General features: G+C 39.2%; 1 protein-coding gene and 2 long non-coding RNA genes across 4 annotated transcripts; 2 read left to right on the top strand and 1 right to left on the bottom strand.

Moving 5' to 3' along the window:
• Nucleotides 1-3,022: 3,022 nt before the first annotated feature.
• LOC127962677 (uncharacterized) lies at nt 3,023-3,576 on the top strand. The gene is made up of 2 exons (XR_008154618.1): nt 3,023-3,158; nt 3,273-3,576. It is a non-coding gene; the product is annotated as an uncharacterized LOC127962677 (long non-coding RNA).
• LOC127962678 (uncharacterized) lies at nt 3,076-3,522 on the bottom strand. The gene is made up of 3 exons (XR_008154619.1): nt 3,386-3,522; nt 3,261-3,312; nt 3,076-3,146 (listed from the first exon to the last, which is right to left on the bottom strand). It is a non-coding gene; the product is annotated as an uncharacterized LOC127962678 (long non-coding RNA).
• A 44,510-nt stretch (nt 3,577-48,086) lies between the features above and the next one.
• On the top strand, nt 48,087-110,749 carry LOC127961098 (A disintegrin and metalloproteinase with thrombospondin motifs 18-like). 2 transcript variants are annotated; one of them, XM_052560037.1, is made up of 23 exons: nt 48,087-48,435; nt 48,537-48,609; nt 49,428-49,747; nt 72,954-73,233; nt 73,588-73,787; nt 73,906-73,989; nt 75,193-75,352; nt 75,962-76,067; nt 76,744-76,881; nt 77,154-77,307; nt 78,369-78,464; nt 79,420-79,568; nt 84,949-85,121; nt 87,240-87,370; nt 87,517-87,640; nt 88,320-88,567; nt 93,646-93,766; nt 94,410-94,536; nt 102,340-102,544; nt 104,055-104,249; nt 106,000-106,248; nt 106,350-106,527; nt 108,231-110,749. In XM_052560037.1, exons 1-23 carry the CDS (start codon nt 48,322-48,324, stop codon nt 108,347-108,349), a joined length of 3,744 nt encoding a protein of 1,247 aa, XP_052415997.1. In that variant the 5' UTR covers nt 48,087-48,321; the 3' UTR covers nt 108,350-110,749. The 2 variants fall into 2 exon arrangements, with proteins under 2 accessions (XP_052415997.1, XP_052415998.1); XM_052560038.1 differs by lacking the exons at nt 48,087-48,435; nt 48,537-48,609 and having other exon boundaries at nt 49,612-49,747; nt 72,954-73,237.
• The last annotated feature ends 33,430 nt before the right edge of the window (nt 110,750-144,179 follow it).

A 144,179-nucleotide genomic window follows, 5' to 3' on the forward strand; every position in this document is an offset into this window, starting at 1 on the left:
CAGGCGCCGATTCTGGCGTATGCTGACTTCTCCAAGCCCTTTGTCCTATACACGGACGCTAGCAACCTGGGTTTGGGGGCCGTGTTGGCCCAGCAACAGGACGGTGTAGAGCGGGTCGTAGCCTACGCAAGCCGGAGCCTTCATCCAGTTGGGGGCAGTGGAACAGCGCTGGGTGGCCCAGTTGGCCAATTACAACTACCAGCTCCGATACCGGCCAGGATGGGAGAACACCAACGCTGACGCCCTGTCCCGACTCCCGGAAGCTCAAGGTCCGAGGGATCCACCGGAACCCACGCCAGACCCCGAAGGAGAGGAGTATATGGTGGGCATTGTGGAGGCGCCGGGGACTCAACATGAGGGGATGCCTGTGAGTTGGGGATGGGACCCCTGCCGCTGGAAAGAGCGACAGCAGGCCGACAGGGAGATCAGTGGCTTGATGCGGTGGCTGGAACGGGGCCGAAAACCGACGTTGGCCGAACAACGGGCCCAAGGGGGAACAGGAAGGAAGCTGTTGGGACAATGGGCCAGACTATAGGTGAAGGAGGGAGTACTCTGTAGGTCTGTCCGAGATCCGGGGCTGGACGAGGAACTCCGACAGATCGTTGTCCCCGAAGGCCAGGTACAAGAGCTCTTGATAGCGTACCATGATCAGCTGGGCCACCAAGGGCACGAGAAAACGGTCTCTCTCTTGAGGCGACACTTCTACTGGCCCAACCTAGAAGCAACGGTACGTACCTTCGTTCAGGCCTGTCCTCGTTGTACCTTGTTCAAAGCCAGGAAGGAGGCACGAGCACCGATGGTCCCCATCCAGGCAAAGGCTCCTCTCCACATAGTCGCAATGGACTTCTTGACTTTGGGTCGGCCGGCAGACCGCTATCAGAACATCCTTGTCATTACCGACTTGTTCACCAAGTACTCCTGGGCCATTCCTACTTTGGACCAGACGGCGAACACCACCGCCACTGCTCTGTGGAGAGCTGTCTTCCAGCCGTTCGGTTGCCCCGAGTTCCTACACTCGGACCAAGGGCCAAACTTCAAGTCTCGGGTAATCAGAGAGCTGTGTAAAGTGTACGGCTGCACCAAGACCCATACCACTACTTACCACCCCCAGGGAAATGGCGGATGCGAGCGGTTCAATCAGACCCTATTGAACTTACTCGGCACGCTAGACCAAGAACATCAGAGCGACTGGGTGAGTGCGCTACCAAATCTGGTTCAGGCCTACAATAATAGTATGCACAGTACCACGGGCTACGCCCCCACTTATTTGATGTTTGGCAGGCATGTGCGGATGCCTACCGACTTATTGCTGGGGACGGCAGCAACCGAGGAGGAGGGGAACGTAACTGAATGGGTAAGGCGCCACCACCAACGCCTCCATTTTGCATACGAGCAAGTCTCGGGACGGATCCGAGCGGCTGGGAAGAAAAACAAGAGGCTGTACGACCGGACGGCTCGGGAAGCCCCCCTTCTCCCAGGAGAAAGGGTCCTGGTAAGGGACAACCGGCGACAAGGGAAGGGGAAGCTCAGTGACCGATGGGAGAATGCACCATACGTGGTCGAGGGCCAGCAGCGGCCTGGACAGCCAGTATATACAATTCGGCCCGAAGGAAAAGCCGGGCCCGCTAGAGTGGTCCATCGGAACATGATCCGCCCCTGTCCGAACTATCCCAGCCCCGTAGAGGAGGCGCCAAAGGAGCCTGAAGCTGTAGCCCCGTGGATAGCAGGATGGGCCGTGATCCCAGGAGAACGGGGAAATGTCCCCGCAGAAATGGCCCCCAGAGACCCGATGGATATGCCTGCGGACATCGACCCTGTCTCGGTCCCAGAGGGAGAGCCGAGGTCGGCCCCCGGCACGCTATGGAGAATGGGCGACTGGAAGGCGTTCTAGGGTCTAGAACGGTTTGGCAGGGGGGTATGTCACGGGGTGACGAAAGGGAAGCGGAACTAAGTCCCGCCGGAATTTTGTGTTCCCCTCGGGACGGTGTCGCGGTAACACCGGTCCACTTCCGGGTTGCGCCCGATGTCGCAATAACAACGCTAATGACAGATTGACATCTGGTGTGGGGAGTTTGATGTGGCGATCTGTGAGAGGATTATGGAGGCGGAGTAACCACATAAAAAGAGAAGTGCAGAGACCATGAGAGGGTGGTGGATTCTTTTTTGGTCGTTCGTTCTCCCGGCTATTCTTCCTGGTTGGCTTGCCCCCGTGTGTGGTTCTTCTCTTTGGATATGTTCCCCTAGGAGAGGTGAATTCCTGGGACGTTTGGGCTGGCGTGTGGAGGTGTTTGAGGACTATTGTGGGGTTTCGGCTATCTGGCTGTGCAACAGATATATCCGCGATCGAGTGGAGATATTCAGGACAGAAAGAGTGTGAGTTCTGGAAAGCAAGTGAAGACCAGACCGCGCCATCGCTATCGGAGGGAAGTTAAGAGACCTGATCTGGGATTTCGATCAATTGTATACATCTGGACTGGGACTGATAACGTTGTGAAGTGGACGGAGTCATCGTTGGGTGAGTGCTGGCTCTATTTGCACTAAGAGTGGGTGTGCCGTGTCTGAAGTGGTGTGTTTGCACAATAAATCGTTTGAAGTGAAGTTACAGAGTGTGGGGAAGATATATAGAGTTAATGCCGGACGCTCACCACCCCGAGAGCCCACCACCGTCACCGTAATCCACACCCAGGCACTCAACTGAAGCATCTCCCAGCCGTAAGCCCCATTGCTTATTCAAGAACACATACATGCTGTTGATTACTTACCCCGCTGTGTAGATCGCAGGATCCTCTGGGCCGAACGCCGCATGTGATGTCCCTATGAAAGGAGGTGGACACAAGAATTATTCCTTTCCCGGTCACAACCGAAGCCTCTCCCAGCCGTAAGCCCCACTACTTATTCAAGAACGCATACTTGCTGTTGATTACCTACTCTGCTGTGCAGATCGCAGGATCCTCTGGGCCGAATGCTGCATGTGATGTCCCTGTAGAAAGAGGTGGACACACGAATTATTCCTTTCCCGGTCTTAACCGAAGCATCTCCCAGCCGTAAGCCCCACTACTTATTCAAGAACGCATACTTGCTGTTGATTCCCTACTCTGCTGTGCAGATCGCAGGATCCTCTGGGCCGAATGCTGCATGTGATGTCCCTGTAGAAAGAGGTGGACACACGAATTATTCCTTTCCCGGTCTTAACCGAAGCATCTCCCAGCCGTAAGCCCCATTACTTACTCAAGGACACATACTTACTGTTGGTTACTTACCCCGCTGTGCAGATCACAGGATTCTCTGGGCCGAATGCTGCATGTGATGTCCCTGTAAAAGGAGGTGGACACGAGAATTATTCCTTTTCCCGGTCTCGACCGAAACATCCACGAGCTCTATTTACCCGGATACCCCCCTCACTCCGGGACGGGTGACAGACTATCCTGGCTCTTGCTGGCCCCGTACAGGCACGAATTGCTGACGACTCCACGCCTTCCCGGCGTCCGAGGTCTGGCTCCGTTCTGGTCGGGAGACACGGAAGGAACACTGAACTTTTAAATTGCTTTTAACCAAATAAAACCTTGTTCATTTTTTTATACTCTCGTCCGTCTGGTTCTTCTGGTACGCTCCCCGAGGTGATCCTGGGTTTCAGGGGTGGGTGCAGTCCAGCTTGGCCCCCCCGACCTGTGACATTCTTCTATCAAGTTGAGGAGTGAAGAAGCAGGGCGGCGGCGTCGTAGAACCAGAAGCAGGTCGTTTGTGAGGCGGCTGGTTCTGACTATCATGTGCAATGTGCGTAACGAAATAAAATATAAATTTAATTAGGGTTAAACATTTGAATTCTTACACTTAAAAGCTGAGGGCGCATCTCCGCTGCTGCATCCGGCTGCCATGTTTACATCACCGCAAAGCCATCGCAAAGCTCCTCCCTCCCGGACGCAATGGGTTGTGGGCAATATTAGCACTTAGAGTGTGCATTGATCTGCACTTCGAATTCTAACCGGAAATAGTAAACCATGCGGGTATCTTTGGAATACTCTTTTCAACATACTACGATTTGGGATGTACTAATTCTAGTTTCGCATACTATTTAGGACGGATAGTATGCGAATTGGGACTCAGCATGTGTTTAAACACACAAGGAAACACGTTGTGAAATAAAATATCACCGGCAATCACAGACATTCGCATTCGGACGGGATTAGTTTTCTCAGAGGATCACTGAGTTGAAAAACAGTAGGTAATTTGCTCTGGAATTATCACAGAGGTTGTGTGAGAAAAACACAAACGTGGCAGATTTGGACGGGATTAAAATCACCAAGTACGTCTGTGAAACGCAGATTTCTCTAACGACCCCCTGTAAAACTAGTCCCGTCCGAATAGGGCTTAAGTCTCTTTTTATTTGTACTAGTTTTCACATAACATGTAAACATTTTACTACTTAGACTTTTTCCAAAGACGTTTTACAAACTATAATTCCTGACTAAATGTATAATCAGGCCTAGAATATGTTCAACCATTATGTCCATTTCTTTGATGTCTTGTATGTTGACTGCTTATTAGACTAACTTATCCTTTCAGTTTGTAATTTGTAAACAAACATAAATTTGATAATATGGTGACTCTTTAAACATTTGTTTTAATCACATATTTGTTCCCTGGTCAGGCAAGTAAAACTCTCTTTCACTTGTCCATTTAGCAAAGGAATAATTTCAAGCCCTGGTTGTAACACAATTTAGCATCCCCTTACATAAAACTGAAAACTTTCATATTGCATAAATTATTATTATTTTTTTTTTTGGTAGTTTAAAGTCAAAAGAAGTGTGGGTAAAATGGGCCCTATGCAGTTTCTGGATACACCAAGCCTGTGATCCATTGAGAAAATTCATACAGTACATACTCAATCTCACACACAAATTTACACGTTTTTTTTTTTTTGTTTTGTTAGATCTACGTGTTCTGTTGGCCTACTGTACCTCAGTACACTGGAGTTGAGTGTTTTTAGTAAGCATACTGTTTGTTCCAGTAGACTAATTTACACACAGATGCACACACTCCTCCATCAAATCAGAAGTTGATTTGAACTGTAGTCAGTCATAAAAATTACATTGTTTTGTATTGTTTGTTTTGATTGTTTCAATAAACCTTATGGCATGACACCCTATACACAAAGTATTTTAAAAGGAGAAAAAATAATTGTGTAAATAATATGTAATATGTAATCCATAAAAGCAACTGTTATCTGATTATGAGTATTTTAAAATGCAATATCCTAAGTACTTAATTTTTGGAAACTGATTATGTAGATTATGGATACAGATTACATGTAGTCATTTACTACCCAGCACTATCTAAATTACTCGGTAAAGAACATCTGATACTGTAAAGGGAACATTGACTGTAACCTGTCTGCAATAGTATATTTTTAAATAGTTTGTTACATCTTGACAGGATATTTAAAAGAAAAAAGGAAACTAGCTTCAACTGATCTACAAGGTAGATTAACATTTTCTGCTTTATGAAGAAAGATCTATTTGGCAGAAGTGGGAGATGAGAGATACAGAGATGCAACGTCAGTACACTGATGACAAGTTTATTTTTGTCTTGTACTTCCTCAGAACATAGTTTATTTACATTGCTATATTTACTATACAGAGACTCTGATTTCCACATATAACAATAGAAATCTGTTGTGTGATTATTCTGATTCTGTAACATTGGCTGTTTTAGATTGTAGAAATCTATTTAATATGTTTATAAGATATGTTGTAACACATCTTACTGCGTTTGAATAGAAGAGGTTTTGATGGCCTTCTACATTACCCTTGGTTACCTGTATAGAAACGGCTACGAAAACTAGGATGTCTTTGCTGCCATCTAGTGGATGCTAACCACATTAGCTATGCTAGCAGACTAAATTCCAGAAAGTATTTTTTCCACTTTAAATGTTTAAAATAATATACAATAACATGCGATGAGGCCTAGTTTTATATCAATGACCGACTAAAAAAGCTTTATCCTATATGAGGCATATATGTTGACATCATATGATCAAATCAACTTCATTTGTCCAGGCGGTAACCTTTCTGTGATAAGACACTTTTAGTTGCAAAATAAACTATTAATGGGTGACAAATAGGCCTATGCCTAAAGACTTTGTACAATGACACTGCGTCCCCTTGGAATTAAGGTTCTATCTTTCATTTTTGTCAAAACTGAGTTATTCACATATTCTTATTCTGTGACAATTTATTTACATTATGTTTTGTTTTATTTTAAGTTGTGTACATTTTGGGATTTTTTATTGAAAAAACAAAAAGGTTCTATCTACAGAAGCCTATGGAACACAAAAAACTTTAAAGCTCAATATCTCAAAACTACTCAGAACGCAGATAGAACCTTATAATTCCAAGGGGACGACTGGTAACAATAATGATTTTGTTTTGCCTGATGAAGTCCAAGATCATTGTTGCATCAGCCACTGAAAATGACTTAAAAGTAACTATTAGAGGCAGAAGAGCATCTCAGACACTTCATTGTGGAGGTCAGCTATATTTATTATAATAATTGGAATTTTATATCACATTCTTGTGTGCTTATTGCAGTCCTATGCTATCATATTCAGTTAGAACATTCAAGAGGTTATAAATTAAAGATTCCACATATATTATGGCAAAGTTTGGCTTATACTATATAACAACAACAGTGCCAGTTATTGTCTGGCACCAAATCGATTATTTCAAATAAGTTGCTTTCACCTGAGAAGGTTGCTATAGCAACAGTGAGCCACTGCTGCTTTCCCCATAGGATCAGTATCAGATGTCACATTGAAATTGTTACAAAACAACGATTTATTATTTTATTGTAGCTGTAAAGACAAGGTATTCTGTAATATCACTACTAATCCAAATGAACTAAATCCAAACCGCTGTGGGATAGTGTGCCATTTTGTGCTGATTTGTACTAATTTTAGTTTATTTTGGTTATATAATCAAACACAGTAACATTGCTCACAGGACAACACAAAATATTGTCTATATGCTGTTTGGACATCAGCTTTCTTTGGAATATCTTTCCTGTTCCAAGGAAAATCATACAGGTTTGGAACAACTTAAGGGTAAAACAAAATAGAGACATTGTTTTCTTTGTACTATAAAGATAGTACAGATATTAATGTTGTGCTATTATAGTAAGCTAATAAATAATTGAATAATTAATAAATTAATATATATATATTTTTTATTAAAACAGTTGTAAAACAGTTGTTTCAATAATTGCACCTTTAAACTTCCTTATGCTCAAACATTAGAAAATGGCAATAGTAACACCGAGGTCATGGGTTTGATTCCCAGGGAATGTATGAAATGATAAAATGTGAACCTTAGATATAATATAAGTCACTTTGCAACTTTTCATCCAGAATCCAGATTGATTGCTTAACATTTCCATTACATTTTGTGATGGGTAGGTAAAAATGTCTGTTCACAGATGAGAATGACTTCTCTGTCCCTTTGTTTGTACTGAAAATTCATTTTTGTTGATGTAAAGTCTTTGAAGCCACAGAATAGAGGAAGGAAGAGGGAAGCTGTTAATAAAAGGAAGACTTCCTGCAGTGTCACCTGTAGAACTTTTAATCTCATGGAGTTCAGATGAAAAAAAAAAAAATACAATTCCTGGTGGTGACGATTTGAAAACCAGTTCAAAAATGTGAATAATTTGGTGTGGAGCATAAAAGAATAAGGAAGATTACCATAATCAGGGTCACCAGTTCCAATCTTTGTCTGTGGCTGAACACTCCCTGTGTCACCTTTTGATGTCCGCAACAGTAAGCTTGTACTCCTCTGAATACAAGATCATGCCACAAGATTTCTTGGATTTACTTTGAACAATATCCTGTGTAAGTACACCAGGACAAGAGAAAAGCAGTGCCAGAGCCCAACAACTGATCAGCAGCGCTCTTTCTCTTCTCTTGCTCATTCTGGAGCACAACGGTGGATGTCAGATTTGTAAACAATGATACAAACTCAGCATATTTACTGTTATCACACTTGAGTATGCTCTGCAGTAGACCAGTGCTGTGAAGAACTTACATGATGACTGACCGATACTCCAGCTGTAGAGTTGGTTGTAGATCATTACAGGCAGGGTTATCAAATATAAAATGTCTGCAGCTGCCAGGTTCAGCATCAGATGCTCGTTGCTGTTTACATTCACGTTACATTCACATTAAATTTCCAACACAAGGTAAAAACATTTTGGATTTTGTTTACACCACCCAGTAAGGAGCTTACAAACCCTTCCCATCCCCCACCTCGGTGCCTCAGACCACATCACTGTCATGCTAATGCCTGCATCCAGACCACTCGTTAAAGCTGCCAAACCAGTTCACAAACAGAAAGTAGTGTGGCCGGAAGGGTCGTCAGATGCTCTTCAAGACTGATTTGACACCACTGACTTGAATATGTTTAAGGAGGCGGCCAAATACAACAACAACACAGACTTCCAAGAGTACTCAGAGACTGTCACTGCCTACATCAACAAGTGTATTGATGATGTAACAGTCACAAAGACCATCACTGTGTGGGCCAACCAGAAGCTGTGGATGACAGGGGAGGTCTACAGACTCCTGAAGGCTTAGAACGCTGCCTTCAGAGCTGGAGATGAGGTCGGCCTGAGGACAGCTATAGGGCCAACCTATCCCGCAGCATCATATAGGCTAAGAGACAGTTCTCCAGGAGGATAGCCCATCGATTCAGTGACAGCAGAGACAGTCAAAGCCTGTGGCAGGGGATACAGACCATTATGGACCACAAGCCCCCACCGCGGACCTGTGATAACACCATATCCTTGCTGAACGCCTTCCTCGCTCACTTTTGCCGCGTTTCCATCGAAATTACCCAGAACATTTGTACCAGGAACTTTTTTCCCTCCAGACCTGTTGCTTTCTGCGTTTCCACCGCAGTGTAAAGTACCGTGAAGATTAGGCAAATAGACTGGTGACGTAGGTCTGCGCGCGTTTCTCAATACAAAGTGGTTTTGGACGTGCATCCTTGCGACAACGTGAATCCGTTAAATCTGCAAACAGCAGCGTACTAGATAACTTCATTCAGCTGACCATGGCTACTGCAATTTTCCTCTCTGTATATTTACAATAAAACGAAATAGGATATCAAATACCACTGCCTGCTTTAGTTTTCATTTAAACATAATAACAGCTGCAGAAATGTACTTAGTTCAGGGATATGTGTTTATATAAAGCCATTAAAATGAAACAAAATATTATATAAATTTGTATTTTCATTTTAACATAAAGATAAATTGAATACCGGCCAAACATAACCTGTTAGATTTATCCAAAAACGAATTATATTTTATGTTTAACCACCAAAGAGACATCAGAGACAGCGGCACACATCAGAAGGTCTAGCCGAGGAGAGGCTGCTCTCAGCGGATACATGATCACTGAGCTCCCGCTGATCGCGTGGAGTTCACCGTCTCCGAGATTGGTGAAACACATTTTTAAATAGGCACTGTCTTTATAAATAAACCACAGATTTGAGTTTTAAACAACTACAATCTGGCCTGAAATACTTTTAAAATTACATTTCATCATGACACAATAACAGTAATATTTTGAGAATTATCTGAATAAATGATGGTTGAACTCTGACTCAACCAAAGCTGCGTAAACTCAACCAATCAGGATGTTTAGCGCCCAAGTCCCGCCCCCGAAAGTTCCGGAACTTTTAAAAAGTACCACCTCGCCAGCAGGGACTTTCTGAGGGGCATTTTTTTTTTTTTTTTTTTTACATTATTTAGTTCCTGGTTCCTGCTGTGAAAACACACCAAGTACCAGGCCAAAGTCCCTAGTTCCTGGGTAAAGTTCCTGTGGTGGTCCCTGATGGCAGGAGACTGAAGAAGCTGTGTGATGGGTGGGTGGGATCACCTGTGATGCAAAGGGGCTTCACGGGTGAGACGGGTTCCATAAATGTCCAGGAGGGAGGGGATAGAGAGACACAAACGACAGATTTCTAGTTGTGTCTTCTTTTGGAAGGCAAAACTAAGTAGTTACACTTTTGCAATGAAACACACAGCATCTCCACCTGACATGGCAGTGGCAGTAGCAACAATAAAGTAATGCCTTCTTTTTTGCATGAAACATTTGGGCTGCATGTGGGGGCGTGTTGAAACTAGACCTTTTAGAAGTCGTGACTTTTTTTTAAAGAATATGTATTTGGGTTTGGGACTTTGCAACTTTAGGGATTTCATCTGTTCAGAAACAGCTTGCAACACTCCAAAGAGAAAGGAAAACTTGAAATCGCATCATATGACCCCTTTAAACTCTTACCATTGTGACCATAAGCATGGCAGTTCAATACATCTTGACTGTCTTTGTATGTTTCTTTGGATAGGGGCAGTAACTCATGTTACTTACATACTATAGATCAGTTCTTATCATCTTGTTTTCCATCAAGACCCAGATTTAAAAGTGGCCACTCAGATCATTACCTGAATTGTTTATTGGATACAGATTTAAACAACAATGTCCTTAAAATCAAATACTGAAATTGATTAATTAGGGCTATATTTACATCAGCTACAAAATATTATTTTAAAGGCTTTATATACTTCTACATCATGGGGTTCAAAAGGGCATTTGCAGGAAGATATGATATTTCACATCACCTTGAGTGATTGAGACACAACATACAGACACAGATATGTTTCACTTTTAATTGAAGATGTCTCTTACAGTCTCTTATGACAGAAAATCATATGACATGTCTGCCACTATCTGTGTTTACTTTAAAGCAAGGGAAGTTGTGGCCTAGTGGTTAGAGAGTTTGACTCTAACCTTAGGGTTGTGGGTTTGAGTCTCAGGCTGGCAATACCATGACTGAGGTGCCCTTGAGCAAGGCACCGAGTCCCTAGCTGCTCCCTGAGCGCCACAGCATAAATGGCTGCCCACTGCTCTGAGTGTGTGTTCACGGTTTGCGTGTGTGCGCTTTGCATGGGTGTTACGTCACTTTTTTTCAAAAGAGGATCTGTTTTAAGGAAGTAAACTTTTTTTGGACTTATCTGTTTAAAGCAATAGGTCATACAAAAATTTTAATTCTGTCATAATTTTCTCACCCTCTTGTCCTAACAAACCCATTTCCAATGAAACACATCAGAGGGTACTTAGAAGAAAGTATGAATAACTGTTTTTGTTCATTTAATTAGTCAGTGGAGTTCAACAACTTTATAAGCAGCAACTCTGTCACACACAGACAACTGTTACTGGTAAAATACATGCAGTGTCACTGTTGTTGTTTGTTTAAACCACTCCATGGAAATATTTGAGCTGACTCAAAAACATAACTGCTTCCAAAAATGACCCTACAGTGCCCCGCCTCATTTTAGATCTCCACTATTTTAAAGGGGTCATATGATGTTGCTAAAAAAATACTTTATTTTGTGTATTTTGGTGTAATTAAATGTTTTTTATCCGGTTTTTATGCGTTATTTTCCAAATACTGTACATTATTGTTTCCCCTCTATGCCCCGCCTTTCTGAAATGTATTGTTTTTTATAAAGCTCGTTGGTCTAAAAGCAATGTGTGCTCTGATTAACCAGCTATTTAGTGTGTTGTGATTGACTGAATACCTCAAGCATGTGACAGAAATGTTACGCCTCTTACTGTACTGTGATGCCGTGTCCCAGTCAGAACACTGGCCTGACAGAATAAAACCCATTACAAAAGAGCCCTTTGTTGCATAAAATGGGTATATAATTACTGATTATAACGATATACTGCCTTTTTACACATTGCGTTGCGCAGTGTAAACATAAAACCATGTCTGCATTTATGATTGGAGAAACGACAAACAACAAGCTCTACTCTACACTGCTCAAAACTGCGTTTGAATCATCAGTGGCGAATCCTTTAAATATATAAACATAGTTACAGACTGTGAGTAAGAACAGCCAGCATTGTAGTCTTCTTTCCCAGGATCAGGAAACAGTCCTCCATAAAATGCGCAGCACACATCTGAATATTTGCAAATCTTCCCACACAGTGACATAGACATGTGGGCTCATGTTTAAACTATGCGTTTTAGAAGTCTTAACTTTTATAAAGAATATGTATTTTGGTTTGAGACTTTAGTCTTTGCCACTTTAGGTATATTATCTATTCACGAACAGCTTGTAACACTCCAAACAGAAAGGAAAATTTATAATACGACTTTTAAATAATACGAATTTTTAAGAATTCAAAGCATTTTTCTATTTGATAATGGAATGTTGTTTCTGTTGATTTTCTACATTAAATAATGAAAACAAAATAACTATTTGAATTTTAGAGTTTTTTTTATCTCTTTAATCAAAGACAATGATTTTAACATGACATTATTTCACTTAAATTTACTGCATGAATCAGCTCAGGGGAATTTAAAATTACTGCATAAAGAGGCAGGGCAGGGGAATTTAACAAGGCTATTTTAATGTTGAAATAAACAGTAAGTGGACAAAAAAAAAGGATTCTTGATTTCAAACAGATGGCAGGATATATAGATTTCAATTAGATATTCTTTTTAATGCCTGTTCACACCACACAAATGTCAACAAACAAGTTGACTCAAGTTGGCTGTTGGATTTAGAATTTTATGAAAAATAACTGTCAAGTTCACACTGCCCCAACAAACTTTGAGTCAAGTGACACCAAAGCCGTTTCCCAATATGCGTTCTTGTCTGAACTTGTGTTATTTTGGACTTGTAAAATGTCATAAGTTGTTGCCCAAGTACTGTTCCAATTCAAATGCCTTGTCCAAATATCCACAATTGCACAGTCTTTGCACTTGATCACTTGCCTACTTCTATGACGTATTTTCCTGTATTTGGCCCAAGTGTTCAAGTGAGGATGAAGTCAAGTTTGTGTACCACTTTTCATTACCTTATGGGACACACTTATAGACGCAAGTGTTTACGGAGTTGTAATTTTTATTTTCAATACTTTGCATTTTAGAATAAACTTTTACATGTTTGTTCAGTAGTCTCTATAACTGATGACAATTTAATTTCTGGTGCTTCTAATTAAGTGATAAAAAGCGTTTGTAAATATACAAAATAAATATAGGCTACTCACATTTGCACTAATAAAAAATTTACCATTTTGTTTTCCTACAAAATTATATGTAATATATAATTATTATTTATATTTGACTTAGATTGGAAGTGTTTCCGTGTTTCGCTATATTGGCAAAAAGTCTTGAGATTTATTTCCGGAACATGATGCATGATGGGATACACTAAGCTATGGGATAGTACTAAGATGGGATACTAAGGCCATAATCTAGAATCAGATGTTTTCCTTATATATTCATAAACTTCCCTACGAACACAGCAAATAGGCCTATCTGTCCTGACAAGCCTACTGATTACAGAATGTGACTGGTGCTGAAGCTCTATCAATTCTGCTTAGTGTAGCCTATGTTCTGGATGGTGAACTGCATATTAATATGGAGAAAAATAAAAACACTTATTCATACTTTTTCATTATGTAAAACATAACACATAGCCAATTTACATACAGTATGATGGGTTATTTTTTATATATTCATTCATGGAAATATTTACTAGAACACAGTGTCATTTGTTCAGATTGTATCTAACAATAAGACAATATAATTAACATACATAATCTAATTAAAAATTTTAATCATTATAACACAACGACTCTCAGCCCCGTGGATTTGAATGACATATTTATGAATATAAAGTTAGCTCTGACTTTATTCACATATTTAAACAGTGTTTAAACTTCTGAATATAATGATTAAGATGTTTGAAGAGTGAAATGAGATCTAGATATGAAAGTAGTTTTTCTCCTTCAAGTTCAAGGAGATTTGTCTGGAAACTAATGGAAACAGGGCTCTTAACACCTGCCTTATATTTAATTAGGTCTTCCCCACTGAAATTAAAAGGCTGAATTGTGATATTAAACACAAAATGTTCCCCACAGGATACGCTTGCAGGGAATAATGTAGTGTGGCTGTGTGGGCTGACAGCAGTCTCTGTTTAATCTGGATTGGGTTGACAGACAGCAGTGCTGTCCTGCTGTAGATCTGGGGAATTCTGGGTGATGTATGAATTTACAGTCAAATGAAATGTGAATGTGGGACTAGAGTGATCTCCAACCCTCAGAGGCAGCGGCGGACTGGGGCTAAAAAATAGTCCTGTACTTTCTGGCACAAAGCAGCCCACCACAAGCGGTCCGCAAAACACCACACCATAAACACACCAGCTCATTATGCATAGAGCAAATTTTTTACGCCACTTACTAACATAAAAAATAAACACAATACAGAAATAAAATGCTATCTGTTTTTATTTATTTATTTATTCTTATTGAAATATTATTAACATTAATGATTGGCATACTTCTTCACATTATAATTGGTGTGTATGACAAATAGTAAATAATTTAGAAGAATTTTATAAATCTCTTTTAGAGGGACAGTTTAATATCACTAACGGTAAATGCCTACCATAATATCAGTCCATATGGCACAATACAATGTCCATTATGCTGAAGTGTACACCTTGTGGTTAGGCTATGTCTACATGACTGTAGATGATGATACCTTTTATGTTGTCTGTATGGAGCCATTTTCCAACTCAGAGCCAAAGGAAGTAAAATGTGCTTGCATTCCAGGATTAACAAAATTCAGTTGTTTCTGTCTGAGAAATCAGACATAGATACACAAATGTGCACAGATGACTTTTTTTTTTTAGACATACACTGGAATTGAGTGTTCATTAAAAATAAAGGCCATTAGGTAAGTTTCTTCTAGTAGAGTAATTTACACACACATGCTCACACTCGTGGAGTTAGACAGAAAGTGGAACTGAGTTATGTCCAGTCACAAAGAAAGACATTGTGATGGGTTCTTCTTTTGGATTGTTTCAATAAACCTGTTTTTGTAGCATATTGCATGGTGTAGCTTCTGTTTTTTCTTCTTTTTTTGACTAACTGTTACAACTTACCCCTTATATGTTACATCCTAACCCAGCAGTGGGGTAGATTGTAACAAAGACAATGTAATTGACATCAGCTTATAAGGGGTGTGATATTCTTGTAGAGGTTTGCATTGGGTGCCTTTTGTATACACAAATGTACACAAATAGGTCGCTAAAGGAAGAAGAAAGAAGAAGAAGAAGAAAGACGATACGATACGATAGCACACGATACCCAACCTCAATGGTGATAACTAGCTTACATTTAGCATATTTAATTTACTGTCTAGCTAGCTATTGTATATACACATTTTTGTATTCAGTTTATTCCCGTTTAATACACAGATTTTTGCAACCATATTTAGAAGACTGATTCAGGGTCTGGGCAATTAATTGATTGAGGGAAACATGAAATTCTGCTCTTTACTAGAAAATCCTAAAGGAGAATGTCTGGTCTTCAGTCTATAAAGCTCAAGCACAACTGGCTTAAACAGCAAGACAATAGCCCTGTTTACATGGACACTAATAATCCCTTTGTAATCTGCCTAGTATCACTGTCAGAAACACACACACACACACACACACACACACACACACACACACACACACACACACACACACACACACACATATATATACAAAAAACACATGAAACAAGAGTGTATTTGTCTAATCTGAAATGACCTTCACTATTTTCAACACCCTTGGTAAATACGAGCAAAGGTGTCTGTGAAAAAAAATCTACATGGTTTATCCTTATGATCTTTCATTTAAAAAAGGCACAAAATTCTAATGTATAATTAAAGTAAAACAAATGAATGCGGGGAGAAAATCTTATCATGAAATAATTGTTTTTCGCCGATGCATATTGGCCACAATTATTGGCAACCCTAGAAATTATTTTGAGTAAAATTTCTCTGAAGTATATTACCATTGATATTTACATTTCCAGCACACCAGGGTGAGCATGAAATCGTACAGCCATGGCTTCCTGTTCAAAAGGATTATAGATATGAAGGACACAAAGGACAAATACCCCATAATCATCCATCACCAGGAGTAAAACCAAATAATATAGTTCCAATGTGCAGAACAAGACTGTTGAGCTTCACAAAATAGAAAGTGGCTGTAAGAAAAGAGCTAAAGCATTGAAAATCCCCATTTCCACCACCAGGGGCAGGGAAATAAGTAAAGGGTTCCAAAGATGTTACAAATCTCCCTGGAAGAGGACATGTGTTTTTAGGAAAAATATCCGTGCTCATTAAAAAACTAACTGTTGCATATTCAGTTGTCAGACACGACTGGAAGTTCAAATGGCACTGGCTTCTATGATCAGTTGAAAAAAAAAAAAAAAAAAAAAAATAGCTTTTGAGCTGCAAACCCACCAGATGGGTTTAGAACAAACATTGATTAAAGCACCTCATGTACAGGGTTAAATATGCTGCTGGATCTTTAATGTTGGGCCTGTTTTACTGCTGGAGGTCATGGACGTCATGTTCAGATACATGACATAATGTATTCAATCAGATATCAAAAGATGAAATATCTAAACCTGACTGCCTCTGTCAGAAATATTATAATAGACTGTGGTTTGATCTTCCATCAGGACAATAATATTAAAATCGACACAAAAATGGGTCACTGAGCACAAAATGAAGCTTCAGTCATGGCCGTCCCAGTCCTCTGACCTGAACCCTTTAGAAAATGAGTGGGGTGAACTGAAGAGAAGAAGCACCAACCTGGAGCTGTGAATCTGAAGGATTGAAGAGATTCTGTATGAAGGAATGGTCTCTGATCTCTTATCAGGTGTTCTCCAAACTCTTCAGGCATTATAGGAGAAAACTCAGAGCTGTTATCATGGGAAAGGATGTATCAATAATTGGATGCCAATAATTGTGGCTAACATGAACTAGAAAAACATTTGTTTCAGAATGAGATTTCCCCCCACTTTCAATTGTTTTACTTCAATAAAAGTTTAGCATTTTGTGATTTTTTTTGAATGAAAGATCAAAATGTAAACAATGCAGATTTATTCTCACAGCTGCCTTTGCTCATATTTACCAAGGATGCCAATAGTAGTGGATGGCACTGAATTCGGATTGTAAAGGGTCGTTGAAACCTTTTCTAATCTACTTCATAGAACATGTGAACACTTGACTGGACTGAGAACTTGAACTGGTAAGTTCTTTGCATGCACAATAACATAAAAATATAAATAAAATCAACCTATTAATTTTATGGACAATATTGTAACCTAAAATGATTCCTAAATGTTTATACATCTCTTGTTCATTTTGTCCATTGTTCATTTGTAAATGCTAAAACTTAAGGTTACATTTAATCACATTTAATGTCAGTTTGTGAATAATCTATATTTCAGCTTTTAGGTAAACATGTGAAAATGTATGAGTGCTACAGCCACACTTCATAAATATACCCTACGTTTACTAACAAGGTGACATTGGTTTATTGTAACCTGCATTGGCCTTTACTGTCTAGACCCCTTGTTGTGCTTGTAACCATTCTGTAGTTAATATGGCAGTTACAAGGTAGTTATCCTGTCCAATCCTATCCTGCCGTCCGAGTCGTATGCCCCTGCACTACCTCTCCAGCTCAGTTTATGCTTTTATTACCCTTTAAAATCAAGGCTTAGAAAATTCTTTAAACTTGAATTTAAATATTTATCCTGTATAATCATGCACTCTCTCTCACACACATACTTCTTATATTCTGTATCCTCAGGCAATCCAGACAATATTTGGCTCCCTCTAAGATATACAGGAAGCCAACACATGAAAGAATAAAATTACAATCCATCACTGGCAATGTAATGCCTGCTAGTCTCCACACACTTCACAGTCGGCACAGGAATATGGGGAGTGACGTGCACCCATCAACGTGTTTTTTGCAGAGATTATCTCACCAAACAAACCTTCTGAAATGTTGGGAGTGCTCCAGTCTGTGCAAGAACAATAAAGTCAATAAAGTTGCATGAAATGCACAAATTATAAAGTCATAGTCTGCAGCTGTTCATGATCCAGATTCTTAGACTTACTCACAACTGTAGTTTAGAGTGACATTCAAATTGCTTTATTGCATTTGGTCTGACATGTTGAGGGAGAAACAATTCAGGAAATCAACACTCAGGGTACAAATTACTATCAGGTTTGAAATGGTATGAGTGACAACTGCAATTACCCTACCTACACAAAGAAAAATATGGTCTATTTTTTATCAGTTAGGGAGGTTTGAACCTCTTGCAAGGTACTGTCCTTTCGCGTTTTGCTATATAGGTGCTGAGGTTCACATGACTGTTGTAGCAAAATGGCATATAAATACCAGATGACGCTAATGTGATTAAAGTTGTACAGTATGTTTGATGTTTGGAAAGTGAACACAACATGATTTTGCGAATGTCAACCCGATGTAGATATGAAATACATCATAACTGAATTATAGCTTCTATCATAGTTATATTATTGCTGATTTAAAGTTTGTTACTTTATAGAGTCCGACAGTAAAAAAAATCTGGTCATTGTCACTGTTGATTTAAATGATAGCATATTCAACTTTACTGCCAGACCTACTGTGAGCTAGGGGGCTGTTGATATTTGGTATATGCATATGTTGAAGCCATCAGTCTGCATTATTTCAGCTTTTTTTTTTTTTGTTTAACAGTGGAATTCCTGGTTTCGGTCTATTGGCCATGATTCCATAGAGAAATCTCCACTGTTTCGGCCTTTGAAACAAGCAAATTTCAGGGAAAATAATAGAAACACTCTGCCAAAAGAACACTTTAGCACCCATTCACTCCCATGAAGCACTACTATTTTAATATTATATCAACTTAGAACCGTATATTAAATAGGCTACTACCTTTTGTCTTTTGTATTATAACATGGATCTGCTCTTTTTGATTCATACAACCACAACTTATGCCATCTTAAATCTTACGAATCTGTTTGTATTGAAAACTACCTCACAGGATGTTGCTACTAATAACGTCTCGGTTACGTATGGTAACCCTCGTTCCCTGAAGGAGGGAACGGAGACGCCACGTCGGATGACCGACGAATATGGGATATCGCTTCGATAGACCAATCTACTTCGAGTGTAAACTAAACGAGCCAATGCACATTGGCATGCAATTATTGCATCCAGCTGCCGCTGATCACTGCGTGAGTATAAGAGGGCAGCAGGTGCAATGCATACCAGTTTTTCGCTGAGGAGCCGAGCCGGGAACCCGGCAGCTCAGCGGCGGTACAGCAACCATGGCGACGGGACGTGGCGTCTCCGTTCCCTCCTTCAGGGAACGAGGGTTACCATACGTAACCGAGACGTTCCCTTTCAGTCGGTCACTCTCGACGCCACGTCGGATGACCGACGAATATGGGATCCCTATCAAAGCGCCATGGGTGCTGCCCCTTCCAGTGCCCTGTGCGAGCCGCCTGCGCCCCTATTAGGTGTAGGCCGGGGCTCAGAACAAGTAGCTCCACTCACCATTGTCAAAGCACTACCTCACTGGGTGAGATTGGATAACACTGGGAAAACGTACCCGGTCCGCTTGGAGCCGGGACGCTGCGGAAGCCCCATCCTTCCCGAAGGAGGTCTCGGAGGCAAATACGCATATAGCATCCGTTTAGGAGTATACGGAGAAATTTGAGGTGATTAAAACGCTCTTGGGAAGGCAGAAGTCTGCCGGGGAAACACGGGCTCTAAGGCTATACCGTGGACTATACACATACGAGTACCGCTTAGGTCTCAATATGGAGCCCAGCCTTCCATGGTTCTCACGGATTCATCATGAAGGCCTGGCGCCGGACGTTCCGCCGCGTCCAGCTGCCTAGGGTGATGGAGGAACTCAACAGGGTCTACAGTTCGGACACTCTGGAGCAGTTTTAGCAAGCCGACACTAACCGGGGCCTCTCAGTGCCACTACCCGTTTGAGGTGAGAACACAGGAGGATACCGGCTCTACACGAAGGCTATAGAACCTAGCGAACGTGTTAGGGGTCGCCCAGCCCGCAGCTCTACAAATATCTGTCAGCGAGGCGCCACGAGCCAGCGCCCAGTTGGATGCAACACTTCTAGTTGAGTGAGCTCGAAGCCTGAACGGGCAGGGCACATCCTGAGCCTGATAAGCCAGGGTTATGGCATCCACAATCCAGTGGGCCATCCTCTGCTTAGAGACGGCATTCCCCTTCTGCCGGCCTCCGTAACAGACAAAGAGCTGGTCTGAGGTCCTGAAGCTTTGCGTCCGGTCCACGTAGCACCTTAATGCTCGAACAGGACAAAGCAAAGCCAGGGCTGGGTCTGCCTCCTCCAGGGGCAGCGCTTGCAGGTTCACCACTTGGTCTTTGAAGGGTGTAGTGGGAACCTTGGGCACGTAGCCAGGCCGGGGCCTCAGGATTACCTGGGAGTCAGCCGGCCCGAACTCTAGGCACGAATCGTTGACCGAAAATGCATGCAGGTCCCCTACCCTCTTGATGGAGGCCAGTGCAAGCAGGAGCACAGTTTTCAATGAAAGAAACTTTAGCTCAACTGAATGCAAAGGCTCGAATGGGCCCTGCTGTAGTGATTTAAGCACTAGAGACAGGTCCCAAGAGGGTATACAGGGGGGCCGGGATGGATTTAACCTCCTGGCCCCTCTAAGGAACCTGATGATGAGGTCATGCTTACCCAAAGACTTCCCATTCACAGGGTCATGGTACGCAGCAATAGCGGCAACCTGGACTTTGAGGGTGGAGGGAGACAGCCTTCGCTCCAACCCTTGCTGCAAAAAGGATAGCACGGCCGCAATTGGGCATCTTCGGGGGTCTTCTCGGTGAGAAGAACACCACTCAACGAACAGGTTCCACTTCAAGGCATAGGCGTGTCTCGTAGACGGTGCTCTTGCCGAAGTGATGGTGTTAACTACCTCTTGGGGTAGGTCACCTAGAACCTCCGCGTCCCGTCCAGGGACCAAACATGGAGTTTCCAAAGGTCTGGACGCGGGTGCTAAATGGTGCCCCGTCTCTGAGTCAGTAAATCCCTCCTCAGAGGAACCAGCCAAGGAGGGGCTGTCGAGAGGAGCACTAGTTCGGGGAACCAGGTCCGAGTAGGCCAATATGGCGCTACTAGTAAGACTTGCTCCTCGTCCTCCTGGACTTTGCACAACGTCTGTGCGAGAAGGCTCACTGGGGGAAACGCATACTTGCGTAGGTCCCGCGGCCAGCTGTGTGCCAGTGCGTCCGTGCCGAGAGTTCCCTCGGTCAGGGAGTAGAAGGCCTGGCAGTGAGAGGTCTCTGGAGCAGCAAACAGGTCTACCTGAGCGGCTCTGAACCGCCTCCAAATCAGCTGGACCGTCAGGGGATGGAGTCGCCATTCTCCCGGGAGCATTGCTCAAGACAGCTCGTCGGCTGTACGACTGAGCAGGCCTGGAATGTGAACAGCACGAAGTGACCTCAGAACCTTCTGACTCCAAAGGAGGAGGTGGCGGGCGAGTTGCAAGATGCGACGAGAGCGCAGACCACCTTGGTGGTTGATGTACGCAACAGTCGCAGTGTTGTCCAATCGGACCAGCACAGGCTTGCCTCGTAAGAGACCTTTGAGACCGTTCAAGGCAAGGTGCGTTGCTAACAACTCTAGGCAATTGATGTGCCACTGCAGCTGCGGGCCCGTCCAAACCCCTGAGACTGCATGCCCGTTGTACGTGGCCCCCCCGGCGGTGGTGGAGGCATGCGTGTAAACCACAGCGTGCCTGGAGATCTGCTCTAGGGGCACCCCTGCCCATAGGAATGCCAGATCTGACCACGGAGTGAGGGTTTGGCGACAGGCCGGTGTAACTTGGACCCGGTGAGTGCCGCGCTTCCACGCCCACCTCGGGACTCGGCCATAAAGCCAGTGCCGGAGCGGTCTCATATGTGATAGGCCGAGCGGTGTAAGTGCCGCTGTGGCCACCATATGCCCCAGGAGCCTCTGAAAGAGTTTCAGTGGGACCGCCGTCCTGCTCTTGGACGTATTCAAGCAGGCTAGCACCGACCGCGCACGTTCCTCTGTGAGGCGTGCTGTCTGTTCGACCGAATCCAACTCCATACCGAGAAAAGAGATCCTCTGCAATGGTGAGAGTTTGCTCTTTTCCCAGCTGACCTGAAGGCCCAACAGGCTCAGGTGCCGGAGCACCACATCCCTGTGCTCGCACAACTGATCTCGAGACTGTGCTAGTATCAGCCAATTGAGAATGCGAACACTCTGCTCTCTGAGAGGAACGAGAGCTGCCTCCGTGACTTCCGTGAAGACACAGGGAGACTGGGACAGCCGGAAGGGCAGGACCTTGTACTGATATGCTAGTCCTTCGAACGCAAGCCGCAGAAAAGGTCTGTGGCGCGGAAGTATGGACACATGAAAGTACACGTCCTTCAGGTCGATCGCTGCAAACCAATCTTGGGGACGGACGCACCTGAAAATGCGTTTCTGTGTCAACATTTTGAACTGTGGCCGATAGAGGGCCCGATTCAAAACTCGCAGATCCAAGACCGGTCGTAACCCACCGCTTTTCTTGGGTACAATGAGGTACGGGCTGTAAAGCCCCTTCCTCATATTGGCTGGAGGGACCGGCTCTATCGCGGCCTTCGCCAGTAGGACTGCGATCTCTTTCCGCAAGACAGGGGCATCGGACGCTTCCACTGTAGTGAAGCGGACACCGCAGAGCTTGGGGGGAAGCCGGTCGATCTGAATCGCATAGCCGAGGCTGATGGTTCGCAGAAGCCAGCGAGACGGGCTGGGTAGCGCTGACCAGGCGCCTAAGAACCGTACAAGCGGGACCAGCAGAACCACAGCCGTACCCGCAGTGGGGCAGCGAGGTGGAACACAGGGGCCCAACTCGGGCGGCTTGTGAGCAGGCCGGAGTGTGGTGCGAGTGTGGGGTGCAGGGCTCACCTGGTTCCACGGGTTGGCAGAGGGTGCGTGAGTAGGGCCTTTGTTGACGCTCTCGAACCGCCTGCAGCTGCCATCTGGCGAAGGAGGAGGATGAGTGAGGTCCGGTGCTTGGCCGTCCGCAACTCTCCGTGCCCTCCTGGGACCCAGAGAGGGAGGAAACTACTCTCCTGTCGAGATTTCCAAATTCTCCGCCTGGCCCGGACAACGTCACAACGTCTGTGCGAGAAGGCTCACTGGGGGAAACGCATACTTGCGTAGGTCCCGCGGCCAGCTGTGTGCCAGTGCGTCCGTGCCGAGAGTTCCCTCGGTCAGGGAGTAGAAGGCCTGGCAGTGAGAGGTCTCTGGAGCAGCAAACAGGTCTACCTGAGCGGCTCTGAACCGCCTCCAAATCAGCTGGACCGTCAGGGGATGGAGTCGCCATTCTCCCGGGAGCATTGCTCAAGACAGCTCGTCGGCTGTACGACTGAGCAGGCCTGGAATGTGAACAGCACGAAGTGACCTCAGAACCTTCTGACTCCAACGGAGGAGGTGGCGGGCGAGTTGCAAGATGCGACGAGAGCGCAGACCACCTTGGTGGTTGATGTACGCAACAGTCGCAGTGTTGTCCAATCGGACCAGCACAGGCTTGCCTCGTAAGAGACCTTTGAGACCGTTCAAGGCAAGGTGCGTTGCTAACAACTCTAGGTTGGCAGAGGGTGCGTGAGTAGGGCCTTTGTTGACGCTCTCGAACCGCCTGCAGCTGCCATCTGGCGAAGGAGGAGGATGAGTGAGGTCCGGTGCTTGGCCGTCCGCAACTCTCCGTGCCCTCCTGGGACCCAGAGAGGGAGGAAACTACTCTCCTGTCGAGATTTCCAAATTCTCCGCCTGGCCCTCCTCCAGGGGAGGGAGAGGTGTCTACACCATCCCCCAGAAAGCAGCTACCTCTCTCTGGGTCACCCGTCCCAGGACCTCTTGCTCTTCTGCTTACCGTCAGGTTTGACGGGGGCCAGGACGGGAGGGGCAGCCTGCCTGTGCCCAGCTCAACGGCACCACTTGGAGGCTGCTGCAGATGCGACGCGTGAGCAGGGGCGGATGCAGGGGGCTGCCCTCGGCGACGAGCAGGCTGGGGCACTGCAGCCGGCGGGTGGGTGGAGATAGCATCTGACGTGGCGTCGAGAGTGACCGACTGAAAGGGAACTGCTATAATATTGTTATATATTATTATATAATAAGAAATTTGAATAGTAAAGTTTGACAAATGGGAGTATGTTTGCTGTTTATGTTAGCTAAATAAACTTTAAACCTGCTAAGACCTAAACCTTGTACAACAGCTCACATTTTTGGCCAGGTTTTATTGTCCTTCTCAGCTTCTGAAAATGGATGTTAGTTTAGTTGGCTGTTCAAGGAGTGTGGCTGCAGGTATTCCACTGTCTGTTTGAATAATAATTAATCTGACCTGAATGTTACACACGCCACACTGACAGAAACTTTGGCAAGCAGTGACAATAATATGGCAGGAATGTTCTAGACTAATGACGGGTTTAACAGATACTTGCATTCACACTTCTAAGCACCTGGACCAAGCAAAATCAAACATTATATCTGTTAAAATCTCTCCCCAGTCCTCTTTGGCTTTGCTCCATGTAATACTACCTGCTTGAGGAAACCTTATCCATGAACTTGCTTCAGTGCCCCATGAGGTGGATCTTAACCATAATGCTTTCTACACATGTGCAGGGCTGGAGGTGGATGCGATGGTATTTGCGTTCTGAAGCAGTGGAGGTCTGAGGACGCTTCATAGCTGGGGAGTCAGGAGAATAAGGAAAAATTGTAAATAAAACAGAGCAGGCCAAAGAAGAAAAAACAGTGTAAACCCTATATTTTGCTTGGAACCAGACAGGATGTGGGATTAATGGGGGCAGGAACAAAATATGGAGCTAAATAAACCCACAAACACACAAACATGCAGTTTGAGCTTCCAGGGCCTTTCACTTTGACTCTTTGAGTAAGCTTTTCGAGTGCAGACATGCTCCAACTGATTCATTTGCTCCGCATCCAAAATACGGGTTTCACTGTAGCCTCTGGAACTGGAAGGTTAATGCTTTTAAAGTAATTATTATAAATGAGAGATCGAAAAACTTGAGACAGCAGTGAACATACTTTTGACAGCCAGAAGAGGATAAAGAGAGTGAAAATGTGGGGTGACAGGGTGAAAACCACAAATGTAGATTGAAAGATATAGAGAACGGGAAATAAGAGGGGGTTTCGCTCAATGCCAAATGTGGGTCAGGCATGACCTTCCCATACTGCAGATGTTGTCTTCTTTGAAGCACATTCTTACCATCCTAGTGGGAGTCTACCAATAACACAGGTGTAGACACACTTTTCTGCGCTGGGCTGCGTAATTTATAGCAAAAGGGCGCCTGAGGGAACCACGAGAGAGGGGTATTCCCTGTCGGAATGAGATCCTGGTGGCTGGCAACAGCCCTGAACCGACTCTGTGATGAGAAGAGATATAGATAAAGTCATGAGCAAAGAACGGAAAGAGGCCCCTCTTGTCTGTTGTATACACATCCTCTCAGGCCTCTCAAGCTTGGAGCTGGATGCTCTCGCAGTCCGACAGAGTTCATGCCTGAGTGGGGCTCTTTCAACCTGCTGAATCATGAAATGTTTTAGCAATGGTCTCATCACACCAAGACTCAAATTACAACACATCGCCACTGGGGGGAGGTGGTGAGCAGCCAATAGAGGTGATGAAGATGGTAAACTGCTGAAGAAATATATTCAGCATGACAACAAAGTATATGCTTCAGTAACAGTACTGTTTATTTCCTGAGTAGATAATTAGTAATTACTACCATTTAACATTGTTTGAAATTCTAAACTAAAGGAGACACACAATATGTGAAAATAAGGGGGAAAGTGATATATCTGCATATTAGTGCAGGGTCTGAGGGATTAAAGAAAAAGCTGGCCCATCTGACGATGAGGAGAGGTTGTGTCCTCATCTACGTTTTCCCCAAGAACACCAAGCACCAAAATCTGCCCACTTTTCATCTGATCACTGACGGCAGGCTTAGCGGGATCACTCTTGTTTTTTAATAATGTCTTCAGATGAAACGACAATCGGGGCGCTCCCTTGCTTTAATCTTCCTTTCCGCTGACATCAAATCCTCATTATTGTATAACATGTGTGAATGTTTTTGTGTCCTTAGTTGTCTGATGGAGGAAGGAAAGTAGATGATTGTACATGTGTTGCTGCCAGAGGCTTACCTGTATAATAGACCAAATAATGGTCTGAAACCGGAAAAAAATGCTTTATGGACAATATAAAGAGAAAAGAATCAAGGCACATCTGCTCTCAGTGTTTGCATATCCTGCTTGCTAAGATAAGTCCTTAAAAAAAGTCAGGATATATATATACACACGTCATCACACATTCACTAAGTATATATATATATATATATATATATATATATATATATATATATATATATATATATATATATATATTCTTCATGCTTGTCTTATGATATCCCACAATATTTTCCGTGAAGTTTGGCAGAAAAATGCAAAATAAATAATGAATTAATAAATTGTGTATCAAAGTTGAGCTGTCAATTGACAATTACTTTTCATTAGATCATTACTACTGTCCAAACAGTAGATGTAATCCAGCTATTTTACTGCAATTTAAAGGAATAGTCAATCCCAAAATAAATTTAAATTCTGTCATAATTGATTTACCCTCATGCCATTGCAAATCTGTTTGAAGAATCTTGGGAACAAACTTTGGAACATTTCTATTTCTCAAAATATCTTTTTTTTTTTGATACAATATGAGATTGAGTAAATGATCACAGACATTTTAGAATTTTTGATTTTTTGAAAGAACTAAGCCTTTTAATGAGTTTTGTGTGAGGAAGTGGCAGTTGTTTTTGAAAAGCTACTGACTACATGATGCTTCAGTGAGTATAAATAATTTAAATATATATTTATACTTTTGTGATACACAATTACCCAATTTCACACTTTCATGTAAGTTTTCTGTACTTGTAGTTTGTTTGTTTTTAAAACCCAAGCTTACATGAGTGATGCCTACAGATACTGTTCAATCTAGACACACCAGATGTTTGTTCATAAGGTAGCAGATTAAAGAAAGAGAGCTCAGGTGTCTCGCTGACACCATTGTGTTTCCACCCAACATTTGTCATTCGAAAGACTATACCACTATTCTGCCAATCACTGTTTAAGTACTCTTAAGAGGAGCTAATGAATGCGTTGCAACCTCAAGGTTTGGATGCTTACGATCTCCTGATCCATACATTCTTGTTGGATAGAAAAAAAAAAAAACAGCATTTATTTAAATTCATGCATGCAATATATTAATATCTTCACTATAAGGCCATACTTTATATGTCACATTTTAATATCTTTACTAAGTTGACCTTCACATATCTAAAAAGAAAGAAAAAATCAACAGAGAAAAACAAATCTAATATTTTACGAACCCTGTAGCACCCCCTTGTGGCTCCATAAGGACCCCAGTTCAAAAGTCATTGCTTTAAATAATAGAAAACATCCATCTGTTCATCCATTTTTTTTAAACAGCTTTTCCTATGCAGGGTACCTACAGCAGAACACATCATACTTATATTATTGGAAAACATTTATGTGTGTGGCATGATTTCCATCTGGTTGCTTAAATCTAAGCTGCGATGCTTTTCTGTTGTGTGGGGGTGAGTGTTTGTGTGGGTGTATGTGGGTAACCCTTTGCCTCTGGCGCGGCCTCTAATCGATCACGTCTGCTTCTGTCCTTTCATCTGCTGTTTGGCTGGGGTTGACTGCCCACGTGGGCTTTGCACAGTTCATCCAAACCGAAGCCCTGACTCAGCAAGTGACCAGAGGTCAGGGTATCCACAGCTAGGAAAGAGCTTTGCATTACGGGATAGAGCCTCAGGATGCACAGAGATGGAGTCTGCAGCAGCCAGCAGTCAGCAACACTGAAGTACTGTTCAGACTCACCAGGATACTTCTAATTTCTTTCACTGGCTCTGATTTTTAAACCACAATCAGCGTCAGTGAAGTAAGGGATGTGTATTAAGGCGTTAAGGAAAGTAGTTTCCATTATTTGAGAAATGTAAGTCAATATTTGGCTCTGACACTAATGACTCTCACTTGAAAACACTAATGTGGTAAATGGATAAAGGCCGTCTCTATCCGTTAGACTGAGAGACAGTGGAAAGCGAATTGGCCTGTACTCTCTCTCACAGTTTGAGGTGTGGTGCAGTACTGTGTGTCATGGGTGGATGAAGGTGCTGGTGTAAACCAGAGTTCTATTTTATGGATTCTGTCTGTTCATGGTTCTGCATTTCCCCTCATCATTCTAAATCCATTTCTCATTTCTCCATTCTTACTCTCATTTGTTTGTTTCTTTGGATGCCTAATATAAATCAGCTTTGTCTCTCTACAGCCCAAGATGCTATAGGCTCCAGCATCTCCACAACCCTATACAGGACAAGCGGTTTGGAAAATGGATGGATCTATGATCAAACCCTGGAATGATCAGTCTTGTAATTTTATTGATTTGTTTGTTAGATTATTATATTTCTATATGTAAGTAAATAATAGATGAATGTGCCGCATATCAAACAAGCACTGACCTCATATCCGCAAATTCTCAATAAATTACCAGGAAGGTCAGCACTTGATCAACTAATACTAGCACTTACCTATTCTATTCTATTCTATTCTATTCTATTCTATTCTATTCTATTCTATTCTATTCTATTCTATTGTTCTCATTTGTAAGTCACTTTGAATAAACGTGTCTGCTAAATGATTAAATGTAAATCTAAAACATAATCTGTGTAATGTCATATTGATTAATTCATATTTATTATGACCTGAACCTGTACACTGTAAAACGTGACCTGAAAATTGTGGTCTATACTTCTAATGGATTTAAAAAGAATGAGTGATTGAGAACATCTTAATAAAAAAAAAATACTGAGAGAATAAACCACACATTCAGTACACATTCAGAATGTAATTTTACTGTTGACTTCAAGCGGTACAGTGTCCACCTACGCTGCATGTAAATATTTACAAAGTGTAAGATGATGTCATGTTTCTGGTCCCTTGTTCATAATGCTGATTGTCTCCAATGTGAGTAGCAGACGTGGTACAACTCCAGGACTACGCGGCCATATCAAAACAGTGGCTGCTCATTCTGACCAATGAGGGCGGAAAATTGGAGACAAGGGGCCCTACGTGGACTTCTGAAGCCAAGCCAACACACAGCAACCCACACACAGCGTGTCCTTTGCCTAAGAGCCCATTCAAAGTGTCCTCTCAGATCACACTAACAATCCCTATTGTAACAGATCATTGGGAAATGAATGTCATCCCATCAAAATGCAATTATTCATGCTAGAGGGTGGGGCATGATGATGTGATATGGTTGAGTTTCCATTATACGCCAATGAGAGGTCTGGTGTGGGGGACAGAGTGCCATGGCAAAGAGAACTTACAAAAAAGGGAATGAGCTGGTCCCTACATTTTTTCTTTATCAATAATCCATTTTTATTAGTATATGTCACTAAGTAAGCAAACTGAACGATTTGTAATAGTCTAGTGCTAGTGTTCTGTATTAATGTTCTTCTTATATTAATGTGACTATACCTGTGGTAATTGGTAGAGTGTCTGTTTTAATGTTTTAATTGTAACTGGTTTAATATCTCACTGTTTTAAAAACACTATTCATTTGCACTTATATATTGTTGCTCTTTCGTTGACTTTGATTGATTACATTGTCCTCATTTGTAAGTCGCTTTGGATAAAAGTATCTGCTAAAAGACTAAATGTAAATGTAAACGTAATATGGATGAAAACATGCTACTGATTTAGTTTCTTTTTAAATATTCTAAAATACTAAAATAATATAGCCACATGATGTAAACATATGCCTGTTAAAACCATTTGAGTATAAATTTGCTTACTATTTGTTTCTCCAATTTTACTACTCTAAATTTGACTTTTATTGTAAGTAAACTATTGTAACCCTGTTTTTGCAAGGGATGAGACAAAATAATTTTTTTGTGGTAATCAAATTTATGCCAAAAATGTTGCTGAATGAGCTTAAAGGGATAGTTCGCCTAAAAATGATTTTAAGAATTACTCACCCTCACATTGTTCCAAACCCACAAGACCTTCGGAAGACAAGTTAAGATATTTTTGATGAAATCTAAGACAACAATACAACTTTATTCAACAATTTCTTCTCTTCCATGTCAGAATTCTATAAGCGTCATGGTACTCTCATGATTGTACAGCATAAAAAAATAAGAATTCTTAAATAATACATTATTATTATTATTTTTGTGTGCACAAAAAGTACTCTCGTAGCTTCATAAAATTCATAAAACAACTGATGTCACATGGACTGTTTTAACAATGTTCTTACTACCTTTCTGGGACTTAAACAATGTAGTTACATTGCTGTCTATGGAGGCTGAGAAAGCACTTGGATTTCACCAAAAACATTTTTTATTTGTGTTCTGAAGATGAACAAAGGTCTTATGGGTTTTGGAATGACATGATGGTGATTAATGACAGAATTTACATTTTTGGGTGATCTATATCTTTTAACTTTTAAAGTTTAACATAAAAAAATAAATAAATATATACATATTTTTCTTCACTGAGCACTTTGGCTCTCAGAAACTGCAAAAAAAAAAAGAGGAAAAAAAAGAACAATACATTTTAAAATGTAAAAAAATCCTTCCCAGTCTTTGGAGAATAAATAGTTGAGTGTACACAGTCAAGAAAATGAATGCTTGATTAGCTCAGCTGTGGTTTTGCTTTGTGACAGACAGTGGATAATGGGTATTTACAGTAATTACTGCAGGCAAACATGTCTGAGCGAGCGGCTGCATTGTGCTCCATATCCCGCAGTGAACATATTTTAATAAGGAACAAATCGTCTGTGGATTTCTTAATTGATGACTCTTACATTTACTGAAATGGATTTCCAGCACTCTTCAGACTCATTTAAATGTTAAAACGAGACTTGGCGTTTGAGATGCTCTGCGGGTGGAGAGTTTTCAGGACGTATCAGCTCTGCTTTAACACTTCTGTTTAGACATGAGGGATAAAGGCTTTCAGTGAGAGAAATGAAGCTGATGACAAAGTACTTTACAGTGTGTGAGCCTGAGACCAGTTGTAATCTTCGATGAGGAGATGGATTTATTGTTGAGCTCTTGTGCTACTGCATTAGAAACACCCAGAACACTACAACACAAAAACCTGCCAGGTGAAATGCTATTATATCCAAAGCCCCTGAAAAAACTGCGGAAGCAAAATAAACATGCTTGATTTATCACCTGAGAAGAAAGAGCTCACTGTAGAACAAAATTGGACATGACAAAGCTGCATGATGTTTATCATCTTTTGACTAGTGAAGTGCAGAGTGTTTTGATCTGTGTAGTTCAATACGTGAACCTCGGCAGCCACACACCCTGTGGATCAAAAGATTGCAGAGTGAATCAACTATTGTGTAAAACTGGGCTATTGTTTGTATGTATGCTGCGACGTGTGTGTGCTCACTCTAAAAGTGCTGACGGTGTCGATGCAAACAAAACAACGCTGAACACTGCACTCGTCAGATTTGTGCTAATATATTACTTTAGATTTACTAGATGCTTTAACAAAAATCTGATTTGAATCCGAATTCAAACCACCTGTTTGGATCCATCTGGTAAAAGTCATAATTCATATGATTTTCCTGTTATGAGTTTTGCTTGCTGTCAGAACAAGGCCTAAAATTTGTTTGAATTATTCAGTGAGAACCACAGGGGTCTTTAATACCTGGAGAAAGCTATCACTTAGCATTCCCATTCATCTTAATGGCGTTCTGCTGGAGCAGGAACCCTGGAAGTATGCTGAGATCTTTTCTCATGAGTGCTCAGCCCAGTAGGGACTAATAGTGATAACCAGCCAAACTTTGACCACTTGGGCATGAAAAAGCAAAGTATGACATCTTCCTATTATGTTTCCTTTCTGTTTCACATCCATGAGACAATTACAGTTTCTTCCATTGTTCTGTCATGACCTGGGGGTTTTTGTTCTCTTGAAAGAGTGCAGAGACGATGTTAATGACACACCTCAGGGGAAATGAAGACCTCCTTCGAACCACTTTTGGCAAACTTAAACCCAGCTCTATATGAAAAGTGAACAAACAACCTTTGTTTCCAGTGTTTAGTTAAGTTTTTAAAAGGGAAGCACTGTGTGTGTGTTGTTGTGGGGACAACAGGAAGAGAATCAAGAGAAGAAAAACCTGACAGTTCAGACAGAGCTGTGCACAGGTGCTCAGCAGACTGCACCTGATATCTCAGGCTCTCAGAAATTCTATATAATATTTAAGTATTACTTTTTATTATGTAATATTAACACGTTTGTGGTCAGTAAGAAACAAAAACGTTTTTATTTTTTTATTTATAATTTATTTTTTTATTCTTACTTTTTACGTCTTTCAAAAACATTAATATATCTTGCCAAACCCAAACTTTTGAACAGTAGTGTATGAAAAGTTGTGTCCTTGAGTGTTTGATGATTTCCGTGTCTTGAGCTTTGGGCAACTAATTGAATTTTTCCAGTGCTTAGTGTTCCTTTTTCAAATAACTGAAGTTGGTGAATTGCTTCTTGCAATTGGATTTTGAGATCCATAACTGGGACTTTAGGCTCAAAAACAGACCTGTCAACTCCCACAATTCCCTCCTCTACTCAAAAAAAAAAAAAAAAAAGAAAAAAAAAGAAATCTATATCTATCTATCTATCTATCTATCTATCTATCTATCTATCTATCTATCTATCTATCTATCTATCTATCTATCTATCTATCTATCTATCTATCTATCTATCTATCTATCTATCTATCTATCTATCTATCCATCCATCCATCCATCCATCCATCCATCCATCCATCCATCCATCCATCCATCTATCTATCTATACAATTATTGATTATTATGTGCCTCTGGGTTTAAATGAAAACTACCAAAATACATTTTTGTGTGCTCTGTGCCAGCAGTTTCTTCTTGTTTTATTGCAAAGATGATTGATTACAGTAATGTTAACATTAGCAACAGGATTTAAATTGGAGAAATTTGATAAAATATCCAGATGGGCCTCTGGTTAGGTGACTTACCTGTTCAGAATGAAATGTGTCTGAAATGTGTCTTTCCATAAATATCCTGAGTCTTCCATCACAGATTCAGTTTCATTCATGCTAGATTAAATATGGCCTCTATTGTGACTAAAGGGTCTGCAGCCAAGCAAATCCTAACTTCAGTGGGCGTGAGCCCTAAAAACACTAAATCCATTTTCAATAATATCTTAAAGCACATGTTGCTTTAAGTAAATAATTATAATACAGCTCCAAAATGACATGCTTTTTTCTGCTTTGTGGTGAATAAGCAGAATGTTTAAAGAAACATCAAAGGCATATCACTCCACCCATAGACAAGGCACACCACAAAGTTAGGGAATTATCATAATCAGAGATTAAATTTTTCCTATAGAACGATTCTAGAAATACCCCATGCCAAAAAAAAAAAAAAAAAAAAAAATTCCCTTCAATTTTTCTACCTCATGATGTTTACCCTCTATATTTGGAAATGCTGACATATTGAGCCTAGACACTGACCAGGGATATTGAGGGAGCATGTCCTGCCAGTGCGGTGGAAGAGTTTAGACACCCTGAGGTCTGTCACGTCCTCCTCACTGCCATGTGGCACAGCCGGCCCACTGAGATTTTATAGTTTAGATTTTTTTAGTCTGTCTTTTCTGTTTAGTTTAATTTTTGTTAGTTTCACTCTGTGATTGTTAGTATTTTTTTTTTTGAGCATTCAGTTTATTTCATTTTTGAGTTTACATTGCATTTATATGATTGTAACTGATATTTTAGGGCTAACAAAGCTAATGCTCTAAATGTTATCGTTTAAGTATGTTTAATAACACTGACTTTTCAGTTCAGTTTTATTGCTTTCTAGTGGCATTTTTACGTTTCATGCCATGTGAAAATTAATTAGAAATAAAATCTTTTCATACCACTTTTATACCTTTTTAATTCAGTTAAGTTCAAAAACGTATATATTGTAAAATGCCATTTATTCTTGTGATGGCAAGACTTAATTTTCAGCAGAGTCACAGGATGACAAAATGTATAGGCTACCTCAAATGCACTGTAAGCTGCTTTGGATATAAAAAGCTTCTGTCAAACGCATACATGTAAATAATAAACCTTCTTATGATTTATATCCTGTTATTCACATATTTCTCAACTGCATTATTGCGTTTATGATAGTTTGCATCTGTGGAACATAGGCCGTTGTGGTTATTGCTCAAACACACATGAGTATGTACTGTATAATCGGGTAAAGCCGATTTGGGTGTGGTCATATTAATCATGTCTATCTGGGAGGTGAAGCTGCTGTATTTGATAGAGAGCTCAAGCATTGCTCTGTCTGTAGACACACAGCACTAATGAGTGACAGGAAGCTCCCACAAACACAAAGCCCTGCTTATCCTCTTTAAGGCATAAATCCAAGTTCATTTGAGTAATCCCTGGCAAATATTCCCCACAGTCCTCATGTTCTTTAGAGCTTCCGGAGTAAACCGGTGCATTTGATCTGACCCCGAGCCCGACACATGCCCAACACAAAACGTTCTCGAGAGGAAAAAGCCATACGTCAGATGTATTTACACAATCAAACACATGGGGGAGAGTTTGCTCATGCTTCTGCCCATTACAATGGGAAGACTTTCTCCGCATGAACCTTTTGTGTGTGTTTATGTTTACACAGACGTGTGGGAAGTAAATTATCCTGTCTGCTGTCTCCGAAGTGTGCGTGCTTTCTTTGCTTTATTAAGCTTTACAGCCCATAAACCTGTAGTTCTGTAGGAGTGCTGGGCTTTGATGGGGTGCTGTTCATTTTCCCGGCTCTCCTTCACTGTTGTGCAGGACCGTGAAATGCCGCTATGAAGCTGCTATGAAAAGCCATTAAGTGGTTCGTGAAAATCGGCACGTTATTTACTCTCATGGTCACTTGCTTGTTTATTTCATCCTGTTTTCTCGTTGGCATCTGCATGACTGTCTGCTCTGGGTGCATATATTTTGTTCTGAGACTCAACCCGTATTTATTTCAACCAAAGATCAGAAGAAATAAAACAAAAAACAAAGTGGATGGCTGGATGGTAATTTATGGCTTCGTAAATATAGCAGGAGATCATGATGTGGTCCAGAGGGCACTGTGGAGCCGAGCTGTTGACAGTGAGCGATTGGATTTGCTCTACCCTCACATTATTCAGAAATGTAGCCCTATCAGCTCTGCCTCTACCCATTGGGTCTGTGCTGATGTGGCACGACTGTGTTAGAGAGTCTGCAGTCTTTGCCAGGCCACGTGAGCGCCGGGAAGTTCGGACAGGTTTATGATAGTCTCTAACCACTGACGAAACCAATGAAAATTAAAGAACGGTAGTGTTGAAAATTAATCTGTTTGCAAAATTTCCTTGACGTCTCTTAAAACAACCATTTTTCATTGATGACTCCAAATATAGCTCTTGTCAGAAGTAATTTATCATGGCAAACAAGTTAAAGAATAGCAGCCAAGCAATCAGGAAATTTATTAAGCGATGAGCTGTTTCCACAGAGCTGGGGAGCCATAACAAGGGAAGTCTGGGAGATTTTAAGGGCCCACTGCAGGAATGGATCAGTAGAAACTTCAGCTTTGTCCTTCTTGGTTTAAATGACCATTTTATGTAAGTAAGCTAACAATTAAGACCGGTCCTTTCCTAGATTTGATGATAAGAGTGATCTCACACTCATAACACCTCAACAGGTAGTTGGAAAGAGATGGCATGAAGATGAAAGAGAAAGAAGGGTGTATCTGAGTATCTGTGTTACAGCCGAGTTACATGATTCTGCTTGAAGCAAGCATTTGTTTTGTTTTTTCAGAGTTGGACTCTTTTGCATTACTCCAATATCACAGGAATAACTTGCACATGCATGCGAACAGTCACGTACGTACTCACCCAGTCACTCCTTTTAGATCAATATTAAGGCTAAACGCAATTACAGTTATCTGATGACTAATTTTTATGTTCGTGTTTATTAACAATGCTGTACAGGTTGACATTGCAATAAAACCTGGCATCCATGCTTCAGCATACTCTACGCTAACTTCCATTCAAACTGCCTTTAGTGACCATATAAAAGCGTGAATTTTGGTTTCGTGAGTCTATTTGCATTTTGTTTCATAGCTCACATATGTAACCTCAACCTAAACATTGTGCTTCTTGCCCAACACTTTTTTTCTGGCCATCAAATGATAGTCTCAGACAGCTCAGTCACTCACTTGTCCACCTAGGACAAGAATGAAGTAATGCCCTTTTATTCACTGACATAAAGGCACTCAATACGAAGAAAAAGGAAGAGGAAAAAATAAGTCATAAACTCTCATTGTTGGGTGGGTAACTGGAGCTCTTCACATAGTCTTTGCCAACTTTTTCTCTTTAAACACAAAAATCGAAACTTGAATGGCTGATTGTGGTTAACAGCGGTGCCTTTGCTATTGATGGAGCCCTGCTAGCTGTCTCCCATTCACAACTGAGACCATGTCATAACGTGTCCCGTCACGCCTGTCTTGCGCCTCCAAACGTCAATGAAAGTTAAATATTTATCTGCCTAGTCCCTGTTACAGCAACTGTATTGTTTAAAAGCTTGATTGACTTTGTATTTTAATGTGGAAGAATCTGCACTGTGCATTCATTCTTTCTGGTGGTTAAACTGTGTCAAGGCAGGATGATGAATCCTTCCGTGGAACTATAGTAAATCCTATATAATAATAATAATAATACCTTTTATTTAGAGGCGCTTTTCAGGACACTCAAGGACACTGTACAATAAAACAAAACATAAAATGCAAGCATTATAACAACACATTAAACATCCAGCTGGCGAATGTGCAAAGTTAAAGAGTTCCATAGCATCGGCGCAGCACAACTAAAAGCCCAACCACCAAAGGAACTCATCTTGAAGTTTGGAACAGACAATAAATGTGCAGAAGATGATCTCAAAGAGCACAATGGAGTATAGAAATGGAGAAGATCTGAAAGATAATGAAGTACCAAATTGAAGAGCTTTGAAGGTAAGAAGTAACATTTTGTAATGTACATGATAATGAACAGGAAGCTGGGGAATGAACAGGTAACTATCCTAGCTGCTGAATTCTGAATTAACTGTAATCGATGAAGTATATATGTTGCTGATATTGAGTAACTTATATTTTAAACAATATTTACTGTGTGATTGCTTTGTGACACTTATATTAAGAGGTTATGGAATTCACATTGGAAGTGTAGGTTCAATGTTCTACCTTGATTATCAAAGTTGAAAACAGTTGTGTTGGTTCATATTTTTATGGAAAATGTGATAAATTACTATTCAGTCTAGGTAACATAAAAAATATATATAAATGAATTATTTTATTCAACAAGGTTGCATTAAATTCATTTAGCCTAAGTGACAGTTAAAATATTTATTCTTATTACAAATTATTTATTTTGCAAATAAATTTAATAACAGAAATTCATTACATTTCAAAATATCTTTAACAGGAACCACTATTTTTAAGTGTAATATTTCATATTATTATTTTTTACTCTATTTTTGATCACATAAATTCAGCCTTCTTTCAAAAAATAAATAAACAAAAAGTCTTAATTATTTCAAACATTTGACCGCCAATATGTATAGAAAATGCAATGTAATGCAAATAATTTTATAGAATAAAATTATATATATTATATATATATATATATATATATATATATATATATATATATAAAGAAAGTCTTCAGATTTACAATCTTGTAAGGTAAGTTTGAGAATGATAATTTAGGAATGATAAAATAGCCCGGCACACATTGTACAGTGGCCCATCTGGAAAACTCCCAGTGCTCCAGATGGCCAGTCTACCACTAGTGAAATTGTGCAAGCGATAAAAAAACATCCCAATAGACCTATGCGCTGTTGGCCTGTAAAAATAATATATATATATATATATATATATATATATATATATATATATATATATATATATATATATATATATATATATATATATATATATATATATATATATATATATATATATATATATATAAGAAAAGAAAAGTAAAGAAAATAAAAAGAAATGAAAGAAAATGGTCAATGGCCAATCTGAGAACCTTATTATATCTGAATTTATCAACACATAAAACAGTAGCTGAAGTTCTGGTGTGATTCTGAAATGCACATTCAATGGACATTTTACAATGAGGCCACAGAGAGAATTTGTGAATTGTAGTGAAACAAAGCGACTGATGGTGTAAGTCACATGACAATGACAGCACTGTGGATGTACTACAGATTACATTAATATGACACATATTCACACTACATAGAACATACATTTTAATGGTCAAGTTGTAGGTTCTTACTTAAATTTGGTATGTATACAGTACAGTGATTTCAGACCCAGCTATAGTCACTATAGTTTCGTTTCAAAGGGAATCAGTGTTGTTTAACAAATCAGCTGAATGAATGATTCAATGACTCACTCATAATAATGGCTGGGTAGGTAGTCCTCTGAATAAGTAATTACTTTGCAACCATAACAATTGTATGTAAAAAGACAGCCACTGTTGCCACCTATTGGTGAAGTTAAGTAACCTGCAGCAAGTGTCATTAAAACTACTGCTTATTCTGACACTCTGTCTGGAAAGGACACAGACAAGTGGAATGCTGCTGGATATATTATACATGATATCACCATCAAAGATCTACTGATGATCCAACATTCACCCCAACATTCTGTAATTCTATTTTTGCAGGTTGGTAACATGCTAAAACATACTTCTGTTATGCCTTTTTTTTTTTTTTGCTACTGCCTGATATTACATTAGTTTGATCAATTACTCTTATATATTATGAGGATGATATACAAATGCTATCTGTAAAAAGTTTCAAACTCAGTGGCTGTTTGAGCAGAGAGTTTATTTGAACAGAGGACAGGCAGTGGCAGTGATGACTGTGAATGGGTCAGAGTGAATTGGCCTCCTGTTGATGCCCGGAGACGTCTCTTTAGCCTCTAGAAGAGAAGAAAGCCAGACTGCCACTCGGCCCATAGCTAATGCTGCCTGCGGCTATTTGCAAGACCTTGTGTGAATGTAAGAAAGCAGAGGTAGAGGGGGGCTAATTTGACGAAGTGAAAGCAAATCATCTTAGAGAGTGAAAGGAGCAAGTAAGAGAAGAATGTGTCTGTGTCCGTGTGTTTTCATACTATTGACGGGCCGGCCAGCAGGAGGGCTACATCAGGAATTCCCAAAGCATGCTGAAACACATCCCCTCCTTTTTCCAATCTCTTTAAACTCAGTTCTGTTCACCAAAGATCTTCTCACTTTTATGGTCTTTTCTCATTCATCCTGTCCAATTCTCACTGACCCTTCCTTTGTTAGTAAAATCAGATTGCCAACCTGGGTTATGTAAATGTAAAGTCTTGAATCCTAGCAGGCCTGATCATTACTTCAAGCTTAATGGCTTAAGAAATATGCGCATGTCCTCATTTGTTCCTAAATCGAATCCTCTCTGTCAAACAGGGGCACTTTAACTGTAGTCTCAACTCAGATGTCACGACCACACTGACCGTTGGCTAAAAGACTGAAGACACTTCAGGGGTTTCAAAGTCGTCATCGGATTGGTTGAATTATACAGGATTTAGTTACAGTAAACTATTCTACAAAAAATATCATTGCACTACTGTTATTTTGCATATAATTGTTAAACAATACTTTTGCACACTCATTCAACTGTATTTATTATTACTGTTCTCAAGTTCCTGCTATTCATAATGTATATATAATCCTTCTTTGCTCTGTTCATAATGTACATACAATCCCTACATTACATTCATATTTATATTCTGTATATATTCTGATCAATATTTTATATAGCAACTCCACTGTACATTCTGTATATCATAAGCTTTACTTACTCTGCACTTTTATGTATATATATAACACTATATTCTTGCACTTCTGGTTAGATGCTAACTGCATTTCATTAGCTCTGTACTTGTACTCTGCATAATGACAATAAAGTTGAATCTAATCTAATCTAATCTAATCTAATTTCTGGGAGATGTTTGTCGCATTCTTTAATGTTCCACCTGGAAACAAAGATGCCATGGAAGAAGAAAGCCACTGTGTTTACAACTGTGACAATGAACGCTTACCAGGATAAACTAAACCCTGGATTCTCAAAAGTATGTGAAAAGAATTAAAGTTTGCGGCATAGAACCTTTAAAATATGTTGGAGAGTTTTCACACCAGTCTGTTACTGTGGCACATTTCCACGCCCCAAAACATGACGCAGAACATAACAAACTGTGATTGGTTGTTTGACATATAAGTCAAATAGTCTTATGGGCGGGCCTTGGCCAATGAACGCTGTCATGGATTCCAGACCTTCAGCCGTCAGACTACTTTAACTCCAACTAACAATGTACACAGACCATCAACACGATCCTGCAATGTCCATAACAGAATTCACACACACCACAAACATTTGGCAGCAGGACACGTGTCATAAATTGTGTTTATAGATGGACATTATTTTGCAATATCCTCTTAATAAAATCTAAAGTGAAATGCATGGGGTTTAAAAGAACATTTCACTGGAGAAATGGTAAGACATGCAGTAGACATGAAACACAAATCCGGCTTTGTGAGGACATACTTTTGCATGAATCTGTTAATAAAGCAGTGAGGCATTCCTAGCCGAAACCGAATATAAAATAAAATATTTCTGCAGAATATTACAATCATTACTATGACATTTGGCTTTAAGAGATCATTAAAGGGGAGTCCCGGGAGAAGTTTATATTGTCTATATTTGTGGGCTGTGATTGTGTCCACTGCCTGCTTATGAAACATCAGGCATTAATTCTTGCTATTGGACTTGTGATTCATTACAATTGTGAAATAATGTGTTCTTTCTGAAGAAATATATAATATAACACAAACACATGCTTGTTTCACAAAATAATCAGTCTATTTTATAGATTAGACATTCTTTTTCTATCAGGCTAATGATCTGTAATCTGAAAAGTATTTTATAACATGTTGGCTTGACTTTTTAGAAATGCATGTGTACATTCGCTACTTTCTGATAAACAGCAAAAAATAAAATAAAATAAAATAACATAACATTTTGTTAGCCAATCAGAAAGCAAGCAAATCTCAGAAACTTTTTGTGAATTATATGGATACCATTCAGATTTACTGACATTGTACTAACAAAATGGCTTACATTTTTTTGTACACCTTTAACTTTTGAAAGTATTATTCTATTCTGTTTTATTCTACAACACTCAGTGAAGCTTTAAATGCTAGTATCTAAGATAAATATTAAGTTGCACTATCATATGTTATAGGCATAATTATGTAAGTATGATCAGTTGGACTTTTAGAAAAAACCCATACTTTGATTCCAGCAAGTTAAAGCTAAAAAGTCAGCAGCTGACAGAAGGCCTGCCAACAGAATTCATTCAGAACTGGAAAGATGCTTCTGCAGTGAATAACTCATTTCCCCATTGTTTATTTGTCCAGTGATTTTAATGTTCATCTCCGTTATCCTCCCTTAATCTTAACCTCCAGAATGGCTCCCTTAGCAGCCTGTTCGGGGCTGAGATGGGCCCTGCCTCCTGGTGTGATCAAAGACTAGCTTTATCCTCTAGAGGGGTGTAGGTTACAGTAACATTCACTTTATGGGTGGTCAAAGGGTCAGGTGTACATGTAACCACATAGGAGATAAATCCTTAAGAGCAGCAAGCCCAGGTCAGCAGATAGGCTGTGATATATAAGGTGACTAGGGACGATATCACTTCCTCTGCTCTCACAGACCACCACAACTCAGACATTCAGTTCATTGGCTACTTATTTAAACCGAAGACGTGGTGCCTTGAAATCAGAGCTCAGTGATACAAAACAATGAAAAGCTCTTGGCTTTTAGAAATCTGTATAAAGACAAGATTGAACGCTCAGAAACTCAATGTCAGTGTAGCATAGAATGTGTAAATCAAAATTACATATGACAATTATAAATCATATATATTATATTTTGATTCTGATTTGATCGTTTTCAAGACTATGGAGTTGTTCCAGGCTTGACGAAGTAATTTAAAGTAATTTGTCATGTTTTTACTGAATTGTATTAAAAGAGTACCAGTAATGTGTGGATTTTTAAGGAAAATGTATGAACAGTATGAACCGTAGTAAGTAGTTCTACACATCTGAGAAAAAAGAAAAAAGACTTGAGAATGGTGCAAGTTGGTCATAAATACGGCACAGCAGTTAGGTTCCACATTAAAATCCCATTTGTTTTCACTCAGATATATATTGGCTTCAAATTAAAAGTTAGTCATGTCATTCACTCAGAGCTGTATCAGTTCATCAGGTGTTGTATTATTGGATATTTTTATAAAGATGAGAAGCCGTGATTGTTTGATGCATTATTTTCTCAAATCTCACCAGGCTGTAAAATAATGAGTTCCATACTGTGCTATATAGTATATCTACTTGACATGTCCAGTTGTTTGAGTAAAATTAGACATATTCTCTCTATCTTACCTTGATTACTGTATTTGGAGTGTCCTTGGTGCCACTCCTTATCCCCCAGCTCTCTCTGGTTATTGTGGTGAGTCAAGAAAGAGGCTTCAGAACAAACTTCTGCCTGTTCCTCCAACCTCTCCACTCCTGCAATTTTTATATTTCCACACATGGGGGGAAAAAATAACCAAAACAACAATATTTAGGCTGCAATTATGGGAGAGTAAAATTCTATGTCTGAGAGCAAATGAAGGATGATGGTTTCTCATGGTCAAACACGCCACTCTTCGTGCACAGACCGCTAACCTAAAATTACACTGAGTCTGGACTGTTTGCTCGCTGCAAATAAGAACACAATGGAGGCTTGCTGTGAGGTTAACGCTAATTCTCTTCAACAAGCATAAATCAGATGCTAATAGGACGTGGATGTTTACTGCTTGGGTAGTTTTGTGAGCTTTCATGTACAACAGTAAATAAACAAAGGTGTGAGTAGAGAAACAAATTACACTAGAGCATGTAGATAAGCAGTAGGTCTGTCCCATTGTGTATTTGATAGATCAGAGTCAGAGCAGACTCCCAGGTGCCTCGTCTCCCTCCATCTTCTCCTTACCTAAAGCGTGCAGGTTAAAGCCCACCTGTAGTGATACCTTAAACATGTACTACCGGTATACTTTGTATGATAATGCTAACCAACACCCATTGTTCATTATTTTTTGTTGTCAAAATCGCATTCTGCCCATGGCTTCATTCTGGTATGTAACAGTTTCCCTAATCCAATCAATTATCAATGGTTGTGATGGATCTGCCATGAGCATTAGCAAATCACAACAAAACAAAAATAAAATAGTCCATAGCCACAAACAGGAGCAAAGTGATCTTAAATCGTGGCAGTCTTTAGTGAATCTTGCTAAATCAAGAGAGAGAGAGAGAGAGAGAGAGAGAGAGAGAGAGAAAACAAGACGATCAAGTCTCATCAGAGATACAAAAGATTATAACTGCTAAAAAAGTCATATTCCATTCAGGTTCAATCACAAGGAATATAAAGCATTCCAAGAACAGAATTGTGCTTGAGCCTCTCAACCTGATGGGCTCAAAAACAGCACCACCTTTCCAGGATACATTACTTGACAAGGCTTAACAGACACAACATACACTGAGTTTACAAGAGATGGCCAGCACCAAAAAAAAAACAAAAAAAAAAAAACAAAAAAAAAACAACGAACCGGATTCCCAAACCAATAAAAACACCAACCCTGAATACACATAATACATTGAACCAAGTTTAGAGCCATGGATAATCTTTAGTTAAAAAAATAATTCTACTAAACCATAATCACATTGATCGAGACATCACGTTTCCTTTATCTCCTCTAATACATCAAAGTTGGTACATTCTCACTTCCTTTAGAATTCCCATAAAAACAGTTCAGCTTCCTGTTTGAACCTTTGTCACTAGGCTGGTCCATTCCTTCAACAAACATTTCAAGTCATCTTATACAAAATTTTAACTTTAACAATTTTATGATTTTAACTTTATAGTTTAGATGGTTTTTAACTGGTTTTAATGTTTTAACCTTAAGCCAAACAACTAAGCCAGTGCAATGACTCAGTACAATGACAAATCAAGATATTAAAACAACTAATATAGTAAAGCCCTTTTCATTAATTGATCAATGCAAAGATGAAAATATAAAAATCATGTGTGGTGTAAATCCTGGCCCTCACAATGGTTAAAATGAAGTCCCGTGCTACATATTTTCTTGCTTGCTTTCTTGTTTGCTCTTCACCAACCTGCACAATAAAGCTAAAGAAAATATTTTGCGGATGTATTCGAAAAAGTCCATTATGGAAATGAGACACAATGGTTTTATGGGTCAACACTGATGGCTTTCAAGAGGGAATGGAGGAAGGAATTTATCCCAGATTAAGTAGTCATTAGCTACAGTCTTATCAGATGTTGAGGCATTGTTTAATACATGTCTGAGTCTTTTCCTCTTACCCCCCACACAGACTTACACATACTGTATGCGTGCAGGCCAATACACTAGAAACACAAAGGCTAGGCAAAAAGATATGACAATACAGAGCTACACATATACAAACCATTCTCCTGTGTATTTATGTTTACGTAAGTGTATTTAGATGAGCATTTGATCCTTGTCTTGAGTGATGTCATGTTGATGGTATTGGAGCTATTTATTTTTATTCCTCTGGACTTCAAGGAGTTTCACTGACAATGTCAAGCTGTTTTTCTTAAACTGGGCTGTATCTCAGTGTTCGATCATTTATAGAGTGCTGACACTGTTTTGAGGTCTATATTCTCAGGCCAGGTGCACGATAGCAGGGAATAGTAAACAGACAGTAAACAACATTGAACAGAGAGTAAACAGCCACATCAGCACCAATTTAACCACTGTTTGACCCATAACACACGTGGACACAAGTGATCAAAAAAGGATAATCCTTTAAAAAACAAATGTTGGTAGCTTTCAGAATTTTGATTAATGCATATGCTGCTATATTTGTCATGATGTCGGAGATGATTCAAGTTGGACTTTTCCTCAGATCTTCTAGTCATAAGATAACAAACAGGAGGGATGTTCTCCAGGGTGTAGGCTGAAGTCAAGAGGTCAGGCTTTAAAGTCAGTTGTTTCCTAGTTATTTCCTAGACTGTTTGGGATTTCAGTGACAGAGTCAAATAAATAGTGGGTGCAACCGCCACTCAAAGGTGTATAGATTCATGTCATGGTTTAAGATTTATGACCTCTCCATTCAACATTGTAGTCTGGATACCACATTTACTTCCAAAGATACAGCCCACATAGACTCTATTATGGATAAACAATTTTGTTGAGAAGAATGGAAATTGGTCCTTACAAGCAGGTTGTGTGTATGTTTTTATATAATCAAATGTGTTTAATTCTACAATTTGTATGATTTATAGGTTTGTCCTCCTCAGCAAAATCAAAAAATCTGATGTTATCAAATACATGTAGATGAGCTGTGCTGTGTATTTCTGCATAAATAAATTGAAGCCAGCAGATCATCATTATTTGGAGATGTGCTTTGACTGACCATCAGACATTACGGTTCCAGTGTTGCACTCTGTTCTCCAAACCCAGTACGGGGTAAATTAGGAGCAGATACGGGCAACCCTGACCTGGCATAGCTCTCCACAGCTGGAGCCGCTGCTGGAAAAGCCATTTCCCCACAACATGCAAACAAATATAAAACAAATGGTGTACATCCATGTAAAGAGAGGGGAAACAAATGTTAGCAAATATGAGGTCATATGCTGAGTTATGACCTCACTGCCTATTACATTATGTTAAATTGCAAAAGTTGCTTTAAACGATCATATGTGCCAATCTTTTGCACGAAGCAAATCTGAATTGATGAAGATGCACATTTAAGAGTCGTTTCATTTATTCCAGAAGTTTGTATTGGCAAGTATTATATCTGTGCCCCCCTCAAGGCTTTAACTGCTCATTGGTTGGATGTGTGCATAGTCTGACTGATTGTTGGACAGACATCATTAAACTTTTTGACTATTTTTGACACTCCATTTAAAGTACTGTATACATATGCCTACTTCATTCAGTGGAGTTTGGGCACAGTTTTAAACCCAGAGAAAGAAGTATTGGCACAGAAACCTGGGTAAATAACAACACTGTAGTCAAAGCAAAACCATCTTCCTTTGGGGTTTGATGCATTTGGCTTTGACAAGCTGAGCCCCCATGCCAGCATTTACTAAAACATCTGACAACGCTCTTTCTGAGGACTTTTCAAAATTAGGCTAGCAACTAATGGATTGTAAAGCACTGTAAAACTCACTGGATGATTCTTTTCACATGGAGTCTTTCTTTGAGCTACTTGTCATATGGTTGATATCGTGCAGAGCACGGTAATCTTGGCCTCTTCTATTCATTAGAGATAAAATTCAAAACCATTGTGAAAAACAAACAAAATAAATATCAAACTACTTTAAAGCCACTTCTTATGACGTCTCGATTTGATCTTTTATTATTTGGCTGTACCTCAAATATAACTTTTATGTGATTCATAAACATTTTAGTATACAGATCAGGTCGTTTTATGAGCTCCTTTAAGAAGCCAGTGAACAAGGAAAACAAACGCAAGTGCTCAAATTCACCCAAATGTAGACGGAGCTTTTGTCTAATAAGACTTTGGAGTCAATGTGTAATAACAGTTCTCTGTTTGGTAATCATACGACTGGGAAGCAAGAAGCAGATCATATTAAGACCAGGTTAAATCTCTGAAAAATACGGGCTTTTCTCACTAAGTGAAGACTCATGAACTGTACAACATTTTTATAGTGTTTGCTACTATTCAGTATTGCCACAGTATTGAATCGGTAGTGTGAAATTTACATAATCAGCAATCAGTGTAGACCAATACGGCAAAACAATTGCTTAGTGAGCAAGCTAGTGAATGTAATGTGCTTTGAGTTTACCAACAAATGACTCATATCAGTCAAATATTTTTTAAGAATCAAAACAAAGGACAACCAGTGTAATCCGGTACCTGAAAGAACAACTTACAAATCCACATACAAAAACATACAAATGCAACCAACCAAACACTGATTCCTGAGCGAATTACTCTTGTGAGCTTGAATGAAAACCGTGTGACCAGTGCAGCCTGATTTCTCAAAAAAAAAAAAAAAAAAAAAAAAAAAAAAAACATCTAATGAGCCTTTTTTTTATGATTCTAATGATCTGGTTTACTTAAGGATTAGAACTTTAAAGTAGTTTTTATTATTAGTGATATTGTTATTATTATTTTTTTATTTTATATATATATATATATATACTGTATATATATATATATATATATATATATATATATATATATATATATATATATATATATATATATATATATATATATATACACTTTTTTTTACGGTGCCTCTTATAATTCAAAGTCTGTGTAAACATATAAAATAACTGATTGATATATGTTTTGTTCAAATCAAATTTGGCATAACAGACACATCTCTAAAATATTTCTGCTTAAAAGTTGCCTGGTAATAAGACTTTATAGGCTACAACCAGAATCAGGTTCTGGAGATCTTGTTTTGCACAACGTGTAAAAGGCTGAAAATGCAGAGAAAATGATGAGTTGTCGCATTTTAGACCAAGAACACCTCAAAATTATAAGTTAAACAAACTGCTGTATTCAGTGTAAGCGTTAAATATCAGCTGAGCGCTTGCAGATCATATTTTCTTGTCAGTAGAGAGTTTTAAGAACAAGACCTGACGTGAAAACGCTTCATTAAATAGTACAGCGTACAGTATCATAAATCATCCGGCAGCCCATTCAGAACTGTATCCCATTTCAGTGAACTCTGTGATCTTGGAGCGTCGGACAGTAAGGAGCGCTAAATACACTGAATCGCCCGCAGATGGGCGTCGCTGATTGGTGGAAATTCAGACCCCCTTTTGCCCATCAGCCGGTGCCACTATCTAGTTTACACACACACACATACACACACACGCGCATACACGCAGACTGTCACTGCTCAGCAGTCAGCAGTTCTGTCTACCTGCGCTTTGCAAACAGAAGCGGTGCGCGTTACCCTAATGAACCCGGTGGATTTTACTTGAGGAACGACAGAAACAGGGCAGTTAAATAATTAGCAATGTCTCTTTATTGCATTGCATGGATTTGCGGATTGATGCTTTCCCCGTTTTTGAAGAGGTAACAGTAAAGGTGCATGCATGACATCATGGATTGCCTTTTCCTTTTGCTCTGGAGTTTACAAGTCCCTCTGGTAAGCAGCACATCAGGGAGATTATTGGCGAGTGTGTCGTTTGGGAACTTTATAAAGGCAGGTGACGCTTGGAATTATATTATTATAATTATATATATATATATTATACTCATTGTTCTTATCAAGTTAATTGTAGCGAGTTATTTGCACTTTTGCAGGCTCTGCAGTTCTGTTGCTTCCACTCTGTAACATCGGTCTCATTTACCGGCGACCTCGGCGTCCTCTATCAAGGTTGGTGTCTTTACGCGCTTCAACTTTATTTCTAATCTAATTGATGACAAGCCAGTGATGGATGCTGCTGCATGCTCTCGCGCCCTAATTGAAACAAAGTTCCCTACCTAAGCATGCCACACAGATCCGGTGAATTAAGAGATTTACAGCATAAATATACTCCCAATTGTGAGTTTCCTGTGCCGGTGGTCGTGCGCTAGCACGCGTGTGGGCGCATCATTAAAAGGATTCCCTCATCTCATCTCTTATCATGCCGCTCTCATCTCATCTCATATCGAGCTAGTCAAAGAGAGTTTATTGTATTTTTAATTAATATTTACAATATCAGTTTGGGAACGCTTGATTAAATTTATGTTTATGTTGAACTATTGGTGAAATGCAATAGGTTTAAAAATAGATAGTGACTACAAGAAAAAAAGTTAATTAATTCGTCATTTTCACAGCTTGCGCAGGCTACATTGGGCACTGAAATGTTTGAAATCTCATTCAGAAACATCAGACAGTACAAACAGTTTGCATATAGACATGGTGTATGTTGATATAGCAATATTAAATAAAGTTTAAACAGTGATATACCGATTTCAGTCAGGAGGAAAACATTTTTTTTATGTATTAGTTAGACCAGATATAGCGAAAGTATATAAGCCAACACGTATTGACAAGTCCCCATGCAATTGTTTGGTAGTGCAGTTTTCCTTTCTTCATTTGAGAATGTTTGATTGGTCAAAAACCTTACAGGATAGGATGAGTCATCAATATAACTGGTGATGGATTGGTTTTGAGTCAGGTGATTTAAAATGTGTTTGTTCCCCTCACAGATTATGATTTTGCCACACCAGTGGAAGTGGACTCACTTGGAGCCTTCATTTCCCATGATGTGTCAAGACATGGAAGAATTAAGAGATCCCTGTCAGAAGCAGGTGGTCCAGTGCATTATCATGTCTCTGCATTTGGCAAGGAATTACACTTAGACCTGCAGCCGTCCCATGTGCTGGCAGAGGGGTTTACCGTACAGACACTGGGTTCAGAAGGCATCAATACAGCCAACCTTGACCCCTCTATTCATAACTGTCTCTATCAGGGTTCCATCCGAAACCATTCTGAATCCTCTGTGGCTATATCCACCTGCACAGGTCTGGTAAGTGGCTCCTTGTACACTCACTCAAAGATTCACTCATTTCAAAATGAGCTACATCAATACCTTACATAGGAAAATGCTTTTTAAGAAGGCATTCATACTGAAATAAAACCTCATAAGTGACTGATTTTAAATGCTCTATATAGGCATAAACGTATGCATCAGGCATCATAAGAAAGCATTTCATTCCACAAACGTTTTGGAAGTTTGTAATTTTTTTCTTTTAGTACTATGATGATCATCTATGATCTTGGATTTTTTTTTTTTTTTTCACCGATTTTGTTGCAAAGCATTCTGGGATTGACTTGTGATGTTGCCATTGAATTTGACCAAAACATATTTTAAGAGGTAGCACAATTAAGTTATGTTACTTAGTCTTCACACTGCTGTATATTAAAATTGATAAAAAAAATTGAGTTTTATGTAAATTACATGAATAATAGTGAGTTTTAGATAGTGGTTTAGACAATATTTATTTCCCTTACCTGTCCAAAAATAAATAAATTAATTAATTAAAAAGAGAGAGAAGTATGAAAATTTTTGAAATTTTGGAACAAAGGTTATATGTGCTGTTCATTGTTTGTTTACTCATTAAAAGTTCAAGTGCGTACCAATGTTGCAAGTATGCAAACATGTTCGAGTTACAGTTTGTAAAGTATACATTGTGTCTGTAGGAGCTTAGGAATAGTGTGAGGTGTGTGCAAGAAGAGCTCATTTAAACAGGTCAACTGGTGCACTGAAGTGCAGACATAGTGGAGCACTGGTCTTTATGTTTTCCTTCATAGATGATCACATCTCACCTTGGATGGTGGGCTACTGTAAAATCATACCCAAAGTTCTGCTGACGTTCTCTGCCTCCACTCCCTGCTCTTTTGTTCAGTGTTTGCCCTGCTTTCCTGTCTCCGTTGTTCTCCACAATTAAAGACAGAGTGAGGTTTCAGGCGCTTGGCTGGCAGCGCTAATCTTTGCATTGTCCTTTTCATTAGTGGTAGCTTCTCCACAATAAAACAGCAGTGACCCATTCTTTTAAAACTGTGTGTCAACACAATGTGATTTTGGAGCATTGCATCTGAATAGACTGCAGGGACTCTTTGATCTACTCCCCCTTCTTTTGAAGCTCTTTTTTTCTGAACGATGGGATGGCCCAATCTCTCAGTGATCTTAAAGGTGCCCCAATTTCAGATATACAGGATGCCAAATGAGACCGGTGTGTCCATTTAGATTTTGTGCTTAAATGTACAGAAGCAAAAGGAAATGTCAGAGAAAAAAGGGGTCTCTCACTCTGTCACTCTGCCTCTTTCACTCTCCCTTTCTTTGTTGTAGTGAAAAAGAATGAGTCACACAGGACTTTAACCCTTCCATGTCATCTCCGCTTGATGAGGAGCTTTGGATTAAGTACAAATGAGAACCCATTCATTCCTCTGCTGATCCACAGCAACCCCTTGTGCCATGAAAGGCCGAGGAGGCAGTTGCTTAGGGAGAGCAAGGTTTTGTGTTGCGAGAATGCCAGTCCAAAAGTGAAATCAATGTGTATGAGAACCCCCACAGTCACTATATTCAGAGGTAATGCTGTCCCTTAGGTTAGTGAGTTGATGAATGTCTGATTTGCTTGTACTGGTTCTCTTGCTCTCTGTTAAACTGTTCTTAACATAGCAGATGGACAGGGATTCAGTTGTTAAATGCAGAACAGGCGGTCCTGGCCTTTAAATCAGGAACAGAGGGATTTACTCGCTAAATCCAGCTTCATTTAAAGTTTTTAATTATTGAGCGCCCTTCAATTGCTGTTATCACTTGAGTCGAGTGGATTGTCTGGCCCCAGATTACGCGGCTATGGAAGCATATGGGTAGCATTATTCAATTTGGGATGTAATATGCAAAATGACAATGCAATATGTAAAATGGCAATGCATTTCTGTATTTACATTTACATTTTCCAATACATCTTTGCAACGTTTGGTGCAAAATGAAAATGAAAATTAAATTACATAATTTTCATTTGCCATTTACTACACCAGTTTTAATATGTAAAATGAATATTAATTTTAACGCTTTATAAGTTGCAAAATTAAAATGAAAATGTATTACAGAAATGATTAGATATGTCTAACATGTTAAAGCAAAAACTGTGGCAAAATGATCATTTAAATGCTATTTTTCTTAATTGCATTAACACTCACAGTCAAGACACTTACGATTGCATTTTCATTCGGTGTCCCGCAATGAATGTAGCAAAACTCAATGTGCACATTGAAAATGCATTCCGAGCCGATCACGTGTCCCCGCCCTCGCGCCACGTCAATCATTGTGTGAACAAGGCGGGGCTTACAGAAGGTCAGAGACTCAAGTCTCAAGAAGAGGATTCAATCAAGTGAGACAACATTGACAAGACAGTTGGTCCGTGTATGTTTTGATCATTTCGGTTTATGGCTTCAATATTTCATTCGGACTTGTGGGCGGAGCTGAAACGCTGCTTTCATCTGATTGGTCGAATCGGATCGGTTTTCATCTGACAGCCTTCAGCTGAAATGTCTGAAACTACGCTCACTGTTAATTAGCATAATATTTGAATCAGATGTAGCTGGGCATATAATTCGTGCTGCTGAGACCTGCAAATTATTTCTAGGTTGTAGTATTGTATGAATATTGTCCCACTGATAAAAACAGTGCAAATAGTTTTGTCCCTTTGGATAACAGTAAAGTGGAAATAAATATAGTTAAATTTATGAAATAAAATTAAATAGGATTTTTTGGGAAGGTAAGTCTGGCCAGTTATACAAGCAACACGAGTCGGACGAGTCTAAAGATATGAGCTGAATTGGGTGAAACATTAAAGTTCTAGTCTGTGTCAATTACTCTCATAATAAATAATAATAATAATGTTAACTGTATTTTTCGGTATAAGTTGCATCAGTCCAAAAATACGTCATGACGAGGAAAAAAACATATAAGTCGCACTGGACTATATGTCACATTTATTCAAGACCAAGAGAAAACATTACCGTCTCCAGCCGCGAGAGGGCGCTCTGATGTAGGCTACAGGAGCACTGAGCAGCATAGAGCTAATTTTACTATTTTTATTTAGAAATGTAACTATATTCATTTTTACAATTATTTATTAATGTCACACACACACATACCTAGTGCCTTATGACTTAAAAGATGAGAGTGGTAAATGTTACAGACATGGAACTGTTCAGTCTATTATTGATTTTAATTTCCACTTCACTGTTATCAAAAGGGACAGAACTATTTGCACTGTATTTATCAGTGGGACAATATTCATACAATACTACAACCTAGAAATAATTTGCAGGTCTCAGCAGCACGAATTTGCCCAGCTACATCTGATTCAAATATTATGCTAATTAACAGTGAGCGTAGTTTCAGACATTTCAGTGCTTCACTTGCACTGAAAGAATTACAAGACCGAGCTGAAGGCTGTCAGATGAAAACCGATCCGATTCGACCAATCAGATGAAAGCAGCGTTTCAGCTCCGCCCACAAATCCGAATGAAATATTGAAGCCATAAACCGAAATGATCAAAACATACACGGACCAACTGTCTTGTCAATGTTGTCTCACTTGATTGAATCCTCTTCTTGAGACTTGAGTCTCTGAGCTTCTGTAAGCCCCGCCTTGTTCACACAATGATTGACGTGGCGCGAGGGCGGGGACACGTGATCGGCTCGGAATGCATTTTCAATGTGCACATTGAGTTTTGCTACATTCATTGCGGGACACCGAATGAAAATACAATCGTAAGTGTCTTGACTGTGAGTGTTAATGCAATTAAGAAAAATAGCATTTAAATGATCATTTTGCCACAGTTTTTGCTTTAACATGTTAGACATATCTAATCATTTCTGTAATACATTTTCATTTTAATTTTGCAACTTATAAAGCGTTAAAATTAATATTCATTTTACATTTTAAAACTGGTGTAGTAAATGGCAAATGAAAATTATGTAATTTAATTTTCATTTTCATTTTGCACCAAACATTGCACAAATGTATTGGAAAATGTAAATGTAAATACAGAAATGCATTGCCATTTTACATATTGTATTGTCATTTTGCATATTACATCCCAAATTGAATAATGCTACCCATATGCTTCCATACGCGGCATGATCAAACGTCTTCCATCAAAACCTAAAACAAAACACATCATCGTAGTAATGAAATGCTGGATGATTTGTGGATTAGTTTAGTCATGTGTGCTGTTTCGAGGGTGGTTCAAAATCTGCAAGAAGGGCAGTATCCAGGATGGCATCTGAATGCCAGTCCCAAAGCTGCTTCAGTTTGTAAAAGTTGATTAGAAGCTGGAGCTTCTGAAGTGCTGCTCTGCTACTTTTTGTTCAGAGGTCAGAACTTCCATCTAATCAAGGTGCAGGGTTGTGTAAGCTTGAGTAAATTTTTAAGCCCTGGCATAAGCAAATTCACATCCTTGGGCCTTCTCTGGGTCACGGTTCCATTGGCTGGTTACAGGTTCAAGCCCATCCCCCTTTGAAATGGCTGCTCCTGCTTTCTAGACGTGTTTTGCTACTGTGCCATCCAGAATTGGCTCTAGCACCACAATGGCTTAGATATCTTTCATTATACTGTTCAACTTGGATTATTGATATATGATCTATTTTGGTAGTGTTTCTATATTTAGTTATGATTTGTTAGACACATGTCCACTCATTCGGTAACTTTAACACATTTACTGCCCTGTCAGCTTACCTATTTGGAGCACGTAACGAGACAGTAGACTTGACATTCCTCATTAGTTTGTTAACTGATGCCATTGTTTGCTAGCAATTGTCACGGAACACACACACAAACAGGTAGATTCAAAAGCAGTGTTTAATAGGGTATCCAACATCAATAATCCAGTCAGACAAAGATCGAAATACAGGTAAGCAGTCCAAAAACAAGAAACATGAAAAACGGCTAGGAAACACGAAATACAGGGTGACATAAGACAAGGACTCCATAACAATGACCGAAACAAACAGGGTATATATAGACAGGTGCAAACATTGTGAGTGGGAACAGCTGTGTGCAATGAACAGTGATTAGTCCAGATAAAGGCTTGTGTGACATGCAGTACTGAAGTGGGGTGACAATATGGGGAAGTGAGACCTCTAGTGGACACCCAGGGATACACAAACCAGTCACTGTGACAGGAATTACGGGCCGTTCACATTTCGCGTCTTTTGCACGCGCAAGTTCGTTATTTCCAATGTAGTCGCGTCCGCACCGCATCGAGTTAAAAACATCTCAACTTTTCAGAATGCCGCAAGCGCACCGCGGGTCATGTGACAAGAACTAACCAATCAGCTTCATCCTTTCCCGTAACAACGTTGAAAACTCAGCCAAGATGAAGGAACAGCTGTTCATAGCTGTATATGGATTGCCATTTTGAAAAAAAAATAGTAGCAGAGCTACTGAGAGCGATTTTTTGTGCTGCAAATCCATTTATCCTTTGCTGAAATTTCCGAGTCTTCATGGAGAGAGCACCTCATGGTTGCTTAGCAAAGGCAGACGCCTCAGGAGCGCTTCTGCCCGAGCACTTTGGAAAAAAGGAGAAAGCGGCGCGCCTAGCGTTTTCCACACGTTTTTAAGCGCGATATGTGAACGGCCCCTTACCCTGCAGACATGTCCTTGCAGGGCTCATACTGGCTTTTGCAGGCATAAGCTCCTTTCATACTGCATGTTGGTCTCGGACAATTGCCGGATCACCTTCTGTGTGAACGCAAACATGTCCCAGGATTGATCCCGGGTTGGACCTAATAACATTGCCGGCTTCAGCCCCGGAACGTGCTTTGTGTGAACAAAAGCCAGAACAAATGCCGTGTCGTAGTGATGATGCACGTTATGTATTTTCCGGAATCGAAGTGTGAAAGGGGCTATAGTGGGCTAAGGCCAGCCCACACCAAATGTAAAGGTGAGGTGCACAGTTTTGGGCTCACCGCAGGCTCTCTGCGAGCAGCCCACACTATGGGACTGCCCTCATTAATTAACTGATGGCCCAGTGTGGGCCAGACATGAGACTGTTAATAAGATTTTTGTGGGTAGGTTTCTTCTTTATCAAAAGGGATGCCAGAGTGTTTTTAGGTTTCCTTAAGTAAAGCCATGTGGTAGAGAGAGTTAGCATTTTCACCTGCCGAAAACATTGTGCTGTGTCCTGTCTGAGAAATCTGTCAATTCAAGCCCAATCTAAAGGAGTTTGCATTTTTCAATAAGCCCTTCTGCTCTTTAGAGTTTAAACCAAAGGCAAAAATTACCCTTATTTTTATGCAGAAAACTGGTGGATCGAACGAGAAGATGTTTGATAATAATTCTTTAAATGTATAATATACATAATATAATATACTCCGCCTCCTATACACTCTTACCCCCTCCCCCCACTACCACCACACCCCCTTTTCCGAATTTTGGTACCCGAATAGTCTGAATATAAACATTTATTATATGTGTACCGTAGTGATTCAGGACAAGCCAAAAACATGGTTTGCAAAATGGGTTCATGACGTACTCGGTTATTATATACATTTAGTAAATTTTGAACACAAAAAAGTTACAGACTGCAGCTTCAAGTTATAGAAGTTGAAAAGTATTTAAAGTGAAACAGATATATTGTTATACATCAGGGGTGCATCCTGTTCCTAGTGATCTACCTTCCTACAGAGTTCAGTTCCAACCCTGATTAAACAAACCTGTCTGTAATTATCAAGTGCTCCCTCAGATCCTAATTAGTTGGTTCAGGTGTGTTTGATCAGGACCAGAGCTGGGCACCCCTGTTGTAGATTAAGAGGAACGTCTGTACCAGCATTGGGTGTAACGCGTAAATAACTATCTAAAAAGGATCTACTTTTATTTGTGTACACTTACAATAACAACAAAACATTGTGCTTTTGCAAAATAAACAAAACAATCAGGGGGTAGTTTCTGCTGTCTTGGTCTCTGTTACCAACTTTCTACAAGTCAAAAACTCAGCAAATATTTGACACAAGCCCCTTTCACACTGCCATTCCGGCAAATACAGGGGTAAAGTGTTCCTGTAATTGTTCCCTGGTCGCTAGACTTGGCACTTTCACACTGCCAGTGATGACCCGGTATATGTGCGCGCTTTCACACACAGCCCTTGAAGATCCCGTAACGACACGTGACATCAGCGCGTGACGTGTACTGTACGAGTCGACAACGCTTGGCACGTTATACTTTAACTGAAGCAAGCAAACGATCTCGGCGTCAGCGCGGAAAGTGAGGAACTAACTGATCTCTGCTTCATTACAGTTTGCACATATGTTTTCGTCGTGAATATTGATCTTCCTTCAAAACAGCTGGTAAAAGAGTCGCGCGATAACGTGCGTCATCACTTCGATACGGAATTAGATCTGGCTTTTGTTCACACAGCGCTCGTTCCGGATCGATTACCGCAATGTTACTAGGTCCCCGAACTGGGTTCAATTCGGTAATCAATTCCGGGACGTGGTTGCTTTCACACAGAAGGCGACCAGGCAATGTTACGGGAATATTGCGGGTCCGACGTGTAGTGTGAAAAGGGCTACAGAGACATGAGAAATATGTCTATAGAAAGCTTGTGTCTACTTTTAAAAGTAATTAATTTAAATTGAAAACGAATATTCTCTGATTATGTGATCCGTATGAAACTAAAGCGAGGTACAGTCTTTCCTGTATCTGAGCTCGTTATATGCAGTCACCCTCATCTAGAAAACAACAACAACAACAAACAAACAAACAAACAAACAAACAGACAAAATCAAGATTAGTCACATTTTTTGCCTGTTTTAAAGAAGTCCTGCTATGAGGAATTTACCTCAGAAGAACACAGCGATCTGACATGACTTCTCAGCAGAGAAGATCATTTATGTAATTTATTCATACCTACATAAATACTTTTACACAAACCTGTCCAGATTGTGCTGACTGATGTTTCCTGAACATCTTGCCAAACTGAAATGTGTTGTTTAACTTTTCTTAAGCTTTTTTGTTATTCAGATATGTTGTTATTCATTTATATTTATACATTTCTGTTTGTTTGCAAAATGTTACATTTTGTTTTATAAAAATGTTTAAGTATTAGAGTTATTTTAACGCTAACTATTCTATGTTTGACTCAAATTAAAGAGTTTGATTTCTGAAGATGTAGCCTAATCAGTGATTTGAATAATTCAGATAGAGTAATTAGTAATGTAATTTAAATATGATATTGATGACGTAATTAGTAATAGTTATTTATTACTTTTTGAAAGTAACACTGGTCTATACTTCCTCAATAGACAATGAAACAGCCATTCATGGGTTGTTATAAAAGGTGTGCTCATTCAAAACAGTTGCATTCGATCCTTTACTGGCTGTGCTGATTTCAATCTAGTGGTTCTGTTGTGTTTGTCACTGTTTCACACTTCCTTTATCATGATGTCCAACTGGACAGAGATATTATTTCCTGATATTTTAGTAAAATTCGTACTGGCTGTTTTGTGTTCTAAATGAAGGAAATCCTCAGCATTGTTGATTGTTTGTCTTTGTTACCATTCAGTGTACAATACCAAAGAATTTAAATGCTTCTATTTGAAACTTTTTCTTTATCAAAAATCCTGAAATAATGTGTCATGGCTTCCACGGAAATATTAAGCAGCACAACTATTTAATAATAGGAAGAAATGTTTCTTGAGCAGCAAATCAGCAAATTAGAATGATTTCTGAAGGATGATGTGAAACTGCTGAAAATTCAGCTTTGCCAACATTACATTTCTCCACTTGGCCAACAAAATGTACGTTACATTTTAAAATATATAACAATTTGAAGACTTTTATTTTAAATTGGAATAGTAATTAAAAATATGATACTGTATTTTTGATCAAGGAAATGCAGCCTTGGTGAGACTTCTTTCAAAAATGTTTAAAAATCATACAGACCCCACACTTTTGATTGGTGGTGTATTTCCTAATACATGTTCTCTCTAGCTCTCATATACAGATAAACAAAGCATTTCATGATTAGGACAGAAATGTGAATGAGAGGTTTTCGGAGTCCACCAGGCAGACAACTGAGTATAGTTAATTATCCTCCCGGTCTTTTGAATTGTTTGCAAGCAGGGCTTTGTAGGACAGGGGATTCACTAGATTTGCCCTTCACTGAATTTCAGTTCTTTCCAAACATGTCCAATCATGCTGAACTCAGACATGACCTTTCCCAAGCCCCTCATTGTCTCTTCTGTTCACAGTCAGCCTGTCATTTCATTTGCCTAGTTAAAGTTTACATGACGGGCCATAGGAAATAAGCTCTTATATGAGTAACTTATTCGAGCCCACCTTTTTAAAAAAAATATCTGATGCTCAAATTGAATGAATTGACATTAAGCCTTCATAATTGTACTGCTAGAGGAGATTATGTTACATTCAATGTGTGAATTAATGCAAACCTTTTTTGTAAACTGTGCTAACAAGTAAAAACAAATGACTGAATATAGATAATGAATCAATTATGTAGTATGCACAAATGTTACAAGTTGTTAGTCACTTTTGATTAACAGGTTTCCCACAGACTCTCTCTCTCTTGGGTCTTTGGGGGGTGGGGGTGCTTCATGAAGTCATTTTGGATGGCAAAGTGTTCTTTTATCTTTTATGGACAGCCCGGGCCATAGACCAATCTTGTGGGTGCTAGACTGTCTGTGAATGTGTGAGGTGTGCATGTGTGTGAATTGCTGCTGAAGCACTTCAGCTGTGTTTATTCAGCACCAGACCTGCTGGTTCAAGCTGATGCGCTAACGTGTGGGATTGCACTTAGGGACAGTTGTGATGTTAATTCACTCTGACTGGAAAGGAGGAAAGCCGTCAGTGTGCTGAAAGCTTGTGTGGATACACTGTGGGGAGAGTACAGCACCCGGCCGTTCAAACATCAATGAAAGAGAGAGGCTGAATTACCATATACAGACTCCGGGAGCAGATCTGTAGTGCTGGTCTGATGCAGGAAATTTTGAGAAAATGCTTTGGGATTTCCATCAGACATGTTTGTTTTCCTGATTGATACTTAGATATTCTGTTAAAAGTTTAGCTGCTTGAGACCTTCTTCCTGGCATCATAAATTAAGTACAGATGCTTTGGGGCAGTAGGTAGTTGCATTATAATTTAATGTCAAGACTGATTCTTTTTATCATGACTTTGCATAAATAACTCAAGATACTTGTGCCTGGGGTTGATATAACACCCGCCAAAATGTAGGTAAAAATCAGCTGTGGCAGGTAATGCTGTGAAATCACTAGCCAATTTGGCGGGTCATTTTTCGAAGGTTATATTTACTCAATTTCTTGGGGAAGTTCATGCAAGCCAAATCTGTGCAGGTTTAGTGCAAATACTGAACTTGTGAGACATCACGTTATCAAGTAGCCTATATTGCAAACACCAAACAAAACACACTTACAGTGTGCACGCATAGGCGACTACACTGAGTGCACGGATAGGCATTTAGAGTGCGTTGTTTCACTGCATGATTCAGTTTATGCATTAAGAGAATGATCATATCATTCAAGATAAGGGGACTGAAAATGTATATATTTATATCATTTCATATAGTTGATCAATATTACATAAAGAATTCCGTTTAAAAAAATCAACAAGGTTACAAATGTGATATTGATTTTATATAAACAACGTTTTAGACACCATGGCTGCTTTTGCTCTATTTCACCAACAAAATCATTCCAAACACAGCGACAGCACTGTTTTGTATCTCTGAGCAACTTGACACGTTTTGTTCCTGAATGAATGAAACTTAAAGGGGGGGGGGGATGCTCGTTTTCACTCAATATCCTGTTAATCTTGAGTACCTGTAGAGTAGTACTGCATCCTTCCTTACTCCAAAAAGTCTTTAGTTTTATTATATCCATAAGAGAAAGATAGTCTGTACCGATTTCTCCCGGAAAAAACACGGCCGGCTGGAGGCGTGACGTGTGGGCGGAGCGAAAGAATCACGAGCGCGAATAGGCTTTTGCGTTGAGAGCGTTTGGAAGCTGTGACATTACCGTGAGGGAAAAACCATCATCTAAAACAAACCATGGCTTACAGTCAGATTCAGCCGTTTATTTATGATCCAGAATCAGATCCAGAGGCTGAAACTGAATGAGAGCAGCAGCAGCAACGACTCGCTCCGAGCGGGGCTCGAACCCGGGTCTCGGCATGGGAGGAGACGCACTAACAAGGAGGCAGAGATATTTTAAGCAGTTTTACTCACCGCCTGCGGTTCCAACACACGATCGTGACCCTTTTTCGTTGGGATTGCATCATCCTTAAGAAATAAACGATACGCAAATCCATCGTCAAACTGGGCCTTGTTTGTAAAACAAGCATCTTCGAAATGCAGGGAACAAACAAAAACACTTGCACAACTCCGTTGATGCTCTGCTCATAATATCTTTATCGATACGCCGGGGAAGTCGTGGCCTAATGGTTAGAGGTGCCGACTTAGGTGCCCTTGAGCAAGGCACTGAACCCCCAACTGCTCCCCGGGCGCCGCAGCATAAATGGCTGCCCACTGCTCCGGGTGTGTGCTCACAGTGTGTGTGTGTTCACTGCTCTGTGTGTGTGCATTTCGGATGGGTTAAATGCAGAGCACAAATTCTGAGTATGGGTCACCATACTTGGCTGAATGTCACTTCACTTTCATTTCAGAAAATATTGAGATATTATTTTTTTTGTCAATAACGCACACCCCTAGTTCTGACACAGAATGATTCGCAACGTTCGCTTTGACACGCCCAGTGTAGACAGCCTCAAACTGTTGCTTTGTTTCTTTCTTTTTTTTTTGGCTAGTAGAAGTTATGAATGGCCGGTAACTTAAAAATCTAAGGAGAGACAATGTTCAGGTGACGTAGTGGACATTTATAATTGTCTGAGCTTTGGGAGGGCAGACAGACAATGAAACCAGAGTGAATATATGCTGGGCTCCTTTGTAGTTACAAATGTTCCCCACTCCCCCTTTCATAAGTCATGGGGTGTTATGCCATGTTAGCACTATAGGAGTTGCCAGGGGCTATTCCCTGGTGGTCTGTGTGGTGACAGTGATGTAGAGGCTGCTTAGGGATGCCAAAAAAGAGAGGCTGTGAGAGAGAGTGAGGAAGAGGAAAGGCAGGCTGGTCCTGTAATAGCTCTTGTTCTCACTCACTTGAAGACCTAAAACTAATGGGCAGTGGTGAAGTGGCTGTCACACCAGCTCTGAAAAGCCATAAATATCATAAGGAATCCCATAACTCTTGCCTTGGACCATTTGGGACGGGCATTTTTGAAATTCTAATTTCTCAACTGAGGTTTAATTATGTTAGTCAAACTCATCCATCTTTCTTAGAGTAATAGTGTTATGAAAGAACACCCTTTTGTCATTGACAACTAAGCTTTACGATATCTGAGGCTTGGTCAGCTTCTTCTTCTTTATATTCACGTCTTTCGTTTTTTTTTTTTTTTAATGATTACGGGCTACCTACTGGACCAGCTTTCATTGTGATCTTGCTTCACCTGGTTTAAGACTATAGTTGGTGTTGTGACGTATTTAGGTAAATTTTTGAGAGGAATCAAAACAAGGCTGTGAGGGTGCAATTAATTGATTGTATTGATTGTATTGCAGTTTAAAAACATGCCAGTTGCTACGCTGACAGAACATCTAAAAAAAGCTCAATAAAACAGTTTTGAAAGTTGTGTTTTGAAGAATTTGTCATTGTAAAGTCTGTGAGTATATTTCTTACAACCAAGAGTGTCCATTAGCTTAACATGTGCTTACACCACATAGTGTTCCAAACCTTTAGAAAAGAGTTGTAGTCAATCTCTTTTTGCCCTCTTTTTTTAGGCAAGTTCACTTTTCCTCTCTCCCCCTTCCAATTTTACTCCGCTTTCCGTAATGTTTTATATCTGGGTATCATGGTGTGACTGTGCTATAAATAGTGGACTTCCTGTTTTGAATTGAATCCACCAAAACATGGCCCCCGAAAAAAAGTGACAGATCTGAATTATGTATACATGAAATTGACATGATATTGGCTTTACTCACCACATAAAATTTTCTTTGATTGCAAAGGAGTATTTCATGAGAAATGCACTGTTTAGTGGATTATTTGTTGTCTATTGCATACATGTAACACTCTAGCATTCTATAATTTCAGACCTAATCATTTTAGAACTGTAAGAATCTGAGTGTTTCTTAACCAAGGGTTAAAAGTATATTTAAAAGTATATTTAGTTTGTATAGATCTCATATATCCAAATGACCCTATAGTGTTCATTATTTGTCTGTGCACACAAACCCATGCACACTCTCTTCCCACTGAATCCAGAAGAGCTGATGCTCTGGTCAGATGTAACCCAGCGGTGGAATGCAGATGTGTTTTAAAGCTGGGTAATAAGCAGCTTTGGGTTTCTCACTGCTCCCTTCCAGCTTTTAACAGCATGTAAGCACTTACTCATCTGGATTATAATACAGTACCATGGTTGAAAGCTTTAAAAACACTCACAGTTTACACAAAGAAATGCTAATTATGTTTCATAGAATCACAGAGACAGGCAATAAATTATTTCCCATACTTGCACTGAAGACTCACTAGTGATAGGCTATAGTCAAAGACTGTTCTCATGAAACTGCATAAAACAGACGTTCCCTGCGGTTAAGTGGTTCATAAGGTAGCGCTTTCAGGACTGTGCTTTATTAGTTAATTCCCAACATCTGATATTCCTTTGAATATGTGAAGACTCCGACTCAATGAGTGGAGTGAGAGTTAAAAGAGCTCTTGGTTTCTGTGTTCGCTGTGAAAATGAAACATGTTTATCTGGCAGCAGACATTGGCCCTCTAATCTACATCTCTTACAAGTGTTTCTTGAAGGAGATAACTAGAAGTCTGGCACCTGAATGTGAAACCGAAGAAGAGACTGTGGTTGAGTGCTTCCCTTCGTTCCCTCGAGTGTAATAGGCTTTAAGTAGTCAGGTGGTTTTTGCTGAAAGCTGTAGTTAGGCACTAGTGTAATTATGTGATCACCTGTCACACATTATTACATTAAAAACATTGCAGTGCCATTAACATATATTCTATAGGAAAGACTCCCAATTTTTGCCAGCTGAAGCCATTTGACTTAAAATATTTACTCGAACACCCCATGAGATTTTAAAAGATTAAATGTATTTTACATTTGCGCAGTCACAATTCCCAGACATTTAATACAAAAAATTAATTAAACAACTTTAAAAAAAAAAAAATTAAATACTTACTGTCTGTGTCAAAAAATAATAATAATACAATAAAAATAAAATGTTGTGATGATAAGATCCCTGCAGTTCTTCACTTATTTTCTCTCTCATGTCTTCAGCCAGCTCCTTTCTTTCTGCATCCCATCAGACATAATGGACCAGACAGCAAAAAAAAAAAAAAAAAGAAATATATATATATATATTATGGCCCCAGATGGAATCCATTTACCCCCATTATTGAAGCAAAGCACCCCCATCTGCTAACTGCTGGACTAAGCTGTTAGATATTTGACAGTAAAGTTTGTTATGTCTCTAAAACAAATGGAATACATGTGTGATAATTTTGTGAGGTGGACTGCAGGGCACTTGCAGAGGTCCTCCAGGATGTTGGTTTAAATACATGCTTGCGGGGAGCCCTGTACGGGGAGGGCTTCACTGCAGGAAGCTCATCTCGAGTAATGTGCTAACATGGTTTATTGAGAAGTTGGCAGCATTTAAATCTTGCAGCTTTTCTTAGAATGCCACAAAACTCATCTCCCATCCCCACTCACCCTGATAATGTTTTGGGTTTATTTCTATTTCTTTATCTTAAAGTGAGTGGAAATTAATGAAAACAAAGTGTTAATTTTCCTACCAGTGTGGTTTCAAATGTAAAGATGTGTGCAAACCCACATCATAGTGTCGGGAGTTGTCCAGTTATTTTTGAAAGTAGTGTTCCATCATATGTGCATAACATGGATCAATGGCTTTGGTTTTCTGGTTGTGAGTAAAGTTTTAATGCAAAACTACACTGTAATTCCAACACACTAATAATAGGGCGATTCTGCACTATTATCATCAAAAAAAGACTGTTAACCCTGTTATTTAAAGAAAGTAAATTACACACTGGTCTTCTTTGGTTGATTTGTATGTGGCAGATGTTAGCTTGCGTTAAGTATATCGTCTGTATGTATCTGATGTTCTTAATGCTTGAATGTGGATTTCAGTTTTACAGTGGTACATGCTATGACTCTGACATGAATGAAATGACACTCACAAACACAGACAATGTGAATGAGAAGAGATGTCCTGGGGCAGTGGAATGCATTTCTGAATCCAGTATGGTTATGCTCCACAGCGCACATTACATTTTCAGTAGTAGTGGTATGAGAGTTTCTTGATAATTTGAATCCAAGAATCCATGTTTTAATTATTTTTTATATTCAGTGGGCTCAATAATAAGCATTTCCTGCTGGCCCAAGACCACTGTCAGGGGTTTTCAGTATAGATGACAGAACTGTCACTTTCAGGTCAGAGCTGCATTACTACTGAACATTTTACGTCAGTTAATTTTGTACTTCCATTTTTATACCATGCAGTTTGCAGTTTGGATTTCTGTGATGTATTCTACATGTTGTCCCAAATTTTGCTGAATTTCCATCAAGATATATGTGGATACATACATGTACATACATGTAGTTTTGTACAGTGGCCCAGTAGTGTACACAGCAAAATCTCAACAACACAACACAACACAACACAACAAATGGGACTAATTTTGTTTTGTTGTGCTAATTTCACCGTGTTGTGGCTTGTCTTGTTTCTGTTATGTTGTGCTAATTTCATTGTTTTGTTAACTTGTTTCCATTGTGTTGTGGTAATTTCATTGTGTTGCTGATTGTTTCCATTGTGCTGTGCTAATTTTATTGAGTTGCGGCTTGTTTCTGTTGTGTTGTGCTAATTCCACTGTCTTGCAGTTTGTTTCTATTATGTTGTGCTAATTTAGCTTTGTTGTGGCTTGTTGCAATTTTGTTGTGACTTGTTTCTGTTGTGTTGTGCTGATTTCATTGCGTTGCAGCTTGTTTTCATTGTGTTGTGCTAATTTTGTTGTTGTATCTTGTTTCCATTGTGTTGTGGCTTGTTTCCATTATGTTGTGCTAATTTCGGTGTTGTAGCTTGTTTACATTGTTTTGTGACTTATTTCTGTTGTGTTATGGCTTGTTTCCATTATTTTGTGCTAATTTTGTTGTGTTGTGGCTTGTTTCTGTTGTGTTGTGGAGATTTTGTTTTGTTGTGCATTAGTGGGCCACTATAGTTTTGTGATGGTCTTCAGAGCAGCAGTAAGCTCAGTAAGTATCAAAAGTTGAAATTAGTAATGTTTTGCATTTAAGAAACATTTTTGGAAAAAAAAACATTTTGTTTTCCTGCAATAAAGGAAAAAAGAAATATTAAGAAAACTTAAATGGTTAGTTTCCTTCAAAAATTAAAATTCTGTCATTAATTCTCATGTTGTTCCAAACCTGTTAGACCTTCGTTCTTCTTCGGAACACAAATGGAGATATTTTTATGAAATCCGGGAGCTTTCTAATCCTGCATAGACAGCAAGAGGACTACCATGGTCAAGGTATAATAAACGTAGTAAAGACATCGTTAAAATGGTGACATCAGTAGTTCAACTGAATTTTTTGAACACTACAAGAATACTTTTTGTGCAAAATTTTTTATAAAAATACAGATTTTATTCAATGATTCTTTTCCCGTTACAGTCTTTTGCCATTATGGAGTTACAGTTTTTTGCCATTATGGAGAGAGTCACAACACATGCGCGTGTTTTCCTCTGCATGTAAACAAGGCGCAGTGCAAGTGTGTTCTACATCAGCAGTACTACGTGCATGCATTATTTACGTGCAGGAAAACACATTTTTGGGTGAACTATCCCTTTAACTTTAGTATTATTTCTAGTAAATATAAAAATACACTTACAGTTTTCCATGTTCAATATTAAATGCATTGCAAATGTTACAATGAACTGAAAGTCGTCTTGTTGCTTTGAGTTAGTGGAAGAAAGCCGTTACCCGTAAGAGGAGAGGTCAGTATGGCTGGAGAGAGACGAGTGACCCTGTTGCTCTGTTTTTAATGGTGAGAGCAGATGCCCCAGATCATTGCAGCAGTCTGCCATGGTCTACCGCTGTTTTCACAGCATGCGTTTTTGTGGGCACCGCCTCAGCCCTGGGAGTGCCCTGTGTTTACTTTGCCACCTGCGAGATGGGAGGGGTCGGGTACGCGGGATCAAACACATGGGGGCATGAAGAAAAGAAGGGGGTTAAATCACTGACTGAATGCACAGCTATTCTGCAAGGATTTGCCTGTCCGTGGAGGGTGGGATTAGGTAGAATTCCAAAGCCAGACGGAATGTGTGAGGTTCAGCAGTCTAGGAGACAGAGGTTAAAACTCTAGTCTTAAAGAGGGAAGATGACTTCAGTTCAGTGATGAGAGCAGCTCAAGCCATTCAGGAAGATGCACCGTCCCATGACCAATGGATTCTTTACAACACCACAAGTCTCTAAATATTATGTTTGAATTTGTGTCTTAGCCACCATTTAAGAAAACATTCAATATTTATTTCATTCCCAAGCCAATCAGACAGGACAGAGTGGCTCATCTTTAGCACAGTATGTTTATTATATCATCGTGGTTATGAAGGTAAAATATCCCCCTCATTTAGTTCACAATAACCTAGAAACCTAGAGGGAGTCAGTTTGCTTCTCTGAAGTTTGTTTTTGGCTCTAATGGCTCTGCCAGACTGAATATGGTCCAGGCACCAGTGCCTGGAGTAATTTGACCTATTTTACAACTGCAGCACTTCCCACTTAGCAAAGCAAGGCCTGTCAAGAGGTGCTGAGTATAGTCCTTGTTACTGAATTAATGGTAGGTTGGTGTCCATGTTTTCTATGACCATACAATGTTTGTTTGCAAATCTTGAACAGGAAAGAGACAAAAGTCAATAAAGCAATAGAGATACACCTATTTTATCATTTATTCCACTCTAGCTTGTTTGCAAGAGCAGTAAATCACTCATTGATTTTTTTTTTTCACATCCATGCAATGTGTAAACCTAAAGAACCCAACTTTATACAAAACTTCATGTAACCAAACCAATGTAAATCCGATCAAATGCATAATATTTAAACGTTATTATATATTTTTCATATTTGCAGAACCAACATCATGTTTGCACAAGTTATATTGCTCTTTTTTAAAATTATTAGGTCTATTCCTCGATGCTGATTGGTCAGCAGCTGTGTTTTACTCAATGTGGCAGCTTTATCGAACAAAGACCCACCTTCTGAGCAAAAGAGCCAATCGCTAGTCGGTAAAGTCAGCGTGTCACTGCAGCTGCTGTTAGAAGCCCTGGTTACAATAGAAACAGTCAGCGTCCTGAGATGTGCGCCTATGACTGCGCACTGGCTGATCTAACCTGAGAAATTAGCTTTTTATAATGCCATTGAGAAAAATAAACAACATTTATGACGAAGTTGTTGTAAGTTTTCTTTGGTGATTTCAAATGTGAAATTTAATCTCAAGCTTAGTAAACAGTTTTGCATAATTTAATTTGTTTCCCCTTTTTCAAAGAGAAAGGAGTTGCACTTGCATTCCCAAGAGGTGTTTCAAAGATGGCGGCCGAGTGACATGACTTGTCTTAAAGGGACTGTGGTTTTATTCACGATACAGCACAGCTATGACTGCTTCACCCAAAGGTTCTTTGTATCACTGAGCAACACCCTTAGCAAATACCCTTAGCAACATAAACAGTTAATAATATAGCATTAAAACTGTTCCATGTATTACATATTTCGGCAGAATTAACTGTTTTTATTTATTTAATGAAATATGAGTGACCCTTGCTAGCATTATGTTGCATCTTTCATCTTTAATTTTGAGACCATGCCCTTCCCCATCTAATAAACGCTTCTCATGTGAGTTGATATATTGATGTGTGCGCGTCTGTGTGAAAGCCCACAGTTTACAAAGTAAGAGGAAATAATAGTGTATTTATTAGTTTTCTGTTTCAGATATGATTCTGTAGCTTTGTGCATACAATTATGTCCAACAGTTAACACTGTAATGACGCTTGCAAGCTCGTGCTGTGACGCGAATCAGTCAGTTTTAAAACCAAACAATGGAAAACAGAGGTTTTCTCATGCTTAGAGATAAGCAGATGTATGTGTGTGAGAAAATATAATATAAATTGTTGAAAATAAATAAATGACACAGCGGATGATAAGAGCTCATGTTCTCTGTTTTTATTTAAGCTCTATTAGATGAGGCATATTCAGAATATTCTCTTGCCATTTACTGTTGCTGTCAGGAACAATTTTTTTTTTCAGAGGAAGGACAGCATTTAATGCACTTGCTTCAGAAAAGTTACATTTCAATACATACATTTTGGGTTTTTACCATACCGTGGTCGTGCCTAACAACGCTCTTCAGGCGTGATTTATTCACAGTACAGCATGGCCTCTCATACCTTATTGCTTACATACAAATAACAGCAACAAAAAAAGTTAATATTGATTAACTTACATTTTACATCCAGTATTAACTTTTATGTTGTAATGTTTTTGAACAAACGTATTGAACGAATGATTCAATGACTCATTCAGAAAGTGTTATTTGTCACAAACCTACTGGCAGAACAATATGATCAGTCACTGACAGTTTTCTGAATTCCATTTTAATGATTTAATTTAATGTTAATAGGCAAACGAATTTTAATTAGCAGTTTAATTAAACTAAAAGTTTAAATTAACTAAAAGGTTGGTTGAAGAAATGACAGTAATATCATTTCTTACTTTCATTTCTTCAACATTCTTTAATATGTGTTTAAGAAATGCACACTCATTCACACAGAGACATGCAGAACATGCAGACATCATATTTAGCACTTTTTGCGGTATATTATTCTCACACACTAGTTCATATCGCCATTTAATTAAGTGTACACTACTCCTTTCGATTTATTCTTCCAAGTTTCCCAAATTCTGTGACATTCAGTGTTATTCCATTGTTATGGATTCTGTGATTCTGCCCTATTAAATACCCTGCAAAGATTCATCATGTTAACCTAAAGAAAGGTCTGAATACCTAGTACAAGTTTGCTTAATGAAGCTGACATATATTCCTTTTCCCATTGGCAGCACAGTGAAAAGTGGTTCACACAGAAATATTGCTACATTTTGCTGGAAAAAGCATCATAGAAACGCTGACCCAAACCAAATAAATCTGGAGACACATGTATATGGCTTATAATGAAGCAATTAAGCTCTGACATGTTTTATTAGTAATGGCTCCATGTGCGCATGTGTTGGCTTGCTGCGGATGTGTCCCAGGGCACTAGTGCGTGTCACTATCATAGCACAGGATAAGCTCTGGTCTCGCCTTTGACCCCACACCTCATTAATCAACTGTTCGTGAATATCTGACCTCCTCCACCTACCTCTCAAACATGCCATCTAATTCAGCGCTAAAAGATATATAAAACTCACCCATGGAACTGTTATTTTAATTTGTAATACTAATGAATAATTTACAGTATTTTTGATCAAAAAATGCAGCTGTGAATATACTGTACAGCAGAGTTCTTCACTTTTACATCTCTGGTTTCCTTTTCCTCTGAGAAAATGAGTTAATTAGTTGTTGAGTGTTGTTGAGAGAGGATGTAGATATGATAGTCTATCATATCTGTCATGCCTGGCTTTTGGCAATGCTAATCGTCACTGTAAAACAAGCTGCTGAAAGGTTATGCTCCATATGAACTTTTCTCTGCTCTCTGTAGTGAAACATTTGATAAATGGGCAGCTCCTTAAGATGACTTTAGATGCCCCAGGCTGCTCTACATCCCACCAAGTTATCATTTGTTTATTGTGCACTGACAGCTGTAACTATGGCAATGCCCGTATTTTGTGACTATGCAACAGCTGTTTTTTTAACCACCGACATTTCAGCTGGAGGGACCAAGAATCCCTCACAACCAGGAATGTAAAAGTCGATGGTCTCCTGGAGGGCTTTTCTTCCATGACATCAAACTTGCCTAAATACCTCCACATCTTTGATTTGATATAGTTTCAGTCCCACATCTGTGCTCTGATTTTAACTTGGTCTGGAGGGTTATCTCAAGGCTATCGTGTCCCTTTAGGAATACTCCTGGTTAACTAGGAGTTGACCTCTGTTGACAGCATCTGTTCTGTGCTGTTTATTACCACTGAGAACAAGTTCAAATCAAATCCCAGTTTGTAAAAATAAAACAATAAGCATGCTGACAGTTGTGTCAACATGTGCTTACAATGGAAATCTTTTGGGCAATTATCATATAGTGTGCAACAGATGCTGTTAATAGAGCTCAACTTGTTATTCAAGCAGAAATATTCTCTTAACCTGCTATTTTGGGGGCAATTTGAGATGTACAATATACCAGTACTTTATTGGATATCATCTTTCATTAGAGAATAATATTGATTCATATTGCATTTAAAACATTTGATTGTACTATTTTATTATATATATATATATATATATATATATATATATATATATATATATATATATATATATATATATATATATATTAGATTAAATCATCATAATGAAGAATTTTAAAGACCCATTTAATATATATATATATATATATATATATATATATATATATATATATATTTTTTTTTTTTTTTTTTTTTATTAAAGGTTCAGGTTGTAAGACCTGCCACTAGAGGTCACACAGACAATAACAATCACAAAACAATAACAATTGCATGGTTTGATGACGCTAAGAACGAGCGTGGAATGATGGGATTTGTTGTCTTCTACCCAACCATTGATGCCCATCAATCAGACGGAAAGATAAATCATGGATTTAACCATTACATATTGTGTCATGCTATATTGCAATACAAAACAGCAAATATAGTTTGACAGTAAATTATCAAATTAATTGATGACTTTTTAGTCAGATGATATGAAAACAATTACTACTTGTTCAACAAATATGTACACTCGTGTACATTCAAACACAATAATTGGGCATACATAGCAAACGCGAGTTCAACGATTTGCGTGAGTAGATTACATACAAAGTTAATGCAAAGACGTGATCAGACTATGAATCAGACTCGTCCTCGCGCGGGTCTAGAGGCGCAATGCCTCGCGTTTGACGTGTGTGCCCCATAATACTAATCTTGTTGATCGTTATAATAGCATATGTTTTGTGTAAAGATACAAATCAAAACAACTCACCTGTCGAGTAAAACACAAGCGAGATCGGCATCTCTTTCTAGTTAAGGTTTGTCGCGAAGCTCTCTCCATCTAGAAAATGCAACACCGATATTGACCCCCTCTCTATCTCTCCTCTTGTCCCTAACTCTTCTCGGGTCGTTTGGTTGGCCCATACGCTTACGTTTACAGGAGCTGTCCTTGTCGACAGAACCAGAGACAGACGGTAAACAGTAATTATATTCCATAAATATGTAACACAATCCACCATAAAAAGTGCAAGAAGAAGTAAATAAAGAACTTCTTGAATCAAGCTAGTGGTTTGCCGGATGCTAGACACTACTTCTGCATTTGTCCATGACACTGTTGGTTTCTATGTCAGTAAAGGCGGTAACAAAGGGTAACTAATATCAATGACAGGCGATTGCACTGCCCCGTGTCACTGTTTAGAATAGGAATTTTCTCTTGATTTACAAGTAGTTGAAAAAATTAGAGATATTGTTAGTAATCAGCTGGACAAAATATATAACACTAGCCTAGTGGGTTTTGTATATTTTACTGCAAAAATCTTACAAATTGTACCTTTAATACATTTATTTAGCAATAATGGATTCAATTGTTCAAAGGTGGCTGAAAAATATAATTTATTGTGGATTAAACTTAAAATTTCACAGCTCTTTGGAATGTAAATAATAATTAGAAATGTTTCTTAAGCATCAAAAAAATAATAAAACCTCTTTTTAATTAATTAAATTTAATTTTATCTTTTTTTTTTGGATCAAATAAATGAAGCCTTGGTGAACATAAGAGACCTCTTTCAAAAACATAAATAATCTTGCAGACCCAAAACTTTTACAGAGTGTGTATCCGACATGCAGTCCAACATCAGTGTTTGTTATTGGTTGCCTGCTTATAGTTTCCTCTTCCTCTGTGCTCTCCAGTCAGGTTTGATCCGGTTCTCCGGCGAGGAACTTCTCATCACTCCGCTACCGCAGCATTTGGCTTTACAACACAACTACAGCGCCCCCTCTGGACATCACCCACATGTCATCTACAAGCGATCAGCTGAGCGCAGAGTGCACGCTGATAAGACTGACATGTCCAGCAGTGTTAAACCAAACAACCCCTACGAGAGCAACCACCGTCATCACCACCACCGTCACCATGAGTACCAGCACGGAAAGCTCCAGAGACAACACTTCTGCGGACGCCGCAAGCAATGTATGTAAGGGAATTTCCTTTTAGCTATTGGAAAGTTCATTACACGTTATATAATTGTAAAATATATTAGAGTGCGTAACAGTAAAGCCCTCTGAGATATTTATACTGATTCCAAAAGCAAAACTACTGTGCCATTATTATCTGTTGTACTGAAAGAAATTGAATGAAAGCTTGGAAACAGCATGTGAAGTTAATGGCTGTGTATTTCCTGGTCTGTCATCGCCTCTCTGGCGCCTTTTATCAGGGAGCTAGCTTGGAAAAAGGAAAAGGAGTTATTTGAGGCAATTTCCAGTTTCTCTCACCCTTTTTCATGATTTTCCGTACTTTTATCTCTCCACCTCATCCTAACTACAGATACTCCCAAGCCTCCTACAGAGGATCATTTTGTCATGCCCGATGAGTTTGAGCAGCAAAGCCGGGTGAAGCGCTCAGAGATTACATCAAGCAAAGAGGCTGGACTGAATGTTGAAACTCTAGTGGTGGCAGACAGGAAGATGCTGGAGAAACATGGCAGAGACAACGTCACTACCTATGTCCTTACTGTCATGAACATGGTGAGCATTGCTATCAGCAGCATTGTTGAGGAGAAGACACCTTGTTGCAGAATGTGACTGTTTACTTATACCTTTACTTCTACCTGTACTAATGTTCAAAGTGTTTTTCCCTAAACAGGTCTCCAGTCTTTTCAAAGATGGAACTATTGGAAATGATATCAACATTGTTGTGGTCAGCCTCCTCCTACTTGACAAAGATCCGGTAAGATACATACATACAAAAATACACACATTCTTTCATATATGTATGTCTCAAGGGTGTACTTAGACTATTTTGAACCATGCCTGAGCACATTTGATCCCCAAAGCCTGGTTCATTTGACTAGCTTGATCGCTCCATATAGTTCATTTAACCGTCCTTGGTTGTAGTGTAATCGCTAACCACGCTGGAGCACAGAACAGCTACTATTTTGTGTGCGCTACTGTCATCATTATGACCGCAAACATATTCTATTACTACTACTATACTACACTTTTCAAATTATTAAATTCAATAAGGTATATTTAGGTTTATAATGGGTCTGATTCTCACCTTATTTTTGAACAACAATTGTAGTTTGCGAGTAAAGATGCAAATTATTTCATTAACGTCAGCTGTCTGTAATAATTCACGGATACAAGTGAAAATCGCTGAACGGCATGAATTATACATTTATTAGGCAGAATCTTAGTGAAAATGTTTTTCTCGGTTATTTTGTACATGACATAAGAGGGCTCCGGCCCAGAATGTTTAGTGCAAGTGTATGTGTAAGAGTGTATGTTTTTAATCCAATACAAATGACTCATAAGAGTAATTTGTTTGTGAATCAAGTCACTGCATGCTTTTTTATGATTCACTGCAAATAATTTAATCTTATTTGTCATTCATTCAGAAATCAGAGTGTACTAGTAGCGCTGTATGTTTTTGATTCACTAAAATAACTGACTTATAAGAGTAATTTCTTAGCGAGTCAAAATAAACTGGTTGCTGTAAATCTTCAATTAATTTAAAATTAATTTATTTGGGAATCAAACTACACTGGTCCCACTGTATGTTTTTGACTTACTAAAGAACGGCTCACAAGGGCTTTTTTGCTTCATAAATTGGATTAACACTGATAAATAAACTGTATGTTGACATTTTTTGGCATTAATATACATCAACAGACTCCAAAATATGATAAATTATTGCTTTTGCACTAAACGGTGCATGAAACCCTGGTTGCACAGCTAGTTTATTCTCATTAAAGGTAAATTGAATGTGATATATAATTTTCGAGGTTTCCCAGAGACTTATTTCTATTTTTATTTTTTTTTAAATATAATTTCTTTCATACTTGAAAGATGCCTGATCATTCAGTACTCTGTCTTCTCTCTCTCACCACCCCTCTGAACACTTCAACTCTCTCGGCTTCACTGATGTCAGCTGGGTCTGTCTATCAACCACCACGCAGACCAATCACTCAACAGCTTCTGCCAGTGGCAGTCAGGCCTGATAGGTAAAAACGGCAAGCGGCACGACCATGCCATACTGTTGACGGGGCTGGACATCTGCTCCTGGAAGAATGAACCTTGTGATACATTGGGTAAGGCCATTGATTTCCACCTTACAATAGCAGAAGTGGGTCATGTGTTGTGATGTCAGTGGCTAAATGAGTTGCAGGAGGGTAAATTAAACAATGCCAACGTTAGAAAGAGATTGTGGTTGGGGATGTGTGTCCTAGGCTGCCCTAAGGCAGAGAACTTCACCTGAATGAATCCAAGAAATCTCAAATCCACTTTGCAGTCAGTTGGCAGCTTCCTCAGTTTTTGCTATAGAGGCGTCAGCCAAATGTAATGAATTCAGCTCTAAAGCTCCAAACCACAAGTATGCACTTCTTTGAATGTATGGCAAAGGGGAAAGCACTGCTTTTAAATTGCCTCTCTGTGATGTGAAACTCAAACCGAAGCTGAGACCATGTCAGAAACATAGCCTAAAAATGTGTTTATGCGTAAAGGGATCCTGTTTCAAATTCTATAGGTTTGAAAACATTGTGGTGTGTTTAGTGATACTTAAATAATGTATTACTGTTTTTCATTCAGACTTGTTGGATTTTAAAGTTTCTGTAAGAAATTTGTATCAGTGTCAATCATATATCTCCTCCTCTTCTATCCATGTTTTCATCTTTCTGTCCTTTCTTACTATCCGTCTGCAGGTTTTGCTCCAATAAGTGGGATGTGTAGCAAGTATCGTAGCTGCACGATTAATGAAGATACGGGGCTGGGCCTCGCCTTCACCATCGCCCACGAGTCAGGACATAAGTACGTTAATTCATGCTTTCATGTCCCACACTTTCAGTTTGGAAAACCATATTTTGTTTGTGCTTGCCGATTGCCATTGTGATAAGGGGAAGTTTATGGTTGAGATTTTGTTTTTATGACAGATGTATTTCGAGTCCTTTGGTCCTTTGGCACATCCTCAACATAAACTGGAAAAAAATATATCCCGGAGAACCATCAGGCTGATAACATGTTGTGGGATTTGTTATGCTCAGCAGTTCAAACATTTTGGTCAAATGAAATGGACACGTGCCTCCAATGTGCACAGTGTTTAGGGCAAAATTTTCACTGGCCAACAGTTGTTAATCACTCATTTAGTGAGGAGTGGTCATTTATAAACACATGGCACATCTTGCCAACACTGCTCAGGTCTGAATTTTGTGAATCTAGTGCATATGTTTATTTTGATGCATTAAGAAGTTTGATTCTTACAGGTCTAATAAACATCTAAATGTGTGAGTGTGAATCATGTGACTTATTCATTAGAGTACAGAAATCATTGAAGGGGTTTTGTGGGATGAAAGTGCATTTGGTTGTGGAGATCCCACCTGACTCTGGGATTGGTTTTTGTCCTGAGGTTGTACATTAATAGTCTCACTGGGTAAAACTTACAATCTTCATCTCTCCCTCTTTCGCTCCCTCCTTTTTTTTGCCCCAGTTTTGGAATGATCCATGACGGAGAGGGGAATCCCTGCCGGAAGACTGAAGGAAACATAATGTCTCCCACATTGGCTGGGAATAATGGTGTTTTCTCATGGTCTGCCTGTAGTCGGCAATACTTGAACCGATTTTTAGGGTAAACTTTCACTTTACTTGCAATCAAAAAGGGTATATACATACATTTTAGAAATGTATATATTGTACATTTTTTAAATGTAATTTAATTTCCTATATATATATATTTATGTGTATGTGTGTATGTGTGTGTGTGTGGTTTGGTTGTATAATATATACATATGCTTTTACAAATATGCAATATATTGTCCCATTAGAGATATGTATAATATTGTATGGTTTTTATGCCTGTTTCTCTGCTCAACATTTTTTTTCTTTTGTTTGTGTTCACAGTACAGCTCAGGCTTCATGTCTAGTGGACGAGCCCAAGCACATAGGCCAGTACAAGTACCCTGAGCAGCTTCCAGGTCAGCTGTATGATGCTGATATACAGTGCAAATGGCAGTTTGGCTCGAAAGCTAAACTGTGCAGCCTGGACTTTGTAAAGGTAACCCATAGTTTATATGCTATTAGGTTTCTCTTCATAGTTGGAGTGTTTCAGTGGATCTTTATGCTAAATTAGTTTGAACACAAGTTGGAAATGTCAAACAACTCTTGTTAAACAATTTAGTTCAATCAGTCCTTTTGACAAAATACAATGCCACAATAGAATTCACAGAGATTGAGTTCATTTAGAGTCTCAGATATTTAAATGTGCTCCAACCTGTTAGGTTTGTGTGTTGAGACATCATGATCAACACAAACACACATCTGAGCTTTGGAAAGAACATAGTCTACCGAGAGGAAACCCATTGCCTCAAAATCTACTCAAAGTCTTCATTCACAGGTTCAACAGAAATGGACAGGGCCCCCTTTGGCATCCGCTGTAGCCTTTAGCGTCTAACGCACACATTGATATGCAAATAGTTATGCTTGGGAAATGAACATTGTGAGAGTCTATCTGTGGGATTAGCTCTCATGCTATGGACTTCCTCTTTGAGAGATCCCTGTTGCCTTTGTGCGCTTCGAAGACCTTGTACGTGCGCTGAAAAGAGTCTTGAACATCGACCTTGATGGAAGGCAGCTGTACATTTTAATTAAGAACGATTGTGCAGATAAAACCCAATGTTTTCGTTTTCTACCGGCCCCCCAAGCCATCCTGTCCTTGTCACAAAGTCGTTGAGATGTAATTAGCCGTGGGAGCTAGCGGCGTTAGCTAGCAAATGATCCAGAGACCAGTGTTGCTAACTTTTGTGAACCATGTCTCTCTCTCTCTGTCTGCCAGATGCAATCGGGCCATCGGCCAGCAGTGGCCAGTCTCCCAACCCCTCATCACCAATTATTATCGTCGTATTGTGGGAAGAAACAAAATGCAACGATAATAGTGTGTTTCTTTTGGGCAGCACAGTGATTGCTTTTGACAGGCTTTTTTATTTGTTGGGAAAGTTGATTGGCCGTTGCTGTAGAAACAAGAGGTCGGCGTGGTGAGGTGCAAGCCAGGGTGGTTGAAGGGTTCCCAGTGGGTGTAGGGCCGTTTTTGACTGTGCTCTCTTTGTTCATGCCCCCCAGGACATCTGTAAGTCATTGTGGTGCCACAGAACAGGACACCGGTGTGAGACCAAGTTCATGCCTGCTGCTGAGGGCACCATCTGTGGACCAGACATGGTGAGTGAGTGCTTATCTGTTCACCCTGAACACACTGAAATACCGTTAAGGAGGAACATGAACTGACCAGTCTCTCTCGCCATCTTGTCTTCTTGTACACCTGTGGTATTGTTCTCTACTTTGGGTAAATGTTCCATAAGGACAGTTGGTCCTGTTTGATGGGGATGAGAGGTGCTGATGTGTGGGACTGTGTGGCTTGGCTAGGCAGAGTCCTGCTGTCCAGGTGTAACTCCGGGCCCCATCCCAAACCAGCAGGCTCAATATCTTCACAAAAACACTTTCTCCTTTTCCTCACTTTCCCTCTCATGCCGTGTCTTCTCTTTGACATGGAAAAAAATCAGTTTACCAGATAGTAGTTTACTTAGCCTGTTGAAAAAAAGAAAATGTCATATGCTAGTTTGGTAATGTTTTGAAGCATGGCAGCTGGTTTGAGCTGGTTTAAGCTGGTCCTTTGTTGGTCACGAGCTGGTTTAAGCTGTCATGCTGGTCCTTTGAAACTATAGCACCTGCTCATGACCAGCTCAAAACCAGCTTAAATCAGCTCACGACCAACAAAGGATCAGAATAAACCAGCTAAAACTAGCTAAAACCTGCTGCCATGCTTCAAAAGATACCTAACCAGCATATATTATTTTTTTTTCTACTGGAATCTCCTTGTCTGCCACACAAACACTGATTTTGGTGGCTGTTTTAAATGTAAACTTTGAGAATAAAACAAAAATATATAATTATGACATATGAGCCAAGACTAACACAAGAACCAAAGCCAAACTTATTTATAAAAATGGAGATACATATAAAGTTGTGGAATAATATAAATTATTGCGTGAAATAATAATCACAAGATATGAAGTCACAGTATGAAAAAAAAAAAAAAAACACATTCCAGAAACAGACATTCATACATTGCTGATCAGTGTTCTAGATTATTTCTTTGTCTCTTTCTATAATGCAGTGGTGCCGGAGAGGACAGTGTGTCAAATTTGGTGATCATGGTCCTAGAGCAGTGCATGGCCAGTGGTCGGGCTGGTCCGAGTGGTCTGACTGTTCACGCACCTGTGGTGGAGGGGTCATGTACCGAGAGCGATCCTGCAACAGCCCCAGGTAACCAAAAACTCATGCTAAAATACTGACACTCTAGATTACCCCTAACTTTGACACAGTATTCTTGGAATAAATGTATTTTAGAGTACTCATATAAACGCAGCTCATAATCATTCCAGCACTAGAAAGAATAAACAAACAATAAATATTTACATGCATGCATTTGCCAGATGCTTGTATCCAAAGTGACTTACATTGTTTTTAAAGTATATAATGTAAAACAGGATTGTTTAAGATTTGAGTGTCTGTCAAATAGTAGATGGAGTTTTTGTGCGTTTTGGTTCAGGTGCTTCCTCTCTATATGTGGTGGAAGGTTTATTTGAGATTGGGTTTCTATAGACCACATGTGGCTCTACGTGTGGTTTGGTCAAGCTGATGGAACATGCAATTGTGCTTCATCAACATTTGGTGGTCTAGAGCATCTTAACATATTTCTGTTGGAATAGGAAATACTTATAATGCTTTAGACAGCCAGACCAATATGTCTGACATGTACAATTTCAGTAAAGAAAGCAAGAAAGCAAGCAAGCAAGAAAGAAACAATTCAAAGTAATATGAGTTGAACTGGATAATTTCATTAATTCCCTGGAAATACCCAGGAAAATAATCATTGTGTGTTTGTTAAATTGGGTTTATATGAAACATTAATTTGGGCACATATGATCTATATTATCCTTTGTGATCTCATACAAAATGATTAGGTAGATTTAAAGATTAGGTTGATTTAAAGATCCTTTACATAGATGCACAACATTTGGACAGATGCTGCAATATTATTGCTTTTTTGGAAGCAGCTTACTAGAAAAGAGAAGGCATTTCCCACTCTACTGCAAGACAATAAAGTGTTTTCAGTGTGAGTGCTTTAATGTTTTCTTTTTTTTGTCCTGATTTTGTTGATATTAGTTCAATGCATCTGATCCACGGAGAGAGGTTTAGCTGGGCTTGCTTTTAAGATAGAATTTGCACTATAATTTTTGGGAAGACATTGTGACACCCCCCCCAGCCTAATGGTTTAGTAAAAATAAGAAAACATTGCTGATTTTCACACTGCAGTTAAGTGTGCTATGATCATTGTAACCGACTTCTTTTCTCACTGAAGTGCTGAGGTACAAACCTTGAAACCACCTGCCTCCATTCTGCATGAAAAGCAGAACATTTTATGTATATAATATCACTCAGAAATGTTTCAAAAGAGGCATTTTGATGGACAATCTTCTCTTGCGGCTCTCAAACAGCACCTGCAGTGGAATAGGTGCTGGTATGTCTTCTGTTTGTGGCGGTGAGGTTCAATGGAAATCCCCATACTCATCACTTCAGTGTAAGGTCCTCAGGAGACAGCTGTTGAAGCCAGAGGCATGATATGTCATCTCACTCAAACAACATTTATCAATAAATATGATCTGATAAATGTGCTCCCATGACTTTATCCATACTCTGCTGCCAGATTTACAGGTTCATGTGTCTTTGATATGAGTGTTTGAAAAATACATCTCTTGGCAACAGCGTAGTGGAGATGGTTGTTGATGGGATTGCCTTTTTGATGTTAGTTTACTATACATGATACAATGTTAACTAACAGAGTATTGGTAGCATTAATGCACCGTTACCAGAGGGCAAAGTTGAAAGAGTAAAATGCATGTACAATCACCATCAGGACTTCGGAAAGCCCCTAACAAACAAATGATTAAATTTCATTGCATCACTGTTTGGTATTGTTTATTTATATGTAGAGGGCTCTGTTTTAATGACTTGACTTTAAAGTGGATATCTAATGGCTAACAGTGTGGGCATAATGAGGGTTTGATTAAAAAGAGATGGGAGATGTATTGAGAGAGTGGGGTAGAGAAGGATGTGGGTTTATGTGGGGAGTTTTGGAGAGATTCAGGCAAGCAGAAAGACAGGGTGACCCTGTTTCCTCTGAAGCTTGCACTTATACTGCTGTTCTGAAATGTAACATTCAACAGTTGGTAAATGATGCAACAAAGACTTGTAGACAAAGATAAAAAGAGAATAATGTTCCCATAATGCCAATAAGTTTAGAATGTAGCACAAAATTGGTATTTCACAGTTATTTCAATGTCTAAACAGAAAACATGCACTCCCGCCTCTTCTCTTTCAATCTCTCTCTGTTCTCTGTGTGTTTTTATAACTGCTCTACCATATGGGCCCATAGTAAAGCTCTACTAGGATCATCCTGAAAACCTGGTTCAAAAACAAAAGCAGATGTGCACAAACAGCCGCCTGACAGCTATCACTGATCTCATTGGCTTCTCCTGAAAAGTGAGGCATAATTTCCCAATGCAACATGTTTATACACACCCCTGGATCAAGGGTTTCCAGACTTTTTCACACCAGGATGCACCTAGAAAAGTGTAATCTTTTATGAGACCCCACCTTCCCCCATATATTTTTGTAGGGCAACCTAGAAGTTAACATCACTCTGCTTCCCTCAACAAAAACCCACAGGATTTCCCATTGGCCATTGGATTATTGCAGAAAAAAATAAGTTTTGTTAGCTACACAAGTTTATGATTCTTATATGTTTTGGTAAAGATAATCTTAGATAATCCACAAATTAACACAGCTTTTATAAACTAAAATAGGTTATAAATAAACTACTCCACTGTTACTTAACTTCAAAGTCACCCGCAAGTTTACAACCAATATTTTGATCTTCATTTAAAATTTACAAGCTGGAATGTTTTAGTTAGCATAGTTTGCAATGAGCCGAGTATAAACACAATGAGGCTGTAAAAGCACACTAGTGAGTAGATGAGTTTAGCTGTTCTGCATGGCAACCTCTGTATTCCCGTTTAGCAACTTGTTAGCTACAACCTTATTTCAAGGGTTAGCATAAACAACAAGTGGGGTATTACTGGGGTATTTTATGTTGAAAAATAAAATGTAAAATGTTCTGAACTTGTGTTAACCACTGATCTTACTTCAGACATTTGACCATCACATTAACTTTGACAGGATGGAAACAGAAAAAAAATAAATAAAAATGAGTGAGTGAGTCATTTGTCAATTCAATATGCACTCTAATGGATTTGATGAGTTAAATCAAAATTGAGTTCTTTATACACAATTCATTTAAATAATCAGCTCTTTAGAGTCATTTGTTCAATTAGTCGCACTGTATGCTTACATTCAGCTGAATGTACCACAATTTTAGTGAACCATTTATTTCCACTCTGCAGGGACAAGATCCACAGTTTGAAAATGTCTGTTCTAGACAATGCAACTATGTTGCCATTTTTCTGAAGAAAAGTCATTCATTTATCTCACTGTGTGTGCTTTCCCCATGTTTTCTCTGTTTGATCACTGTACATGAATAAAGATGATGAGTGATTTTTAGAGTGCGTTGAAGGCTCATCTGTCCTCTCTGTGAGCAGTTTCCTAACCTCAAGTGTGAACATGCAGTAAAGAGCTAAAGGCCAGAGACTAAAGGAACATGCACAGGCACACACACACATACACTGACAGGCCCATGGCGCAGTCCTTTGCTTTGAGGTTAAGCTACAAGAGGGTACCCAAGAGTCTTCCACTTTAAAGCATGCAGCCATGCCGCAAGCATGCCTCCGCTTTCACAGCCTCAGTTACAGGAGCTGCTGGACCACTTTTCCCTCAGGAAAGATGGTGACTGTCTGCTTCATGTGGCACTTGGAGGCATTCCTGTGGCATTGGGAGGAGGCTACAGCTCTTCTCCAGCCTCAAGCTGCCTCAGCAAGATAGGGTGATGGTTTGAACACATTGTCCAGAGCCTCAGGGCTGACCTTTTATGATTTCCAGCCTTGCTTGCAAGAGTTGGCCATTACAGGTTTTAGAGAAGTAAAGATAAATGAATGAATTTCCATGTTGTTCTAAGCTGTTTATGTTAGAATGGGGGTTGTTTTTTTACTAGATCAGCCAGAAAATCACTGTTTATCAAGGTCAGTTATTGGTGAACTAGTTAAGGTGTAAGTTCACCCGAGAATGAAAATTTGTCCATCTTCTACTCACCCTCGAAGCATCCTACAGTACGTGTATGTGACTTTTTTCTTTCAGAATAATCCAATCAAAGTTATATAAAAAAATTGTCCTTGCTCTTCCAAGCCTTTCAATGGGAGAAAGCGGGTGTTTGTTGTCAACATTTCAGAAGACGTTCAGAAGTTTGTACATTTTTATTAAAATATCCCCCACATGGCTCCGGGTGGGGTGGGGGGTTGAATAAAGGCCCCCTGTAGAGAATCCATGTCAATCCATGTGTTTTTGTAAGATGAATATACAGATTTCAAACGTAATAAACACTTTTTTTCCAAAATCTGCTGACTCTTGGGAACCGGAAGATTGTCAGCGCTGCGTGGTTAGTGACGAGCGTGGAGATAGAACAAAACAAAGCAATAGTCACAAATTAGAAGCACCAAACAAGGATTTGTCAAGAAAAACGTCAGAGGATTTCGAAATAAGCCAAGAGGAGACTGGTTTTCCTTTGCTGAATTAAAGAAACTTTGTTTCCTTTGCTCTTACATTTCACAGGCGCGCGTGCAAAGCATACGTCTTCCATCATCCGCCTGCACATCTTCAGGTTCCCAACAGTCAGCAGAAATTAGAAAAAAAATGTTTATTAAGTTTGAAATCTGGATATTTATCTTTCAAAAACGAATGGTTTCACAACAGGGGGCCTTTTTTCACCCCCCAGAGCCGTGTGAGGGCCGTATTATTACAGATGCGCACACTTTATTTCACGTCTTCTGAACAGTTGACAACAAATACCCGCTTACCCCCGCTGAATGGCTTGGAAGAGTGAAGGACAATTTTTAATAGAACTTCGATTGGATTATTCTGAAAAAAGAAAGTCACATACACCTAGGATGCTTCAAGGGTGAGTAAAAGATGGACAAATTTTCATTCTCGGGTGAACTAACCCTTTAAGAAAACATGGTATTGGCCATCCAAAACAAACCATTTTTAAACCAGGTTTCCTATTTGGCTGCAAGCAAGTAGACTCAGATAACACAATGTGTAAAGTACATCAGCACAGCTGTGTGTTGTCTTGTTCTCATTGAAGTTTATTATTCAAAAATCATAGCTGTTGAAAACACTGGCGAGTCCAAGTCATGAATGGAATTGTATCCCAAACACTTTATATCTTTTACAGCTGTCAGTTGGGATGTGATTCAGTCAGGCACATCACCGATAACGCAGAAAGACATTCCCTTAGTGCAGATGCTAATGCACATCATATGAAATGCATCTCACCAGCCCCTCTTCCAAAAAATACCGAATGGCTGTCATTCCTCTTGTGTGTTGAATGCTTGCAGAGGCACATCTGTTTCTTCTTGCTCTCTCTCCTCGCTTCCATGTTCGCTCCTGCTAATTGCTGGTTGTTTCACCCAAGCCCACAGCACAACGGCAAGTTCTGCCAAGGCCCCAGTCGACTGCACCAGCTGTGTAACACCAAGCCATGCCAGCCCAATGAAGTGGACTTCAGAGCTCAGCAGTGCACTGAGTACAACAGCAAACCCTTCAGGGGATGGTACTACAAATGGAAGCCATACACCAAAGTGGAAGGTATGGGAGATATTTGGGCCTTAATGCATTCATTACGAACAAAAGCAAATGTCTCATTAACAGCTGGAAGAGAGCACAGTAAACCTCTGCTGTGGGTTCAAAATCCCCATGCGTCTTCATTTACTGGACGTGCGAGGCTCACACTTTTTTTTTTTTTTAAGGAATGTATTATAAATGTATGAGTTCAGTACAGAGGTAGATTTTTCAAAGTTTGAAAAACTTTGTCTCTTTCGCAAGTCTCTTTGCATTTATTTAATCAAAAATACAGTAAAACAGTAATAATATTAAATATTACATTTAAAATAGCAGCTATATTTACGTGTAACACAATTCGTCAGAAATCATTCTAATATGCTGATTTGCTGATCAAGAAACATTTCGTAATATCATCATCTATGTTGAAAACAGTTGCTTAACATTTCTGTGGACACAGTGGCCCATTTTTGTTCACAATTCCTTTATGAACAGTGTAAAACAGTGTAAAATTGTGCAAAACCAGTGAAAAGCCTTTATTGTCACTTTTTCATCAATGCATCACTGTTGAAAAAAACGTAATAAATAAAAAACGTACTGACTCTCATAATTTTTAAACGGTAGCCTACCTATAACATTGTCTGACATAACTAACAACAAACCTCAAAAACACATTAATTTCAGACTTTACCTGCTCAGTTTTTAATACCCCCTGTTATCTGAGTCAGCAAGAACAGCTGTGTTTTTAAAATAGTAATCATTCTCATTAGTTTCTGACAATATGTATTGAGAGTATTACATACTGCAGGACAAATATATTCCACCCAAGCTATTCCTCTCCCCTAATGTGTGTTGTCTAAGCTGTGCATGGATTTGGACTGGAAACATGTATCCACTCGTTCTGTGAGTGCAGTGCACTGATCAACCCTGCAAGCAGGTTTGGACCTGAATAGGACCCTGTTTGTGGATTTCTTAAGTGTTAATAGACTGGGAGTGAAAAAGGGAAAGGATAGCAAGGCCTAACAGATTTTATTTATTTAAAGACTAATGAGAAAGACCAGTGAGCTGAATGGAGCTCCATGCTCTAATTTGCAGGTTGTGTGTTTTAGTGGCTAGTACATTTGTTAGTGTAACCCCACTGATTCTACTCCCCTATGGGAGGTGGAAAATACTGCAAAGTGGATAAATATTACAATCTCTAATATCAGTCAATAATAATCAGGGGAGTGAGGTTTCACCTGCACAGCTCTTACTAGCTGGCCTCCATTACATTAAGAAGCACTTACCCCAGTTTGACTGGGATTTAAGACTGACGTGTCCTGTTGTTAAGTTTAGTTTGCCCTTCTCTCTACTTTTAAGGTCATTATTCAGCTTTTATTGTTAGGTTTACTGTTTAGTTTTATATTCAGCTAGACCTATAAGTCTGTAACAATATAATTTGTTTTCATCTGAAGTAAAAACTAAATAAGTATGATCTAATATGTTTCTAAAAAAAAAAAAAAAAAAAAAGAGAGAAAGAGAGAAATTAATCTTACAGTTAATTTGTGCTGTTGTATTGAATGAGCCTGGATTTGTGTGAGGATGCAGATGCATCTCTGATGGGTCCATATTTTTCTCTCGGTAGGAGAGTTGGATATAGTCGCCTCTCTTGCATTCCAGCTTTATGGGCCCATTTGTAACAGCGTTTTAAATTTTAGTGCAACATGTGTTCTGTGGCTATGTTCTCTACAGCATGGTGAGCCTTCCAGTTGCTTCACAGCCAACCACACACAGCTTAAACATGCCCAGTAATTAACACTAGACAGTAGTACACATCTGCATTGTGTCTGCTAAAAAATAAATGATGCATGACGGACAGCAAAGTTCTGTCTTTTATGTATTGACGATCAAGCACAAGCTCAAAATGACATGTAATGTACGGGTATTATTGATAATGTGGGTTTGTGGGTTTTTGCATGCTTTTCAAAGAACTGTTTTTCATTTTACAAGTCCACCTGCATTTTCTCTGGAAATTATCACTCCATATGTCCTCATGCGTGAGACTTCATAGCAGCTTGCTGAGGGTACCAGTACAGAGCCTCAGAAGATCTTACAAAAAATCACTCTGAAGCTAAGATCTAATGACCCCATTCATCTCCTATCTAGAAGAGGACATCTGTAAGCTGTACTGCATTGCTGAGGACTTTGATTTTTTCTTCGCAATGTCCAGCAAAGTCAAAGATGGGACGTCTTGCTCTGACTACAAAGGTGGCGTGTGCATTGATGGAATATGTGAGGTACGTGAGGAGGTGATGATTCTGAGATGGTCATATTTCGGGCATCAATTGATTGACATTAGCATTTTGTTATAATCATCAGTCCTAGTGGGCTAAACTGTGTGTGTCAGTTAACAAATGTTGTTTTAATAACTTTTCCTGTATAGCCGGTGGGCTGTGACCAAGTGTTGGGATCAAAGTCCGCTTTGGATGCCTGTGGAGTGTGTAAAGGGGACAACTCCACCTGCAAGTTCTACAGTGGCCAGTACACCCTCCAGCACAGAGCCAATGGTAGGGCCCTGGCATGTTTCTTTCATACCTTCTGATCTTCTCAGACAAATCAGTATTTTGAAGAGAATGACAGGCATCAAAAGAAAGAAACAAGGAGTGAATCATTATAAAATAATAGAAAAATGCCTAAAGCAGCGGCTCTCACCTGGGGTGGTTCTTATTTTTATCAGTGTTGTGCTGTAATCAGTTGTGCTGATTAATATTTTAATGAAATCAATGGCACATTCTTTGGCAAAATATAAACGTTGTAACATAAATGCCTTTAAGCTCAATTATGGCATAATGCCTTTTGATCAATTGAATGTATCCTTTCTCAATTAAGAATTATTAATAAAATCGTACTGACCCCAAAGTTTTGAATCTTTCGCAAAATGATAGTGTATATAGGTTTATTTGATTCTTCTGATTTGATTAAAAAAGCTTGAGAACTAGTGCCCTTTAATAAAATATAATAAGAGATCATGGAGACTGAAAAAAAAATCTGTGACTCCTCAGACTTATTTTTAGAGCACTTACACAGCAGGAGCTCTTGCAAGTCTGGCACCTCATAGCTCTCCTCCGACTGAAGGAGGTGATAATGCATCAGCTCAAAGATTCCTGTTCCCTCTGGCCTTTAAAAATGCAGAAACTGCAAAAGTGAGCAGAAGTGAGCAAACCCATTTTCCCTTTTACTTTTCAGAATATTACCCCGTTGTGATGGTTCCCGCTGGAGCGAGGAGCATCAGGGTGCAGGAGATGGAGATCTCCACCAGCTACCTGGCTGTCCGCAGTCTGAAACGTGGTACCTACTACCTGACGGGGGACTGGACAGTGGACTGGCCTGGCAGGTTCCAGTTCGCAGACACTACGTTCAACTATCAACGCTCTTTCAACCGGCCTGAGACCTTGTACGCTGCAGGCCCCACTAATGAGACCCTGCTCTTTGAAGTGAGTCACCCCCGTCCCCGTCCGTCCTGACACCTGTTAGCGAATTAGCCATGACAGGGTCTTGGCAAGAGTAGCATGGCAATTCGGTCAGATGAAAACAAGACTGAGGGACAGTGGGTGACTGAGAGAGATGAGAATTAAATGTGGGAAAGATAGAGAGAGAGACAGAAGAGAAGGCACACAAATGAGTCAAATGGGCAGACGTCTCTGTTTGGGATTAATTGCACACCAGAGCCAACGTGGTCATTGTGACTTTCATCTTCAGTATGTAGAGATTCGAGATCAAACAATGCGACAATGTGAATGGCACTAAGCTTTGAACTTGCTGCACTGTGTGCTCTTGCTAATGGGCAGTGCAGGGCACAGCTTACATGAAGGGTGATGGGTATGGGTTCAGGTGACCTTTGAGGTTAAGTCATAGTTAGGATGCTTCATATATCTGCACAAATCTGAAATGTGGATAAGTTCATTTGATTTCAGAAGAATCATTTAAACCTTTTATCGACATGTGTTTTACTGTAGTAGTTCTGTGGGTTGAAATGTAATGTCACGTGTGCTCTTGGAAAGAAAATTTTTCTCATCCAAGATGCAGAATTATTTATATATTACGGTACGATCTGTTATATCCAGGCCAAGAAAAAAAAATATCTTGGGAAAACAGCTTTGCATATGTTGAGGTAAGTAAGATCTTGTGATAGTGTCAAGCTTTTGAGATTTATTTTTATTTTACCTCAAGCTTAAAAGAAATTAAGTCAAGATTTCAAGTAGATTGTTATGTCTATGTGATGTCAAAATATAGAAAACATTCAGTTAAAATGAGGAATAATGCTGTAGCACCAAACAATTCAATATTTATGCTGCCAAGATCTGTACTGTAACCAATCCAAATGTAATTGTAAAGACTAAATGAATCATTTGAACTCTAAGAAAAATTAACATGATGCCATATTTGAATGACTTCACCTAGCAATTAAAACAAATGCAGAACCATTATTTGATACTTCGAAATTTCTTTTGTTTCCAACACCTCAAGTTGTTAAAAATACATTTGGCCCTGATACTATTAGGTGTTGTGTAATTTGTACCAAAATTTGGCATGCTTCATGTAATACTCTTTCATGTTGATCTTATTTACTGGCCTTTGATCTGCCCAGCACTCAACCTGTGCTTTACCTGCATGCAGCATTCCCCTTAAGCCCACATGCCCTCTCTTCATTACCTTTTCCCCAGGGTGGGCGGTGGCAGCAGAGGTCTGATTTGCAGATGAGTGGGCATTAATCTCTCTAAGTATGCTCTGTAATTTCAAAAAGAAGAGGAGGGTAGAGAGAGATTAAAAGATTAAGATTTCTGCAATTGAACTCAATAGATCAGAGAGGCTTGGGGTCACGATTCTAGGGAAGCAGCTTGTCAATTATGCTTGGCTGGATCTCTCAGTTTAACCTGCAATGGAAAATGGATAAGTATCAGCTTCAAGACCCTTACTGAATGCTTAGGGAAATGCATTTCGAGAAATGTGAATGTAAATGTTGACATTGTTCCAGAGCTTGTAATCAGCTCAGCAATGTGGATTGAGAGGCACTAGACAAGACATTACAGAGCAGTTCCCTTCAAACTTGACGTGCTTCTTATTTAAACACTTTTTAGGATTTACTGAAGTATTGACATTGTTGTGGCATGTCTTAAGAGGGTCATACCAGTCCAGAGTGATTCATTTAGATGTGGTATCTGTGCCCACGATCATCAGTCGTCCATACATTTCTTTCTTCTTGACCGTTGGAACTGCTACACTTCTAGCAAGGGCACAGTTGGATTTTTGTGTAGTAACCCTATACTGAGAGTGCTTGATAATGAAGCTTTCCTAGTAGTCCTGTTCAACAGAGTTTAGTAATTACCTCAGATTTTCCATCATTATTCAGAATGACTGGGGTGAAAGATAAAGAGGGGGCATCTAGAGAGAGAAGCTCATTAGATTGAGCTTTCATTGCAACATAAGACAAAAGAGATTCAGGGAAGCCTCAGAAAACTTGCTTTTACACTATTTGGATGGGGAGGGATGCTTGGCATGTTGAATCGATGTTTAGAATTGTGATTCTTGTTACATATGTTAAGAGTGAAACGCTAGACTTCCTATATCAGGACACAGACATGCTGCAATGGGCTCTTGCGGGTCTTGACACTGGATCAGAAGAGGTAGAGTTTCCCCATGTGTTGTATTCAAAGTCAGATGGCTAGCCGGATCACGGATGGATCAGAGACCTCCTCCTGAGCTTGATTCTGGAATAGCTGCTCTGTGTTTGAGTGCCAACTGTAAATCTGGACCAGCTTTGAACAGGCTAGCATGCAGGGTCTCATGGACTGCTTCCAGGGCAATAGATTCAGCCTGGATGCTCAGTGTGAGTGTGAGCCAAGATACAGTATGTTAAAAAGTTTGCTAACTTGCCACTATGTTTTAATGTACTTGTTTTACTTCCTCTGGAAATCCTCCATCCATCAAATATCACCTTTGTTTGATTCACACAATATCTTTCTGCCATTCTGTTGATAGATTCTTTCCTCCTATACAGGTCTGGACTTACTTGAAGTATGTTCAGTTTAGTGTTAATTTCGTCAGACGAGACGAGACGAAATATGTTCATCAACGACCTTTTTTTTCATGACTAAGACGAGACGATGACAAGATTGCACCACTTTCCAAAAACGCTAAGACTAAATTAACATGCATTATTGTTGACGAAAAAAGACAAGACGAGAAAATGTTTTGTATAAAATAAAAACTAAGATAAAATCTCCATTCATTTTAGTCTACAATTGTCTCTGCTTTTTCATCAGCTGTTACGCCTTTAAAATATTCAGAACGAGTTTGCGGCTTCGCGCTGTTGCTCAAGTTTCAGGTCTCATACTCCTGTTACTGCCAGCCTGTGGCTGCAAAACGAAACTGCTGAACACACACCACCCGAAGCGAACACACACCAAGGTCGAAGGAAGAGGCTCGATATTTGTGTGTTATAGTTAGCAACGGTCTGTTATAAAGAAAAAAAAATTGTGTGTGCGTAGTAAGAATTCGTCCACACTAGTAATGATTGTCACTACTGAGGGAAATGTTGTCTGGCCTTACATGTTTGAGGCGATCTCCGACTCCAAATTGGAGATTATAATATAATCTCTATAACATAACATAAAACGTGTGCGGACGAGGTCGGACCCAACAATGTAGGGACTGCAGCATCTTGGATGAGTAGCCTCTGTGAAAAACAGGCATTGAACTGTGCTTGATTGACAAAGCAGTCATCTGTGAAATGTGCAGAGCAAACAGTTAAGTTAGAACTAAATTGCTGTGGTATTTCCGAATAAATTAACATTAGCCACTGGCCTCTTATATTAATGTTGTTCGGAAGCCTGTGAAATGATGTCGTTTTCTGATATCGATCAGCTGAACAGCGTTTTCTTGACATGTTTCCATGTTGTTGTTGCTCAGCAATGGCATGGACGTGATGTTGTCCGGTGGGACAGTGGGCAGTGCTCGGGGTGGTGACTGAAGGTCGGTGACTGAGTAGTTCTAATGTCCCATTTTTACGGAAGTAACAACAGCTCGTGAAAAGGCACAGCTACTTTATAAAGGCTGTGTGCATTTTACTGTGGACTGACTGTTTTGAAACTTATATGGTAGTTACATAGCCTCTAGACCTCAGTTATCATGAAAAAAGCAAGGGAATTTCAGTTTTGACAGTATGAGACCTTTAAGATTCGATCCTTGTTTAGCTGCTTTGTTTATACTTTCTATATATAGTTTGGTGGTTTGCCAGTTCCGGTGAATTTGGTGTCATTGCATTTTTTTTATTACAAATAGCCTGAGGAAAATCCCCATGTGGCAAAGTCTGAGTAAAAACAAAGGTCCTCTTCTTGTCGGAGAACATTTCCACTCCATTAGAGTTTTCCTCAGGTTGTCCTCAGTGGCCTTGGGCACGGATTTAGAGAGGAACTGGCTGAACTTCCTCTGTGGTCTAGTCTCACATAAATGACTACAAGATCTTCTCCAGGAACAGCTTCAAAACTATAGCATACAGGCCTACTGAAATATAAACATCAATGTAAAACTTGCTGGCAAATAAAGTCTTACATTAACCACTATATGAAAATATTCAGATTCACCCAACCCACAGTTTTGTCCACTTGTGCCATTTTCCAAGCTGACAAGCTTCAGTTCAAATACATAGACAGTGTAATTCAAGCATCTCTTTAAATCAGGGTCACTAGGAGCACTGTGGTGTCATCTCTCAGTCCCAATGGAGCTACAGCCACAAAACAGAAGCAGACACTCTGGCACCTTCTGCCTTGCTGGAATATGAGAACATTAAAAAGACAATCAGCACAACTGCATCCACTTTAAAAGTACAATTTCAGTCAGACTAAAGTAATGTTTTTAAACAACTGAAATCATACCAGTCTGGGTTTTGCATATTTCGGACTAATAGCTCTAGACAATGTGATTGTAAATTAATTTTCTCCAGCATGTATGTATCTTAATCGGACTACAAGTGGCCTCATTATTGTGTGCTCTGAAACACAGAGGTGTGCAAGTATGGGGTTAGCAATTTTTCTTTTTTTATGTTTTTGAAAATACGTTTCCTATATTCTGGCTGCTTTTATTTGATCAAAAATAAAAGTAAAACTAGTAAAACTGAAGATTAATTTTCAGCTTCATTATTCCAGTTTTCAGTGTCACATAATCCTTGAGAATAATTTTAATATGCTGATTTAGTGCTCAGAAATATTTATTATGTGTAATTTTTATTAATGTTGAAAACATTAAAAATAGTAATTCATCATGGACTGTGTTTGTGTCTTTAAGTATTCTTTTATGTTTGAAGAATGGCCTTTATTTGAAATAGAAATCGTTTGCAAAATTATAAATGATTTACATTTTTTTTTTTCATGAATTTAATGCATCATTGCAGAATCCAAATATTACATTTCTATCAGTTTCAACAAACCTTGGAACAATAGTGTATACTTGGATATCAAGAAACCTCTTGCTTGATTGATTTTACTAACCCATGACCATCTCTTCTCCTCCACAGATTCTTCTTCAGGGTAAAAATCCTGGTATATCATGGGAATACACTCTACCACATCCGGAGAAGAAGCACAACTACACCTGGTCCGTGGTGCGCTCTGACTGCTCTGCACCTTGTGCTGGGGGTGAGTGGATGCTGTATGTACGGTAAATGTTTACTTTGTCGACTCAAGTGTGAGAGAGCAGAGTTTCTATGGTTATGTGTCAGTACAGAAGGAAGTGTATTTGTGTATTCGTCCAGGTCCATGAAATGCACCTTTGTGAGCAGCGTAAAAAAAAAAAAAGTGCACCCCTCCTTCCTCCAGACCTCCGAATCACATTGGCTCATCTTTGTGGTTGTGGCTCCTCCATTCACAGTCAGTTGTCTGAGTGTTGGAGGTAGACAGACAGCACTATGACATGCCCAGAGCACAGATCTCTATCTGCGCTCTCACACAGTTTCATTCATGCTTTTCTTTAGCGCAGACCTCTGGGCTGCCCCTCCTGGCCTCTCACACTGACAGAGGCCCGGCTTTGTTTGCCACAACAGAAGCCACGCTACAGTACTGCCATTCATTCTGAGCTCCCATAATCCCCAGAAAGACTATTCACAAACAGTGTGCTCCGAGCTTTCCTTTTAAAAGATAGCTCAGAGGATGCATTAGTTTATCGCATGATAAAGACGTATGTTAGGCCGGTTCAGATGGATGGATCTCTGTAAAACGTCCAAAGAAAGAAGTTGTGTTCATGCTCACTATCTCTCTGTATCTCTTTCCAACTCTCTCTCAGGTCGGGTCTCGACGAAACCCATTTGTTTGCAGGACCAGAACACGCAGGTCAACTCTTCACTCTGCAACCCTGAGACCAGACCTGTGGTGGGCTCTCACCTGTGCAACACACAGCCCTGCCCTGCCTAGTAAGAGTCTATGTGTGTGTGTGTGTATGTGTGTGTGGGTATGTTTTTTTGACATATCAGGACACAACTTTGTATAATGCCATGGGTATGACAAAGGTATTACAAGGAAAGGTTGACTTATGAGGACATAACCCATTTTTCAAAACACTTATAAATCATACAGAATGAGTTTTTTTTGAGAAAGTAAAAATGCACAAAGTATCCTGTGAGGGTTAGGGTTAGGTGTAGGGTTGGTGTAGGGCCATAGAATATACAGTTTCTACAGTTTAAAAACCATTACGCCTATGGGATGAACCCACTTTTCACCAAAACAAACGTGTGTGTGTGTGTGTGTGTGTGTTACTCTGTCTGACTTCCTTGTCCCATGCTTGCTACTTTCCAACAGGGTTGGATACAACTGAGATTTTAAAATGTAGCTCCCTTTCAGTTCATGAGTTTGAGTATGAATTTGAATTTCTCACACCCAACACAGCTAGTTGAAAGTTTAATTGGAAAGAAATAAAATAGACCCACAAGTCCTTTTAAATTTCTTAAAAGTTGTGATATAATGGAAGTAGCAACATATTGTTTTTTCCAGATTTTTACATTCATCCTTGTGAAACAGAAAAAGAAAATAAATGTAGGGTGGGTACTTGGTTTTGTCAATTGGTTTTGATTTGAAGGAGGCAGATCTGAATGCAAGATTGCAGCTGATTGTGAAAGGAGCGAGGTTAATTGGATTCAGTGGTTGGAGAAGTCAGTCATACGTCACGACTTTCACTCAGATTCCACAATACGAAGAAAAAAAAGAATCACTGTAAGATCAAGTTATGACATTGACATTAAAAATCATGATGTCAAAACAAACATATGTATGAATGAATCATGAACAGTAAGAACAATATGCATTTAGAAAACAAAATGTGGATTTTTAATTTTATGCTGATCTCAAATATGTTATTTAGTTCTAATTTTATCTTCTCAAACCTTCCTTTTCTAGCTAAAAAGTGTATTTAAATTACATTTTATTTTAATTAAATGTCCTTAATTTCAACCCAGTTTGCTACTTCCATTCAAATTCCAAAATTTAAATGAAAATTGTTTACAGCGATGCTTTCCTGCACTATTGGTGGGCATGGTGCCCTGGTATGTCTGTGTGAAATCAGCTGTGTTGGCTTCAGCGTGAGCAGAACCCAGCTTAAAACTCTGAGAAGTCACGTTCTTCCTTGGGTTCTTTTCTCTGATTCATTCCTTAAAGAAAACAGGATTAACATAGCCTCCAGACAGGGACTGACTGTACCCTTACTGCCCAAACTCCAGCTCCAAGCCACAGCCAGCCACACACACACACCTCTCAAGTTATACAAACTCAGTACATAAATACACCAGATTTCACAATAAGGCATATATACACAACAAATACTAGTCTCTCATACTGTCTTTTGTTGAGTACAGATAACTACTACTCAAATATTCCAAGAACTGGAGCCATATTTATCAAAGACTCCCACCATATTTACAATGAGAGTTATGTGCTATAATTTGGATTGAGGAAGATATATGGGAAAAAGGCACCTTACAGAAGTTGATGAATGAATTGGATAGAGGCATTGTACTGTGCGAGAAACATGCTTAATGATCCTTTAGCGTGGAAAAAGAGAGAACGAAAAGCAGAGACCGTCTCTCTAGGGACCCTGGGAAAAACATTCTCAGTCTAGGTGTCAGAAACCTCCTCTGGGCTCTGGAGACTATAAAAGGAACTGCTCAAAACAGCCTTTCTCTGGCTGTCTCAAAGCTGAAGTCAATCTGCCGGTCCATCTTCCTTTTGAGAGTCCTGCTGCCATTCTTACAAGAGCAACACTCAGCTCCACTTGATTTACTGATCTCTTGCCTTACAGAGGCATCTACATACCCAGCATCCCTCACTTGCCAGGGTGAAAGGCATTGACGCACAATTCTGGAACTCAGATAACAAATCACCCCTCCCAGCTTTCCTCCCTCCGTCTGCCTCACTCTCTTTTTCTCTCTGGCCTTGCATCGTGTGAAATGTTGGCTGCGACCTATTATAATGTGCGGGCTATGGCGAGGCGATGCTAAAAGGGGAAATCAAGACCATATGATTGTTTCCTTACAGCAACAAGCCCTAACCGATTTGGCTTGTCCCATTCAAAGCCTGACAAATAGTCCAATAACAGTGTAATTGAAAACAACGGCAGGGTTGACGGGAGAGCAGTATGTCTGCGGTGGTGCTGGATATGTTGAGACAGACTGCACAGGTTCCCATCACTCACCATCAGTGTCTGCCTGTAACCCTAAGACATTTTAACTTGGTGAAAGGCTTTCCAGTAGAGATTACTAGTGATCCCAATCTCCTTCTGTTGGCATCACAACTCAATGACATCACCTTCCTGTGGGTCACACAATTGAGTTAGTTACCTTACCTACATTGGAAAAGCTATTAAAGGGAAAGTTCCTCCAAAAATGAAACTTCAGTCATCATTTACTCTCCCTCATGTGAAAAATGTCTGTTTCTTGTCCTTACAATGAAAGTCAGTGTCTCAGTCTTTCATAACAAAACAGGTCGTCCCCTTGGAATTAGAAGGTTCTATCTGCATTCCGAGTAGTTTTGTGATATTGAGCTTTAAAAAATTTTGTTCCATTTGACTGTGTAGATAGATTCTTATTGTTTTTTAAATAAAAAGTCCCAAAATTTACACAACATTAAAAAATGTATCACATAATGTAAATACATTGACACAGAATAATAATATGGGAATATTTTGACAAAAATGTCAGATAGAACCTTATAGTTCCAAGGGGATGATATATTTATATTATTTTGTTTTGTATTCTGCAGAAGAAATAAAGTCATACAGGTTTAGAATGACATAAAGATGAGCAAATGATGAGTTTTAATTTTCATCCCTTTAAGTGCTTTTTCAAATTAATGTTAAATCTTAAATGGCCTTGAGTTTTTTATTCTCTGTTCATGAGATTCCCACCATTCAAAATGGATTTTCTTGTCTTTGTGTAGGTCATACAGCAAGTGTGTTTATTGTTCATACAGAAAGGTCTTAAATCCCACAGTTACTAATGACCTCCCCCACTGTATGCAGAGCCGAGTCTGTTTCCCCCCATACTGAATTACATCACAGCCTTACGATATCAACTACAGACTCCGGGAAAATTATTTGTTTGAGGCATTATGTTCTTTGATTTATGAGTGCTGAAAAAAGGAAAACTAAAAAAAAGGGTGCAGGAAAGGGAAAATAAATACAGTGAAGGAAGAAAATATTTGACCCCCTGCTGATTTTGTACCTTTGCCCACTGACAAAGAAATCATCAGTCTAGAATTTTAATGGTAGGTTTATTTTAACAGTGAGAGACAGAAAAAAAAAAAAAAAAAAAATCCAGATTAATGCATTTAAAAAAAATATATAAATTGATTTGCATTTAATGAATGAAATAAGTATTTGATCAGTCAGCAAGATTTCTGGCTCCTAGATGTCTTTTATAACGAGCTGAGATTAGGAGCACTCTATTAAGATCCTAATCTCAGTTTTTTTACCTGTATAAAATACACCTGTCCACTGAATCGATCAATCGATCAATCAATCGATCAATCGATCAATCAATCAATCAACCAGATTCCAAACTCTCCACCAAGGCCAAGAACAAAGAGCTGTCCAGGGATGTTAGGGACAATATTGTAGACCTCCACAAGGCTGGAATGCTCTACAAGACCATCGCCAAGCAGCTTGATGAGAAGGTGACAACAGTTGGTGTGATTATTCGCAAATGAAAGAAACACAAAATAACTGTCAATATCCCTTGGTCTTGGGCTCCATGCAAGATCTCACTTCATGGTGTTTCATTGATCATTAGAATGGTGAGGAATCAGCCTAGAACTGCATGGGAAGATCTTGTCAATATTCTCAAGGCAGCTGGGACCATGGTCACCAAGAAAACAATTTGTAACACACTACACCATGACAGGCTGAAATCCTGAGGCACCCGCAAGGTAGGGATGGACGATATATTGCATGCAATTGTCACGCACATTTCGTCAGTAAAGCCATTCCCTAATTAGCGTAAATCGCCATCCCCTTCTTTCAAATGGAGCGGCATTTAATAGACAGATCCATAGATCACTGACAGGCTTTACTGACGAAATGCACGTGACAATCACATGCGATGTATCTCGCCCATCCCTACTGCAAGGTCCCCCTGCTCAAGAAGGCACATGTACAGGCCCATCTGACGTTTGCCAGGGAATATCTGAATGATTCAGAGGAGAACTAGGTGAAAATGTTATGGTCAGATGAGACCAAAAAGATCAAGCTCTTTGACATCAACTCAACCCAACTGTTTGGAGGAGGAGGAATGCTGCCAATGATCCCAAGAACACCATCCCCACCGTCAATCATGGAGATGGAAACATTATGCTTTGGGGGTGGGGGACAGGGCAACTGCACCGCATCAAAGGGACGATAAATGGGGCCATGTACTATCAAGTACCAAGGCATTGGAAATGGGTTGTGTCTAGAGACTAGACACATGACCAAGGCAACAAAGGAGTGGCTCAAGAAGAAGCACATTAAGGTCCTGGAGTGACCTAGTCAGTCTCCAGACCTTAATCCCATAGAACATCTGTGGAGGGCGCTGAAACTTGGTGTTGCCAAATGTCAGCCTCGAAACCTTAATGATTTGGAGAGGATCTTCAAAGAATCCCTCCTGAGATGTGTGCACACCTGGTGGCCAACTAAGAGAGGTCTGACTTTGCGAAGGGGTCAATTACTTATTTCACTCATTAAAATTCAAATCAATTTATAACTTTTGAAATGCAGTTTTCTGGATTTGTTGTTGTTGTTGTTGCTGTTCTGTCTCTGTTCAGATAAACCTACCACTAATATTTATAGACTGATCATTTCTTTGTCAGTGGGCAAACGTACAAAATCAGCAGGGGATCAACTAACTTTTTCCCTCACGGTAGACCTTTGGAAATGCTTCAAGAAAAAAGTATTAGCATGCATTCAAAACAGGAGAGAAAGACAGAAGCTTCTGCTTATCTTTCCAGCAAATATCTTCAGTGTTGACAGGTCTGCCCATATTTTATTATGGAGCAAGAGAGGCCGCATCCCTGTGGAAATTGAGCACGTCTAGCTGGCCAGGAATCGAGCGCTAATCTCTGGACTATGGCCTACAGGACTCAGTTTGACGACGTGCTCCCGGCTGCAGATGCTGCCCTGCTGTTTCTGTGAAGCATGGAGTGCGGTGACTTCAAACACAGGATGGGCCCAGAAGCAGCCAGCTTGATTTGTTCCCTAAAATGTCACGAGAAGAAAAATGCACATGCCTTAAAGGCTTTTTTCAGTGCCCTCTGAATTTTCCTTCTTTTCTTTGGGTTTCTTAGTTGTGTCGCATGATTGCATGTTTGCTTTTCTCTTCAACCACTGTTCGTTAAGCGCAGACAGATTTAGGAATTTCTTAACAGACTTTTGTAGAATTGACCACCTTTTTGTGAAGAGATTATTTCATTAATTCAAAAACATTAAATCTTACTCACCCAGAACTTTTGTGTACATGATCACCAGAAAAGAACAAAGACTATTGTAATGAACAATTTCATACAACCAAACATAGCTAAAGTGGTTAGAGCACATACTTTGGTCTGTTTAAAGTAATATTTTTAGCAAAAATGCAAAATGTTGCGTGGGTTTAGGAAAATACATGGTTCTCTGAGTGCTCTTAAACACACAAAAGCTTCCAAACCCAAACCATTCCCCAAAGAGTGCTAAAAATTCAGCCTTTGTCCCACTGTACGACCAATGGTAGCTTAAATTTCATTGAGTGATTTGGAATGAGTATCTATTATGGGTGCATCATTCTGGGTAGACATGGAGAAAATGCCAGCAAAATCAGACCGTTTCCGGAAATGTGATGCAGTCTGCAGTATTGTCCCCAAAGATATGTCTTCTTTAATTGTATAGCTTGAAATATGCGAGTTATTGAAAGATTCCAGAAATACAAAATTAAAACAAGCACCAGCAGTGGTTTGCAGTGAGGCATGGCAAGTCAGCTCTTTGACCAACGACACATTGTCATTTATGTGGTGAAGAGATGACGAGGGGGAGGGAAAAGACATAGTGTGCTATGGATCGTGTTTCTTCTCTCCATTAAAATAGCAGTTTAACCATCTCCCTCCAGTTTGTCAGATGGCTGGAGAGAAAATTAAAGGATGGCTCAGGTCTGTGTGAGTGGTTGGGTGGAACTGGGTCTTCTAAGAAGTCGACCCGGGGCGTCTGTACGGTGTTGCGGCCACGGTTCTCGTCATAGCTGTCATTTGCTCTAATCTCTCCCCAGACTGCCCAGCTCTATTTTAAAGCCTCTTTTCATCCATAGCCAAGAGAAGCAAGGACATATTTGCAATCTGAGCACTGGAACCAAGCTTTTCTGACAACTAGTGTTGAGGTTTAGACAGGTTTGGGTGTTTTTTTTTCAGACATAAATACACTCTGAATTTAGTCAGTATTTTATTATGCCATATTTATTATCTAAAGTTAACAAAATCACCATTATTTGTAGTCCAAAAAAACAACAACATCTTATTTGATGGAAGACACACATATTTTACACCCATTTTTTGGGTTTGTAAAAAATTTGGGTTCAGTAGGATTTATTATTATTATAATTTTTTTTTTTTAAGAATATTGATAATAATATTAAATATTTCTCAATCGATAAATCAGAATATTAGAATGTTTTCTAAAAATAGAAAAGTTATTTTAATTTGTAGTAATGTTTCACAATATTATTTTTTTTTACTGTGTTTTTGATTAAATGAATGCAGCCTAGGTGAGCCAAAAGTCAGAAACATAAAAAAACAAACAAACAAACAAAAAAACAACAAAATAAAAATAATAAAATGAATGTCTCCAGACGTTGGAATGCTGGTGTATTTATTAGTTTAATTAAACATACCAATATTTAAGAAAAATATGTTAAGTACTCTCCTGGTTACGAAAGTATGAGCTGGATAACATTTTCTGTATATTCTTTATGCTTTAGTTATTCATTGTCTGTGTTTTAATGTGCTGATAAATCAAATTTATACAGAATGCGTTTAGGTGAGTTCATCTTGTTTGTGTTTCCTTCATTTTACTGATACTCAAAAAAACAAAAACAAAAACAAACAAACAAACAAACAAAAAGGCTTCTTTAATGTACGGGTTTGTCAGTAATTTCACCAAGAGGCTGTAGCAGCTTCAACTCTTTTTTCAACTGAATGGTTGGCCATAGGGGGGCACTGTTGCAATTTCACAATAATGTGTAGAAGCACTCATATTTTATGAGTATTCAGAAGGCAGACACTGATACATGCCAAATGTTGTTAATCATATTGCTGCAGTGAAACTGATTAATCTATTACAGAACCTAGGAATGGTATGTTATAATGTGTATGATGCAGAATTAGAAATCGTTTTTATGAACTCTCTTGATGTGTCTCTAACAGTCCAGTTCTTAGGCTAGAAACTTTAACTTATAGGATAAGTGCATGTTTGTATATGAGGATGTGAGCCCACAAGAGAGGGAGGGTGCAGACAAATGTATGCGGTCTCTTCATTAGTCTTTCCATCATGTGGTTTACAGAGTAAATTGGTCACAATCTAATATGTAGATTTGTTTGAAGAAGGCTCTGTGTGTGTGAATGTGTCTCACATGTCTGTGCCGTATGGGTGTAAAATGTTCTCTTCCCTGTTAAAATGTGCTGAAACGTTCAAACACGAGGTTCATGTCTGAAGGTCAAATCGTTTGTCTTGCCAGTTGGACGACAGGTAAATGGGGAGTGTGCAGTAGAACATGTGGAGGTGGGCAGCAGACGCGAAACATCCGCTGCATGAGGAAGGTGACATACCAGCGGGAGGAGGTGGCGGCTCACTCCTTATGTCCAGTAATGGCTCCGGCCCAACTACAGCCCTGCAGCACACAGGCATGTCCTCCAGAGTGGAGCACCGGCACCTGGTCTCAGGTGTGTTTACAGAAACATGCAACCTACATAACATCTTTTGCAACATTATTATAATGTCTTTACTATATCAAATAATTTGTCTTTTTGAACATTCTCTTCATCAAAGGATCCTCGAAATTCACATATGGACACAAATATGTACCAAATACCACTCAAGGTTTAACACAGATAATAAGAAGAATTATGTGATTTCTTGATTTGCAAATCAGGATATTTTAATAATTTCTAAAGTATCGTGCGACAAGGAAGACTGAAATAATATCTTCTGACAATTCAGCTTTGCCATCACATTAATACATTTTAAATACATTTAAAGAGAGTTTTTTTGTTTGTTTTGTTTTTAAGTTGTAATAATATTTCACAATATTACTCTTTTTACTATAGTTTTCAACAAATAAACGTGGCCTTTGTAAGAATAACTGATTTCTTTCTAAATACAATAAAAATTATACTGATCCCAACGTTTAAAGTCAGGTATTTCATGCAGATTCTTTTCTGTTCTTTAGTAAAATCCCACAATAATAAAAGCCAGGTCCTTAAGAGCTCTCGCAGTGCATTTTGTATTGTGGTATTGATTGGTTTGTCTCACTTTAAAATGTTACATCCTTCTTGATAGTTACAGAAATAATGTAAAATATGTCTTTCAAATTTTAAAATGAACTTCAAGTCACCCTTATGTACAATAAACCTAATGTAAGCTAACTCTCTTTCCTTCCATGAGGCTAAAAAAGGGCAATTTTAGCTTTTGTTCCTGTTCTTTTTCTTGCCCTTGTGTAAATAATCAAAACATAAAGTTTAGTTGTCTAAACATGCCCAGAACATGTTTCTGAAATTCTGCTATAGAAATCTTTCCCTAAATGACAACACAGGCGTATCAAATTTTGAAAGTGACCGAAATATGAGGTGAAGGTTTGAGATGCCCAGAAAAACACAATGGAAATGCTGAAACACTACTGCCCCCTGCTGTTATTGCACATGTGGCACATTGTGCTCCATCTGTCTTACTGTTGCATTGCTCTCATTAAGACTCTGTTCTGCATATATTGGACTTCTAAAAATGTCCTCTCTGAAACTTGAGTGATTTGGGAAAGTGTAACTTTAGACAAATGACTACTTCACACATGGTTTAATCTAATGTTTTGTAATAACTTTAACTTTAAGTTTCCAAATACACACAAATAGAATGTTGAAACATGTTGCCAGAGTTTATTTCATCATTAGCAGCAATGCTGAATTCTTGAACCTTTTTTTTTTTCAGTGTAATCTAATGAAATATGTTAAATCATAAATCTTTGAGAAGATTTTGCAGTAGTAGTTAATACTGACTGAATTCCTCCTAAAGGTCAGGTTGAGTTCGCACCGCCTGTCTCCAGAGTTCATATCAACTGTTGTTTGAGGTGAACTGTATGCCACTGTGACCTTTACAATGTTTAAACTAACATCGCCCAAAGACCACATGAGAGTAACTCTCTCTCTCCGTGTTTGTCTTTCTTTCTTTTCTTCTCTCTAGTGCTCTAAGACCTGTGGGCGAGGGTTGAAGAAGCGCAGTGTTTTCTGCAGGAGCACCGATCCAGGTGCTAGGGCTGTGGTGGTTCCTGACAGCATGTGTAAATTACACCTAAAGCCCAAAGCCCAGGAGACCTGTGTGCTGAGCCGATGCCCCAAGAATGAGCGTCTTCAGTGGATAACTACCGCCTGGGGAGAGGTAAGGCCCCTCATAGGAATATCAAAGGTTATGTAGAAGCATTCACACAAACAGTACACATGTAGCATATGCATATATTCACCCATTTAGCCCAAATGAAGAAATCATTCATGTGCATATTAAAGAGACATTAACATGGAAATCTCACAATGCTAACTTATGCTATGCGATAACAATGCTATCCATTTCCAGGCAGCACACAACCCACTGAAGCCATGGCCAAGATCATGGCATTGTTTTTTTAATTTATTTATTCACTTTAAAAGGTTAGTTCACCCTAAAATGAGATTTTTTAAGATATTTTTGATGAAATCTCTCTGACCCTCCCATATACAGCAACGCAATTGTAATGTTCCTAGGTCGGGAAACGTAGTAAGGACATGAGTAATCCGGCCCTTGTGACATCAGAGGCTTAACTTCAATTTTGTGAAGTAGTCAGAATATTTATTTTGTGCACAAAGAAAACAAAATTTGTGTAAATTTATTCAACAATTCTTCTTCCCTGAGATTCTGTCTTCCGCCATTTTGGAGATTACCCAAGAGCATAATCAATGTAATCAGCGTTGTTTATGCTTAGGGGAAAGTGTGCGTATGCATTGTGATACTCACCAAAATGACTTAAGATGGTAACTCTGGGGACAAGAATTGTTGAAAAAAGACATTATTTTTGTTTTCTTTGCGCATAAAAAGTATTCTTGTAGCTTCGCAAAATTTAAGTTGAGCCACTGATGTCACATGGACTGTTTTACCGATGTCCTTACTATGTTTCTGGACATGAGAACATTTCAGTTGCATTGCTGTTTAGGTTGAATGAAGGTCTTATAGGTTTGGAACGGTATGAGGGAGAGTAATTAATAAGAAAATTTTCATTTTGGGGTGAACTAACACTTTACGGGTTAAAAAAAATAATAATTTTGAATTACTTTTGTAGCGATATACTGTTATCGAATATACCAATTATCACATGTAAACGTGCTGTATGATTTCATCAAAATAAAAAAATGTCAAAGATGTAAAAAATGACAGCGGTGAGAAAACATCTGATCTTACCAATGTGTATATGTTTGGAGAAGCTATGCAATTCCAGTCAAGTCACGCCACATTTATATACTTTACACAATAGTATTCGCTATAGAACTTTTGTCTAGATTTTTAGCCTGATTTACAGTTTAAAGGGGTTAACACTATAGTTACCAAAAGTCAAAGCCAATCTACAGATTTAAATTGAGAGATTTCACTGAAAATCACATTAGCGTGTGACAGGCTCAGATTTTATAGCTTCAGACTATAATTTGATGTTGTGAGCCGATTTTCGTTTTTTCATTTAGTGAAGGAGGCATAGTAAAGAGGTGAATGTATCTTGTGAAGGTTTGTTGTGTTCAAATTGACTGGAAAGTCTGAAATGTTTTGATCCTCAGTCGTATGATGAGCACTTTTACCTCTACAGCCATTTACAAAGTCAGCAAGTGTTTGATTCCTAGTTTTTAAAAATCCCTTTAGATTTAAAAAGTTTAGTGTATTCCAGTCTTGTGATGTTTATTCAGAAACAAGCATTTGATTCCAGACGGCTAAGTGGCACTGTCCATTCTGCATTTGTACTTCAGCATCTCTCTCCTACAGACTAGCAGCATTGTTAACCCGCTGCTATGGAGGAACGAGTTGATCTTGTAGTGAGGGTGTCAGGAATATTTGTGTGTGTATATATTTATTTAACTACCTTATCATCTGATTGTCCGGTTATTTAATGCAGTGTTCAGCCTCCTGTGGAGCAGGAGTAAAGAGAAGAGAGCTGCAATGTGGGGAGAAAGACTCCCACGGAGGCTATACAGAGTTCCCAGCAAGGAGGTGCAGGAACCTCCGCAAGCACCAAGCGGACCTTGAACAAGCGTGTAATAATGGCCCCTGTCCAGAGCCCCCACCTCCCCATCTCCTCCAGCCTGGCCCAGACAGGGGTGGCACTTCTGTGACTCTGGGCTGGTACTCCTCTCCTTGGCTGCAGGTATGAACATCTTGCTTATCACAACCAATCAGGGTTCTGTTCTGTTCTGTTTCTATTCTGCTAGAAATCGAATCTGACTGCCCTGTATGTGTGTCTTTCAGTGCACGGTGTCCTGTGGTGGTGGGGTGCAGACACGTAGCGTTCAGTGTCTGAGACAAGGGCGTCTGTCAGTGGGCTGTTTACCTCATCAGAGACCCATAAGCTCACGGGCCTGCAATACACATTTCTGTCCTGGTCCAATCCTAGTTCCTGTCCAACCTCCCTCACCTACACTTAAAGGTACCTTTACCTGGTTACCTTTAAATGTTCATTTATTGATTTAGAAGACACTTAAATCCAATGTACACTATTGTTCAAATGTTTGAGGTCAGTAAGGCTTTAAGAAATTAATAATCTATTGCTCAAAAGTGACAGTAAAGACATTATTAGTTACAGTATAATAACATTGCTGTTTTTTTAATTCTATTTTAAAGTTTTTATTTTTATTTTTATTAAAGAACCCAAAAAAATTGTCTTAGTTTTCACAGAACCATTAAAAAGCACAGCTGATACAAAAAAGTGCTTTCTTAAGCACTAAATCAGCCTATTAGAATGATTTCAGAATGATTCTGACCCTAAATATTTGGACTTTAGTGTATATATTTAATTACAGTTAGTGTGTTATCTTTTTGGGTCTTCCTGAAAATCGAACCCAAGACTCTGGTGCTGTAGGCAGTAATACATATCAATTTATCCTAAAGAGGTATTAAAATGAGATGTGCTTCAATACAAACTTCAGAACAGAACCAAGAAGAAAGTGAAATTGAGATATTTTTTTTTTGTGTAGTTATCAGTGTCTTGCGCTGAAATGGGCTGCCATTGAACAAGACAAAGAGAAGTGAAGTGTGAGCTGTATTCTGAATCATTTGCAGAGGTTTTGTTAGGCATGTGGAGCAGTCGGCCAGTAAAGCTTTATAATCTAGAGGTTAAAAGAGTTCAGATAAGGAGTTGTGCTGCAGATTCAAGTATGAAAGGCCTGATCTTCTCCAAGTTGTACGTACATCTGCATGACCAGACTGTCATCACAATAAGAAGTGAAATGTAGAACACAACCAGGAAACTAATTGTTAGCTCATGGATCAAACCAGCAACTTGGTTGCAATCCCTGAGTATCGAACACTACACCATTCCAACTTTTTACTTTAACTCTTATCTCACTCAACAGTACCTGTAATGCCTGAATGGGCTTTCCCCGGAATGTTCATTGGTTATGACATTCTACTGAGTGTTGATTTGTTATGAACTCTCATATCTTGTTCGGTAGCTCAGCTGGTGGAGCATGAAGTTAGTAATGTCATGGGTTGGATTCTCAGGAAACATATACTGATAAAATATATTGCTTTAGATAAAGCATCTGCCAGTTGCATAAATGCATGCATATTTCCCACAGCCACAGTGTTAATTGTTGTTGTTGCTTTGTTTACATATGCATCGTATGCAATTATCAAGCTTGATAAACATCAGTGGTGTTTACACTTATTCATTATGTAGTGGGAAAAACAATGCCCTTTTTTCTTGTTGATTTGGAACCACATTGGTAGGTCAAATGACTGTCTGCCGTGATTGAAATAAGAAACTGAAATACATTGTGTGATTAAACAAAATCATTTAAATGAACGAATCATAATCGTCATGTACTGTACACAGCTTAATTATAATGTTAATGAAAACATAAAGATCTTTCCTCCACAAAGAACAGAAGTGTGTGTTTGTGTGTGTATAATTGTTTATTCTCATGGGAGAACGGAGTGTGAGGGTCTTCAGAGCGCAGGTCAGGTCCTTATCGGTATGCTGGTGCAATATTTCCAATTGCTTTGCAACATCCCCACAATGTCTCTATTCAGAGTAAACAACACTTACAAAAACACTGAATGTTTGTGTTAGCACTGTTGTTTTTAAGGGTAAGAATAAATAATAGTCATTATGTGTCTTTCCATTAACAGAAGACCAGCCTTGCATTGACTTCTTCAGCTGGTGTCATCTGGTGCCTCAGCATGGCGTTTGCAATCACAAATTCTATGGTCAACAATGCTGCAAGTCCTGTTCCGCCAAAAGACAGTAGAGGAGAAGATCTTCCCATGAACCTCCTCACTGACTCTGAGATCTGAAAATCATTGTCATACAGATAACCACTATGGACAAAGTTGATATTTGCCAGATGTGGTAAAGAGACATTCCACTGGACCATGTCTTGAGAGATAATGAGAGACTGGAATCCAAGGAACTCGAGTAACTCTGTACGTTGGAAAACTGCGCCTGGATCTGGCTTCATCTGTGGTGTATCATACCTAGAATTGTGGTTCTTCAATAACCAATCTGCAGAACATTTATATTGTAAATATCTCTGCTTGTTCTTTTATGATTGGTGACGTGACAAAAGGTTAAAGCCATTAAGAGACTTCCATCATCAGTTCATTTGTATGCTACATTGAAGACCACCAGATGAACATTGGTGTGACTGTGTGCATCTGAAGTACTGTAGAAGACTTTGAGCTCCAGGTGAACCCATGAGACTCTGTTTACCAGCAGATCTATACAGAACTGAGGCATGATTCACACAGCGTTCCACTGCACTGCTTTTTAATGATTTCATCAATGTATACATGTTCTCGATGCTTGTCCGTTGCTTTGTGTCTTGATGCTTTTTAACCTCTTGCATGTGAGTGCTTTTTTGTGTCGAGTTAAGAGAAGTTGAATGTTTGGCACAGCTCATAAATGTCAGTTTCAAAACAGTGGACCAATCAGAAGAAACCAAGGGCAGGACAAACTTCAGAAATAACTGTTCAGCATTTGTTGGAGGAAGAGTTTATCTATAGCCACTGTGATAAAAACAACATTTCACACTGAACAGCTCTTCAGCCTGTAATCATTTAGACTAAAGGTGTGGTCACATTTGTGAAATTTTGCATCAGAATTGTCAATTGTCTAATGTTAGTAGTGTAGTGATGTATGAAGCACAGCTCACACAGAAGTAACTTTCAAACTAAGCGACTTTATTTGTTTACGCAACAAATCCACGTTGTACGACTTGAACCTATTACAAAATCTGATCGGGGAAATCATTCTTCCCTGTGCAAAAGTCTTGATCACATGGATTCCTATTGAAATGACTGAAATTTGATGAACAATGGTAATTGTGACCACACCTCAATACTGCCTGCTTTGCATGACTGCTTTAGTTTGAATCAGTGAATGTGTTGAATCAGTATTTTTGGTGCAATAAGAAGTGCAGCGCACATTCTCATTCCATCATCTTTTTTTTTTTCACAAAATAATTCAACTTATATATTTTATTAGTTAATGTGTTTACTTCATTAAAAAAAGAAAACACACTATGTTCTTATATGTATATGTATATATATGAACTACAGTAACATTTCCTCCTGTCAAGAGAGCATGCAGGCTTATGATTTTAATACACATTACCATGCATCAGTTTTCTCTGTGAAGCTGGTGTAACCTGTAAGGTTGAATCACAATCCCACCTGATTGCCACAGAAGACTAAAGCAGACAAGATAGATTCATCATAAATGAAGATCAGTGCTTCTGCTGAAATATATGGGTCCATTGGCGGATGAACAAAGTTTGTGTATGACTGCCAGTATGTGTGTGTGAAATTTGTCTGCGGTTCATGCAGCGCTGTCTCCCATGCGGTGTGCGAGAGGGTTGAGTTCGTCCCAGATGTGTGTCAGAGAGAGTAGAGTAGGTTGCTCTCAGTCACTTTGTAGGGACCAATTAGTGTGCAGGAGTGAGTGTCATGTTCAGGAGGAGGAGAAGCTAACAAACCCAAGCCTCTCAGGACTTGGGACCTCATCTCAGTTTACTTTGTTAGTGCTCTTCCTCTCTTTCTGTTTGCTGCAGTTGTTGGGCCACTGTTTTGTTCTGTGGAGTCTCACCTTAGTAATCCTTTCCCAGGGTTCAGGTATGACGGTCCGGCTCTGACAATAAACATTGGAGCAGATGGCACATGTGGTGTAGCAGAAGCACTCATTCTGTCTTCATTTCATTCCGAACACTTCATTAACAGTCCCCAACCCCTTGAAGGGACATTTGCATACACTAATAAGTTCAAAAGGTCACTTTTAAAAGTAGATGTTGCACTGCAGGGTGCCCTGTCCTTTTTTCCTGAACCATTTTAAAGAGTACTTTCAAATAATAGTTTTATAACGTCTGGAACTCAGTTAGTTTCATTTGTTCATTGTTTTTGACTTAAAAAGTGCTCCTAATCACAAACAAACATAAAAGTATATTGTTTAGGCTTGTTGTGATGTAACGTATGTTGTACAAATGTCTTTCATCACTGTCTGAATTGAAAAAGTGTGTAATTTATTATATGTCAAAAATAGTTCCTGGGCTACAGTGTTGTCTGGAGAGGAGCTTTCCGCATAATAGCACACTGCAAGTGTGATATTTAATATTTTCACTGAAAGTTTTATAATAAAAAGTATTTGATTTACTGTATTCCTCTAGTGATGCTTTTTCCACTAGTGCTTGGAGAGATTGAGATGAGTACAGGAAGCCTTTGAATGATGAAAATGCTGCAATATTTAAGGAATGAAAAATGATTTGCTGTCATCACAACAAATTACTATGAATATCAAGCCAGAAGCAAAGTGGATTTTAGACAAAATACTCCCTAGCATATTATCGACAAGGAAAACAGACTTGTTCTCTGTGCAAATATAAAATGTTATTTCAAATGTGCCACTAAGGGACAGACATAATAATATAATAAGCTATAAACACATGAAAAAAAAAAAAAACCCTCTGATACAAATAGCAATGTTTCCCAACCAATTGTAACATTAAATACCCCAAACATTCATATGCCTCCCTTTCCTCTTTGTGTTTCCGGCAAAATGTTCCTGCATGTACTAAATGCCCTAGTAAATCACACTGAGTTTGCTTAAGTCCTCCCTTGACACTCTTGAATATCTTTTCTCCTCATAATATGCACGCATTTGTCATTTGTGTCATATTTCTTAATTTCCTGTGTGTACAATTATTTGTGATAATTTCTGACAGCATCGAGAGACTCGTAAAAGAAAGGAGCAATTCCTCATCCATGTCACTGGATGCACAGACACTGATTATGAAGACTGAATACCAAGCACGTCTGTGGCATTTCTATATCCTCTTGTGCATCGTGCAAACACTCTTTGTTTCTCTCTCTCGTTGCAAGCTCACACACACATGCCGTCTTCACTCTCTAGAATTCACTGTCACTTCAGCTCTTGCAGTATGATGCTTCTTTAGAGTAGCCTATACCCCTCACTTCTGACAAGCTTTCTAATCACATCTTAACAGGACGCTGGCCATGAGCACTCTCTCTTTCACTCTTTTCCAGCTCTCAGATGAAGTGAGAGCTGTCATCTCTTCCAGACATATCTCCAATCATCAGCTAAAGGATATCATCCAGCATTCACTTTGTGCCCCTGCGGAAAATAGATAACTCATGTGCTGAATGCACATGTGAGGGAATGTGTAGAATAAGTCATACACACCAGGTGGGTCACAGGTCAGTTCTGATCATAGGACAGCAAATACTGAACATAAATGATAAACTGCAACTATCAATATTATTGTGTATTCGATGGACTATTATTTGAAAAAATGAAGCATCACGGAAGTCATGAAACTTTTAAGGTGTGTTTTACACTTTATTTACCTTTGGGAGTGCAAAATCAACTGTAAATAGTGAGAGTACAGGTAGGACATTAAGTTATCTTTTGCAGATTAATGGTCAAATACATACAAAATTATGTCAAAATACCTGTTCTGGTGAGTATTTGCATAAACACACATGCATTATGCATTAACTGGATGTAAACATTTGGGAAAAATCTGTTTTGTGTCAGTGTATGGGATTTATTCATTAGCCTAGGTCCTAGAGTGACAGGTCCTCATATAAATACATGCTGCTTTCTGTGTTCTAATCAATCAATGAAAGAAAAAGATTTGGGCTATTATTTTTGTTTGCTACGGTATCAGAATGTTACTGTTTTATCTGGTGACTAATATTTTTGTGCTGCAGCAATCAATCTTTTCAATTCAAGTATGCTTTATTGGCATGACAAAAACTATACATTTATATTTCCAAAGCAACTGCAACTGCAACTGGGCTGCTCACAAATAGTGCACATATCTATTAACAGAAAGAAAAACAACAACAACAATAATAATAATAGTAATAATATAAAAAAAAAGCATTAAGCATGTAGAAAGGTAAGACTCACTTTCTCTCTCTCTCTCTCTCTCTCTTTCAATTCAATTCAGTTCAATTGAATTGAATTGAATTGAATTCAATTCAGTATGTGCTTTATAGCGCTTGGGCGTCGTGACGTCACTACTTGGCGTGGCCGCAGTGTTGTTGATGGCCTCTTTTACTGCTACTCGGACTACTGCACAGTGTTTAGATGTACTCCCTCTCAGCCGTGTGTCTTAATTTGATTAATTAAAAATCTATTTCAGCCATGGTAAACTGTTGCTGTATTGTGGGGTGTAATAGCGCAACACATAATCGCCATGAAAAAAAAAAAAAAAGAGAATGGATTAACTTTCCACCTCTATCCTGCTTGAAGGCGCCACAACGGAGACCATTACTTTATATAGCTAAAGTCAACAATGAATATAAGCAGAGGTGGGTAGAGTACCCAAAAACTTTACTCAAGTAAAAGTAAAAGTAATTCTAGAAATATTTACTCAAGTAAAAGTAAAAGTACTAGTCTTGAATAGTTACTTGAGTAAGAGTAAAAGAGTATCGGATAAAAAATCTACTCAAGTAGTTAGTTAATAGTTACTTTGGGTCATATATACGGAGCCTATTTTTATTTAGATACATAGATAAAATGTATGTAATGTATGTGTGTGTATAAATGTATATATTTCATCAGTCTTTACTCCAATTTATGTAACTTATTATAAAACCCTGTCTGTTTACTTAAGTTACAAATATAGGTGTCATGCCATAACGTATTTTTAATACAACTGACTTTATATTAAATGTGAATTTAACATTGAAAGTTAATGTGATATAAATATTGCTACTAATCTTTCATTGTTCAGAAACAGAGCAAATAACATTTACATTATTAAAGATAATTTTCACTGACAGTGTAGATTTCAATCACTCTCAGAAACTCCCATTAAAATCATTGAAACTGTTAACACTGTGAAATCAATATCTTAATTATAGATCCGTACACACATCTGCACTTTGTTGTTTCTGACGAGAGAATTCGCCAGAAAGAGGTATTCAGTGAGTGAGCGAGTGAAGGAAGCACCGAGATTTCAGCGATGACTCATCGGAACACCTCTGATTGGCCATTGCATTCAAAAGCTCAACAGAACCGTGTGTGATTGGTTAATGTGCAGCGCTGTAAAAATGCGTCTGTCTCTGGCTCAGCGCCAGCAAGCGATCACAGATCTGAATTTAGCAGCTGATGATATGACTCGCTGAACATACTCGCACCGGTGTGATTGTATTAAAATTAATAAAATCTTAGTCGGTCATTTTTTTGTCTTTTGAAAGCTGCATTCAACTTGACTCCCCTCAGGTTATAAGCCACACACGTACAACAAACTAATGTCACAGTGGTATTGTGTACTGTAATCGAATGTAGCCCAAGTTATTACCTGTTAAACAGTAGACAGCACACGCGTTCATTTAATAAGGATCTCCATCGCAAGCAAATAATAGCCTTTGCAGATTTGCTTTCAATTCAGTGCAGTAACATAGCCCCGTTTTCAACGCTGCCGATGATCTTAAACGTTACAACTCTGCGTGAACCGCGTCAGACGCTCAGTGCTTGCAGCAGGGAACTGAACTACTCATTCAAACTGATTCATGAACCAATTCACTCGTTTGCCAATTGGTTTGATCAAGCCTTTGAACAGAGTTGACTCAAAAGAATGAATCATTCGCGAATGGGCATCGCTCATTGTCCAGAGAAAAGTAGACGGCGCGTTTGGAATAAACTGAAGCATTTATAACATTTATTGCATTAAGATAAAGTAACGAGAGGAGCGTCGCCCACAGTAACGAAGTAAAAGTACAGATTTTTCTCAAAAAAATTACTCAAGTAAGAGTATTAAATATACTCCGAAAAGTATTAGTTACCCCGAAAAATTACTCAAGAAAATGTAACGAAGTAAATGTAACTCGTTACTACCCACCTCTGAATATAAGTGAAATTTCCTGGGTTACTCGTCCAAAATAAGGGAAAATTTCAACATTCATCTTTCTGTTACTATCCCTCTGCTGACAGCAAAAAATAGTACTACAAAACTGCTGCGTTAATGAAGCGAGTTGTAAAGCTAGGTCTATGTGACTTTGCTTACAGATTGGCATGAAATCGTGCTCTCACAACAACCACGCTATCTTAAAAAGCCCAGCATCACACTAAGGTGGCTTTCCACTAAGCAAAACGATGCTTTGAAAACATCGGTTTTGCTGGAAGGGCAAGGGGGTAGCAACAGGGCAACAGTACAGAGACTGACAGGTCCAATGGAAGGGCTAACGGGATATTTTACAGGAAAACTAAAATGGGAAGACAGCGGGAAAAGAGCTCAAATACGTGAGAACCCCGGGAAAAAAATGGGAGGGTTGACAGCTACTAACTACACTTATTATATATAAGATTACTGTATTACTGTATCTACTGTTTGCCGGTTCTATGATCTGCATTTCCTGAACCCATCCATTTGTGAACTGCACATGAGACTCCAATGACTTGTAGCTCCGGGAACTGTTCTGAAGTGTTGGAGCTCACAAAACAAACGAGGTAGCCAAAGATTTTTGTAATGCAAAAGTGCAGCAGCAAGTCTTCGTCGGTCCTCCACTCTTTGTTAGGAATTTCATTTGGATCCAAACCATTAATAGTGTCGATTTTGTCCACATATCGGTCCCTGGCATCCCTGTTTAACATATCCCTGTAAATCCCACAACCTTTTCATGACTTTAACATCTTTTTTGTTTCTCCCGACACTGCTTCTTCTAGTTCGACTTGCTGTATGTTTACATTCGCGAGGCCATCAACATGGTCGCCACCTCCCAGAATGCAACACGGTGCCCAAGCCCTATTGGCATGACAATCTATCGAACATGCATTGTGTTTACACTGATTCTTTCTATCTGTGGTGAATCTGTGGTGAGGGAGTGAGTCTTGATGTGTAAAGTATGGACAGATGCCGTTCTCTAAGTGCAGCCAATGCTGTCTATATCTGCCTGTCTCTATAGTCAGGGTATGATTGCTCAGTCTGTACTTCGTCATTGTCTACAGTCTTTCATCTACTCCGATATTCTGCAGTCTATTTAGGGCCAAATAACATTCAAGTTTACTTCGTTTTTCTGTTGTTTCTTTTCTTGTTCCCAGAAATATTAACAATTGTGATACATGTCATTGTTATGAAATAAAATGACCCATTTCATAATATCCAACATATAGGACTCCCTTGTTAAGTGTAAACTGATCTAGAATCACAGTTACATTCATACAGAAACCTTATGCACACAAGCATCCTTCTCCATGTCTGCACTTCTCTTCCCATTTCTTGCTTTTTTACACACGTGCACACACACCCTTTCTCATTGCCTCTGTGGGAGAGTTTCAGCGTAGGTTATTTCGGGAGGATTAAAACGTCAGTGTGGGTTTAGATGGCTGTGATTGTGTCTAGGCTCAGGAGCGGGGCTCATTTGTAGCTGTCAGTCGGCATTGGCCTTTTCTCAGTAATGTAAAGATGGCAGTCTCCGTGGCCCCGTTTGTCGCTGCAAGAGCGATCTCGCAGATTATCATCTCAAAGGGACTGATAGCGGCTCGCTCCACCTTTGTGTGGCTGCCTCTCCAGCTGAGCGGAAGACCCCCGACCCCCACAGTCTCGACTCCTGGAAGCTTTGCGACTTTGAAAAGTTTTACTGGTGGCATTAAACCCTGTCAGAAAGCCTATATAGGATAGTTTTGTTGAATGCCACCCACATTTTACAAGCTTTCGGGGGGGGGGGGATAGCACTACATTTCAACAACTGCACATTTTCACATAATTTGCACAGACAGAGTTAAAGGAGCTAGATGTTTTGTGGCACCGAGATTGTATTCTCATCTCATCAAACGTAAAAAGCACTGGAATCAGAAGATGTAACCCATCATGCCATCATTTTATTTTATTTTTTTTACATTTCCTTTCAGCTTTGCTCTTTTGCCCCATATCCCATAGCGAAAATCCAGTCAGAGATGCTCAGACACAGCATGATAGAACATAATTACAGTTATTATTTATCTTATTAACTTCTAATTGGAAGTCTGCACATCTTCTTGACTGTACAAAGTCCCAATGTATTCCTCTTTATGTTCCCATACTTCCACTTCCCACACACATAGATGGATAAATAGTGGAGTCCTGGAAGTGCAATGTTGGCACTTCAAAAAGAGAAGTCCACAAACAGCCCCTTCCCCGGCTTTTCTGAATAATGCATTTTGCAATGGTTGAGGGCAAATTTACTGCAGCATGTCTCTGTACATCTCCTCCACAGATCATTGATTACAGTTGTAATTTTATTATTTATTTATTTTTTCCTGTGCGCTATGAATATTATTGATCTGTGTGTTTGTGGCTGTGCTCTCTCATCTATCTTCCTTTGAGCGACTTGTTCGGATTTTGCTCCCCTCGAAATGTAAGAATTGATTACAATTCCTATAGCAGCAGACAGCCGCTGCCTCCCCTTCAGCCTCGCTGACCTTGGCGCAGAGAAAAAGAGGCTACCACACGACAAAGAGAAGCGTTCTGTCCCCCATTCTCTTTCTCTCTCTCCTCCACTTTAACCTCTCCACTTCAAGGCTATTGCGATGCATTTCATGACTCTTAAACCGTCATGGTGTATTACCTTAAAGACCACCGGCAATGTGGAGTCCTTCCTTTTGACACTCCAGAATTAATCAATTTACTGCCAAAAGCAGATCCATTCCTTGTCAGTGTATTTCAAGGCGCTGATGTGCCTGATAGTGTAAAACAGCCTAGTACCTGCACACACACACACACACCTTCCAACCGACCCTCTTCTCTCTTCTCGCCTCCCCTGAGATGCTGTGTGTTGGAGGACATGGATTTATTTTACATAGTAATACAAACAGTGGGAGGGAACGGGTCACCTCAGCTATTGCCACCTGTGCGTCGGTATGAAGCACAAGGCACAGGTCAGTGAAGCCCTTTCTGCTTGAGTGGCTGCTGCATATTTCATAGTACGCGTGAAGAATGCCAGCCGTCCCTTTCGAATGGGGACATTCGAGTGGAAGCAGGAAGTGAAGCAGCACTGTTCCGCTTGACTCCAGTAGAGGGAGGTGCTTACCTGCTGTTGAGCTGCAGGCTTGGTCTCTGAGGACAGGAACCAGAATTAGATTCCTTCAAGGATGAAGTGATCGCGCGAGCATAAAAGGAGGATGTGTAGATGCAGTGTGTATGGCTTTCTTTTCTGATAAAAGATTTGTGGAGTGATGCATTCCTATTTGACCAACAATTTTCTCAAGATGCATCAATTATATTCAAATAGTTTAATTTTAATACTTTTTTGGAGTTAATGAAACAAAAGAGTGCCCATAGTAAAGAAAAAAGTATTATGCTTACACATATCACTAATTATTAATTTAGAAATATTTAACATTATTTCATAACCTTGACATTGTAATAAAACCTCAAATGATCTACCACAGTCTTCATTTCTGCGTGTCTTTTCCCCTGCATGTTGCATGTGTGTTGTACCACATGAATTTTGTTTGTCATAACAGACGACCCCCCCACCACATATAAAATGCTAAAATATTGGTTATAAAAGATTACGACGAAGTAAGTGGCTGTTTTCTTTTATTATGATATCAGAACAGTTATATCACCCTGACATATTTGATGGTATCTCTTTAAAAAAAAAATAATAATAAAAAAGAAGAAGAATTTACCTTTAATTAAGTTACACATCAAAGTCATTCATTTTATGGATTTATTATTATATCCATTAACAGATCAGGTCATTGACATATTTCCCAGCCAGAAAGCAATGAGAAATCACATTGAGGCATTAAAATAGAGAGAAATCCAGCAAGGTCAGACTTCCCACTTTTGTGAACAAAATATTCTTTGTCACAGCCCAAATACTTTTAATACTTTTAGTGTTTTAGTGTTACTGCACATGGTACAAAGCTTCAGCAGAGATTTACATGTGAGCAGGGATTGAAATGAACTTCACTCACCATGAATTTCACTCACCAGCCAATTTGACTGCTAAATTTTTAAGTTACTGGACATTCATAACTTCTACAAGCCAATAAATAAATAACTAAATCAAATAAAAATAAATAAACCGACAACTTGAAACTGTCTAGACTGGGTGTGACAAAGCGACCAAGTAATATCAAATTTGTAATCAAATAAAAAGTGTGATATTGATCAACTATATGAAATGATATAAATATATACATTTTCTGCCCCCTTATCTTGCATTATTTGATCATTCTTAGTGCATATTAATAGGCTGAATGCAGTGGAAGAACATGTGTTTTTGGTTTTTGCAATATACTCGATAAAGTCATGAATCATGTTGTCTCACAAGTTCAGTTTTTGTGCTAAACCTGCACAGATTTGGCTTGCATGAACTTCCCCCAAAAATTAATGAGTGAACATTATTTACGAAAAATAACCCATCAAATAGGCTAGTGATTTGACAGCGTCACCTGCAACAGCTGGTTGTTACCCGCATTTGGCAGGTGTTTATTTTTAAACCCTGCATGTGAGGTTTAAACGTTTGAGGAATGTATATGGCATATCACAGTTTTCAGTTTTCAGTATGTATACAGGAGCTGTCACACTTCCATTACTTTAGTTGGTGGCAACTGCTGTGCATCTTTGTTTAAGTGTCTGTTTGGTGGAGCTGACATTGTGCATAGTTTGTCTAAAAAAAACTCAGAGAAATTGACAGAGACAGTGCTCGGCACTCTAAAGGCGAGCTATTTTTACACCACTGTCTCTGAAGATCCCTCTAAAAGACAAGTGACAGGCAGGTATAACTCAAAACTGGCCTGCCATCTCCAAAGATAATGCTGCTATCTCAGCTACCTGGAACTGTTTTGCTTCAGAGCTGTCAGATTTGTCAGCAAGAGACAGGGGAGTGTCAATGACAGTTACAGCTCACACTTAAGTTGTTCATTCGTTTTTTTTTTTTCTTTCTTTCTTTTTTTTTTTCTTTTAACTCGTCGCCTCTGGTAAAGTGAGCATGAAAGTGGTGAGTTGTGGCAGCGTTGCTACCCGTTGTCGTTATTAAAGCACAAAACAAGCTGTCACTGAAAGCCAAGCCACGCTCCTGACGGGCTCGGGAGCTTTTGCGTGACGCTGTGAAACACAAAACAAATAAAGCGTGTGCGCCTCTAATAACTTTCGAATAAATAAATCATATTTACAAATCACTCCATTATTAAGGGGAGCGACAGCGAGTGCCACAAGCGCACTCTCCTTCGCGGCATGTGCCCAAAGCCCAAGGCACAGCTGTCAAACACGGTAACAATTACAATAGATATCACGGCAAATGAAGCAAATCAATCACCTCTCCAGCCCCCACCCCCCTCCATCACCTTCTCAAAGAGAGAATAAACAATCATTAACATTCTCCAACGCCAATAAGGTCTGTTTTGCTCTGGGAGGCTCACATTCTCATTTGGGATCCACAAACGGGGGTGGAGAGGGGGATGAGTGGAGTCCCATAAGCCCTTGCTGTGGGAAGTTTACTCTCCTCTCTGCAGTCTGCCAGCCCCATTCCCCCCTCCCAACCTAAGAGCCCACCGTCTACCTGTTCACATCCCTGGCATCACATCAGTTAGTGGAGATTTAAAGAATCGTTTCGCCAGAACCCGTTCGGGGGGTTGGGGGACCTAATTAGCCCAGAGCGTAGCATGCTGGTGGAGAAGTGATTACCAGACCAACCCTCAGAAAAAAGGCTGTGAAGTGTAGTTTTGGAGAGCAGCAGGACGCAACGATTAGTTCCACCACAGAAGCAACAAGAGGAGAAACAGAGACAGTTGTTTTGACTCCTTTATGCCTTCCAACTGTTCCAGGCTGGAGCCGGAACAAGGTACACTCAACGGAGAGGATTTGTCTCCTTGAGTGCATACTACAGACACACCAGTGTGAAAAATCATGTTCAATATATACAGTGCGGCTTACATCATTTTTTTTCCCAAGCATATTTGACCAATTCCAAACCACATACATCTTAATAACTACTATTTGTTTCACATATAATCATTTAAAATGTGTATAAATATATAATTGTTAACAAGGCCTGGAAATGAAAAATGCCAAATTATTTTCTTTTATTATTATTTTTTGTGACCCTGTTGACCCAATTGAGCATCTCACTGTACAGTGGGAGCACCTTAATTTAGCAATTTTTAATATAGCATTAATATTGCATCCTTCTCATGCTTGAAAAAAAAAAAAAAAAAAAATCTGAATATGCAATTGTATAATTATGCACGCACTGATTATATATATATATATATATATATATATATATATATATATATGTGTGTGTGTGTGTGTGTGTGTGTGTGTGTGTGTGTGTTTAGAAATGTTTTGTTTTTATTGCTTTTTAGTTCATTATTATAAGAAACATGACTTGAAAACTGACTTGAGTTCTTGATGTGAGTAATAAAATAAACTTTTTGAAAACCCAAAAAAATGAAAACGTTTAAATTTAACTGACAAGCAAAACTCCCTAAAGGCTATATAGGTTCATATAGAAACAACAAAACAAAAAAATTCATCATTTTACTCACCTTCAATTTTTTTTTCATTAAACATGTGAATGCTCTCGATGAACAAATGACTGAAATTAAAGTTGTTGTACACTATTCTTATTTGTTTTACTGTATTTGTCGTTATGCCAAAAAATACACTTAAAGCACAAAAGTGAAAATCTAAAAGTGCGCAAATGAGATTTGAAAGCTAAAGTGGAGGGGATGATTTTCATTTAGGTCTATTTTGCACACTAAGCTTCTGTTCTTACTAACATTATTTGTAAAAAAATAAAATAAAATAAAATGTATGACAATGTTAAATGTTTTTTTTATTTCTTCTCTCTCATCTTTTTAATGTATGTGGAATGCAAGAAAAGTGTTTGGAACAATGTGTGGGTGAGTAAATTATGATACAAAGACTTTTTCTTGCCCCACTGGCAATTTTTTCTTCTTCTCTTTAAAAGCAAGAATCTAACAACATTTAATGAGATTTATGCTTAAAGCAAGAACATAATTTGCTAGAAGTATAGGAGAAAAAGCTCACTTAATTCATGAGATATTCTGTGAAAACAAGTCTTACTATGTTACACACTTTTGCTTGTCAAGTAAATGTATCTTGTTTTAATGACAAAATCCTGATTAGGACAATGATGTTCTGTAGTGTTGAGAATCCACTGCTATTTGTCTATTATAATAGAGCCCTTTTTCAGAAATCAGAATATAAGCTTTTAAAGATGAGGGATGATAATGCAGCTCTGTTCTCCCTGCTCCTCTTCAGAACAGAACATTATACCCAAAGCGCTACTCAGCTTATTTTCAGCCCCGCTTTTAGCTTGGAAGTGCTGGATATTGCCGCAGAGTGTCTGCTGCCTGAATACCCGAGAGCGTCTGTGGCCACTGCAGTCCTCTCACCCAGCATAGGTTATTTATGTCTGTGCTGTGAGAGGGTCAGTGCACAACACGGGCCAGAGCCGTGCAGGAGGACTGAACCCAGAGATGAGGATGCTGCTTCCTCCAGAGAAACACAAGGCTTCTCATTCCCAGCTGACTAGTGAGATGACAGGTGAGGCGGAGGGGTTTAATTTGTCAAAGACATCTCACTGGCAGTGTTTGTGCCCAGCTGTGCATGATTGTGTGTATGCATATAGGTGAGGGGGTGCATTCTGAACAGAAACACGCATCCTAGTCCAAATATAACCTGCCATATTTAGTCTCAGGTGCATAGGCAGATCCAAACAAGCGCTGTATGTTGAGTTGCAGAGACGAACATGTGCACATATCCACGGCAACATGCTATGCATATACGAACACACAGCGAACGGAGGAGAGGAATGAAAAAGTGAACACAAATGCAGCCATAAACAAGGAGGAGGATTCATGGATTGTGCCAGTATATCAAAGCCAGTCTGATCCATCCCAAGCCTGTTTCTAGGTAGTGTAGGGATGACATTCCCTCCTCTCTCTCTCCGTGTTTTATTAGAGGGCCCTATGAAATCCATTTCCACATTTTTATTTTTATTTTAACATTTTCAGATTCTGTTGTTTTCCTGTTTAGAATGTAATTTATTCTTAAAATGCTGCTTAGAAAGAATTCCAGTAATTAAAAAGCATGTCTAACTATCATGAAATCATGAAAACATACAACATTCCACAACAGTTAATTAAAAGTTTAACAAAACTGTCATTTTTAAGGCCCTATGAAATGCCAATGAGATGTATTTGACGAATTAAACCCATCCGCCTCACTTGTATTGTTCATTAATGTATTTTTCATTAATTCCATGTTTCTTTCATTCTTTCTTGGATTCTGTTTTAATGTTTTATTGTATTTATCTAATAATTTATTGTTGATTTAGATTTTTTTTTTTAAATTTTCCTGTATTTATGGTTAACTGTTAAAAGTAAAATATGGAAGAAAAATATTAATTTAAAAAAAGTTTTAATATTATTATTATTACTTTGAGAAATACATTCTACACTGCAATAGTAATATATCTCTTACACAATTTCTTCCTAAGTCCAAACTTTTATTTTGATGGCTTGTCGTGAAGACATTTGGAGTTCCTGTGTATAGCATACAAGCATAGTTTTTATTGAATGAAATGGAGAAGTTGTGGTAGTGAGGTGGAAGACACTAAAAAAACCACGAGTGTCAAGCAAAAAGAAAAAAAAAAAAGAAAGAAAGAAAGAAAGAAAAAAAAGTGACATTCTGTTTTTTTTACAGGGAATTCCATTTTTATGATTGTATTTCCATGATTCCATTTTCCACATTCTGGAAATCATTGGCCTCTATTATTATGCTCTTCGATATATGTAGATATGAAATTAATAGCATGTTTTATTACAACTCTTTGTCTTCTATCTTTCACACTGCCTGTGTGGGGGAGTTTTCCTCTCGGAATTACAGAAAGGCTTCGCAGCAGGCAGCTGGCAGCAGGAAAGGCCTCTAATGGGGGTATATCTAGAGAGAACGATGGTAGAAGCAAGGTTTTTTTGTGTGTGTGTGTGTGTTTATGATGCGTTTTAATGGCTTCGGGTGTCCGGCGAGCTGCTGGAGTTGTGTTTTCCATGCACGCCATGTCCCCGTCTCCTAGTTCGCCCTCCCCTCTGGCCCTGTGGGATTTGGAAAAGCACTCTGTTGAGGGCTCATCAGCCGCCTGGCATTTGATCAATTCGGAGGTCCCTTTGTGCAGGTAACCTGCAGATAAAAGACATTGTTATCAGCAGAGGATCGCAGGCAGATAACAGGGTTTGAGAGAAAGACGAGGAGAGGATGGGAGAGAGAGGAGGTGGGGGAGACGGAGAGGGACAAGGACAGATGCGGATAACGAAAGAGGGAGTGACACATTGGAGGTCAACACCTTGATATGAGCCGTTACAGCTGTCAGAGGTTTGAGAGTGAAAAGAGAAGGCGAGATAATGACAATGGTCTGGTAAATGGTAAAATACTGGTTGTATAGCGAGACTAATTATCAAAAAGCAAAAGGTTTCCCATCAAATCGTAAATGTTTTTCATTGATTGAACCGTAGTAACCAAAGACTTATTATTTTTTTTTTTTTTGCTGTTAATCTTTTGTTTTTGACTTTGGCCAAACAATAATTGGCTCTAACTTATTATGAAGATAATAAATGAGTCTGGAAGCCTTTTCTTTCTGGTCATTTCAAACTCTCCCCTGATAACATTTTACAATAGTGCTGATGAAAAATTGTCCTCAGCTATATTAAGAATAAATCACTCTAATGGAGCTTCACAGTTAGCTTCAATTTGAAACGAAAAAAAAAAAAAAAAAAAAAAACATTACATTTTTTGAAATCTAAATGAAAACAATGTCACAAGTAAAAACGATGATGCAAACGGCTGAGTTCCACAGAACCCAGAGCTGAAGGAAAATAATAAGCCTATGACCAACAGCATATTTACATATCTTTGATGTGTTACTCACTGTGTCAAAGACAACTGAGGACATGCTAAAAACAAACAAAAACAAAAATGAGCTGTAACATAAAATATGGTACTATGGCAAAAATCCACATTGTATGCTTTGTATATTATTATAACATTATTTCTAGTCTTCTCTTTTGTAATATTTCATAGGGCTGGGTTCTGTTCTGTAGAATGACTGCTGCTTCTTTAACCCCATCACATCACCTGTAACTCCACACCGATGATGATGGAAGAAAATGGCTGCCGATAAAAGAGAGAGAGGGGAGAGGGAGACAAAGACACAGAGAGAGGTGGTCCGGGCTGAGCTGCCCTGCATGTGCTCTGGATGCTACAGGGCTGTGCTCTAATTGGACGAGAGCTTTTTGCATCATGACTGAATCCCTGGATACTGAATCCTGCAGCCACAACTCCACTCAAACATTCAGTGGGACACAGAGAGCTTTCTGGCTGTCTGTCTTCATTCATTGTCTTCCTTTTTTTTCATTTTTATGCTCATCCTTATTTAACATCTTCCTTTGTTCATTTGTTCGCTCTTTTCTTGCCCCTTTCTCTACGTTTCTATTCTTTCTTTCCATCTTTCTCTTAATTTGTTCAGACTCTTGCCTTCCTGTCATCATTCCATCCTTTCCTTCATCCCTTCTTTTTATTAACTCTTTTCATCCACTGTTTTCCTACCTTCCTTTCTTCCCTCCTTTCCTCTTTCTTTATCTTTTCATCCTTCTCCCCTCCACACTTTTCTTCCTCTAATCCTTCATTCGTTCATTCTGCCCTTCTTCTCTTTCTTCTTTGACTATTTCTTACTCCCTCCTTTCGTTTTGTTCATTTGTTTAATCTTTCTATTCATCCTTCTTCCATTCACCATTTCCTGCCTTTCATCCATCTTTCCTTTACTCATTGCTTTTTCCTCCTTCCCTTTCTTCATTCACGTATTCATTCTTTTGTTTACTATTTTCTTCGTCTCATCCTTCCTTCTTTTCTTCCTTCAATCTTTCACTCTTTCCTTCCTCCAGTCCTTTTTTTTCTTTTCACGTTTTCCTTATTCTCTTCCGTTCTTTATCATTCACTCTTTTCTTCCTTTTCTTATTTCATCCTGTCTTATTTCCTTTGTTCATCATGCTTCTTCCAGCCTTCATTAACTCTCTCCTTCCTCTCATGCTTGTTTTCTTCCTTTGTTCACTCTTTCATTCGTCTCATCCCCTTTTCTTGCCTTGGTTTTTTCGTTCATTCCTTTGTTGTTTTGTCAGTCTCAGTCTCTTTCCCCGGCTTCTTCTTATCCTGTTCTTAAATGGAAATATGTGTGTGTGTGTGTGTGTGTGGTTTGTGGGAGGGTTAGGTCTATTCATGGCACAGTGACAGGGCCATCAGCTCAGCACGACACATCCGGATTTGCAGGAGTCCTCCACACATTCAAAACTATTACCCATGACCTTTTACTGTTGCAGAGACACCCCCCACCATTGCCTAAAACAAACACACACACACACAGACAGAGGGACACACAGACATGCACACACTGCCCAAGCGCTGTGTTCAGATTTGCTATATATCAACCGTAAAGCAATGTTTAGAATTGCTTTTATGGCCAGAGGAGATGCAGGTTTATCAGGCTAACCAGCTGTTGGTTATCATAAGCTCAGTGCAGGTGGAGACTCTGAAATGGTAATGGCTGGACAGCTGTAGATGCCTTTCTCATCAGCTTTGGAAGTTCGGAAAAGTGACAGAGTTTATCACCTCCTGTCCAGCCCACACCCGCCACACACTGCTTGCGTGACACCGCCTGTCACAGCACTGTCCATCAAACAGGACTCACCGCCCATGCAGAGTCACAGATTCCCCGTCCCAGGAGGCTCAGAGGCAAAATATCTGCTGGGTGATATATATCGCTGCTACCACCCTGTCCCCTCTGGCAACACAAACCTTTATTTAACCCACATGCTTAACTTTGCCCCCCTTTTTTGCAGCCATAGCGAATGCATGTTTTCTGCAGGACAACTTTGTTCTGTGATGTATATCCTGGCTGCATACAGTGATCACGGCTTGCTGTCCTGTTTTTATCCTCTGGATAAAATCTATAATCATATTCCTGTTTCAATAGGATCACAACATCCTGGGTTTCTGTCATCTGTTTTCCCCTGCCTCGCTTCACGGAAAAGGGAAGCAACTAATTTAGTCTGAAGTGAGATGTACTCATGCTGTTGTTTAGTTGTGCATATTGCGTGCTGGAGGACCACACTGAGAGGTTTCGTTAAATGATTGGATGCAGATGCGGGATGAGTGATGTTTGCATTGGTGGACGAGAGTGAGATTGCTGTGGAGAGTTTTGGGCTTAGTGGGTCGGCTTTGGCTTAACCTTTTCGACACAGTAAGATCAATTGGAAGAAATGTGTGAAAAGACTACATTTTAGTTCAGTGGCTTTCCAGTGTGGTGGTTTCAGGTGGTGTTTTGATATGCTCTAATGCTCTAATAGCTGGGAAAACTCTCATGCAGTGGCCCCAAAGAGTGTTTGCACATTTAAAATACAATTACACATGTATAAATATAGCACAAGCAGAATTTTTAATAAAGCAATATATTTACTGTTCAAAATGAATACATGATCTTGGACACTTTTCTAATTGTGGAATGCAGTAATATGACAGTCTACACAAATGGTTATTCTGATAGGACAACTTCATGAATCAATACTGTAAAAAAAGACACTAATTATCATAACTGTTGTTTTAACATTGCGTTAACTGACATTATCAAATGTCTCAGTCTCTTTGCAAAAACAAGCTATGAGTGCCGTCAAAATTCAAGATATTTGGGAAAAATCCACCCTTATGAGTTTTTTTCTTTTATATTTAAAACACATGACATAGTTCACCACAAGGAAGAGTGACAACTTTACTAATTATAATCTAAATAGCAAATGTGGTACTGGTTTTGTATGACACTTATGACACAAGCAGCTAATAATAAGTCATGGCCTAATGATCAGAGAGTTGGACTCATAACCCTGAGGATGCAGGTTTGAGTCTCGTACCAGCAGGGATTGTAGGTGAGAGTTAATGTACAGTGCTCTCTCCAACCTTCAGTACCATGACTGAGGTGCCCTTGAGCAAGGCACCGAACCCCCAACTGCTCCCTGCGTGCCGCAGCAAAAAAATGGCTGCCCACTCCTCTGGGTGTGTGTTAACGGTGTGTGTTCACTGCTGTGTGTGTGCACTTTGTGTGGGATAAATGCAGAGCACTAATTCCGAGTATGAGTCACCATACATAACCATACTTGGTCACGTCACTTTTTTGTAAGCAAGTTACATTTTAGACACAGTTCAGGGAATATTGTGTGTTTTTGATCTATTACTGCATTAGAAATGATTCAGGTGAGCTATTCGAATGAATCTTGCAAGTCAGTGATTTAGTGGCCCATTCATAAAAACTTGCGTTGTTCCTGAATGAATCAGCTGTTCATATTCATGGTTCATATTTAAAGTATCATTTTGTTTTGTTTTTCTTTTGTTTTTGGGTGGCCACTGTATCTTGTATATAGTACATGAATGAACAAACCTACTCTTCTGTAGGAGTACCTCTCGATGATCTCCTCAACGCCAACCCACTGTTATCCCTGTGACCTCTAAAGCTCCACCTCAGCTCTGTCCCACCGCAGCTGAGCCATTCTATCCAGTCTCCTCTACACTAGATCTAAAGAGAGCCACTATCCACCACCAGCAAAATGAAGCAATATAAATGATAATTTGTAATATTTCAGTGGGGACTGGCTTGACTCTCACTTATGTAGATGAATAAAACATCATTGGTAGTGCTTATTGCCAATCTGAAGTGGCTATGAAATGAGAACATTTTAAACCAATGTTCTTTAAACTCCCTCTCTCGCGGTGTGCACACTTTCTTCATTATATTTACATTTAGGTTTCCAGGCAAATAGACCCCATTCTGCCGTCCGCTTATTGCATCCACCGCCGCTGTAGCTATATGATCTGTCAATGTTTAAAAGACACATTATGAAATGGATCATTTTCATAATTGTATTGTCTTATATCCAGGCAGCTCACTTTCCCACCCACAATCCTCAGCCGACAGACTTCAGCACTGGACCAGAAGCATCAATTTGCAAAGCTGTCACACAAATGCTTATCAGCCAATGCCCCGGCTTTGGTCTTCTCATCCCTTAACAATTACAGATAACAAGATGAACACTAGAAATGAAAAGGCAGCAGCGCTGAGTGGGCCTAGATTGGAGCTGCGTATCACCAACTCCTCTTCACATTAACCTTGAGCTGATGATCTCGCCGCTGCCGTTCCTTTCATGATCTGAAGCAAAAACAAAACGGCTAGATTTTGGAGCGCAAACAAACTGCGCCGCCTTGGTGAGATTCTTCACCTCTTCCTAATTTAGTTTTTTATGGTTTGGATTGGCTTAATAGTGAGAGCATTTGTTGTAAGTCTTGAATATTTACGTGGGTGCAGTAAATGTGACCTGTCTCTGGCAGGACGAGGCTGTTCATGTAAGTGAACTGCCCTGTCATCACAGAATAGAATACAGCAGAGAGCGTAATCCTGTGTAAAAGTGTGTGCAGGACTGTGATATTATTTTGATAAGAGTCCATCAGTGGCGGGACTCCTTAAGCCTGATTTATAGAGGTGCTGTGGCGCAGATGCAGGGCAGAGAGAGAGGACTGGATGGAGGAGAGATGGAAAGGGTTGAAAATGTTAGAGCCAAAACATTCCCTGGTTTCCTGCCGAACGGAATTCTGGATCTAATTCCAGTTCTTCCCTCTCTTGATTTCCAGGGAAAAACAATACATCTTATTTATCACCATACATAGACACTACAGCATAATGATTAGAAAACGCCGCTCAGAAAGAACAAAGGAAACATTCGCACTGCGTATGCTCTCGCTCCTTATCTTCTCATTTCCTAGCCAGAGCTATTACCATTCCTGCAAAACATGTAGGAGCTCTAGTGTTTCTTTCATAAAAACCTCATAATGCAGTATCGAATCAGGAGGGGAGAATAAGAGCAAGATAAGAGGAAAATCCCAAAATGTTTGATGTCTCAAGATGAGATAAAAAAATAAAATGAAAAAACTCACATGTTTGATGTTACCGCATCTTTCAGCCTATTGTGAGATTTCAGCTTTTAGAAATTTAGAGGAGTTTGTGTTGGATGTAAGGGGTGAACTGCATGTTCTTACACAAGATGGCACTGCATCGCCTCGGTGAGCGAGATGACTGCTGCAGGCGTGCGATCGTATCTGCAAGGGATCAGCTAAGGGGGAAGAAGTCGGCTTTGATGAATACAATGACTTTAAAGACACAATAACTAACTTCAGCCATTTCATGCTGCATTTATCAAAAATATCTTTATTTTACAGACATTACCTGAGCATTGCAAAGAAATGTATTCTTGTAAGGAGTAAGAAGACAGTTCAGCCAAAAAATGAAAATCATGTCATCATTTACTCATGCCATTCGAAATCTGTGTGACTTACTTTATTCTGTGGAACTTGACAGATTTTTTCACCCTTGGCTGAACTGTACCTTAAAACAACACTGTTGTACTTTTCAGGTCATGAAAAAAAAAAAAAAAATGTTGTAGATATAGATAGATAATGAGCTTCTACAATCTAAATATTTTGGATCTGACATCTGCCTATATATATATATATATATATATATATATATATATATATATATATATATATATATATATATATATATATTATACTTGAGCATGGTAGTGGCTTACATGTACATATCAAAATAGTAATATAATTCATGTCAGGGCTTAACAGGGTCTTACTGACAAGCATCATGGTATGATGAAGGTCATGGTATGAACAGTATTATGTTGGTAATGACTGAAAAGTTGCCTATATGCTGAAAGTATCAAAATTTTTTAACGGTTAACATCTTTCATTTGTCGCATCACCCATGCGACCCCAACAGAGGATTAGCAGTTTGGAGAACAGATGAATGGATAAATTTTTTTTAACAAAATTGGGAGAACATAATCTTCTTGGACATAGCATTCAAATTTGATCTGAACCCTTGGTGCATCCTTGGGCTTAGGTTGGGTTTCTTCTGAAATCTGCTAAGTGTGAGATATCTCCCCCTCTCTCTTCTCAGTTTTTCTTCACTGACTTTGAAACCCCCCACTGTTTTTTGCCCCATAACTGATACATTGCTCATAGGGTGTTGTTTTTGATGTCAAAGACGTTCATTTTATCCAGGCAGTGATGCATTCTTTGGTAACTGCAATTCTTTCAGCTTTGTTTGAAAAGACTAGAGACTTTTCTTGATCAGAAAAACATTGAGCATCGCAGCTAAAAACGGCACCTTGTTTCGTGTCAAAATTTATTTTCTGAAACATGTTTGGCCTTGACCCAGCCTAGTTTAACAGACATCAAATAACAGCGGCAAGTAGATCAGGTGAGATGAGGCTGTGACCAGGAATATGAGAGAACAAAGACAAGGCCATATTTTTGGGGTCAAAACTATCAGTCAGCTTATTTAGTCAAGCACTGTTTTAGGATAGCAATCTGTCAGCTTGTAGTATTTACCTCGCCCTGTGCTAAAGATAGGACATATGCTCTCAGCGTACAGCTCAACATGTAAAATGACATGCCCAAATAATACACACGTCATATATCATGTAATGAAAACTGTGGCAAAGCTTAAGGGTTGCTATGTTGACCAAGTTTACTTTTTCAATCCTCATTTTTAATGCATTAAATAAAGTTAAAGGGGTATTTCACCCCACATTTAAAATTGTCATTGCTTATTCACCCTCAATGTTGTTACAAACTTGGAACACAAAAAAGAGATAAAAAAAATATTTTGGTCTTTGACTTTTATAGTTTGGACAAACAGTATGTATTTTGTGCATTCAGGCAGACAGGTTTGAAATGACACGAGGGTGCGTAAATGATGACATACAGTAATTTTTATTTTTGGTGAATTTAAATGAATATTGACAAACTAAAAACAAAACAATGCAATGCATTGCATTACGAAGTTACATCAGTTTACCTGAAGTACATTTTGATACAATACTTCAGAATATTATAGCATGTACTCACTGAGACAAATAATGGTTTAGGCATCACTCACGTCATAGCAGAAACATACTTTTGCATCTAAAATAATTGACTTTTATAGTTTGGACAAACAGTATGTATTTTTGTGCATACAGGCCGACAGGTTTGAAAGGAAATGAGGGAGCATAGATGATGACATAATTTTCATTTTTGGTGAATTTAAATGAATATTGACAAAATAAAAACAAGACAATGCATTGCATTACGAAGTTACATCAGTTTACCTGAAGTATATTTTGACACAATACTTCACAATATTATGGCATGTACCCACTGAGGCATCATTCACATCATAGCAGAAAAATACTTATGCATCTAAAATGTACAAATATAAAGTAAATGTCAAGTAAGAGTTTAATCCTCTGTATTTCCTGACAATATTTACTAAAAACAATACATCTCTCTATCCTTCTCTCTTTATTTTTTTATCCTTTTTATTTCCTGAGTTAAGTCAATTGTGGTATTGGTTTCTATTTGAGAGCTACTCAGAGAGTTGATGTCTGCAACTTGCCCAGTACGGCCCATGGGTTTGAAAGACAATACACTTAAATGGAGAAAGTCAATCTGTCCCCTGCTTCACTTGTGGTGTTAAAGTGATTCCGTGGTGGATTTCTCCATGCTAGTTTGTTGGTGACACTCACACCGTTTAGTTCCGGCATCTCTTCATTTTTCATGTGGGGTCATTTTGTCATTTGAACACATCGACTTTGTCTTTCCTGAAATTTGGCACTGCGGTTTGACTTGAAAAGGCGAAAGCCAATTCTAGTAAGTACTGCCATACTTCATTAGAACAGTAAGAGGAAATTACATTGTGCAGTCTGTTCATAACTGATATTTGTTACTTTTACTATATCTGTCATATTAGAAACTCAGGTTGGGCTTTTACCTATTAATTCAGCAAGGGCATTTCTGCATGGCTGATCTGTCGCCCTGTGGAATTTACTCAGACACAATCTAATGAAAGTCATGATAAAGAGACATTGCTCATATTCGTTTTAAACTACATTATTATGGTTTTCTGTTCTGCTGCTTGGTAAATGTTAGCGCCTAGCCCAACAAAGTTATTTGGAGATGCTCCTAAACTGACATTTTTTGCGTGCAAGCTGATAATGCGGCATTATTATTAAACAAGTCCTCTTGGACTGCACTTTTTTTTTTTCTTTGGCTGCTTATTTAAACAGCTTACGACATGTAGAAATGTGAAACAAACCTTGCTAAACATTAATACGTAGGATTACATAGTTTTAAAAAATAAATAAATGAACGAGACTTTATTTTCTCTTTGCTTGGGGTACCATGTTTATTGTGTCATCACGTTGTAGAGCTGGATACATTGGGTCCAATGTGTAGAATGTGGGTCAGTATTACAAATCTGATATGAGTCTTTCTATATGGCTTTCCTGTAAATGTATCACTGAGATTTGTTTTTGCCGAGCAGATTAAAGGCGTTCCATATGCAAGCAGAAACAATCAAGACAACAATAACATATGCCTGGCATTCTGAGGGCTAATGCTTTGTGTATTTTTTCTCCACGCTAAGTAGGTTTTAAGAGCCTTTAGTGAAATGAGTCTAACGCAGGCCTTTTTAGAGCGATGTGCTCGCTTTGATCATTGCTTTCTCTTGTGTGTATGTTTGTGTGGGTGACTGTGACTCCTTCGTTGCTGTATAGTTATAATTAGGCAGCGCAACTGTATGTATATGTTAAATTTGAAGGGAAAAAAGCATTCTCATGGAAAAGATTAAATGAGAGACTTTTGGAAAGTCCCCAGCTTGCTAAGTCTTTAAATGGGCTCTAGCTGTGCTCAGTAAAGTACTACAAAACCCCTATAATTAATCCTCTATTCTGAGCTCCAACTGCTAATAATGACGTATGAGAACAAAATGGTCCATACCGAGAACTACTTTTGCAGGAAAACACGTTTGCATCCAGACACAAAGATGCCTGAGAGCTTCGAAATGAACGAATGGGAGTATGGAATACATGAAAGAGAGAGTGTTAAAAACCAGGCAGCAAAGCCAGGGAGACAAAGGAGTTCAAAAGAAAAAGAATATGCCATAGAAAAGGTCAGATGTAGCAAGATCCTCCTGTCTAATCTGTTATCATCTTCCTTCATTGCAGATGTTTGGCTCCTGATGTGTTTTAATGAATGGCTGAGCTCTTATAGTCCTGACTCATCCAGCACCAGTCAGTTACAATCAATCACACCTGCAGAGGGAGGAAATTCTATCGACCTTTCCCTGTCACGTTTTTCAGATGCATGCAGGTTTTTTCAGCCAAAATATTTTAGCCTGTAGTCATAAGCTGGGTGGGTTTTATTGATTAAACATTAAAGGCCAAGAGAGGCTCTTGGCCTCCTCTCCATGTGGGGCAGCAGAGGGACTGACCTAAAATCCACTGATGTTTTTTCTGGATACCTCCAAAGCTCTGGTCCACGATCAAGTGCTTGCAGCCCTATAAACCCTCACTCTTTTCAGCGAGATCATCTGGGATGCAGTCGTGCTGTGGGCCATCTCTCTCCTCAAACACACTGTACAGGTCTGCAAATTAACACATTTAAGCTGCGCGGCTGGGAGCAAATACAAATGCTATTCGTTTTTTGTTGCTTATAGGTCAAATTGCTGTGTTGGATGGTTTTAAAATCCTCAGCATTTCGAAACTGCTCCAATTTTAGCAATAGCCATGAAATGCATTGGTTTTTGGGAAAATAGCACTTTAACAGACTATCTTTTGCAACCTTTCAGAGCATTCGAAATCAGTTTTGGCCACATTTTCGACAGCAATCTCATACCTGAAGAGTCCGCACTGGAAATGAACAAATACCTTATGTGACGGGCATGCAAAACCACAATCAATATTTCTCGCAGATGGATAGTGTGTGTTTGTCACACTTTTGGAGAAATAGAGGTGCTAACCTCTGCTGTCTATCAGAGTGCAGCCTTATTTTTGGCTGTCACTTGGTAGATGCAATCATCCAACAGTTTTTCATCTGGTCACCTCCTCTATTTCTGTCAAATCACAGTAGAGAATGGGAGCATGGGTAAAGGCCAGAGATCATTGTCTCTCATTATTTTTTTTTTTTCCTTTCACAAAAGTGCTGAACTAATTTGAAAACTTTGAAGTCTTCCTTAAGGGAAGCGGTTACTGTTTTCTCTGTGTTATTATTGAAATGACCTACAGATGCACACCGGGGGGGCTGAGTTTGTTGTGCAGTTTAACACACTAAATCGTCTGCGCTGTCACTCGGCATCTGTTCAATCGGAGGGAATCTGGTGCAGTGCGTATTCGAGTTTTAAATGTCTGTTTAAAGCAGTTGTCTAAAGTGAAGTGGGTGTTCTGGCATACTATGGCTACCGTCACATCATCCGGGTGGATGTGGGACATGCTGGTGGCGATTGAGGAGATTTCCCACGATCTCTTTATAAAGCCTACTCAAAAAAAGAAAAGGAAACTATATCAAATTAGATTCGACATTGGGACTTTTTTCAGCACAAAAGTGGCAAATGCAAAACAAGAAAAAGCGGCGCGTTCTGCCTGAATCAGTCTCTGTATGCGGTGATATCGCACACTATAAATTCAACGCATGCAAAAGCGAGGTGTCTGTCGCATCAAATTTCATTTTGTACCATTGCTGCTTTGATCATGTTAAACAGGGAGGTCCCTGGAGGAGCACTGCATGTGTTTACAGGGTACAGTGGCATCGGAGAGGCATTGCTGCGGCTTAGTAACAGCAGACATGACAGCCATACGCTCCCACTGTACTGCTATAAATGTACGACATGCCTGCACCAGACTGTCCCCCCACCCCATCCTCCCATCCCCTTTGATTAAAAAAGTACATTTGAGACATGCACACAAGCATGAAGAACGGTGCAGCACACAGGAGACAGAGAGATTACAGTATACATTTGTTAATAAGCATTCCAGCAATTTACTCTGAGTGGGGAAGGAGAGAACAGTTTCTGTGGTAACTTCCCAAATACAATTTAGTAGTCATTGAGTGCTCCGGGTCAACTAATAGTACCGGCAGTAATGAGATCTAGACTAACAGAGTGAAATAAATATATATCTAGAATTCTACTCATTTTGCACTGATCAGTGCATATGACCTATTTTCTCCTCTGGCCGGCGATATTTTGACAAAGAGCCCTCCAAAAGAAGATTTTTTGTTTTATTTATTTAATTTTTTTCACAAAATATCTGAAAAGTAAGAGCTGGGTAAGAGCAAAAAACCAGCTCTGAGGTTTGAGACCAGATAAGTCAGCAACAAAACGAAAAGAAAAGACTGTTAAGTCATTTTGACTGAACTCATAAAAAATTGACTATATAGATGGATGCAGTGGCATGACTGCAGTGTTTAGAGAATACAAGTGATGAAGAGGCCGCAAATTCATTTGACAAGTGTAAACATTCACAGATAAACAAACCAACTACAGAATGGCAAAAACAAGGGCAGTGGTTCTGCTATACCGAGCTAGTTATCTGCACCTTTAAACTTCAAAAGAAGATAACTTCAAAGGATTATTAGTGACCTAGAGTGCTACGGAGAAATAGACAGGGAATTTTCTGATTTAGTCACTTGTGGTTGGGAAGGAAGATGGGAGTGGGCTTTGCTGTACTCGGGCAGATTTGAGCAGATTTGTAATTTCCATAGAAAAGTGTGCGACACAACCTTGTACTAATGACTCTTAAAAGGGCAAAGAGAGCTTAATTTCCAGATGCCTCGCTTACTGCGATATCTGACCATCAAGAGGAATCCGAGACTAAAAACTGAGAAAACTCTGACACACATGGAGTCGTTTTGACATTAATTCAGCATAGATGTAAAAGACAGACTAAATGAAGATGTTAAACACTTTGACCCCTTGTTAATAAGTGTTCATTACACAAGGAAAATGGCCCATCTGTTCAAGGTTCGTCAGGAAAATGACGTAACAAATCCTCGAATAGCACATTTAACCTTCATAAATTCTAATATCCTACATAAATCATGGGAGGTCTACGCCATTTTATAACCTCACTATGCTAAACAGAATCACTCAAAGGTGGAGAAAAATGTCAGTTTGTGGTGATGGGGTTGCAGTGAAAGGTTGTGATGACAGAGCAGGCCAATAACTATTCATGTGACGGTAAAATTCTGCTTTTGCTACTGAAAAAGCTTTCATTTGTAATCTAACTCTGGTCCACCTTCACTACCGCCCGCATATATCTATGTTGATGTGTTGCTCCATAGGGTCTTGAACTGTTTGAGTTCTGCCAAGCTGACTTTATGATCTCCATCCAGCCTCCTCAGGCGCTCCCCTTTCCCAATGGCAGTGATTAACGAATACGCGATCATCTCCGTCATTAGTCCTGCCCCCCTCTGAGAATATGCCACAAGCAAACTTACCAGAACCTGATTGACCTGCTCTCTCCTCCCTCTCTGGTGCCCTGGCTCCCAGTCAGTCTCCTCCAGTTCATCCAAGACCAAGACATCAGTATCAGGGTAGCAACAGCAGACGGCCCGGCCCAGAGCCCACGATCCCAGCTGCTCTGGGATAAAAGAAATGTGAAAAGGACACCATGCAGAGGAACATAATAGAGTGCCTAAGCTTAGTCACTATAGGCAGGGGGAACATCCATAGACAGTGAAAGAAAATGTTCATATCCCTTTGAATTCAATACCAATATCAAAACTGTCTCGAGATATGATTATGGTCACAAAAAGTGTCTTTTTAAAAATATACAAACTTCTCATTAAAAAAAAGGTCTTTAAATTAGTTTTTTTTTTTTTTTTTTTTTTTTTTTTTGGCCATTATGCTTTATGCACAGTATCTTTCAAACAAAATAAAACCAAAAACACAATATGGCCTTCATCGAGTATGTTTTCGCTTGGCTGACAGCCAGTGGTTTAAAAGGGTAACATTATTGCAGTCCAAATTCAGAATATCTCTTTATGGTAAGGGTACATGAATTACCATGAATTCATGCATAAATTAACGTGTGAATTATGCATTACTTCATACATTAATATCTTATGAATTATCAGGACATGAGTTCATAGTCTTTCATTCATGACTTCATGGATGAACAGCACCTTAATTAAGATATTAAGTAAGGTGAGTACATCATCATGATTTATGATTTATTATGCATGATCATGATGTTTTCTTTGTTAAAAAAAAGGTCTTTATTATCTATTGTGGATAAAGATATGCGTATGGTACATGATTCTAAAAAGCATTATTTCACGCATGTAAGACTACTTGAATTATTAAAGGAATATACAAAAATCCACATTTACAACACGCATGCATTCAGACTACAGACTGTTTATTATTATTATTATTATTATTATTATTATTATTATTATTATTATATATTTTGTTTGCAAATCTTTATGGTTTTGTAAAGAGTTTTCAGATATACAGGCACTTCAAATTCATGTTATATGTATTGAAATCCTTCTCCGCTCTTCCCAGGCATTGCTGTTGATTTAACTGGGTTATAGTGGAAGTTATGATCAAAGTCCCTTTGAGTCCACAGTACACTGTGTGCAAAGGCCTGACCTTTCATTTTTATATTCATGTCATTTCACAATTTTAGCAACTTTTTAGACCCCCCAACGACTTTTTTCCCTAAAAGCGACTAGTGACAAATCTAGCGACTTGGACGAACCTTAGTGAGTCTCTATGACTCACTGTTACTGCCCCATGAGCTCAAGTTCCTGCTTTCCTATCACACACACGACTCTTTCTCTGTGACTGCTCTGTTCAGCGAGAGGCTTAGAGGAGCAGCGCTTTCAGTTAAAACAGATATTATGTTCTCATCTTCTTTTTGTATGTGCAATCAATATGGCCTGTGCATAGTAACCTTTTTTTTTTGTTCAAATCTATTAACATTTGCAATTAAACTGATCTTGAAAAACTGAGCGACCACATTGCTACATTCAATTCTGTAAAATGTTAAATTGGTCGCAGTGCCATGCACTTAATGTCTCATCTGCGGTCATTCTTCAATAAGATTCATTAGTTAACATATATAAATAACATAAATAATAATGAATAATATTTCCACAGCATTTAATAATCTTAGTTAATTGTACATTTAGCGTTTACTTACGCATTATTAAAATCACAAGTTGTGCTTGTAAACATTAATGCGCTATGAACTAACATGAACAATGAAAGACTCTAGGGTTAGGAGTCAAACTTAAGTTCATATAGTATTGATTCAGTTTATATAGAGGTCTATGTTTTGGATGAATATTTTGGTGGGGCTCTGCCTCACATGCCCACATAGACGAGCCGCGCCTAGTCCCCTTTAAAGTTTAAGACTTTTATCTGACTTAGGTTTTCTTAGTTATAAACATGGGTTGGAGCTCTTAAACTATCAAAAGTGCATTGGATGGAATAATTTCCCAATAAATATCGTAATGTGAAATTTTTATATTGTTAGTTCCCTAAGCTGTACCATATTGATCAAATTATCTATTATTCATTTTGAGGATTATCAGTGATATATGACAATTACGTTTATTGTATATTGAAATGTTGTAATACCTAAATTAACTTGTAACATGCAGAACAATATATCTATTTTTTTGTATTTGCATTTAATTATTTATGCAAAACTATAAAACTTAATATCGACCATTTATTAGTTATTTATAAACATTTAGACTCATTAGTCACCTTTTTTCATTTTGTGCTTCCCTAGATTTTGAATGTACAGTACCAAAAACACCCAATTTCTCTCTTTCCCTGAAAGACCAGAGATTTTATCCCGTTTTTGCTGTAAAATGTTATTTATCTGATGCAAGTCTGCATAAAACATTCATATTCTAGCAGCACTTCAGGGTGGACTGAGGTTATAACAGTTTGCCTTCTTTTGCCATCTATAGGCATGTCTGAAAGCACATCTACTTGCATCAGCAAAGAGAAAACATACCGTCACCCCTCACTGGCCAAATAATTACGGACTTTGATTATTCCAATTTTTGTCTGGAGAGCATGTGGCCATTGCTAACAGGCGCGCACCCATAAAGAGCTGGTGCCACTGATGCTCTCGGTTTCAGCTGTAATTGAACCAAATGGGAATCAGCAGTGCCATAGTTCACACTCAGTCAGTGTTTACATGCTGATACACAAGAGACCGTCTCATTAGCGCCTCCTTCAAACGGTCCTACCGAAAAACCGCACTAGGCCTGGGATGTTGAGATGTGTGGGACTTGGCCAAGGGACGTTCTTGGGGGATGAAAGCACATGTGGAATGCCAACAGCACCGAGGCGGCATTCTTTGGATTTATAGTCGTCAATTGTGAGGAACCGATTGGTCATGAAGAAAAAAATGGGGGAGTCTGTAAATTGGGCACTGAGCTTCAATAGACCATCTGTGAAAGGATTACAAACTGCTCCTGCATAAATAATGCTTGACAAACAAATTAGGACAGATATTGTAGCCGACAATCCTGCAACGGGGTCGCCAAGTCAGATTGTTGATTGAGTTCTTTACGGAGCCATTTCCAGGTTTTTTGAAAGAATCTGTGATCTTGACATATCATCTCTAATTATTAAACAAGGTTAACTGCAAGTTACTAAATAAATCAGTTCCATAAATCTGAATGAAACGCCATATAAAAGTTTCCATTTATCATTATTATTAAGTAGAGCATTTAATGCTCAAACTTCAATTCTGGTTCTGCAAGTGCGTTTCAATGTGAAAGAACAGGATGTTAAACACATAGCCTGTCTGTTTGTAATTGGTTGAGTTTTTGTGCTGTAGCTCCCGCAGTGTTTCTTTCCAAGGCCATTCAACATCTATCAGTCCATATTGATGTGGTCTAATTGTAGAGCACACTTGATCCTGATCTTTAAGAGTCCCTGCAGGGAGAGTAAGCAAGGCCATTTGTTTCAGTGGTGCCTCCACTCAAACAGGTCCACCAGCCATCGTATTCAGAGATGCTTAAAGGACTGTGTTTTGTTGTGGAATGAAAATAGCAGAGATTGTAATGAATGGTTTATGATTGTAGCTCTCTATCCCTACATGAAGACAATCTATAGATCACGGTAGATACAATAATCACATTTAAAGGATGTGGCACAGCCCTTAGGGTGCTTATTGTTGTTTAGAGAGTTATCTGCCACACTGAGGTGGCTAGCAGTGTAATTCCTGACTTACAAACATCTCAGTGACATCACTTTTGTTTTCGTATACTCTGAAAGGAAAAATAAATAGGTATCAACCCTACAATTGTGAAAGTGTTTGTAAATAAGTATGAATTCTGAAAGAGTGCATGTATTACATTTATAACATGCATTCATTAAATTTGATTTATTACACATCATGTGTTAATACTTTATTATCAAATCAAATCAAATCTAATCTAATCAAAGTTTATTTATGGAGCCCTTTTTTAAAAACATCAAGTTTTTATCAAAGTACTGTACACACAAAAATAATACAAATATCAATGATACAACAGTCTACAATGCAAAGGAAAACAGTAAGACAGCATAAAAACAATAAAAGTAAGCAGCTTTCATGTGGCATCAAATGCTAGACTATAGAAATAGGTCTTTAGGCTAGATTTAAAAACAGCAAGTGTTTGAGCCTGTCTAATGGGTAATGTACCATCATTATTCAACTGTCATTACAGTAATAAGACAACATTCCTTTATCCGTGGCAGGTTTGCTTTGCCTGTTATTTTAGTGTTTTATTGTTGTTGTTGTAAACTTCAGTTGTATTCATCATCATCATTACAGTATATATATATACAGTATAATGGTAACATTTATTATTATGGTAGCACCTTATTTTACAGTCCTGTTCCCCATGTACATACTATGTACTTATTATAGTAAATACAATAACTATGTAATAACTAGGTACTAACTCTGAACCTAACCCTACTCCATGTAGTTACCTTGTATTACCAGAACTTTCTTAGATAAATACACTGTAAGTACACTATAACTACATGTAAGTACACGTACTGTAAAATAAAGTGCAACCATTATTATTATTATTTAAAAATCATAGTATCACTAATAAAACAAACTTTCATAATTATGACACAAAGTGAATGATCTTTGTTATAGACAAAAAAAATGCATCCTTTCAAAACATGTGCAGAGATGTCGGATTATGAACATCAGGCTAACGTTCTGGCCACCGTTCTATACCTTAGAGAATCAAAGAGACACTTGTTTGTTTTACTCAGGAAAGCCATCTTGCAAATATCAAACTAAAACAGGAGAGAGTGCAGGAAAAAAAAAAATGCTGTTGAGCCTGGTAATTGGAGAGGAACAAGGCACTGCTTCACTGTCAATTCTGCAAGCCAGTCCCCAGACAGTAAAACAACATCCCTGACAGAGAACAATAAACACTTCTTGTGTAACAATTCGTAAACATGTGTCCTGAGGGTCATACTTTATTTTGAGGGCCTTTTTCTGCAGTCGTTGAACTGCTAATATAGACAGCAGGCTTCCTGCTGAAGCCTCAAGCCACAAGAAAGAGACAAATCAACTTGTTCCATACACATCCACCAGTGCTCGGTCCATAACAGTGATCACAGTAAATTTTCATTAATCACAAAGCCTTGTGCCTGCTAGACAAGAAAGATGAGTGAACAGAGAACACTCTCCTTATGCTTCCAAGGGTGCTAAATCATCCTTTGAAAAACAATACGACAATTTTTCTTTCGGCACTTTCTTTCTGTCGCCAGTTTTTTTTTTTTTTTTTTTTATATCAAAACATCATTACATTTTAAAATAAAAGGCACAATTAATTTAACAATACTAATATGAATGAAACATTAGATGCTGATGTTATTCCAAACATTTGAATCCCAGTATTTTTCGTATTCACGCTACCACCTGCTCTTTTGTCACCTCACTCGAGGACAAAGGCAAAAAGCTGACAAGCCCCACCACCGATCACCTCCGTCCTTCATGTGAAAACGCAGCCCTACAAGTGTTTACCCAGACACTCCTGAATGCTTTCCATCACAAACTCGCTGACTCCAATCTATCAAGCCAACATTTAGACATCACCAAGTGTGGTTGGCAGGGCCAAGTCGGGGAAATTCACTAGGGGCTGTCCACCGGCTTGACATTCTCCTTAAAGGACAACACATTCAATCATTTCATGTAAATAGGAAGGGCCATCGACGCTGTATTTCATGTCCTTAGTGGTGTCGGGCATGATGGATGCAGATCGCGCCATGTGTTTTATCACATCAATATGATTTCCTCCCATCAGAAGCAAGCTGCTTTATCCCCCTGACATGCATTCCAGCAACAATTCTGTGATCAGACACACTGAAATGTAGACTTATGGTAATACAACTTAATTTTAACCACAAAATACGACTGTTGTCGGATTGTTTTTCTGTCACTCGTTTGGAAAACAGCCGAGAGTAGGGCAAGGATCCACTAAATGCAGCCTCTAATTACTCATGAATTCCTTCGCTCAGCACTCCACAAGCTTAGTTTGCAGCAGTTTCCTCTTCACTTTCCGATTATGGCCTCTACTTTCCCTATGGGACCAATAGCAACTCCAACTCTATTAGGTCCGGCAGCACTTACCAATATGAACTACTCAATAACAACAGGAAACACAGCATGCTCTGTTAGAAAAAAAAAAGAAAAAGAAAGAAAGAAAAAAACCCTGCCGTCTTCATTCTACTGCTCATGTTCTTCTCTCTAATACGTCTGTGCTAGTTTGAAAGCACCCCAGTGTAACACTTTGGATAATGATATGAGATGAATCAGTGCTTTACGACCCCTCCGGTCAAGTAAATCACACCACCGTCCTCCTATTCTTCTATTTTTTATTTATTACATTAGTTCTGTACTTCTGTACACACATCAATATTGGCTGTGTGATTGGTGAGAGATGAATAAGTTTAAATGAGCTATATAGGTCTCCCAGGGAGGGACAGTTACATATGGAAGTCGGTTTGAGCTGGAAAAAGTTGATGTTGTGAAAAGGCTGTGTTGCTGTGGAAACCCGTCACAAAGCCAGGGAGACCTTCCTGCAACTTTATAAACTGCAGTGACTGAGAGGCCGCTAGACTTGTGTACACACATGCATAACAAGCTGACAGCATTGCTGTCTGTGCCCGCCATATTTAATTGATGCCTTGTCTGTGTGATAATAGAAAGCCAGACAGAGTGGACAGGTGCCATCTGAATCCTCTCCTGCCCGCTGTTTGCGAAATTCTCTGTGCTCAGGTGCTAATTTATGCTGCCACACCACTTTTCACCCTGACTGCACTATCAGAGACCCTAAGGCACTCTATGGGACAATCTCATTTACTGGTGAGAATATATAACATCACTCTCACTCTCCGCCTGCTAGTGAGGCTGTGAGAGGAGCACAATGAGAAGATTCTAGAATAGCATGGGTTGTGGCAGTAGAATTCATGTCTCTGAGTCATGGTTACAAAGCTGTGATCGGAATCTGGTCAACAACAACAACAACAAAAATAATAACAATCAGATTTTGTCCAGTCTAAATAAAAGAAGCAAAACTGTGTTAGATAAAATTCCTTATTTTCTGAGAATATATAGTCCTAAAGTTATTT

Source organism: Carassius gibelio, chromosome B7, assembly GCF_023724105.1.
Source record: "Carassius gibelio isolate Cgi1373 ecotype wild population from Czech Republic chromosome B7, carGib1.2-hapl.c, whole genome shotgun sequence".
Lineage (NCBI taxonomy): Eukaryota > Metazoa > Chordata > Actinopteri > Cypriniformes > Cyprinidae > Carassius > Carassius gibelio.

Bases quoted from the DNA above. Each gene is read 5' to 3' on its own strand.
- LOC127961098 (XM_052560037.1), top strand. From the start codon at position 48,322: ATGCATGACATCATGGATTGCCTTTTCCTTTTGCTCTGGAGTTTACAA. The intron at 87,641-88,319 runs GTAGGGCCCTGG...TTTACTTTTCAG, and splicing joins CCTCCAGCACAGAGCCAATG to AATATTACCCCGTTGTGATG. The intron at 106,528-108,230 runs GTACCTTTACCT...TTCCATTAACAG, and splicing joins TCCCTCACCTACACTTAAAG to AAGACCAGCCTTGCATTGAC.